The 144,179-nt window shown below is 35.2% G+C and overlaps 1 protein-coding gene across 2 annotated transcripts; it reads right to left on the bottom strand.

Moving 5' to 3' along the window:
* Positions 1 to 34,978: 34,978 nt before the first annotated feature.
* LOC126819470 (uncharacterized) lies at positions 34,979 to 142,733 on the bottom strand. Of its 2 annotated transcripts, none has more exons than XM_050547511.2 (9): positions 142,377 to 142,733; positions 107,988 to 109,575; positions 68,174 to 68,307; positions 52,680 to 52,902; positions 51,422 to 51,442; positions 47,288 to 47,578; positions 46,924 to 46,947; positions 38,331 to 38,384; positions 34,979 to 36,882 (listed from the first exon to the last, which is right to left on the bottom strand). In XM_050547511.2, the coding sequence occupies exons 2-9, from the start codon at positions 108,058 to 108,060 to the stop codon at positions 36,782 to 36,784; spliced, it is 921 nt and encodes a 306-aa protein (XP_050403468.1). In that variant the 5' UTR covers positions 108,061 to 109,575; positions 142,377 to 142,733; the 3' UTR covers positions 34,979 to 36,781. The 2 variants fall into 2 exon arrangements, with proteins under 2 accessions (XP_050403468.1, XP_050403469.1); XM_050547512.2 differs by having other exon boundaries at positions 68,183 to 68,307; positions 142,377 to 142,558.
* Between the last annotated feature and the right edge of the window lie 1,446 nt (positions 142,734 to 144,179).

Raw genomic sequence — 144,179 nt, 5'->3', positions numbered from 1 at the left:
GTTGCCATAATGTTATTAAACTGACATTAAGTGAAGCTCGAAGTTGATTAACTATGGGGAGATAATAAAATAGATTATTCACCCTATAATTCTTTTATTCTCAAATTATACAGCCTTATATGAGTGTATTCCAGGTCATCAAGTACTATATGGAAACAGAGTAAAACCGAACTTGCGAACTTATTAGTCACTTAAATTGACTGCGTGATTATTTCGAAACGGTCATTTACTTAGTTGCCTTTAAAAGCACCACTTCTACTTACTAATCGTAAAAATCTATTTGTTAGAATAGTTTAATTATCATATCTTAACTAGATAACTCAAGCGAAGCTCATTTTACAATCTATATAGTCCGGTCGCCAAACCTAATATTTCGAGTAAACCTGGAAATTGTATACAAAGTTTTTTTTATGTTCGATTTTAGTAGTCTTGGGACGAAGGTTTGACCAGACGTGTGTAATAATTTCAACCACCGTACTGGTTGTTCTAAGGTACATTTTGTAAGTCTCGCTCCTCCATTTTTAAATAAAATCAAAATATGGCTGAACTTTTCGAATCTTTTTAATATCGGAGAAATCTGATGCCAGCGAGAGTTGATTAAGGCCTATCTAATCAATTTATTTAGAAAACATTTCAGGCCTAAAGAAAGACATTCAATGGGAAGATTTAGCTCTTGCATAATGTATGTTTAATTTTGAGTTACGCTTACTCTACAACTACCACTGACGCACTGAGCACATATGTCAGACTTAAGCTTTCTGAGAATTACGAAGATATTTTCCCTGCGGTTTGAATAAGTCAGACGTATTGCCTGTATGTGACAAGTACAACCATACTATTCACAAAACGTTCACCCGGTTTCTTGCGGCCGGTCTACGAGCTACCAAATCCTATGACCCGTGTGTGTCCAAAACACGTAGGCCTACGACGGGTTTTGAGCTAGGCTTTACACACAGCGCGAATCAAATTATTACACTGATTCCAGCATTACTCCACTTACTCTCGACAGCAGACTTTCCCTAGAAGGGAAATATGTTTTTATATACAAAAGGTATTAAGTTGCTTTTCGTGAAACATTCTTTTAAATTTTTACTTAGGATCCAGATATTTGCATGGTAAAAGGCGAATGTTTTATGTGTTAATTATATATAAAAAAATAAAAAAAATAGAATACGGGTCTAATAGAGACCTTTAAGTATACCATTACATATTATTTCTTAGCAATGTTGTACATATTATTGGTGTCGTGAAATGTTCATTTACTTTTATTAACCGAACCATATTTTCTCTATTTTTGCAGTATTCATCTTACGTTTCGGCGAATCATAAAGCCGACCTAGTTCTACTTGATGGACCATGCCTATTGTTAATGAATGCCTTTTGGCAAATTAAATAGGTCACGATATGTTATAAAATCATCTAAGACAGGTCAGAGACGTAATAAGTCCTCGGAAAATCTGTTTGTTAATTTGTTTAGAACTGATATTTTGGATGGAACAAACGTACGAGTTAATTACCTTCTGCTTGTGCTATTTGATTGACAGGAGCATATTCCCCGCCATCTTGAGACGCAAAAAGCAGCCGGCTAAATATTGGTTTTACTCAGAAAATTGGGTGAAACATGTCACAGTTATTTCACAGATTTCACTTGAACGGAACAATTAGTATGTACATATATTCTGGCTGAATGGATTTCAAATCGAGCGAACGAAAATAGTAGTATTTCAAAGAGCTCAAAGTAATATATAAACAAAACACACCCACAAATCCCTACCCCCATCCCCAAAAAAGGAGGAAAAACAGTAATAAATTAAAAAAACGCAAGAAAATCAATCAAAAAACCTAAAAAAAACAAAAATAAAACAAGATCAATAAAAAAAAAGGATGCATACGCGTGTACTTAACTAGGAAAATACTTAATTTGTCGCCTTGAAATCCACTTTAACACAATATGAAACAATGCGTATTGTAAAAGAGGAATTTTCTACCATAGATAACGAGCGTTATCCAACAGAAAGCGTTAATAAAGCCGATTATTTAAACATGATCTAATTTCCAAGAGTTGAATATCTTAATTATTGTCAAGCTGACAAAAATAATTCCGTTTGCCGATATCTATTAAAGCTTTACATTGAACAGAAGACTAAGACCAAAATCTTGTGTTTTCGACGATAAATAGGACAAAAATGCTCCATCATTCAAAACTCAAGGATAACCTTTACTGGTTTTTGGATAAAGTGATTGGTAGGGATTTGAAACGTTCTGAAAATTTAAAGGAGCTAAACCTCTAAATAAATATTATCCATACTATTCAACATAAAACACGAGTTATAATTGGATATTGGTCCATATACTGATGTTGTTATCTTACCGTGAAAATATGGGATCGTAATATCCAATATTTAAGACACAATGAACATTTTAAAATTAGTACACGAGTCGTGTACTATATTGGCGTTATTGTTTCGAATGCCATTTGTTTTGCACACAGATAACATATCCCAGAAGAAAATAGGACAATAATTAAAAATGACTGGCCCACAAACGACAAAATAATAATTAGAAATAAAAACAACATAGAATGGACAAAGCAGACACAAACGAATGCTGGTGAGGAAGCTGTTTTGTCAATGCATTGAAAACTGATTTAAGTTATTTTCGTAATAATTACCATGTAAATTACTTTTATAATAAACACAGTTCGATGAATGCAATTACATGCACATAAACACTTAAACTTTTGCCAGCTGGATTAACGTTTTACAGGCCATGTCCGACCTACACGTTTGCGTGTAAATAAAACCTTGAAAATTGGAATTCGAGGAAGAGTAGGCATTTTGATGTTTCATTTAAATAGTTAAAACTACATTTATTTACGATGTAGAGTGAAATCTGGGACTTTCTGTTTCACATATTTAGTGCACGAAGTCTACAAAACAACACTTCAAATAAAATATTGTTTGTCCTTATACAACTACGGCTGTAGCACATAAATGGCATGAGCTATTCGAGAAAATTTAATTTATGTGCCATCAAATTCTTCAATTACACGAAGAAAATTAGGAAATATCAGGAAACTTTAGACCAAAAGGCAAGAAGAAAGGGCGAAACTGAACTTGACTTCTAACCCCATATCATAAATCTGACACAGAATCAATATAACAGCCAGCCGAACAATATTTATTGTACAGAATGGTTGGACAATTTGAGAAGCAAAAAACACACTTATCGTGTCCAATGTGATTTCCATCATAGAAAATTCATTAGCAACGATTGAATGTTCGCAAAAAGGGCTGCATTTATTCGTGAGCTAAGCAGCATTATAGTGTAAATCATTACATTGATTCTAAAATTATGTTCTGGTTCATTGTATCCACATCACTTTGTATGGAACCATTTTTATAAAAGAAAGTAATGTCTTTAATATTTATTGAAAATGTATCCTAGAATTATCTTTTGTACTCATTAGATTCATTTAAACATATTTTGTATTTTCATTGTATATGATAAACAGTGCAGATCTGTCTCACTGTTGGTGTTTCCCCTTGTTGTGTTTTACGTTTGTTAATTGTCTTTGGTTTTATTCTGAGTGAAACATGTATTACTGGATGTCCAGAACTATACAAGTGGGCGATTACGGTCGGTCCCCAGACACATTCACTTGATTTTATTGTTTATTTTAATGCAATGCCCGTTTCTGTTTGTTTATATGGGATACGATATACTCGTGCACTTTCTATTAAGAATCAATCATGAAAAATTACTTTTAAAGGAAATGTGGTACGAATATATAGCACAGAAGGAAAATAACGCCCGGCCATGAGGATCTTGTGCATCAATGAAATGCCATTAACCAGATGTTCTGACAACTTTGCTGATTTATCAAATGATGGTTAGTAAATACAGCCACTAAGAACAGATCGATCAAAGTATAAAATGCTTTTATTTTTTTAGAAAGAGTAACAACCCATTCAATACAGATCATTGCTTCTCTTTAAAAAGATATTTTTCATTAATATTATGACAATCATATAAAATGGAACTTTAGAAAGGTGATATCATATGATTTGTTTGATGTTTATTGATTGTTAAGAAAACATTAAAGAATGGAGGAACATAAAGATACCTGTACGCAGATCTTCATTATTACAGCGGAAACCACCTAAATGGTCTTATATTTAGTATCTTATACAAATACCGTACTCCATATATTTTACTGAGAAACATTAATTATAATATAATTATGCTAGTGTGTACGTACGTAAATAATTAATGTTTAAATTCAAACAAATATTTCATGGACCAACTGGCCAGAAATTGATATATTCTAATCCATTTTAGACTGATTTGGAATGCGTGACTGAGTATGGTTTTAGTCTCGGGTTCTGTACAATTAGATTTTAATGTAAGAATTTGTCCCATTAACTCAAAATTGTGAAATTTTTATTATGAATTTAATACGTTCAATTATAATAGTGCAAGGCGACATGGACATTTTAATCGACAAAACCCGAGGAAGAGATTTGACAGACACCGTGACATCATTATTTCTCCCAAAGTGCAAACCGCCATGTGTGCCTTAAAGAGGGAGGAAAATTACTTTTGCGAAAATGAATTCAAGTATGCAGTAAAATCATATTTCACAAAGTGTCTCAGGTGCAATAAAGTCGGGCTTAATTAAAATTTCAAATTATTTATACCCAGGTCCTATTGGGCATTTTTGGGCCCCAGGAAGGTACTTCCGATCCACCGGGAGAGCAAAACGTCGAGAACACATCGGGAAAAATTTCAGTGCAAGCGACGCACCCAAAGCTTCCATGGGGCGCCGGGGAAACTATTCCCGACGTCTCCTGAAGATCATCAATTTCCATCGGTAGTACATCCCCGAGGCAATAAATGCCCAGTGGGACCTAGGCATTTTGGACAAAATTCGTTCAGAATGAATTCATTGTCAACAGTAATGACACCATAGCGTGATCAAGATTATCGCATGATAAATACGTGTTGAGTTGAAATGAAGATATATTTTTTAAACTATGACACAACATAACATCCAATGAAAATGCGATATAAATCAACACAGAATCGTAAATGTCTGCACCAAGCCTAAAGTAACATTAGTAACACTTTATTATGTTTATCAGTATATTGTAACATGCTTAAGGGTGAATCTTGCGTTTTGATTGGTCGATTAGACACTGTCTATTGGACAATAACACCCCTCTAAATTAGCAAAATCACTGCGTATTAATATTATGCGTACTACTTTAATGGAGATAACCACAATGGAGACACTCAATTTTGGTCTCGGTACATTAGATGAAATATTTGGAGATATGTCCGAAGATGAACTTGAAACGCCACCCCCTTGTCAGGTAACAGCTACAAACAACAAAATATTCAAAAATCTGTTACAAAAACATAAATTTTGTTTCAAAAAGTACTTTGAAAAAAATGAAGTGAGAATTTTAGGGTTTTTTTTGTGTGTCTATACTCATACGGCTACTATAGCAACAAGACGATAAGCGAGCCAAATCTAACATGAGCAGCCAGTTACCCCGCTAGGTCACGACGTTTTCATTACGTCAAAATTGATTTCTTTGGTTTTTACGTCACTAAAACCGATTTGCAGTGAGACGAATTTTGAAGTTTACACAATAAAATAAGTTCTTTAAAAATTCTAAAAAATAGCATGTTACAATGTCGATAAACACCTCCTGTTTCGCATTTAGAGGGGTGTTATTGTCCAATAGACATGTCCTGACGAAACAGGAGGTGTTTATCTCCTAAATAAGGTTCCATACAAAAGTATACCCTTTTTATTGTTCCCATATAAAAATACCGCCTTTTTAAGAAGTTTCATGTAATAAAACCCATTTATTTTTTAGTTTCCATACAAACATACCTATTTGTCCAGTGACTCTTTGTGAATTCACCTAAAACTCAAGGGTGGATTAAACAGTCTCATTAACTTAATCAATAATGATTTCACTTTTGAGATAGTCTATTTTATTTATACTGTTTCGCTGCTAATAAGGAGATACTTTTCCAGTACACTGTAAAATTCAATATTTATCACGTGTCCATGCAAATTAATCCATTTATAGTAAACACGCATGCACGTCCATTAGTGACCAGAAGCGTGTTTATTCTGGTCTGGGGTCACCCCTTAATCTCTCCAGTGATTGGGACTAATTTGTGTCCATTATCTCGCCAAGTAGAATTTAATTATAGATCGGACCTGTTAATGGAAACATAATAAAATTGGTGATCCCGGGTCGGTGTTTAGACCGAAATCTCTTAATACCCAAACTCTGCAACTAGTCATATGGAATCTAATTAACTGACCAATAGCTCTGGTTTCAGACAGCATGCTATGGGCACGAATAACACATTTAGATGATATTTTTAGAGTTTTAACAGATACATACGTCTATAGTGGAGTCTTGCAACCCTAAATAACACAAACATTACATTTATTATTGACGGTTGTTGAAATTAAAATGCCGGGCTGGGGTTAAAAATGTGAATCGAAACATTTCAGATAGATCCAGGTTTATTCACCGCGCTTGCATAGACACATTACAATCCACATGCCACTTTGTGTGGCTAGGTACGCGATGGGCTTTGATTTTAATCAATATGTTACACCTTTCTCGTATATGTTACAATTATACAATACGAGAGGTGGTTAGTTTTGTGAACTTCTCAAATGAGAATTGGTATTAAATCTTCGTAATAGATACAAGGTGGCGGATTAAGGTATATTCGAACCCCCATGTTTCATATACAGAAATTACCAAACCTTCTAGGTCAGATGTTATGTTTGACGCATTACTTTAGCGTTGTACCAGACTTGCTTATTAGCGTCAGCTAATGTGACTTAAAGGGCCAATTCCGATAATATTTTGGAGAATAAAACTGCTTATAAATTTTGGGTTAAAATCCCATAAAAGCCTGTACCTTAGGGCCGAGCAACTAACTCAATATATATGATAGGTTTTCAAATAACTTAAACCCGTCAATCTTCATATGGAAATGGAAATCAGCGTCCCAAGCTGTATTATGCGGTGTCTCGATAAAACCAAGATTTTTATTTTATAAAAATAATGTGACGGTGAAATTTACCTTTCGTTATCAAGTATAGCACATGGGTCATTCACTGTATAAACCTCAAAAGGAACGGGAATCGTTTATCAGGTCACTCGTCGAAAAATTGACCCGAAATCTTAAAAGGGTTACGTGTCCGGATAAGCAGTTTTGAAGTTCACGCCCAAACGACTCAATATTTTGAGCTAAAATTTTAAGAAGGGGTATATACAACATTCCTCTATATTTTGGCGTTTAAATTTCATAACATACTCGGACTTTTATTTTGTAGACTCTGCTCAAATCGGGATAGTCCCTTTAACTGAAAAAAAGGATTTACACAGACGCAGGAATAAATAGTTTAAAGCGCACCTATGCGCAAATATATGTAGACTAAAGTGGTTTGCAACATTCCTATATAAAAGAGCATTCTTCTTCTTCTTCTTCGGATACTACAGGATCATTTCAGCCGCATATGTTTGCAGATGCCCTTTCGGAAACACGTGAATCGGCCTTACACCCGCACTTAATTAGTTCTCTGCATATCTGTGATGCTTATCACGTTGTGGTCCCTGGACAAATGTGTGATCTTGATTTAATTCTAGCGACATTTTAGGACTATTTTGTTTCATGTAGTTTCCCCGTTTCCATTTTAGCGATTTCATTTGTGTAAGCATAAGCCAACAAATAAAAAAATATGTACAACGAAAACCAAACTAATAAATTCTATTGAAATTGTATAGTATGGCTTATTACGTTAATACAGTATAGTTCCGAAAAAATTGTACTTGTATCAAAATGAAAAGACAATAAATATTTAATCTCGAATATTTCACTGGTGGTTATACATGTACATATAGGAATAATCAGATTATATTATTTGGAGATTAATCGAGGGTGATTCTTCTGACCTCAGTGACATAAAGGTTCAAAGTGGGAGGAAACCGGGGGATCCGGAGAAAACCCACGAGGTTTGACAGGCGACCCTACTCTTTGCCACGTCCGGGGAATCGAAACCACGACACTTGACTCGATGATAGACCTTATGATCAAACGTGCACGCGTTAACCATTCGGCCATCCCTCCACCCCCTCAATTGTCAGGCCAATATTTGTTAGGAGGTCCATATTTGCTATTATGGGAATATTTACATGACATTGATAAGATGAACTGTAAATTATTATTTATTCATGACAAACGGTAACATTAACAGTTATTTACTTACAAAGCTACTTAAACATACATTATGTGAGGGCTAAATCTGCCTATTGCAGGTCTTTCTTTAGGCCTTAAATGCTATCTAAAGTATAAATTAGACATTAATTAACTTATCCAGATCATAATCAACTCTCGATGGCATCGCTTGCCTGCGATGTTTATTCGATTATGTTCCGATTTCCTGTTCGACTTCCATTCATAATTTAATCATGAAATGGATAATAGAGACTATGTTTTTATCGTCCCGACTTTAGTAATGATGATCGAGGCTAGGCCAAAAATTCAATCGCTAAAATCTCGGTTCAGAGTGGGTTAATTTGACTGAAATTTTCAGCAAATTCCCTTTACATTATCCAGTTTTCAACTATTATAGTGAGAACTGCCAGCTCTTTATCTAATCTTCCATAATGTATACAGGTCATTAGGTAAGAAGATTAGATAAGGAGCTGACAGTTCTCGCTATAATAGTTAAAGAAATAGATAATGAAAACAAAATTGCTTCAATCTGAATTGAGATATTAGCCATTGTTTTCTGGTATGATAAGGATACTTTAAGACTAATTTAAGACTAAGTGCAGACAGTTGTAATATTAACTATAAATTTGTACGACATACTGACATGTGAGTTTATCGATGATACTGTATTTTATTAAAACCATTTTCAAACATGCAACTATTTAGCAATTATGATCATCTGTACTCTTACTATCGATTGGGCGTTTTTCAGAATGATGCATAAAACCCGTTTTCCAACAACTAGGTTATAATTAATAATGACAAGTGTCATGATAGGGCAGGGTGTTCTAAATCCTCTTCAAACACCTGATACCAGTTCTTCATGGATTGTAGTTTTGATACCAAATGTTGTTTTATTGCCTTTTTGAAATTCGTTTTAAGGGATAATTACACATTGGCCGCCATCTTCATTTTTTTTAAAATTAGGTCTTTCCGACGCGCCTCCATAAGAACTTATTTTGTACGTCAGTATGAACTGTAGGCCTACCAAAGGCATGTGATTTGATCCGCAATGGGGTTTAACGTCCTACTGTTTTGCTCCGAACTGGGCTAATGGAGATGGGCATACAGTGTGCTATGAGGGTAATTTTTCCCGGACAGCCATTAGAATTATAGGGACAGCGGAATTTAGAGAATCGTGTTACAATATGTTTTAAATGTCGTTATTGATTCGTTTTTCTTTCTTTTTTTAAAAAATTTGATCTGATTCTCTAATATACTACATTTAATTTTCGTAGATGATGAAGTCCCAGCAGAAGTGGGCAATTGTATTGTCAGATGCATTAGTCAGAGAACATAAATATTGTGAAACGCTTCAAAGCCATACACGTAAATTATTATAACTTGAATTAAAGGACAATGTTGGTGTCCACAAATTGTGTGTGATAGAACTGGTTAAACACAGTCTCAATTTAATTTTAGCATATATATATATCTGTTAACGATAGCCAGTAACGCAGAGTAGAAGAAACCCGAAGTGAAACAAATGAAATGAGGTTTAACGCCCTACTTTTCTGCACCGACTTTGTTAACATAAGTCGCGTTCACACTGCATGCGCATTCAATACGAATTCCGGAGATCGGCCTCCGAAATTCGGATTGGTTTGTCTCGAAATAAAAGCGGTGCGTCACATTACAGCTTATTCCGATTTAATTCAAATTGAAATGCGCCACACTTAATGCGCATAAGAAGCAGAAGTGGAGGGCATTTATATCCAAGAAAGATGTGCCCGTCATTCGTATTCGTGATCTTCTGTTGCTAATGTTTAATTTCCTGGGTCTTGCATATTCGACAGCTTGTCATTCTGTTTTACGTCCCATCCTAACGACTAGACAGCTGTCCTTTCAGACCCTCCGTCCTGCACCACTGACAAGGCGAAAACACGCCGGAAGATCACGATGAACTTTCTCGGTCAACACTGAGCCATCATGGCTCCCATTTCATAATTAAAATCCTGTCAGCACTACACATACACAATGCAAAGCAATAAATTTTGTTGTCATTTTCATCCAGCTATAAACAACACATGCTGGAGACTAGACTCCATTAGACTCTAAACGTCTGAAGCTAGCCTGCCCTGTCCCTAACGTCGACCGTGAATGATCAGCCGTGATCTGAACACAACATATCTTTGCATTTGGATTTTGATACGCTCACATTGACATTGCGGAGTTCTTCATATTCAGAACAACGACATTATCGCCATCATCGTCAAAGTGATCTCCTAGATTAGATTCATCATCTTGTGATTGTGCCCCCACCATCACCATGGTGTCTACAACGTGAGGAGAATTGTGAATTGGCCTAGTTACCAATATTTCATCCAGTATATCTCACTCCGCGTCATTGAATATATTTCGACCGTAGGTGCCAGATTTGAGTGAGCCGTGTGTAACCTTGTTGTTCCACGATCTAACATGGAACACGCATTGCAGTAAGGTTGTTTTAATTTTTTCTACTGTGTCGGTAAGTAGTAACGCGAATGTTTTCTTTACTAATTTTGGGCAAATCTGTTCAGCCTTATTGTTCCGCAATTTAACATGGGACATACACTAAGGTTGTTTTAATTTATTTCTACTGTGTCGGCAAGTAGTAAAGTGAATGTTTTTCTTTAATAATTTGACGTGAGACTGTTCAGTATTGCTATTCACTGAACTGCCGACCCTTACCGTAAGTGGGAAGTGTCCCAACTGTTACATTGTCTGACACACTGGAGGGCAGTATATGTGAAGGCCACGAGTAGTTCTTGCAGCCGGCTAACATGTCATATGAGGTCATCCGCCTGCCTATTTTAAGTAGAATGAAATGGGTTAAAGCCTTGTTTGATAATTATCATAACCCCTCCTTCCAGGTACATGGCAGTTAGTGAGATAATGCCAAATAGAGAGCGGGCTGTGTCATTTGTCAGTGAGGTACCACTCCCGAGTAAAGAAATAAAATAAAAGTTTGTTTTGCCTATAGGACTCCTCGCAGTGGAGAGAGAGCGAGGGAAATTAGGTTTAACGTCCACTCGACACAAACTAGATCATTTCAGGACTAACATATGGTTAAATTTTATTTCAGTAATTCGCTTGCGCGTAGCGTCTTTAGCAGTGGGATGAAACCGGAGGATCCGGAGAAACCCCACGTAGATGGACTGGCGACCCTACTCTTGTCACGTACCAGCGGAGAATCCAAACCACGCCAGTTGACTCCATGACAGACCTTATGATACCTCACAGTTTAAGACGAACGTTTAAGCTTCCTCGATATTTTGGCTTTCATCTCTATCAACCCTGTTTATTGTTGAGATGAAACATTTTATTGGATTAACGTCAAATTATACCTAAATCAGATACAATTACTCCAAATCTTCTGAGAAATATATTGAGAATTTATATTACGCTTTTTTTCATTTTCTCGGACCAAAATTATTTCTTCCCTGGTGTTTGAACTGCATTTGGCACTTTTGTTTAAACATGCATTATGCAAGAGCTAAATCTGCCTATTGCAGGTCTTTGTTTAGGCCTGAAATGTTTTCTAAAGTATTAATTAGACATTAATTAACTGATCCAGGCCTTAATCAACTCTCGATGGCATCAGATTTCTCCGATATTAAATAGATTAGAATGGTTCAGCGGTACTTTGATTTAAACAAATATGGAGGACCGAGACTTAGCTTCGATCAACCAGTACGGTGGTTGAAATTATTGCACAAGTCTGTCAAACCTTCAAAGGCTAATATCTTCGCTTAAAATAGAGTAATTTGAATGAAATTTTCAAATTATTCATTTTACATCATCTACTTTCGAACTATTATAGCAAGAATGGCTAGTTCTTTATCTCAATCTTACATAATGTATCTTTAATATTGGTAACAATCATAATGATGATGAAAACGATGATCATACTTAGAACTCGTATGATAAGATGGCGATAAAGATAATGGTAATGTCATTAAGCAATCGAAGTAACTATGCGCATAATACTTGATAATGATAGGCATTTAGCGATTGATGCAGAAACAGTAGGATTTACATCCCATTTCATTTTATTTTAGCGATTAAGCACATTAAAATGCATGATAAAGATACGAGAACACCTGTTGAAAGATCGTTGTACATGTATAATAAACCAGTGATTATATTTCATATAAATAACCCCTGTGTTTGTAACTATATTTAATATAATCACACATGAAATGCTATATACAATTTACTTTTATCATTTAATACCTGTCCATGTGATATATGTTTTTTGTACTGGACGTACATTACTATATCATCAGTCATGTCTAGACGAGGTCAATTAGTCTCAGCTCCAGGGACTGACTGTGATGGGTCTTGTGGAAGACGTAATGCGTAATATTGTCTATAGAGACAATGAAATGGATATTTAGAAATTCCAATTGGCGTGGGTCAGTAGCTAAAGCAATTACGCTAACTTTTCCAATGAAATAATATTACTGAAGTGTAAACACAGTAAAAATTAAATCCACGCTTTTTATCGTTGGATGGGGTCTGGGACCAATATTCAGGAGAAGAAGTTTGAAGAAAGAGTAGACGGGATAAACCTTTTTGGCGAGGAGGTTTCCTCCATTAATAATTGACCAGCAGAAATCAATACAAAGTAGCTTCTTCTCTAAAGCTGCGATATGTCAGGAGGCTAATCTAATAAACATTTCCATATTAAAATTTACCAAACATAAGGGCCGAAAGGGGTTCTTTATATATTAATGTACACTATTAAAACATGCCCCGATGCGCATGGTTAGAAATGAGTTATCACTTAACTGGCCAATATCAACAAAGATGGTGGCGTGAATCAGTAAAAATTATTGTGAACTTCAGATGACCATAACTTGATCGACTTCAATAACGTTCGGATCAATGTGCTTTTTGAGTAAGATTTTTTGTTTTTGATTATGTTCTGAAAGTCTATATTTGCCTTTTAGTCTGGAAAGTTAATTAGCTTTGTTGTTCCCGCATTCAGTAATTTAGAACAATATATATATATATATATATATATATATATATATATATATATATATATATATATCAACGAGATGTTGCTAGAATCGTTCGACTTTGCTCGAGTTTTGGAAACATAACTTACTCGAGTTTGGAAACATAACCTAAAATAACCTAAGCGCAAATGAATCAAAAATATGCGCAAATGAATCAAAAATGTACTGTGTTTGTCCCGAAATGACCAAATTGATGTTGACTGGACGTTCGGCTATGATGTTATGCGGGGAACTGTTATCGCTTTCAAAGAAAAAAGAAGTTATAATAATGAAGTCTTTGCATCAAATAATGTTATAGGACATGGGGCTTTTTGTTAGGCGTTCCCCCTACAACTGGCGTTATCACTAATAGACTAAGCGATCTGTACTTTTCGATGATTATGTTTAAAACTGTTTCAATACCTGATAATGAATAAAGTATAAAATACTCGAAACTACCAGTCTTTTTCTTTTAATATGTTTACCGAATTCGACTTAATCCTTTGAATCACAATCGCATACGAGACTTTGACTTGAGAAATACAACTATGTCCTGCATCCAATGTGCGGAAAACACCATTACTGGAAAGTTTGAATTCACCCACCAAACATGTTCCTGTGGACTATTAACTAAGTGCATCCCAATGACATTTATATTTTTGTATATATCAAAGATTTGTTTGTGAACAGTTAATGGCATATGTGTGTCTTCGTCTTGTTTTGTTTACTTCACCAATAAACATCATTAGCGGCGAATAATATGCCATATATACATTTCAAAGAGACACAATTATCGAACACATGATTTGCTGAATCGATAAGTTTTGAAAAAAAAAATACATATCTTAAATTAAACGAATTGAGGTTTTCATAAAGTATACAGCATGGAAATTAGAGAAGTAATAAACGATATAGTACATGTACAAACCGATAACAAATATCTTCATACTTTCAAGTACAATTTGGTGGGTGGTCAAAACGTATATTGATTTGTCTTACAAATCAGAATTTAGACCCAGCGTTTAATGAACAAACTAGACAATTTTTATCGACCAACAATTGTACTGTATATTCATTTTCTTCTGTTATTTTAGTGTCCTTTTGTTATTTCTAGTCGAATCTCATCTAGTAAATATTATTGAAGAAAACAAAAACCTCGCGAATGCAACAAATGAATTCCCATTGTCTGTGGTAAGGAAGGATGTATCGACTAGTCGTTCGAATATTATGACGGAAAACCTAGGCCCACCTATGTACCCGTTGGTGTGCTTGTGAATACATTGACAATTGGACGAGTAGTTGGAAACACCACTGTCCAGGCATAATTTCCCCCATAGCACACTGAATGGCCTATGCCCGCCTTCATTAGCCTGGTTGGTGCTAAAACGTAGGACATTAAATCCCATTTCTATTTTGACATATTCAACATAGTAATTTATCAAAATCCGACTAAACATCGTTGACCGAGCATATTTGGTTTCTATTTGAATACCAATCCAAACTTTGCAGGGTTCTTTTAATCAAAAACGAGTCACATTTCCAAATAATCTAATACGGCACATGTCTGATGATATGATCGAAATTTATATTTTGGACAAATTCGAAATTGCTACAGTAACTTTAATCCAATAAACAATCTAGGTGTCTTGTCTAGAACGAAATAGGTTGTGAAAGGTTGACGATATATTTACAGATTTTCGTGTGGTTATAACTTGGTGGAGATGTTGAAATAATGTAAAATGTGTATTCTTGGGATTTATATAAAAGTTATATTTACCAGTTATAGATCCACTTTGTATAAAACCCTCTATTTCATCTCAATTCGATAATTCTTGTTTGTCCGAGTTTTTGTTGGTTATGGATTGAGTCAATATTGACGTCTAGTTAGATAAAATGTGATCCATTTTGCTACGAATTTATGGGTAATGATAGATTTCTCTATTTGTGACTATTACTATTAATTATATTAATGTTACAGATAAAGAGATAGGGTAGATGAAATCTTAACAGACATTTAGATATAATGATGGGTTATTACATTTCAGAACATCTAATTGTGTAATCTCACCGCTTCAAATTCAGTGATTGCATAGAACATCATACAAACAAAATACTTACGCAATACTTACGCCTCTCTGCTTTAAACATGAATTTTGAATTATTGACGGACTAGTAATTACTAGCATTGACGTCATGGATAAATCCATGCATGCCAACTTTAGACTATAATTCTAAAGACTATAGATTCTGATGATCTTAATCTTTATAACAATACGGAATCCAAGATGTCACAATCATGTAAACACATTGACGGAGATTTACCATGTCTCGAAGCTGTAACGTTAATTTCGTAGTAAATTTCCTTAATTCATGTCACCCGATGCTGCCACTTCAAAATCACAAAAACCTAGCAGAAAATGTAAATTCAAACAATTTCCTTGATTTCTAAACTAAAAAGTAAATAAAAAGTACCATGAAACATTTGCGAAAAGGGAGACTCAAGAAATAATCGTCTGTTCACGAGTAGTGTCCGTGTGTATTTATGTAGGAGGACTTTATTGACGTATGCATTACTTTACCCCACGATAATAATGATGCACATGATTTTGACAAGCGTGACATACGGTATGATGCATACGAATTTGACACGTGTCAAGCTAAATGTCGGCAGTTAAGCAGATTTAACGTCAATTATTCATGGTAAAAAATTTACACAGAACTTAAGTCATAAAAGTTTGCTGAATATTATCCTTTGAAATCATACCTATCTGTCGATTGTAGATCAAAATAAAGTTTTGACCAATGAGGGAAATGACTGTGGCGCTTTATTACATTTGAAAAACACCATGACTGTTAACATTAGGCTTCTGTGGGCCTTCAGAATACGTAAATAAGGTGCACTAGTCTCACCCACGCACCTATACTGAGCTAGGCGGTCTAGCCTATCTGTTGTAATGGTATGCCTTTTATTGGTATGCCGGTATAGGCGTATTGTCACTGTCAAATGAACCAAGGCTAGGCTTGACATCACTGTTAATTAAGCATTGTCATTTGTGTACAGCAATATTTCTGAATGGACCGGGTAAGAGAGGATCACGTTTTTAATTTAGTCTGGTTTGTTAGTCTAGCCTTTAACGTAATTGATTTGTCTTTCAACTGATTTTCAGCATTTTTGCCAAGATATCTCGGACAACAGAAGATAAGCCACATCCACGTTCAGCATCTCATTACGAAACTATTAAATCAAAATTATTGACAAAAGTAATATGTCCATTGAAAATTTGATGTTGTCTTACTAATCTAATTCATCCCAAGGTAAAATGGCACGGTAAATATTCATAGCACAAATCTGACGGAACAAATTGGCATTGTTAATTTACGTGTGCAGATAAACTTGAAAGGTTTGCTTTAAAAAATATAAACATAAAATAGATCGCTTTCATTCCTCATGTTTTTATCATTAAAGTAGAACTTTCCTGCCAATTTATCTCCACCGGTATTTCAGTGTAGATCTTGTGAAAATTATTTAACTAGTCTGGGTAAAATTCCATTTAAAGGAGCTAAATCCCTAAATTGACACAAATGGGTCGCATAGCACATAATAATATAATATGAATGTATATAAACTGATTTACCTTCAATCGTTTGTTTTTACTGTAATGTCTTAATAAGTTATGTTCGGCGAAATACGCCAGACGTCTCAATCGAATGGCAATCTCTAGCGTCTTGGTTATTCCAGTCTACACCTATATTAATTATTGGGCATGCTCTCCAGATAATAATATGATGTCACCGTTTGACATGCCTTGTGGAATACGTCTATCCTTGTTTTTTGAGCCCCTTATTACAAATGGCGCTGAAACGCATTATGGTACACGATACCAATGATAAAATGTTTATTTTGTCTTAAATATTGGATATCAGAAGCCCATCATTTCCCGATAAGATCACAACATCAATGTTCATTTAAACTGACAAATAATTCGTGTTTTCAATGTCGAAGACTTTAGATGATACTGAGTTAGAGACTTAGCTACTTTAAAGACCAACTACATCATGTACTTGTACATTTTTGAATCAGTCAAAATGAAATAAAACCATATTTGTTTTAATAACATTCCAGAAGAAATAAAATGTTAGAACTGAAGTAGATGAATTTATCTGGCACAACTTTTCGTTTAATATTGGTGTCAAATACAGAAGCCGCTGATCATTGTTTTATCTTCTTAAACCGCAATTGATTAATAGACTGGCATGAACAGAGTAGTTTTTTATTATTTCTTCACGGATTTACTGATAGGTGTTGTAGGCCTTGGTTGAAGAAATTGACATCCTATTTTTCTGTACCAATATGTTGCCAATATAGCGGTGCCACAGCTTACTCTTCTGTCCAATGGCATTTAGTCTTATATTGCGTGTACATGTCAACGTGTACATGGGCCCTCGGATTTTTTCCTGACAGGGAGTGTAATCCCGATTTCACTGATATGGAACCTGTAACGTCCTGGTTAGTGAATCAGTGCCTTATTTCCTAGGGCAACTTAGCACCTTGAAAATATAGATAATCACGCATAATCAATTATTTTGTCTATTTTCGGGTATATGTCTACTAGATACAGTGTGGTGGTTTTAGCTGTTGAAAACACTAGGATTACATCTATATATGTTAACTGTTACAAATTAATTTGTAACTACTGTACATATATATTTAGATATATAAGATTTCACGTTTTAACAATTTGACTTACCAGCAATCTTTACGTGTATTCTGAACATTTACTACCTTACGAACTGACTGGGGCTTGGTATGATTGGTGCTGACTACTGCACCAAGATCAATCTGATCCCCTAAACGGAATGGTGACAAAATTCCATAGACTTACATTCCTTATAATAGGGGTTGATATTAGAATAGGAGTTTTGAGAAATTTTCTTACAAACGTCTTATTAGCCACTGTGGCCCCTAAAATGTTGTCAAATGTGACCTCTGTTGGCGAGGCTCCTAACAGTGGGGGGAGTTACAAGTCTCTGACGGAAATGTCAATTGTCGTTAAAATAATAGTGACATAATGAACAGGAAGGACACAATTTCTACGCCACTTTACTGACGAGTTCGGAACCGCGAAAAGACCAGTTACTACAATTTTACTTTTATAGCTGTGTAGAGTGATATATCTTTTGGAACTTTGTACAAAAGTACAAAAACAATTTTGTATGAACATTTCAAATGAGCTTCTGTACATGTCATGTAAATGGTCGCTGGAAGGTTTGAATTGGGGAAAAAATAACAGCCGACAATTATATAGCAGACGTATGCGTAATGCACGTGGTATGACACCAACGCTTTGGCATTATTTATTAATTTAACAAATTTATTGTGGGCTTGAATCCAAAAATTAAATTTTATTAAATCGTAACAAAGAAAGCAAAATTGACCGTTGGTATTGTTTTTACTTGTAACGTGGGAGCTCGATGAATCAGTTGGCAGCTACTGGCATCTTCAGAACAGGTGACTAAATCTTAAAAGGATATTGATGGCAGTATTTAAATCCTACAGGAACATGTTTAGAATACGTTTTATCAGCAGTTCATCTCGAAGACACAATCTCAGAGAGAATACACAGAAATAAGTCTGAAGCACACATGATATTAAACATGATATAAACTCATGTATGTTATCATTGTATGTCTTTTCGCGTAGGTACTTTATTAGCACATCGGGTGAACCACCCAAAAGGGTTTATGTCACACACCCTTTCTGTAGTCAGTTACATTTTTCAAAGCTGTTTGGTAAATTTCAATTAAATTTGATAGATAGGTTGTGGGGGCACTTGGCGTCTTGTTACGTTTAATAACCAAACTGGTAGTCATACGTTCAATAAAATGCAGTACTCAACGGTAAAAGTAAAGGGAAAATTTGTAAATAAATAGTAAATTTATACTGATAGTAAACAGTTACTGAATACTCTCTGGTAGTGTATTTTATCAGGACAATGAAAACAATTGAAGCAACAAGATACATCGAATCCCGTTTGTTATTTCAAAGATTCCATATTAAAACAGGGCACTAAATATGCACGAATAACTAATTTGAGATTCCAATGGAGCCCCGTGCCAAAACGGGTAGCGGACTCGCTATTATATATATATATATATATATACATGTACCGGGGAAAGCAAAGTCCAGACCCTGATGCATATTAGTATACCATCCGTGTTTTAATTAATATGATGGACATTATTACACAAGCACATGGTTTGACATTAATATCAGATATTAATTCAAACTGATCGATTTCATATCACTGTTTTAATAAATGCGTGATATACAGACAGAAAAGAAGAAACGGACAAAATATGGATTTATCTTTTGAAAGATGAAAGAAAGTGAACTTTGATGAAGATTGACGCAGTTCGTGTTGTTTTATTTTTACATTATTATGAGATTGAATATAGAATCGCTTTGGAACAAATATACCGAGCATATGTTTTCGTCTGTGACATGCACTTTCTTATTGAATGGAAACAGTCTATCATTTGAATAAACCACCACAGTGTTCGCACACAAATCTATTTTCGGTTCTTCTCTTTATGTGGCAAATACAAAAGTCCCGATGTTTAATATCCAATATTGTTCTATATTCCGTTTGTAGTTTCTATCGCCACGTTATCGATCTCGCGTTTTCTCGTCTGTGGCGTGAACTCAAGTGTTAATAGACTAGTGACCTACCATCATTCATTCACCTCTTTTAATCTACTCTCTTATTATCTCGGTATGTACGAGAATCCTGGAGATCGTGACCGCGAAAATTTGTCAAATGTAAAGGGCGACTTCCTGTCTAAATAACAGACCTAACGAATCGCGATTTAGGTCAAGATCAACTAGGACATCATTAAAGAATTCTGTTTTAGATAAGACTGTATCAGGATAATTTTCAATCACGTTTCTCGATTGGTTTCAAGATTTCTTTTTTTTCTACATACCCGATACAACTTCTCGCTTGTGTAGTTTGCATATAACAATTTGTAAGTTTGACTATTGAGAAGAAAGGCTCTTCGACAATCATCGTTCTTGTTTGCCTTCAAAGGCAATATTCGCCAAATGAATAGCATTATTCCTATCAATATAGCATTGTAGACTTCTGCTTTGATAAGCAACCACAAGAAGTGCCAATCAACTGATTTTAGACAACTGATATTCTTTTCTCTAGAGATTTTCAGTTGAACTTGATTTAAATATTTGATATAAATCAAAGAATATGTTTCATCTCATAATAAAAGAGACGGGAGACAAGTTGAAACTAAAGACATGAGGAAAGCTGAGCATTTCCCATCATAAAAGAGACGGGAGACATGTTAGAAGTGAAAACATGAAGAAAGTTTAACAGTTCGTATTATATTCACTCCGGCGTGATTTAAGATTACATCATTTCAATTCAACCCAACGTCTTTCATAGATTTGAAGATGGATTATACACTCATGCAAGTTGTATGATAGAATTATTTTAATCAGTAAAACGTTAAATCCAATAGAGATGTGTTCACTTGATCGCATTTCGTTCTATTATCAGATACTGAAACTATTTTATGAATCTGTTTCTTCAGCTTGATTTAATCACATCATCTGGTAAAATGTCAACCAGTAAAATGACGTGTAATATTAAGAATCGTCGTTATCAGTAAACAGTTCAAGTTGAACTTAATACAAACTATGAGATCATAAAATATAATTTGAAATCTTCATTTACTTTTTAAAACCTCATGAATTATCTGTTATTCCTTATTAGCCATTCATAGATAAATGAACATTAAAAAATGAGAGAGAGAAAAGAAAAATGCCGCCAAGACATTATTTTTTCTGATAGCGATTAATGTGTACAGGGCGTGCAGTATTACCTAGCCATGCAGCTATTCACAATGCTTGCCGAAACGTATTCTTTAGGTTCAATGCATACAAACCACAACATTTAATAAATATTAAACATTGAAGAGCAATCAGTATTAATATTTCGACATGAGCTCCGAAATGCAATAAATGTTCATTTAAATTATTTAAACCCATTACAGAGCTTTGACACTATGTTCTTACTGCTGCGTGAAAGGTGATTTCATGACTTGATTGGTATCGGTTCACTGTAAACTCAGTCTGCACAGATTGGGCTTAAAGGACAATATTGGTGAGAGTCATTATCACATATGTTCTAGCTGGTTAAACACAATCCAAATATAATTTTAACACAGAGATCATTGCTACGATAGCTGAGTAATACATTTTTCCTAAATCGGAAGTAACACGAGTCATCTCTCTATATACCTGACTGATGTGACGTGTGATAACAGATACACGGCCGAATTTCTACTCACTAATAATTCCTTTGAAGACCAAAAGTTGTTATATGGGACTGTAAGAGGATAACTGACAATTCAATAAAGTAATTGAATGTCATTAGATAAGAGAACACGAGAAAAATAGAAATAGTCCGTACATTCCCTTGTTTATAGTCATTCTATACCTTTTAAAAACATGATAATGCACGGACTTTTTCTGTTTTTCTGTCGTGTTCACTTATCTAGTGGAAGTCAATTCTTTTTATGAATTGTCAGATATCCTCTCACAGTCTCACAAAACAACTTTTGGTCTTCGAAGGAATTATTAGTGAGCAGAAATTCGCCCGTATATCGGTTATCACTCGTCACATCGGTCAGTTATATAGAGAGATGACTCGTGTTTTCCTTTGGCATTCGTCACTTCCGATCCAGGAAACCTGTATTACTCAGCTATCGTAGCAATGATCGTTTTGTTAAAATTATATTTGGAATGTGTTTAACCAGCTCTATCACATGTGATAATGACTGGCACCAATATTGTCCTTTAAATAACCTGGCAAGTTGTTTTTGGGATAAAACGTTTGTATATTTAGTCTCAAATGCGCTTAAATAATTTTCAAATGAAATAAATCTGCATAAATCAGCCCCCCCCCCACAAGCCTGTGTGGCGCCCCTGGGCAAAAGTTGCAGTGACGCCCCCACCCCTTGCATACTGTAACTGCTTTATTTAGTGCCTGTGCTCAGTTCATATTTGATGATTAAAGACATTTTTATGCTTTTAACGCTATCTAAATAACTATTTATTAAATCAACTTATATGTAAAATTTTAATGTTTATTTCCCCCTCAATTCTCCATTGGATCGTAAAACCCTATAATATATCTTGGAAAAATCATAATTCTACCCTCTCTATTTGCTGACATATGAACTGGGTTACACAAGTGTAGGGAAAGCGAAGGCCGGCGATCTGCTGTCTCCTTCAAGGGTCCCTCTTTGGATATTTCTTGTATGCACTTAGATAATTTGCCGCCCCCCATGATGTGTCACCCTCGGGCATATGCCCCCTCAGTCCCCCCTATGTGAGGGCCCTGTCATAAATCGAGCCTAATTTGCATGCAAGTATAGAAAGTTAGAATAACTTAAACAGCAATTGGGAACAAAGAGTAATGATTCTGTGTAGAGGTTAAAATTAAAAGTGACTGAAATCCAGAAATTAGACCCACGGATGTGGCCCGAGATTCCTATGTAACCTAGCCTTTATTATCCTGGTTCCATTAGCAGCGTTTATACAAGAATTGACATGCTGTCACGTGGAAAAGAAGCTGGATAAAAAGAAATAATCATTCGTGAGACATTTCCGGTGACTTATTCACATCGTTTTGTTGGTAAATAGAATTGTAAGACGTCACGCAAATAGACAATTATACTCTAGACTGGGGCTAGAAGGATATGTTTATTAAGGATTCTGATCTAACAACTTTCATACTTTTCCCTTTTATACCTTTTGTGACACTGAAATATCTAATGGCAGTTTCATGTATTCTTTAATATGTGTATCACCGTAATCGCCATTTCATGCACCATTCCTTCCGGGTCTACTGATTACACTGATGACAAAGAGCGGTTCAATTTGTGACACATTACGGTGAATGAATTAGTTTGATGCATAACCGGAATGAATCATTGAATTCTCTTTATATGTTTTTGAATCACTTGAACACCAAAGTAACTGGTGTCATCATGGGCATCAAAGCTTCATGTATGATAGCATCATAAACAAAAACATTCCGAGGTGATTAAAGATACTTTCCCGCGTACAAACCGTGTGATTTGATTCAAATTCCTCTCAAAACTTTGTACTCGCAGTGAAATACTTCAAACTATAAATAACCTGTTGTTAGAAGCTATTACTGTCCCCTCACTTCATTGAGGGAGGGTCCATTTTTTAGAATACATTTTTCATTACTTACTGTCCATTTACAGTACATATTGAGGCCTAAGTAAAATCTTAATTGACGTGCACGTAGAAGATCCCTTGACTGTTGGAATTCCATATAAGAGTAGGCCGTATTGCCGCTGTCCGGGCAAAATTTCCCTGATAGCACACTGTATGGCGTATGCCCGTCTTCATTAACCCAGTTCGGAGCAGAACAGTAGGACGTTACACTCCATTTCATTTCATTTTCCGCCGTTTAATTACAGAGTCTTTTGTACGTTGACACCCCTCAATGTTCCAAAAACCGCCTAACGGTGTGATCAAGAAATAACAATTGCTCCCTCAGTCAAGCTAGCACACAATAAGCTGACAGACAACAGTAGGGTTGCCAGTTAGTGATACCCTGACATTTTAAATCAGTGCTTGTCCCATGGGTGTTTTTCGGGTAATACAGCATTTTTCTAGTAAGATTGCATTGGCTGTCTATACTTTCCATATATACCAAATTTGCCATACTTTTATTGGAAATAACGACCCGATAATTACTTTCGGGACAATGTATCTATTAATCAAAGTTTAAGTCATAGATTACTGATTAAAGGGACAATAACACTCTTGCTGGCTTGACAGCTCCTGAAAATAAATAATAGCCTTTTTCTAAGTATTAGATGTTTAAGTATCCTACCTGTTGTGTAAATTATCCATTATATCATATTTGACTTGTCCAGAGGGTTCGAAAATATTTTTAAATCCAAGTCACATTTGAAAAGCTTTACTTTAGGCATTTCAAATCATTTAGTTGAATTTTTCCAATTTTTTAAATAAATTAGTTGTGTTAAGATGAAATTTGTATCATCAATTAATTGGAATATTGTAAAATTGTACAATTTGTTGACCAGAATAAAGATTGGGACATATCATTCAGTTACAACAAGAGTGGTATTGAGCCTTTAACCCAAGCGATTCATCGAAAATTATCACCGCGTTGAGGTGCAAGTTATATAAATCCGTGCTCATGACAAAAAGCACAATGTAAAATCACTAACCTGTTCATGCAATAAACGCTGGCTACGTGCGCATATAACCTTGCTAATTACTTGATAAATGCCATCACGGTTATAAAATCAAGCATTGAGTGCATCACGGATGTCATCCAATGAATGCAGCGACATCTTGTGATCGATATTTAGAACCGTACGCTACAAAGGGGTGGTGGTGGGGGTGGTATGCAAATTTCAGAAATTCTAAGTATTCAATTCAATTGTTGGAAGTATAGTTCACCAATGGGTTTATTCCTCTTACATAAGATTAGCTCCCAGACTGGTAAAACAGTTTTGTCGCAAAGGGGCATAACCCGGGAGATCGGGTTATCATAATTATCGTGACCCATTCATCATGTTTCATTTCAGGGGACATACATATAATCATTGAAATAATACGAGAACAGTTGTACTTGTTAAAGGGTACTGTTCGTAGAACATTATGTAACATGCCCTTTCTCTTAACAATAAATATTGTGACAACAACCTGATAAACACCATCCATTTCGTTTTTGTACGACAGACACTGCATCTTCCTGCTATATAAATAAAGCAAACTACAACTGCTTTCAAAAACAAATTCAAATGTATCCGAGAATGACAGGATGTCCGTGATTTTATGCCAAGTGAATCAGACAGTCAATATTTGGTATAAACACAAATCTGAATACTAAGATGGTGGCCAACTGTTATAGATTAAAACAATCAATAATATAATTTGAAAGATAGGTTGACATAAATGAAAACAAAATCTTCAGATAGACAAATCAAGATACCATGTGTTGAGTAGCACGGTAATTACGTTGCAAGGCAACATATCTTCTAATACACAGAGTTATTACTGTAATTTTCAGTCTATGGCAGGCACCATGGATGTCTTATATAATTAATGTATGGAAAGGTCGTTTCTTCAATGGAATAGTTACTTTTGTTCAGCGGTGTACTGGGGCCTCCGAAGGAGGGTAGGCAGACCAAATTTAGGGCACTTTAAGGGGGAGGGACAGGATCGAGAAAATTTGAGATCTGTGACGTCTATGTAAGCCATGGCATACCATACATTGACACATAGTTAAGGGATTATGATTGTCCTAAAGACCTGAACATAAACGTATTTAGCTGCAATCAAGAACTAAACGACTTGTGAGTAAAGAAAAACCAGCGGCTGCCAGGCAGGATACGCCCACATTTTCGAGAGATGGATAGAGAACAAGCTGAAAAGGAAGTGATTTTTCCTACAATCAAGGGCCATGATTCAGAAAATTACGATTCGATATGCGCAAATATCGAAAGAAACCGAGATCTTTGGGTTATAAACTTACATTTCAAGTTTCAACAAAATCGGATAAAAATTGGGAGCTTTATAGGGTCCACAACCTTGATGTACCATATTTTTACGCTGTCTGAGAACGAAGGGCGGCCATTTTGTCTGTCAGTTTTGGGCCGATTTTCACGAAATTCGAACTCAGTCGTCCTTAGGGTGTAACGGTGATATAATAATACGGTTTTTTAAATCGGATAAAAATTATGACCTCTATAGGGTCCACAAGCTAAAAACGCGATTTTTCGTACAATCAGGGGCCATAATTCAGGAAGTTACGTTCCAATATGCGCGAATATCGAAAGGAACCGAGATCTTTGGGTTATAAGCATACATTTCCAGTTTGAACCAAATCGGATAAAAATTGTGGCCTCTACAGTGTTCACAAGCTAAAAACGAGATTTTTCGTACATTCAGGGGCCATAATCCATGATGTTTCAGTCCGATACATGCCAATATCGAAAGGAACCGAGATCCTAGGGTGATAAACCTATATTTCAAGTTTCATTGAAATCGGATACTAATTGTGACCTGTAGACTGTTCACAAACAATTGTGGACGGACAGGGGCGACGACAATATACGTCCACATGAAAATGTGGGCGTATAACAAGCATCAAAAAGGACTGGTATTCCATACAAAAGGTACCTGCCAAGTTTCATTCGATTATGTTCCTTAATGAGAGGAGGGAGTATAATTGAAAGTAAACGGACTCAACCACAAGAACGAGAAGACGATCAAGATTGCGACACTTTAAGCCAGACCAAGAAAGTTACTGATGCCAGATTAAATGTCAATAGAGTTCGTGGTGACGGATAGCATATTGGCCTTAAGTATTCTAACCGGAAAAAACGTCCCCGTCGCCTAAGACAAATTAATTAATTTTGAATATTATGGAAATATTAATCCAGCTGTGAAATCTAATCTGGAAGTCATCCGTGTAAATAAGGGTCTGATTTAGTTCCTTTAGGAACTGTCTCTGATCGGACGATGTCCGCCGACAGTTCCTATCCGTCCCTATATAGCTGCAAAATACCGTTCTTCCCCACCTTGTTCTCAGACTATTTTGGAACCCTTACCTTCTATTTTTCACCGCGATTCTTTGTTTTTCACCAAAATGGAATCATTTCTCACCATATCTAACACCAATTTATAATAATTTAACACTATTTTCAAGTAGTATTTACCGATTAAATAAACATGCAGCCTGTGCATTTTCGAGTCTCGTTAAACGTATTTTGTGTATGTTTTTAAACGCAAAATTCTACTTGAAAATAGTGTTGAATTATTATAAATGTGGCAAGAAATGATTCCTTTGGCAAACGAAGAAGAATCACGGGGAACAACAGTTGGCCAGGATTGGCGAAAGATAAAGAATCGGGATGAAAAATAGAAGGTAATGGTTCCAAAATAGCCCCAGAACAGAGGTGAGGAAGAGCGGTATTTTCATATTGCAGCTAAATAGGGACAAATAGGAACTGTCAGCGGCATATCGACCGGTCAGAGACAGTTCCTAAAGGAACTAGATCTGATTGAGCTTGTATGGGGCCTTTATATCAACAATGAAAACGGGAATATTATTCTGTACGTACATTGAGTGCGATTGGTTTTTAGTATCTCTGGATTTGGTTGGAACAAGGGAAGGGCAGCAGAAAATAGGGGCACAGTGTTGTTATTAGGGCGGGGATTTCCTTGAGTATATAACTCTGTCGAAATTCGAGGGCATTGGAAGTCCCGTGTAAGTCTGAATACTTATGGATGTATATTTTTCAATGTAGTTAGATAGTCACTCCGAAAATCGAATCAACAATTTTATATTCGACCAACATAAAGAGGTCTTGTGATTATAGCGCTTGAATGGGGGTACTAGATTGTTTTCAAAAGGTTGATCCCTTTTATTAAGTATATGGAGACAGACGAACCACCTACACTTTGCTCGGAGCGCTATTTTAATGTCAGGTGTGAATGTTTGATGCTTAATATTGTTCTTATATATCTCTTCAAGAAAATTAGGATGATACAAAGTATGCAGCGCAAGTACCGTACATAAACACAAGGAATAAAGCATCTCCAAATGTGAGTCTATCTCGAGTAAAATAGGTAAATTTATTTAAGAAGTATATAAATATGATACGTTCTTTTCTGTTGGCGGATTCGTGCAGGTGGTTGATTTTTAAATAACAAAAATGCGCAGATGTTTTTTAAAATTATTCTTGGCATTTCTGATAAGTGGTTGTTGATTGGTTGGTTGATTAATTTAGAAATGTTTTGTGTGGATGTCATACAGTACAAATAACTAACCAAATACTGTAAGTAATAAATCACGGTGCTGTTTGGGGGAGGGTTAAGGGGAAAATATACTCTTCAAAAAAAGTAGGGGATATTCAGAAACAATATTAAACTGCGGAAATGCACTGCTGTTTTTATTAGAGGTAACCAGTGTATGTTAATAACAGGCCAATTGCCTACACATGAACATAAACAGTTCATATGGGCGACTTACCTGAAGGACCCATTTCTCTCGCAAAGAGGTACACTGTCAAAAGTGAAAATGGACGTTTTTGACTTTTGTCTTAATAATGAGTAATTGCTCCACCAATCCTCAGATATTCGGCAATTTGTCGTGGCATGCTCCTAATCAACCCTTCAATCACGATTTGGGGCAATCTGACCCACTCCTCTTGAGGTGCCACGGTCAATTCTTGCAGTGTTGTCGTTTGACGTCGACGAACACGTTTCCCGATCAAATTAAACGTAACACACTAAAGCAAAGAAACGCTAAACAGTAAATCTTATGCAAGAACCGATAGGAAAGCAACCATGGATATGATAAACCAGCAAGCGGCAGTTTTCATCAACCCTTCCTTGAAGTGTGAAATTTGACAATGAACCCCTCCCACGTGTATGGGGCTATTGCGTGTCGCACATGCAGCTCAGTGGTTCTGTTAGAGCGATAAGTTCTTCTTCTTTGAACATACTCTCAAAGCATGTCAAGTGTCCATGACTATTTATCATATCACAACCTGCATAGGTATTTGCATTTCAATATCCCCTACCCTACTTTTTTGAAGCGTATAATATAAACCACAAATTAGGGATGCCAGTCAGTGGTGGACTATATGTATCGGCATTTTCATTACCCGAATATCGAAGTATTATTAGCGTTATTAAGATATACTGGCCTTGCGTCCGGGACCTCTTACATAGTAGTATGTAAAGTTAAATTCCGTTGAATGCAAATCTGTTTAATGTATCGGCCTATGTACTATCTGGTATTTTCTTTCAATGTGGGACAGTAGAATTTCACCTAACGATAGTCTTTCCGTAATTCGATTTCCTAACTCCAGTTCACGACAAACCATACATTTTATTGTGTATAATTTACACCAGAAAACCATGTTCAAAGATCTCCCTTACATCCGTCCATTTGATATACATGTATACGTTTGTTGTTTATTGCTTGAAATTTATGTGTATTTTATGTCCTTTCTGGTGTAATTGTGTGTGGCGCTGTCCTCTTGCACTCACTTTTAAAAGGGCGTTTCTAGAAGCTGGTATCTATCATTATCTAGGTTGTTTAGAATATAGAAATATATGAACAATCTCTTTTAAAAGCACAATATAAAGCTATAGCGACCACGGACAAATGACTCCAATCCTTTTACAAAGTACAGACCTATGGCCATATTATGTTTAAGTCGCCGATTCCATTCTTAGGCTGTATTAATGAGATTGGACACGAAATAAAACCAACAAAACGACACACTTGTAGACATTTTGAAGATAACATTAAATGTCCAGAATGAGAATGTCTGTGTGTTCTGTGAAGGTATTTTTGGCTATGGCTTAGAATTTTGTTGATAAGGTAATGACAATAATGCCGTGTTGTGTCTTTCCAATTTATACTGCTCTCAGCAGGACCAGATGAAAGACCCCTAACCTTACATTAATGCTAATTCAAACGGGAAATAGTGTCTGACCAAGTTTAGATAGAAATTAATTCATGGCGGGGATTTAATAAATGAATGATATGGTTTGCCTAATAAGGAAATCTAGTTAGTAGACCAGCCTCGATCATTGAATAGCTAATGCACGGGAGCTCCAAAAATCCTTGCTCTCCAACAGAAACGTGATTCCGGAACAACACGATATTGTCTATAGCATTGTAAAATGTTTTCAGTTAATCTTTGTATGATACATGCAATATGTTTTTATACGCCCATATTTTCATGTGGATGTATATTGCTGTCGCCCCTATCCGTCCACGATGTGTTTGTGTACACTTTACAGGCCACAATTTTGACGAAACTTGAAATATATGTTTATATCCGAAAGATCTCGGTTCCTTTCGATATTGGCATGTATCGGACCGTAACTTCATGAATTATGGCCCCTGATTGTACGAAAAATCATGTTTTTCGCTTGTGGATACTCTAGAGGTCACAATTTTTATCCGATTTTGATAAAACTTAAAATCGTGTATTTAGCTTGTGGACCCTCTACACGCCACAGTTTTTATCCGAATTATTTCAGCGTGACACCATAATGGTGGTTAAGTTCGAATTTCGTGAAACTGCCGGACAAACTGGCTGCCTCTCGTATGCAAATAGTGTAACAATATGGTATATCAAGGTTGTGGACCCTCTAGAGGTCACAATTTTGATGAAACGTGAAATACATGTTTATAACTCAAAGATCTTGATTCCTTTCGATATTCGCGATTTTCGGATCGTAATTTCCTGAAATATGGCCCTTGATGTTACGAAAAATCGCGTTTTTAGCTTGTGGTCACATTATAGGTCACAATTTTTATCTGATATCAAAGAAACGTTTGAATATATCACCGTTGTACCCTAATGATGGTTGAGTTTGAATTGCGAGAAAATCGGACCAAAACTGCCGGACAAAATGGCCGCCCCTCGTATGCTAATAATGCAAATATATGGTATATCAAGGCTATGGACCCTCTAGAGGCCACAATATCCCAACGTAATTTCCTGGATTATGGATTGAATACAAATTGTGACTTCTAGCGGATCCACAAGCTAAAAATGTGATTTTTCGTACAGTCGGGCGCCATAAACCAGGAAGTTATGTTGGGATATGCACGATTATTGAAAGGAACCGAGACATTTGTGATATAAAATTGTGGCCTCTAGAGGGTCCACAACCTTGATATACTATATTTACAATATTTGCGTACGACGGGCGACCATTTTGTCTGGCAGTTTTAGTCCGATGCTAACGAAATTCGAACTCAACGATCATTAGGATGTAACGGTGAAATATTCAAACCTTTGTGGGTTTTTTTTTTAAATCGGATACAAATTGTGACATCTATAGGGACCACAAGCTAAAAACGCGATTTTTCGTAATATCAAGGGTCATAATTCAGGAAGTTACGATCCCATATGCGCGAATATCGCAAGGGTTATAAAAATGTGTTTCAAATTTCATCAAAAATGGATCAAAATTATGACCTCTCGAGGATCCACAACCTTGATATACCATATTTTTACACTAGGAGCGGCCATTTTCTCCCACAGTTTGGTCCGATTTTCCTGAACTTCGAACTCAACCGACATAATGGTGTAACGGCGATTCGATATATTTAAACGTTTGTTTTTCAAATCGGATAATAAGTGTGACCACAAGCTAAAAACGCGATATTTCGTACAATCAGGGGCAATAATTCAGGAAGTTACGATCCGATAAGCGCACATATATAAAGGGACCAATAAATTTGTGTTATAAACATGCATTTCAAGTTTCATCAAAATCAGATGAAAATTGTGACCTCTAGAGTCTCTACAAGCTAAAAACATGATTTTTCGAACAATCGGGGGCTATAAGTTATGGTCCAATACATGCCAATTTCGTCAAAATCGGATAAATATTGTGAAATGTAGAGTGTCCATAAACAAATGTGGGCCGACAGACAGGGACGACGGCATAATACGTCCACATCAAAATGTGAGAGTATAAAAACAGAATGAAACGGAACCCTGCATAGATTGGGAGTTTTGCTTTCACTGTTTATGTTAATGTGCAATAGATCTATTTGCGTGAAGATGAGCCCATTTTCAACTGTACACACTGACTATACTTTGCCATCGCCTTATTGGTATTGGCTTCGTTTTAAGAGAACCCAAAATAAACAAAATAAAGTATAACAAAAAACGGAAATATAACAAAAGAATGCAAAACAGAATGAAACATAACCCTGCACAGATTGGGAGTTGCTTTCATTGTCCATGATAATGTGCAATAGATGAGCGTGTAGATGAGCCCATTTTCAATTGTACACACTACTATACCTTGCCGTCACCTTGGTGTTGGTTTCGTTTAAAGAAAACCCAAAATACTCAAAACTCTCCAGACTGACAAGTGATTCAGTTACGGAAAATGAATTCAGTAGGTCCGATTCCATACCGTCATCGAGAAAGAAACTTATCTTCCCCAGCTTTGACCACCGAGCTATTAACAGCAATAAGGCAAGAAATCGACTCCTTACCTTCCTATTGATGATTTCTTGCCTTTGCGCTGAACCTCCTACCAAAACAAAGCGAAGTCGTGACCATTCCTTCCGACGGTTTGGCTTCTTCGCGCTTAGTTTTAAACTTCTTAAAAAGGGTACTTTTCGGTTTCCATAATACTTGCAGTCGTCTCTCATGGCAACCTCTATAGGTAACACAACAACCATTGATCATGCATTACATTGCTCATATAAGACGGTTAGCATTAACTCATTTCCTATAAGCTTCTGTAGGACTGTTGTGGCTTATTACATTCACAGACTCTCTTAAAAGACGGTATCAGCGTCAACCGATGTTACAAATGTGCTATACAATAATTGAACAGATCACAAATATAACATGGAGATCTTAAATATAGTGTAACCACGATTTGAATATACAGGTAGAGACGCAAAAATTGAAAATTAGTTACTGTTAGAAAGCAATGCTGCTTATACTATAAAACATTAAAGATGATATTTATTGTACCCCTATTCATTTCCCATCCAAAGTGAAAGTTACTACTTGCAAATTTTGTGAATTTCAGGCCTGGTTACAGTTGTGATTTAATTCATCAAATAGGTGTATTTAAGTACATGTTTAATTTGTCGGATGAGTAATATAGCTCCGGATTTTGCAACCGACGTCTTTCTTCTGGTAGGGATCAGTGTCTTACAGCCAATTGAATGTGCTTACTCTTTCTAAAACATTCTATTTCTTTTCTGATTTCGGGAGTCAACGTACCAAACAAATTTCTTTTGTATTTTTGCATATAAATATAATTCGTTTGGTTTGCATAGACAATTAAACATGAATACAAATACAATATTTCACACCCACTAAGTGTTAATATTTTGTCTGTAAATAATCTAAAGGTAACAATTATTAACAGATTTGGATCAAATTCGGCGTGATCCACCATAGGGTTGTACCTATTTATATTGTTTCATATACAACACTCAGGAGCCACGCCCAAATTTTGTGTTTATCGTCTGCAGGTTGCAATTCTGAATGGATCATTTTGGAACTTTACATATTTATTTCTTATAAGGTTAAGACAGCAATTATTTATTTTGGTGCATGCCCAGACCCCCAGGAATATGGACGTATATTGCAGCGGTACCGATGCTCCTGTTCTCCTTGTTTCTAATATATCGTGGCATCAGGTTTTCTTAATTTGTGAATATTCGGTTTCGAACAGTGTTGTGTAGCTGTTGCCATTACCTACTTCTTTCAGTATCAACAACTGATTTTCCTATTTCTGTGTCACTTCCGGAATCTTCAATATCGTGGTTATAGCAAAGATCACTATATCATACTTGGAATCAGTGTAACAAACCTATCACGTATGTAAATTTCGTCGACGCCGATATGGGCTTTATGTTGGGTAACTGGTATAACTAAATATGCTGACCATTAAAGAAACCCCGTGTACTTTGCAAAATAACTATTATAAACCACAAACAAGTACAACGTGCTCTTAATTTTCTATTATATACATGTTTGTATGGCCGATATCATAAACCATTTATGGACAAAGTGTATAACCAGGAGGCTTAGTTGAGGTCAATAATAGAGCTTATCGGGGGTCGATCCCGCTGATGTCCGAGAACGTTTCTCGGGATTTTTCGGCGTTTCCACCTTGTCAGTGGTGCAGGGCGAAGGGCCTCGCAGGGAACAGCGCCTTGTCGTTTGGAGGGTACGGAAATAACGAGATATTCACTCAGATGTATCGGCCACCAAGGCAATGATAGGAGCCTGGAATTTCAAATATTTCGTATATTGTAAAACTTTAAAGAGATATAGCCTGTCCGATTCAAAATGTCCATCTTTAAAAGACAAAATGAACATTGGACACGAACAAGCCTATGTGCAAAGGATATAATCGTTTTGTAAATGGAGATATGAGGTAATTATAACAATAGTAGACTGAGCAATTCATATAGAATGTTTGAACATGCGCTCGCCAAAAAGAGCTTTCAGAACAAAACATACGGTGACCCCACGGACCCTCATTTTTGGAGCCCAAATCACAGACCTTAAAACCTTTATCCCACATTTCCCATGTCGCTATAAATCGGTCCTGGTGTGGTTTCGGCGATCACTTCGGTGGAAGCGGATGTTAAATAAACCTAGACACTGGAATTTCGGTATTTACAAAGCTTCGAATCTGCATCATTTTCCAGAACCTTACTCAGAAATTAAGCTCGAGTGTTAAAAACAAAGACTTGAGAATGCAAGTGTCGATGTAATTATTTAAGGATTAATTTTTTAGTTCAGATAATTCTACCCAATCTGATCAAGTGACGTAAACACGTGTATTTGTTTCTTTTGCCTAAATGAATTTAATATTGATGTTTAAAAGGTAATACCGTTGTTTTCATACCGGTTACTTCCAACTGTTGCTCGCATTTCAATATTTCCTTTGTCAGAAAACCCTCAAAATTCAATCCGAAGTACTGTAGATCGGTTACATGATCGTCCATTAAGAACCCATTTCAAAACATACCGAAATGTAAACATTATTTCTTGGGTGGATCTACGACATTTTATTTTACATATTTAATAATACATCAAATCTTTATATATAATATTCATATTTACAAAATAAAACATACAAATTAACACAATTTATCTCCATACGACCAATCACAACCATCAAAAGGTTCTCATGATATTTAAAATGACACTAGGCAATGTACATAATACTGTAAAGCAAGAATCGTCATCAACAATATATTATTGTGAAATGCACAGTGATGCGAAATAGAAGTCGGCCGGGCTTGAGCTGCTTGTGTTGCAATAAAATAAAAGTGCCCATGGATGGGGTCATTATTATTTCATGCATTGTAAAATGTGTACAATTACTTTCTCGCTTTACAGTATCAAACTAAATGACACTTAGTTGACATATAATTTACATCTCAATAAATTAATCAACAATACTAATCAAAAAGGGTTATATTCAATTGGTAGCTAATAATCGTCGTATTTATTAATAAGTGCAATTTAACTCAACTATTTTGTAGGTTTAGAATTACAAACACATCTTGCATATGGAAAAACAATTTTAAACAAAATGTCTAGTTAGTCTAAAAACTTTGAAATGAAAATATCAAAAAGCCTCTTGGCCAACTAATTTGTCGGTGATGAAATGGCAGTAATAATTAAATTGGAAAATGCAATACGGGTGCTGGAGATTGACGCTTTGTGATCGATGACAAATGCTAATTTTAACACGTTCTTTGTTTCTTCTTGCTACTGTATTCCTTGTAAAATGGTGAATTTCAAGAATGTTACACGATAAACACTTTTATCCACAAGGATGAGGTATGTGAAACTGTTGATATGTCTTTAAAAAAACCAACAAAATTACTTATATAATGTTATATTGCGTGAGTATATTGTAATACGTAATAAAAACAATTATGGGTTTGTGGATCCACTGTTATACATTGGAAATTGAGAATCAATAGAAAATATGTCGAAATATATTACAGAAAAGATGACCAATTTTAAAAAGCAAATGTGAAATGCTTACAACATTGATGCAACAGATTATGTTAGGTGCATCAAGTTTAGCAATGACAACATCGCAATTAGCAATATGTGCTATTTCCTATATCAATGCCAATTGTTCAGTGCATACTATAAGGCTTAGCACACTATTTATAATTTCGTTATTGTGGGTCATTTGTGTCCTAGCATTCCATAGCTATGTTATTAATATGTAACACTGTTCACAACATGTTCACAACAAATAGGTTTGGGCGTCACACATAACCATTATCTTCTCATACAGTATAGTTTGTTACATATAAGGTTGATGGTATATAAGGAAAACATATTTCCGAAAATTCAATGATGTAACCTCAAACAGGCAGATGTCAATCTCCAACGATACAAAACGATAGAAAAACACACACAATAATTCTTTTTGAATTTTCAAAAAATCAAGTTGTCCTAGTAAAGTAGTATTTACATATATATACATACATATATTATTAAACCCGTCATATTCATATATTCTCCTATATATTCTTATATGTACCGTCAGATGAAAACTTATTAGATTTGGGGTATATAAGTACAGTTCTCAATATTTGCGAAAATATAAACAATTAACAGTATTCACGGTATTTCATTTAAATAACTTAATGATGTCATTTAAACATTCTCAAAACACTCTCGTTGGTTAGTTCAAAATATGAACAATAATTGTAGTCTCGATCAACAGGTTAACAGCATTTATTTATATTCAGCTTGCTCACTATCACTGGTTAATCACGTCTTGACTATATATTTTGAAGGCACATCTTCGATCCTATTTGCTAGTATCAAGAACCACTGTACAAATATCCTGATGACGTCACAATAGATAACATATACACCAATAAAATGGCAGTAACTCTGGTAGAGCTATTAGAACTGGCGGTTCCTGCGAAAAAGAAAGACACAAAATACATGACACATATTTCTATTGGGGATACACTATTCAGTTAATTTAGTACTGATGATCATAGTGAGATGATAATATAATAATTATATAATTATTATAAATGAATGTCGTCTTTACATAAGATAATATAACCAGTCCATGCAATGTAATTCCTTTTACAAAGGTATGTTTTTGTTACTAGGGTGTTCGACATGAACAACATTGCCGTTTTCTTTGGCAACTTGATACCCTTTCTAATTACGATTAGTAATATTCTGCATTGAATTTATACATCGAATGTCATAATGTAAAGAGAAAAAAAATGATATGAAACTCGGTTCGTTGGGTCTATTTTCACAGCAGAAAATCATTTAATCAAACAAGGCTCATGCTGGCATTCACGTGATAATAATCAGTAATATGGTAGCGGGATGTTTCACTCGGCAGATTTATCTCAAGTCTCACCAAGTCTCGTTAATAAACACGTGATGTAATAATAGCAAGATGCAGTAAAATGCCAAATATTTGTTAGTAGTTTGGTTTCCATCAACCTGATATATTTAATGTTAAATAAAAACTTTCATATAAACAAAATATTCACTTATCAGCATAAATCAGCTTACAGCAGAAGTTGGTACATATACATTTATTATAAAAAAAACCCTGTTTTATAAATCAGTTTATGTTCTAATTCATTACATAACAAACAAAACATAACAAGAATTAAGTGATACTTGGGAGTGAGCACATTCGTATTTAAAGTAACTTGAGCAGGGTCGAAATGAGGAGGGGGCTGACTGGGCTACAGTCCAGGACCCCAATATTAAAGGGGCCTCCAATTTAGTTCTAAAAACAATTGTACCATAAATAAATACGTCATTTCTTTGTTACCTATATAGTTTGATAAGGGGGTATATCATTGTCACAGCTACGGCAAGGCATACACATTGACATACGAATTGCATTTGTGTGACAGACACTATGCACCCTTTTCACTGTCGATGCCAGAGCCCCAGTGACATTTACAGCCTGGGTCCCATGCATGCTTAACCGACCCTGGCCTTAAGTATATCCTTACATTACGCCAGAATGCGAATTTATGAAATTAAGTTCTACTTAATTTTACGAATAATCGCACTTTAAATATTTAGCTGATCTAATAACCACCATAGGATCTACATGGACATACATGTATTATCGCATGTTTAAATTGATACAAATAGCTCTTTCACGAAAAATATTTTATTGCCAGCGTGTAAGTATTTCTGTCAATACATTTCATATAAAACAACCTGTTTGATGAGTTTAGCAAACACGAGTGAATTTATCAAATACTGGTTTGATATGAGAATCAAAAACACTGAAATACAATGTAAGAGTATATGAGTTATACAATCTTTAATTCTGTGTATATTTATTTAATGAAAGTAAAATGAAAGTAAACTAACTGTGTTCAGGATGTCTGTGTGTCCTCGATGACCCTGATTTACTACTTCCGTGTTCTGTAAAGACCGGACATAACCATAGTGTAAATAAATGGATAACGATATTAAGTATTATGACGTAAAAAATGGACAATTTTATATCTTCAATTTTTGAAACGATAGGTTGAAAGGGAACAAAACATGAGAATATGTTAGCTAAGTCGTCCGTGCAGTCCATAAAGATGTCAATCCGATGATAAATTTAGTCTCATGTGTAATCGAAGGATAACCTCTGTCCTTAGGCAGACTTTGCGACAAAATACAGTATTTTAATGTAGGCATATAAAAAGAGAATGAATTCATTTCAACCCGAAATGGTTTTGTTGCGTTTTGAAAATATAAATGCTGAATTTCCGCCACATTGGAGCAAAAAATATGGCACCAGTTTCACTTGTAAGATACAAAAATTGTCCATTTTATTTGTTCATGGAATCTTTACAGTTTGTAAAGGGATAGTTTCACATTAAGAAAAGCATTACCTTATACTGACATTGCCAGAGGACATATTTTTTTTTACAAACAAAATCCCAGTAAGCCAACAGGATAATAAAGTATAAACTATGAAATTGCATGTGACTATTCCCTTAATTTACTTAATGAATATATAAACAATGAATATAGAATGAATAATAAACATTTTTATGACATATTTGAAATCCTTAAAGACAAGTAACATTCTGAAGTAAAATGAACAAATACGTATTTTACTACAGAAATTGAATGTTGGCATTGGCATCACTTTAACTAACATGAATCAGCAGTCCCTAATATATGTTATAGGCATGTCCGCTATTTCAAAATAAATTTTAAAGTACGTATGTTTTAAAGGGTTTAAATGGTACCTTAAGGAGTAGAATTACTTCTTTACCAAGTCCCCTGCCCCCCTTCAAAACTTCCTGCAATGTGATGGAACTGATCCGTCTCAAATTGTTTGATAAGGGATTGTAAAGATTTAAGGCAAGGCAATTCTTGTCAGTCCAATGTTACGCATGTCGATATACAACAAGAAACTCAATATTTATCCTTAGAAGTTTGCTAAATAGCTATGTGCGTACAAGTGTTGCTACATCCAGATACATTAATAGATAAAACTAAATGGTTACATCTTTACGCCCATGTAGTTGATGGGGCGAGGTGGGGCTGTGGTGGTTGATCGGCACGCTGCCGTATACGGCATGTTAGTCTCAAAATGACCAACGTGGCGAAATATTAAATGCCAATCATGTCCTTTAGATCAGCTAAATCGCTAATATTTGGGACCTAGAAGTTGACACAAATGGGTCACAAGGCATAATACTGTAATATGAATGTTTATAACTGATTTGCATTCAATCGTTTCCGTTTTTACGCTATTTCAAATCAGTTATGTTCGGCGAAATACCCCCATGAGTTTCAATCGAATGGCAATCATTTGCGCCTGGTTATTCCAGTCTACACCGATAGTATTTATTGAACATGCTCTCCAGATAAGAATATGACGTCACTGTTTGACATGACTTGTGGAGTATATTACAAATGGGACTGAAACGCATTATGGTACACGATTTGTGTACCAATTGTAAAATGTTTATTTTGTCTTAAATATTGGATATCAGAAGCCTACCTTTTCCCGGTAAGATCACAACATCAACGTTGATTTAAATTGACAAATAATTCGTGTTTTCATTGTTGACGATTTTGGATGATATTGAGTTAGAGACTTAGCTACTTTAAATTATGTAAACTACCCAAACTTGTCGTGCTTTTAATGGTCGATGAGTTTTAGAATCAGATATTAAAGAGAACAATAAATAATCGTAAACAATGGACGGTTATTATATTAGAATACCATCTATCATTTCGGCGGTCAGACAAGGTCATAGTTTTCAAGATTAAATAGTAAACCGAAAACAAATCATATAACTACATCTTTTAATATAGCATGACATTTTTTTCATTATTTTGAGCAATAGGCGCGATTCTGTTTCAAACTGTGTGATTGAGATGTCTGTTGAAATTATTTTACAATTTCTCAACAAATGATATATATGCTAGAAAATGAATTGAAAAAAAGGAGTAAATTATATTTAGCCGCCTAATTCCAGTTAAACGCTAAAACGTAACTTTCAATTTATTTCAAGATGTTGTCATTAGATCAGACATAATGAAATTTTAGTTTGCTCTACTAAGCAATTTGTGCAAGTTATCAAAATTCAAGAGTATTAGTGAAAAACAAGTTTATTGTATTTTTTTTTTGTCGTTACCGATTAAAACAAACAAAAATACATATGCATTTAACGGTCCCAGTTATATCTAAGGACTAATTATTTGTTGTAAGAATCCGGTAACCATGTTGAATCACATATGGAGATAGAGGATATTCATGAACTACCAATCTGAATACTGTACAGAGAACCGCAAGTACATCTTTGCTTGATAAAGAGGAGGCAACCCTCATCGAGGCGTCACCAGAAATAAACTTGCGAGTAACTGGTGTTATATATATGAATGTGTCATAATTATGTTATTTGACAGTTGCCCCATTTAGCAAGCTACTTTACTATTAAATTTGTTCGGTTTTCTTTCTTTTTATAGACACTTTGTCTTTGTTTACCCCTTACAATTTGTCACATACAGTCTTTGTATTAAGAACTTTGTTTAATACAGAACGTTTCCAACCCATGGTACCAACATACAAAATATTCTTTAAACAAAAATATTCTAAAGTGAAATCGTAAAAAAATGACATCAATATGGAAATATCATCTAACAAATAATACTATAAAACGTTACTCCGTGCACATGACATAGAACATCAACATTTGACATAAATAGAAATCAATTTTACTGATATTCATTATTTCGCATATTATGGCAAATAAAACAATACGTCGCTACTTGTCGACAATTAAACCAACCCTCGATCTAAAGCTTGGCTGGTTATCATTCAACTTGGGACTAACTTGGTAAGTTTTCCTAGACTGCTGATATGACATAAGGGTACATGCAGTTGCTTGCGTGGTGTATGTCTTCTATAAATTGGCTTGCGCCGCAGATGAAGATGTAAAAGGCCCGAAGGATGTTAATTTAGTTGCCATTCGGGGGAAATTGGATATGAAGCCGTGAAAATTCTTAATTACAAGTCTTCTTTGTCCTTGTGAAAACAGTTGATCAGTTTACCAAATTAAAACGATAAAGAAATGAAACTACAAAATAATACACAGAATTTAACTTCACAAGTACACTTCTCAGTGTTACATTGTTCCAAGTTAAATGAATGTTTCAAAGTTCTGAGTAAAGGTTGTCGACTTTTATTCAGGTTTTAGCTAAAGTGGTTTTAGATTTTAATCTTAGCTGACTGTAGACGGGTGACGAATTATCTATCGACCTTCTGTTCAATGGTTTAATTTTGAGGTGTGAAATAAGAAAGACAGACTATAAATAATACCGTAATATGAACCATTTTTATACATGGTTATTTTCATCTGGGCCTTTGATAACAAATGGGTAGATCAACCAAGACAGATCAGAGCGAAACATCTAATCATAAAGAAATATATTTGCTGCCTTAAAGCTTCATTATCAGACATTCTCTTTTAATTGTAGCACACAACATAACAGTACTTGTTCTCAGCAGCGCGTGTACCTTCTCAAGAAATTATCATAAACAAAATGTCATGACGTGAAAGCTTAAAAGCTTCTGCACATACAGATGTAATTGATATCTATAGGTGAAATTTATTTTGAGATAATGGAAGAACGTTATACTAGTATTTTCTGGTTTATAACAAAATGTCTTTTACGCGTTAATAAAAATAACATTTTCTTTATATTTGTAGAAGAAAATTGAACAATATCATTTTGCCAATATTTTATATCGCTTGATAAAAGATCAATTAAAGATCATGCTATGTGTGTTTAACCCGTTGATCATCATAATTATTTGAGAATTAATTATATGCGAGGTTCGTTGCCCCTTTTCGTGACATATAACATCTTTTATTTCGTTGTTTCCGGGCGAATAATCTTATTGACCTAGGTTACTTCCATTTTTAATAGGAAATGCTTGAAAAATGAATGATCGTCTTCGCTCCACCATGTCGGTTTCGGATTAAGTCGTTGACGAGAATATTCAAATGAATTGACTTCACGTAAAGCTTTTATCTGGGAAATTACTAACACTCAGTAACCAATACTGCATTACGTCTGGATTCGACAACTATGGATCAACTAGGAAGCGTTTAGCAGTTCAGATGGAAAGAAAACAGGATCCTGTGTATACCTTTGGAAGGCCGTTGAAGACCCGCTCCAGATGGAAATCAGAATAAGTGCAACCCGTGCAACATTCCTTCCATTAAAACGCATTATGGTGTATACCCGTCTTCATTACCGCGGCTGTTGCAGAAAGCTAGCACCTTATTTTGTCTAAGTATTTTTTTCAACAAATACTGAAAATGAACAATGTGTTCATGTATTGCAGATAAATGAAGACTTTTGGATCTTCAATGGTATATTCAGTTATAAATTATAAGAAATGTCGAGGTTAGCTCGGTCTAGCCTGTGTCATTCTATGTCATATAAATCCCGAGAATAACTTGATCTTATACCCAAAGGCCCAAGCTGTCTTATATGATGAGACACTTGCTTAACTATCTAAGCAGATTGACTTAATAACGAAACCACTGAAAGGTGTATTTTATATTAGAAATGGGCAACTTATTTAAAGGGTGTATTGCTCTATTCTTTGGAACCATATATGGGTCTAAAAGCACATATTAACATAATATGAGTGTATGTAAAATGATTTATATTTAATTTTAGTTTATTGTAATTTCTAATCAATTACATGTATGTTCGGTGAAATACGCAAACAGTCGTACGCCTAATTAGTCCATTCTGAACGTTTTTATTATTATTATTTTATCGTTTTTAATCAGGCATTACTAATTACTCTCTCATTTTGAAGTAGGATATGTTTTCTTTGTTCGTTCCTTTGGTGCCCACAATGACTCGTGTACTGTTTTTAAAATGCTCACTGTGTCTTAAATATTGGATTTTAGGATAAAATAAAACCAAGTACGAACAATCCAAACCATTAGACAAAATTCGAAGTCCTAAAAAAACGGTATAGGCAAAATAGTGTAATAAGGCAAAATAGTGTAATCAGCATAGTTTCACGGCAACATATCAACATCAATATAGATTGAAATTCACCAATATTGAATTATAATTTGTGTTTTTAATTTCGAATATTATGGAAAATATTGGGTTGGAGGTCTAGCTCCTTTAAGTCGCCATATCCAACTAATCTTTAAATTTCGAATAAACACTCTCAAAATATTTGTAGATTAGAAAAAAAGCATTTAAAGTAATCACCAGTAATGCCGATCTTGATCATCCTAATACACAATCCAGAACAAATTTCCTTGTAATGGGTGTCAGAATTACAGGACAAAAACATCGATGCTACGTGGAAATAAACATTCGAAATATTATTTGTTATTTTTTACACGAAACTTATCTTCTACTAACTGTCTTGTTAGATTGGTTTCTAAGTGTTTTGTGGCTCAGAAATTTCATTCGTTTGAAAACCAACTAAATAGCTAGTTAAAATAGACATTAACAAGGCCGCTTTGACAGAAATTGCTTGTTAAGCTCAATTCTAGCCAATTGCATTTTTCAATCATCAGAGTTTGCGTTTACACATTATCTCCTCTACCCCGAAGACGGCTTTAATATAAAAATAAATTGAATTGAGTGATATGGCAGGAATTTTCTCACGTAAACCGTATAAAACGTTGCCACCGATCATGTGTAAAACGGGTTTTATAGAAATGATTTTATGCATCTCGTCTTCTTGAGCAGACTGCTTGATTAAACCCGGACAGTATTCATCAGATAGATTCATTTCATTCAAAACGGTTTTCATTTGAATGCTTCTATCATTGTTCAAAATGGTCAAATAGCGAACCTACGTCGTAAATTATTCATAAATGGTTTCAAGAATAGAGGGAATACTAGAATAGTGAATGTACGTGGTACATCCTAAACTGTGTCGGTTACAGCTACACGTTGATGAAACACCTCAGACATCCCTCATTCAGTGTAGGAATCAAAGTCAAACCTCATTTAAACTACGAAAGTTGGTCGTTTACTTTGTTTGGACCTGGAACCGTTGCGGAAAATTTACAGTAATTGAAACGGGTCGTAACGTACGCTTTCCTGACTAGAACAAACCCACCGATGCGAGGTTTTCTAAACCCGGGATCTACTATGATTAGGTTAAATGTTTTGTAGTGCAAATGGCAACTGAGTCTTTCCCGGTTATTTCATTGTATATGCGCGTGCTTTTAGTAGTGACCGGAACTGTAGGCCCTATTTCATGACCATTCTTTAATTAACTTGTCTTTAAATGAACTAGATATAACGGCTTTGGCTCTGACAGTGTAATTGGGCACATTTAATTTTATCTGGCCTAGACCAGGACCTGATATTTTACGTTTTATCGCGCCCCAGTGTAAATAGCGGGAAGGTATTATGTGATATTCTTACTACAATGGCAATGCATGATGCAATTTGACCTGTACTACTAATCTTCAATTCAGCTTGTCTATGGCTAGAGGAGAGGACGTCGTTATAAATCAGTAATTGACAAGCTTGATATGTCATAACAATAATAGTTTTAAAGACATTTTCTGTCAAGAGTCATTGATCTCAGTCCTTGACTAACTGTAAATGGCAATCAATGGGATTACGTCTTGCATATCTGAACTAACCGGGAAATGAAGAAGACCATACGTCATGCAGTGTGATATGAGGAGTTTGGAATTCCAGCTGCTCAGTGATCTTTGGTGTGCACTAGCAATTTGTACATGGGACCTGCATCTAATCCATCATAGACCAGTTGAAAAGGGGAAATCATATTCGAAAATCAAGAGGAACTATCTTGGCCTACACCGGGGTTGAACCAGCGACTTTCTTTTTAGTCAGCCAGTGCCGCCACACTTCCCAAACCACCTTGGCTCACATACAGACTTAATGAACTGAAAATCTTTTTAATCCATGAGTGTTGCTTCAAGATTTGCACACAGATTAAATTATTGTTTGTATAATACTGACAAAATCAGCAAACAGGAAATAAAATATGTATAAAACTAGATGAATACGTTTGTATACAAACTTAAAACAAACATATTGAACACAGACATGCACATGTCATGCACGTGTAGTATATAATTTGACATTTCGACATCCCAAATGGACTAATTATGCTGATGAAAATAATCTGAGAATAATCTGCAACACGAGACAAGATAAAACATATTCAGCATGCAACATGCAATCAAGAAGAATGATATCTGTAGGATTGTGGCGTAAAGAGACCAACTCTCATATATACAAATAAAAGGGGCGGTAAGTCGCACACATTTTGAATTAGAGAGGAATGTGTGACACGCCGTATAGTATAGAACATGAAATTATTGATAATGCGTAGCTGAATATTATATCAATGCGAATATATCAATTAAAGCGTTCTTGTCTATTGGAACCCTAGACCCACACGGAAATATATTTCTGACTGCGCCTTTTGTGAGAAATATATACATATATATAACAATGGCATAAATATGGATTTCTATTCGACCACGTGATACAATGTTAGTCATTATCCAGGATGAAATATATATACCATTCAATAAAACAGAACAAGATTGAAGAATGTCTTGTATTGCAGAAAATTGTAGAGATAAAATACTTTGTACATGATTTACGTATAAGCAAGCATAATGGTTCGTCGACACATCGATAGTCAAAGAGACACTTTCTTAAACTTTCAATGTCTATCAGTAGCGGATCCTCCAAATACAAGATCGAATTCGACTCTTATTTAATGTGGTTGGCTAGTTATGTATTATGTGCCATCCAGTGAAAGCCTTTTAACACACATCACCGTGGAAAATGCCCAACATTAGTCGGATGGTTTATTAAATCTATTGAAAACAGACCTATTACACCCAACATCTCAATGCCATGCGCTACAGTTGCCACACTATCTAAATTCGGAAAGCAAGAACTAAATACAAGCGATGACAAAGATTAAAGTGGTAACTACAACACAACACTTGGCTTGAGGGGTGGGGGGGGGGTGTGACTTGCGTGACAATCGTTATTTAGTGTGGAACAACCTTTACGGAACAGTCCCCAGAACTTAGGCTCTTGTATTTTGTTTGCTCTGCTCCCGCTCCTTTTCTTACCCAGTACAACCTAAATGCCCGAAGCATCACATAATCAATTAGTCACTTTATTGTCTGAACCATTAGCTACCCGCTAAGTAATACTTAGACATGTCTCAGGGCCATCATTTTAAAGTTGCATTAGGTCGTCGGACTACATCTGAAGCACAACAGTCGAGACTGGTTTAAATGCTTCTGCGTTTGGTTTTGCATCGAACCCATGTGTTTGTTCCGTAAATCTAACCTATTATAATGTCACTCAGGTACAATATAAAGTGTAAAGAATTAGTCGTCATCAAACCAATTTTTTTCCATACAACTATATAAGAAAGATTACAACTCACCTCTTTTAACATTTGAAGAATCGGCTGAAAAATAAAATAAAATAAAATAAAAACACATGATGACAAGTGTAATCTAATCTCTATGTTTAAGTTATATTTCAAGGTCAATTTAACTGATAATAAATTATATCTGCCAATGGCTGACGAAAAGATACAATTTCAATGACAAAGAACTGAAATTGTTGAATAGGCTTTGCCTAACAAAACCATTGTTATAAAATGATTCCCTAATTGAATCTTATCACTAATGCGGTGCGTCTGCTGATGCAGTAGCTTCTATATGTAGAAATCGTTTTGAATTAAACATATCATGCAAGTCGATTGATTCATTTCCAAATGATGACATGATTGAGGTGAAGCTCACCAACTAAAACAGTAACAGTCTTTTTGTTTATTTCATCCAAGGAACTTCTACAGATATAGGTGCCTGTATCGTCCTTCGTACTTCTGTCTATAATTAAATGACTGATGAAGGCTCTGTTTTCTAGCGATTTGTATTTTGTCACCATTATATTACTGTATTTATGTGAATCTATTTTATCTCCGTTTTTAAACCAATCAATGTCATCGGGTATGCGAGCTCCACCTGTCGCATTACATTCTAACACAATAGACTCTCCATGCTCCACATATTCTTTACCTTGTACAGAAATCCCTGCAAAAAATAGAAACATGGTTGTTATAATGTCAGATCTGAATGGTTTTACAGCGTGTAGAAATTTCCGAGGAAAAGGCTAAAATAAGAAAAAACATGCCAAGGATGAGGCTGATGTCCCCAGCCGAAATCCCAAAAATAAATAGATGACACGTATTAATTTATCGCACATTTATTTTTTTCAAAAGTATCAAGCAATCAAACTGATTATCAACTATACACTAAGATTAATCAATCTCTATCAGATAGAATCAAAGTTATCTTATCCTAAAGCATCGACCAATGAAAATGGCAATCATTGAACTCAGTCAAAACATTCGCCTAATGAACATCTACATCAATTAAAAGCAGAGTTGTTATGTTCCAAAGTCTTGACCAATCAAATTGCTTATCTCTCCTTAGCCCAAGCAGAAAGTTCTCATCGTCGCATTTACTCAAGGTAATGATATAATGAATCTATACTCGGAGTTTCATCATTCCCACTTAATTAAAACCAAAGTTATCGTGCCCCAAAGCAGACAATGTTTATCATCAAACTTGATCAAATCATTCACCTGATGAACGCCTACACCAAGTTTCAAAATTCTACCTCAATTAGAAGGAGGGAGAGTTATTGTGTTCCAAAGTCTCAACCAATCAAATTGCTTATCGCTCTGCTTACCCTGAGCAGAAAGGGCTTATTATCGAACTTAGTCAAGGTATTGATGTGATAAAACTATACACCAAGTGTCCTCACTCTCACTTAATTAAAACTAAAGTTATCGTGTCCCAAAGCATCAACCAATCAAATTGCTTATCTCTGCTTACCCTAAGCAGAAAATTCGCCTAATAAACACCTACGCCAAGTTTGAACACTTTAGCTAAATTAGAAGAGTTATTGTGTTCCAAAGTATCGGCCAATCAAGTGTCCTCACTCTCACTTAATTAAAACTAAAGTTATGGTGTTCCAAAGCATCAACCAATAAAATTGCTTATCTCTGCTTATTCTAAGCAGAAAATTCTCATTTTCGAACTCCATCAAGGCATTCACCTAATAAAACACCTACGCCAAGTGTGAACATTCTAGCTCAATTAGAATGAGAGTTATTATGTTCCAAAGTCTCGACCAATCAAACTGCTTATTGCTCTGCTTACTCTGAGCAGAAATTGCTCATCATAGAACTTAAGTCAAGGTATTGATGTAATGAAACTATACACCAAGTTTCATAACTCTCACTTAAGTAGAACTAAAGTTATCGTGTCCCAAAGCATCAACCAATCAAATTGTTTATCTCTGCTTACTCTTAGCAGAAAATGGTTATCTTCGAACTCCGTCAAGGGATTGACCTAATAAACACCTACACCAAGTTCGAACTCAATTAGAAGCAGGGTTATTATGTCCCAAAATGTGTGACGGACAGACAGACGGACGAATCCAATTTAACAGTTCCCTGGTTCTTCGAAAGGCGGGATACAAAAAAAAACCAACAACAAATTATCGTACTTTTGTCCATGGGCGGCCATGACTCGAAAAACTTGTATCCATCCAAAACAAACGTATCTGTCGGTGAATTTTTTTTTATCTTGGAATACCGTGGCTATCTTATTGCACGAAGAACATTAAATCATCTACTACGATGTTTCATTTAATATACAAATATGCACAGCGGAGCGAGGTTAATGTATATTCTAGCACACTAACACATGTCCATATTTCAATAGGTTCGTACATTGGTGTCATGTTATTCTAGACCAGCGTATTTTAGACTATTTGATTAGTTGCAATTACAATCATTGACCCTATTGAAAACCACAGCAATGCGTTAGTTTGTTTCGAGATATGATTCCTGTCATTAAAACATGGTGATCGCTTATGATTATATTCTTACAAACATGCTGGGTTTGTTTGATCAGTTGTAAGGACGAACATTTGTTGTCAAAACCTAGTAAACATTCTACAGATTCAAAGTAAGGTTTCATTACGTAGTTTTCTACTCATTTGAAAGCCTTCAAAAATTAATATCAGGATTGTTTATAATCCGCATTTGCGACTTGAGATGCTTGGTAATATTAAATACCAGAATAATTTCATGTTTGGGCGTTGTAGCAGAACATGCATTTATTCTTAGGCGCAAAACACGAGTTTAAAGATGCACTATGTAAGAGCTAAATTTTCCTATTGCATGTCTTTCTCTTGGCCTCAAGTTTTATGTAAATTATCATTAATACATTAATTCACATGAGAAGCCTAGATCATTGGGTGGTTGTAAATGTTGACGGATTAAAACACACAGCTATTTAATAATTTAATTTAAAGGCGTATGGATCTAATTTAATTTTTTTTTTTTTTGGGGGGGGGGGGCTGAAATAGACAAAACGGTTCTAAAAGCACATATTAATGTAATATGAATGTATGTTAAAGGAGCTAAATCGCTAACATTTGGGTCGCAACGCATATAATACTGTAATATGAATGTATATAAACTGATTTACATTCAATGGTTTCCGTTTTTACTCCAATTTCAAATCAGTTATGTTCGGCGAAATAAGCCAGCGGTCTCAAGCGATTGCAAATTTCTAGCGTCTGGTTATTCCAGTCTACATACGCCGTTTGATTTGGTGCAATGTGTCTAGCCTCGTCCCTCGAGTCTCTTGTTACAACTGGGGCTGAAGCGCCTTCATGGTACACGATTCGTGTACCAATGGTAAAATGTTTATTTTGTCTTAAATATTGGATATCAAAAGCCCATCTTTTTCCGGTAAGATCACAACATGAATGTTGATTTAATTTGACAAATAAATGGTGTTTTCAATGTTGAAGATTTTGGATGATATTGAGTTAGAGACTTAGCTACTTTAAGTGATTTATATTCAATTTGTGAAAAAATTGTATTTTCTAATTTTGTTCGTTGAAATACATGAAAAGTTCAAATTAAACGGCAGTCGTTTACTCAAACTTGGTGCATTCTACACATTTTTTAAATTATTATTTTGTCGTTTGTGATAAAGCCTTTATTACTTCCACATTGTGTTGTGGGAAATGTTGTTGTTTGTTCATTACAAAAATGGCACCCGAAACCATCAGGTACGCGACTCGTGTACTGATTATAAAATGTTAATTATGTATTAAATATTGGATATTAGGATCTTATAGTTTCACAGCATGATAACAACATCAATATTGATGAATATTGAATTCTAATTTCGAATATGATGGTAAATACTGAGTTAGAGACTTAGCTCCTTTAAATATCGATAATTGAGACTTTTTTATTATCGTTGCAATAGTACTTGACAATCGAGACTATGTCGTCATACCTTCAAAGACTCGTAACTGCGCCCAGAATAAAATAATTTGACTGAAATATATTCATTTTCATTATCTATTTTTAAACGATTATAACTCTTACATAATGCATCTTGTAATTAGCACATCATAGCATTTGATCATGTCCTTTAAGACTATGACAGGTTCAGGAAAGCAGATGTCTTGTCTAAGAACACAGACAATGGCGCTATTGTGCTGATTTCAATTGATTAGTATTTCTGAAAGATATCGGTGGCTACTTTTCTCATTTAGACTGGATTGAAATAAAGAAAAAGACGCAGAGGCGATTAGCAGTAAGAATTGCTTCGAGTATTCAATGTAAATCAATCGACAACTACACCCGGAAGTAAAAGACTCCACGTCGTCTCCAAGGGACATGCTTTATTCTTAATGAATAACTAAGAAGCTTGATTGGTGTTGCTAATTTCAAGCTCTGTTACATTTACCTTGTTGACACATCGGTTATTGAGAATTATCAAATTATATCTGAAATGTGGCATTTATTTAGAAATTAAAAAAAGAAAAGCGACCCTTACCTGATTTGTGGAGGGGAGGACCTATATAGGAAGAAGAAAAAGATAAGAAATTTGAATTAGAGGAGATAGAATTAATATATATAATGGGTGATTAAGGGTGTATAAATTAAATTGTTAAATTGTGATAATTCATATACAGGTGTCTCGAACACTGAAACATGGAACCACCACAACCACCTTATACAGTTTGTCTTATCATACACGTGATGTCTAAACACTGATATTGAACAACCGAATTGTTTTCAAGCAAATATAAACCGTAAACTACATTAAGGACATCATTTTTTATATCAAAATCTACACTAAAGAAAAATATAATTGATATTTAACGAAGTATTATTACATCAACTCTTTAAACTGGTTTCTTTCCGCTATTATAGTGTAAAATTATTTTCTTTTGAAAAGTTACAAAAAAAGTAATGGATTGCATTGGCCCATTTTTATTCATATTTTTTTTCTGTTCTCCATTTATCGGGAACAAATATCAAATTTAAAGGCTCAATACCACTCTTGTTGTAACTGAATAATATGTCCCAATCTTTATTCTGATCAACAAATTGTACTATTTTACAATATTCTAATTAATTGATGATACAAATTTCATCTTAACACACCTAATTTAAAAAATTGGAAAAATTCAACTAAATGATTTGAAAAGCCTGACGTAAAGCTTTTCAAATGTGACTTGGATTTAAAATATTTTTGAACCCTCTGGACAAGTAAAATAGGATTTAATGGATAATTTACACAACAGGTAGGACACTAACACATCAGTACTTAGGATAAGGCTATTTTTTATTTTCTGGAGCTGTCAAGTCAGCAAGAGTGTTATTGTCCCTTTAAAAGACGTTCATGTGGTGTTGATCCGTATTATCTTACATAGCTTTTTTTAAAATATATTATCTGAGGAGTGTAAGTGGTGATTTTAGTTTTGTGATCAAAAGAATGAAATAAAAAAGTAAAAAGTCGTGAAACGATCCATTACATTAATTGCATAAGTGGTGAAATACTATGACAAAACTATTTTTAATATTAAAAATGAAAAAATCGAAACCATGAAAATAGTTTCAGCAAGGAAGTTCGTATTGTTTCTTTTTATGTACAACCCCAGATTCACATGTCATACAAATCCAATTATGAACAGAGATTATAGATTAAGAGTTCCTGCAATCAGACACGCCCCAATCTGAAATATTATAACAAGATTCAATCAATCGCATTTATTGAATTATGTCAGAAGATATCTAATATTATTTACCTATGACATTTAACTGAACTGTTCTTTTTAATATGGTTGTTGCCGTTATCTTACACTCATACAACCCGGCATCTGACGGTTTGACATTTTTTATTAATAAATTCCAGTCTGACACTGTTTCTGGTGTTTTCTGGATATGTTCCACCATAATGTTATCGTTCTTCACCCACGTTAATCGACCAATCGTTGTGAAAAAATCCTCACCAACTTTCTGCCACGTCACCTGAAAAATAAGATACGTGTGTAACAGTAAACAGGGTAAAGATTATTAGACACTAGAAAATCAGGTTTAGAAGCAATATACTTTCTGAAATAATATTTTATACGGTTTCTTACTTTGACACAGGTTACACGTAATTAATGGACCTTGCCTCTTTTTAAGATACGTAAAGGCAGGTTACAAGACAAAGAAATGTACAAACTGAAAGGTTGTTGAACACGACCAAAAACCTATTTAAAAACAACATACCTCATAAACTAATATTTCAAATTAATATATTATACAGTCTCTTAGGTTACATATATTTGACCGTCCATCTCTTTATGCTAGGTTCTCACAATCACGATTCGCTCTACGATTGAAATCGTGGTTTTAAGCGTGGAGTAATCGTGGTGATCCCATATTGTGGTCAGTCGTAGAAAATTTTTGTTGATCGTATCGAAATGTATCCGAACGTATCAGCACGTACCAGATCGTGGACTCAATAGGGACAGCCTTATCGTAACACATCGTCCGACAGTGGAAACCTAGCATTAGATAAATGGCGCAATATAGCCCAGATGGAGCTAACGTGGCATAAAACCACACTTCATTCATTCATTCTTTAGATAAATAACGTTCTTGAAAATCTGTGCAATCCAAAAGATGGATCTAACATTTATTACGGCACTACATTAGAATATGCTCGTTTTATACAAATGGGTATTTTGCGTCTTTGATAAAAATTGAGATCTGCACTTTCGAGAGCCCAATGAATAAGAATTAAACCCCATTTTAAGCCTTGACATGGAAATATAGTCCACCTAACGTTTTTTGATGGATTATGTATCTTCAATGTGTGTAGATTCAGAATCCGGATGATGCCACCCTGGTACCCTTGAAGACATTCAAATATTCGATTTGAAGTTCGTTTCGTTCGGTCATGGCACATTTTGCCATGTATCGCCAAATATGACCACCATTTTGAATATGAGCTCAACCTGGAATATCTTTAGGTCGGAATATGTTGGACACCTATATTTCAATATATTACACACCTTTTTAGGGAACGTTATTAGTTTCCCGCCAAAATGAGCCTTAATTTTGAATTTGGCCTCCTAGTCGAATTAGCCGTCACTTTTAGGACAAAAACCTAAGCTCGTTGGATTCTTATAGAACCCACCTTGAAATCTGTCACGAATTTTACCCCACTAAATAACCAGAAAATGCCTCATGGCGGCCATCTTCAATAATTAAATTTCCTAAAGGGTGCCAGGGTGGCATTATCCGGATTTCTGAATCTACACATTTCTAAGATATATAATCCACCGAAAACCTATTTCAATATATTACACACCTTTATTAGTTTCCCGCCAAAATGAGCCTCCATTTTGAATTTGGCGCCCTAGCGGAATTAATCGTTACTTTCAGGAGGAATACCCATGATCATTGGGTTCAGAGGGTCGAATTTTTATAGAAACCACCTTCAAGTCGGGGTCCGAGAGAATTTGTCACAAATTTTACCCCACTAAATATTTAAAGTTTCCCAAGGGTGCAAGGGTGGCATCATCCGGATTCTGAACCTACACGTACTGAAGATATATAATTCATCAAAAAACAAAACATTAGGTGGACTATATTTCCAGGTTTGTCGATCTGCTGCCGGACTAATCTTTATACGATTGGTTAAGAAGGCGATGCATTTAATATCGCCTTTGTTATTGCAGTTATGTTACTGCAGTTGTTCTTTGACGATACTGGGGAGCCACGGTGGCTCAATGAATAAGAGGTTGTCTCGCTAATCTTGAGATCCCGTGTTCGATCCCTGCGTTGGGCGAGAAAGTTCATCGGATATTTCAGTGGTGTAGGGACAGCGACAACGTATAATCGTTCGGGTCGGACTAAAATGCGCGGTCCTCTATACACATTAGCGTGCACGTAATAAGAGTCCTTTACAGTTGGAATTCTAAATAAGAGTATACCGTAGCGCCGCTATCTAGAAAAAATCTCACTCATAGCACATACACACAGTGTATGCCCGTCTTCTTTAGCCCTTTCGGGGCAGATCAGTACAGTTAGGACTGATTATAACGTAGTACATATAAGGACAATGACCTACATTATTTATCCGTTTGAACAGTAAATAAACATACATAAACAAATAGTAACCAATAACACATTTTATTATCATTGATGTGCAAATTTATCAGCAGTCGAATCTTAATTACATTTTTTCCGATTAATTAACTCCAAACAAAATGTATATTTTATCTTTCTATGGTCGAATACCTTACAAATATGAAATCAATTTTGTTGGCTATGTTTGAGAGATAAAATAAATTGACATGTTCAATTGTTGTTTGATGTACGTTTGTTAATAATAAACTAAACTTTTTAAGTGGGATTTCTTTTTGTTCGGAAAAAAAGGAAAGGAAATATAGAACGAATGACAAAGTAGATTTCTTTTTTTTATGATTTATGTTTTTGATTACTTGTGCATGGTGTAAATTTCGCTAGTGAAAACTTAAAAGAGAGAAGTTATGAGTTTGATCAATCCAAAACAAAATTGTTTATTTGCTTATTATTTTACGCGTTGCTTGTCAAAACGATCAGGGATAACATTTATTATTATTATGGAACACTACTATAGCCCATTTATCACAAGATTGTTCAAAGATAGCTTTACAATATAAAGTGGCAGCATATTCAACAAACCTGAATTTGTGACGAATTTCAACATCGAGTTTAAGCAAATCTACCCCATTTAACATTTGATTTCTTCTAAACACTATTGAAGTTTTTATATCCAAAAATCACTGGTAACGAGCTTAAAGATATACATATTTATATATAGCTGTGGATCATCAGCATATATATAGATTGGTCCCAACACCGAACCTTGTAGTAAACTAGACGCTCAAATCGCAACACACGTTTGTCGTTCTTTTAGGCAAAATAACAATTTTTAAATATATATTTTTCAAATACTTTCGGTATGAAGCGTAAATTAGAAACAGCGACATGATTTTTATAAATATGTAAATGAAGTGTATATTGTTATGATCAATGGCATTGCGTGCAGCAGCTGTCTTCTTAAATATAAGTAATTAATAATGTTGACAATAACTGAAAGAAAGAAGTACTTTGGTGTTGAGCTTAGAATAATATTCTACATGTCTGATTCACTAATATAGATCTAAACTACATAAAGATGGAACTGCTGAACCTTCTCCGGTCGGCTACGAAGTATTAGAATATATAATATTATCAGGAACCGTTGATATCTTCAGGTCAAACCGGGTTCTCCAGATTCCGGATGCCATCGACGGCTTATTGCCCTAAAATGTTCATGCTGTTTATTATAATTGTCCCAATTCTAGTTGTATAATATGACATCACCGCTTCGTGCATTGTGAATTAAAGCAGGTTTCGGAGATTTATAAATATCTGTATTTATTTGCAGTTTGGGGGGTTGAATGGCTGAATGGTTAGCGTGTGCGCGCTGTATCATAAAGTCTGTCATTGAGTCGACCCCCGTGGTTTCGAATCCCCGGTTTTACGTGACAAAGAGTAGGGTCGCCTGTCCAACCTCGTGGGTTTTCTCCAGGTATTCCGGTTTCCTCCCACTGCTAAAAACCCCTATGCGCAAGCGAATTATTGAAATAAAAATTAATCCATATGTTAGTCCCGAAATGACGTAGTTTGTGTCGAGTGGACGTTAAAGCCCATTTCTCTCTCTCTCTATTTGCAGTTTAATCACAATGTATTGCATGATTAGTATTTTAAAACTATATCGAGTACTTTAAACGGGCAGCATCCTTAAAGTTTCGCTTATCCAAAATATAAATACTGCTTAGAGCATCGTCATCTGTAACATTTGATTTTGTACATTCTGACATTGGCGATTTATAGATTTAAAAAGTCGGTTTTAGTTGTTGGTTATATACCGCATGCCAAATGTTCCTTGTTAGTATTTGTTTTACAAATTATAATAGGGCTACCTAACGATTTTAGGGATCAGAGGTTTTATAAATTCATTAATACGGTATAATTGAAGGATCAGATCACCTAACATACCACATCATTTCTTTTTTAAAGAAACAAATACAATTGAGAGGGGAAGGGTGAGGATGAGGTAGGGTAGGGTGTTTTCTTTAAAATGCAATATGTAAGACTTGGATAAGAATGTTTGAAATTTTGACTAGAATATGGTAAATATTTTCAATTTTGAAGTACCACTGCCACAATAATAAAAGATATCTAGATTTTCAATCCTTCAATCGACAGTTTCCGCTGTGAGTTGAATCCATTTTGACGTTTAACGATACTATGGAAGACGGTGTCCAATCCAACTAATATCTTAGCCATCCGGTGGTCCACATAGTTGGATATGGGCTTGTCATGTGAATACATGTCTAAGTAATAAGTAAGGTAGATATAGCTCGTGCATGATGTATATTTGGTAGAACAAAGTCTAAAGGTAAAGAAATAAATGAATTAATGAGTAACGCTAAGAAAAATGGATAGCTATATGGAATCATACAATTGGGGTGATTGGTGCCTTATCTCAATTTCAATGGAAGACGAGAAAAAATACTGAAATTGCAAATCAATATAGGCAAATTGCTACTTAATTTTGAATCATAGACCCGGTAATTGCTTTGTAACTGATAAAAAGTAACTTGGTTCCTTAATTGGTTCTGAAAACGAACAGGAAGAACTGCTTTCGTAAGAATTGCGCCGTAATTAGCATATACGAACCAGGTATAGTCTTTTTATAATTTATCCAGATTATGGAAAGTGTTTTTCTCAGATCTTTAGGGGGTAGATCTACAAATCAAAAAACATATCAATATTGGTACTGCTGAAAATGGTAGCTATGTTTACTGCAGAAATAAGAAGTAGTATCAAGTTTTATCACTACCTATAGCCATGTGAACATCCCACAAAAAGAGATGTGGTATGACATGTTCTGAAACAGCGCAAGTTTGCGTTATTTCTCATCGTGTCGAACACTATGAAGTTAAACCCCATTCCATTTCAGTTCATTTCTTTACTATAAATGTATCATCTAATATTTCAACATATGAGAAGGGATAAAGAAACTATATATAGACTTCAGACTTGCATTTCACGAACGTATATACCACATTCTTAGGGCAAAAAGCTGCAACTGAACAGAGAAAATGCTTAAAATTGGAAAGTTTTGTTGTTAGAGGTGCTGTAATCTTGCGTTTAAGTAAAGCGCTATATAATTAATCTTAGCGCTAAAATATAGCATCTTTATATCTCCATTATCTGTTTATATTTTCAACTAAATTGTGAATCTAAAGAAGGTGGCACCTGTTGGAAAGTCGGGGATTTACCATCTTATCTTTGTAAGACCAAATTTGTGTGCTTTTGATTGGACATTCGTCTGTGTGCTATAGTATCAAGGACATATTAAGTTGGTTCAAACATAGATCGTCGCATTTAATTTAAAAGAAATATAAAGCTCACGATTCACTGACTGACATGCGTTTTTTGCAGTTTGAGAGCAACAACTTCGTTAAACAATTGGATTAATAAAGTATTTCAATTAATGTTTGGTCAGTTGTATTAAAGAGGTTTATGTTTTGTAACATGAATCGCTTGATAAAGACTGAAGTAGATGATTTAATGACGAATTGTGAGTCAGGCAAAAATGATTAATGAATTAATCGATAAAATGTATCACGTTTTATTGTCAACAGCTAGACTTAAATCACTGCATGTCTCCTCCATGTCTTTATTACTTTCCTCTTTATGTCCTTCATTACTCTGTTTATACATGCTTTAATAGTCAGTAGATTGTCTTCTTTATAGCCCCAAAAGCAACAATTAAAACAACGTAAATAGTTGATTGCATACTGGAAATAGATATACATTTCATTATACAATTTTTTCGTTTATTAATATGACAAATAAAAGCCAATAAATAGCATTCGTTGTGTTAATTATCCCATATAATTAATGAGAGAGAGAGAGAGGGAGAGGGAGTGTGAGTAGCAGTCAACTAGACACCACCTAGGTCATTTCAGGGCTAACATATCGCACCATTTGATTTCAATATTGTGCTTACGCGTAGGGGCGATTTAGCAGTGTGTGGAACTGGATCCTGTAAAACCAACGAGTTGTTGAACATGCTTAAGCTTGAAACCATGCCATTTGACCAAATGACAGAACTTGCTCATCTAAAGCGCACTCGCAAGTTCACCCGAACCACTGTCCTTAAATAAAAGAAATTATCTATTTAAAACAGCCCCCTAATCTTATAAAACAATCTAATACTACAATCAATTTGAAGGAGATCAAACGCATGACGCAACGATCACTATCAACGTGAGTAAACACTATTGAATTGTATAGTATATTATATTTAATTCCTTAAGCGGTCTATAAACAAATTATAACATTGCATTAACTGAATAATTGTATTATATGTCTGTTTTATGTCAACTTATCTATTTATATCATATAAATTTGGGTTATATTAAATTAATTTGTTAGAAGATGTGAAAGTATATACCGAATGTGAAAGCTGTCGCTTGTCTTGTTCCAGGGGCAACTAAAATGCTGATAATATTAACAGGTTATGAATGGCGATATATATCTCTCGTCGATTTAGGGTAGGATATTGTTACGAAATTCAATTTTCCCCCAAAAATATGGTTTTGAGGAATGACTTCAAAGATATTGGGTTCTCATGGTCAAAGAGATTTGATAATCGTGGGTCAAGGATCGGGACCAATTAGTTCCAAGATCATGGTTATTAACTCGAAGTCTATCTTAATCAAAAAGGCATTGAAGTGGAACGATACCTGCGACCTTTAAAGATAACTAAATCAATTCTACAATTCTAGCTATTCATAGGGCCATTGCCGCTTAATACCGAGATGCTGAAAGTAACTGTGACAGGTACCGGGAGCGCAACAATCGGATCCCATCACTGGATTTAACTTTTGCTTGCAGCTTGCAGTGGCTTGTGTATTGTGTTTCCGCACGTTTGTCTAATGGGTTTTGTTTGTATGTACTGCAGTCCTCCTGTACTTCCTATTAACGACAGCTGGTAATTTCAATAACCGTGTTTAGTTCACGAGCCGCAAATTCATTTTACAAATCAACGTATCCCCAAAGCTAATCCTTACAGCATAAACAATAGTTATGACCCCACTGCACGGCAAAAATAATATCATTCCAAGGCATAAGCTGTGAATAGAAAATAAATCTCGGGCATTTAGCAGTTTCGAACTGCTCTACAGAACGACAACTCATAATCTATATTATCATAGTAAATAAACAGATTTACGTTATACCTCGTGAATAGAAAATACATTTTAGTCAATCAGGTGAGGGATGAGAAACGAATCGGGCTTCAATAGAATCTCATCATAGCTTGATTAACAAGTATTAAACATTAGTTCCATCAGGGACGACGGTGATATAGTCACATCACATTTCTCCTGATTCAATTACTGATATTCGCTAGAGAACCATTTACAAAAGTCGGTGATAATTTGAATCTCAAAATGTCTAAAAAGGCCATTTGCGGTTTTGCCAATCCGTGCTTCAATGATTGCTAAATCTGTTAGCGGGGAATTAACAGTTTTTACACTTTAAAAGGTTATTGGAAATGAGTTGGTGGTAAGTATCGGTCAAAAGAGACCGACGTTTTCTCTTTTCCGAGATGAGTTTTGTTTTGTTCTGCTAGCGGTAGAAAGCTTTAGATAAACGAGGTGATCTTTATGGCAATTGGCCTCGTTAAATTTTTAATGGAAACAGCTAGCTTCAGACAGGGTACCAAATAAAATCGTATATTTCTTCTCATTGGGGATTTAATTTATATGCTATTTTAGTCGAACAGTTGATAAATCGTTTTCTGGACCTTAAGGACAGTAATAATTGAGAAAGTTTCTCATGAAATTTCAACTTTGATCCCAACCTATCCGATAGTTTCATGATTTATTCACTAATACTAGTAACTGCTAGACTATGGCCAAATAGTAGTGCTATAATAAATGTGCTTTTTTTTAAAGATTTTGCATAATTTACAACTATATTCGAGTTTCATCTCTTATATGCAGAGAAGATATCGGAACACCCTTGGCTGGCGAGAGAGGGAGAGAAGGTAACGTCCACTGAACACAAATTAGGCCATTTCGGGACTTACGTATGGTACAATTTTAGTTCAATATTTTGCTTGCACGTAGGGGTCTTTAACAGTGAGATAAATCTGAGGAAAACCCGCGAGGTTTGGCAGGTGAGTCGCGTACAAGTGTGGGATCGAAAACACGCCACTTAACTTAAGACAGACCTTATGATCTAAAGTGCAAGCGCAATACCATTCGACAATCCAACCCCTCTTGACCAGAGAGCTATAGCTGATTCATAGATAATGCTACGCAGACTTACAATCTCATAATTACATCTAATCTAATCAAATAGACGTTTATTTGAACAATAATATCGAAAGAATTCTTCTTTGGTTAAGACAGTTGTGGTTAATAATAATACTAATGTATATTTGTAATGCGCTTAATAATGCATCCATATACGTGCAACGTTTAAGGAGTTTCTCGTCAATAAAAACACACAAAAACAATCTGTTTCTAATCTGAATAATACGAGCTTAAACAAAATAGTTTTTAGTTGTGACGTAAAGATTGTGACGGTTTGAAGTAGGGTAAATCATGGTTTATTTTAGCGACGTTTCGACGAAGATTCTGCCGTCTTTATGAAGCAAAGTCGGGAGAACCCTCGTCGAAACGTCGCTGAAATTAACCCTTCAAGTAGACTTGTATTCCATAGAATTGTGTCATGTGTTATTCTCATCCAGTTACTAAATGTCACTTAAGCAATTTATTTTCTCGGTTAATAGGATTAAACCTCCTTGTGCAAGAGCTGTAAACAAATTGTCGTAGAGGTTGTGCCAGATGCACGATAATGTCTATGGAGAAGGGCAGACAGGTCTTTCCAACAGGAATTTGTACCAACATTTGCTTTGGTGTAAAAGTAATAATGGAAGAAGTGAAGGTTTTTCATTCTGACATCATTTTCAAATAAATTCCCCTCTAAATATTTAAATTTCTCTCTCCTGGAGCATGCGCTCCGCGCTTGGAATCACTGGTCTAAGAGTACGTGAATCCTTTATAACAACGTATGAGTCCATTTAAGTACAAACAACAAGGGTTTTTGCAACATAGTTGACACATAAATATATCTTATCGTATTTCTATATACAACCCACAATGAATGAAAGAATGGGGTTACATATTGTCAACGTATTTCTATATGTTATATTGATCACATCAAAACTGAATAAATAGAGAGATTTAATCCTTACTATATTTGAATTGACTTTGTGTGTTAACAAATATTGTTTTAATATTCCCAACCTTTACCTTTCTATTCATTGCATATTATCCATATACATGTAAAGTAAATGCAAACAATATTATTTGTGTCTATGAATGAAGAATTAAATGATATATAGATAGGTTGCACGCCAACGAAACTTACGCCCACATCGGCAAAATCGTCTGGAATTCGATGAATGTTGCGGATTTACACACAGGTCTATTCATGAAAAGAGATCATAATATTTAAAGAAGTTGTGCCTCTGTAGCGCAATCAAAGTTTACTCTCGTCAAATAGAAACACTTAATTGTGATTCTGTCCAACAGAACCACCATTCAGTTATCGAGTCCGTCACTTTAGAATGCACTACCAATTGAAATGAGATCTAATCTAACGAAAATGCCCTTCAAAAGAGCACACGATGCGCTATGTAAATTATTACTGCAAGGCGCCAAAAAAAGAAGGTGATCAAGGACAACAAGTAATTATTGGAGATCCTTACAGATGTATTATGTTAGATTAAGATACAGAGCTGGTCTTTCTTGCTATAAAAGAAGGTGATCAAGGACAACAAGTAATTATTGGAAATCCTTACAGATGTATTATGTTAGATTAAGATACAGAGCTGGTCTTTCTTGCTATAAAAGTTCAAAAATAGGTAATGCAAAATGGATATATTGAAAATTTCATTCAAATTACTTTATTTTGGCTTCAAGTGGGCCAGGTCGATCTTATCGTCGTTTCCGTATTTGTTAATAAGTCACGTGATATCATACGTTTGCATAATATAAAAGTTAGCGGTGTGCGTAAGATGCTATGTAGAAAGCGTGAAGGACAAATGAGATGCGGCAGAACGCAAATATAAAATGTATAGAGAGAAATGTAAAATGTTGACATGTCAAAAAACAGCATTTTCCAATAAAACATTTGTCATTTGCCAAATTACTTTTGACTTTTTATAATTAACGCTTGCCTAAGAGGCATTTTGACCCTATCATTACCGGTATTAGTACCTTGTATATTGTGCTTTTTACACATAATCAATAAATAAGACATTGCAGGACATTTAATATCGGCAGCGACACCCTTCCATAAATATTATGTGGCATTGATTGTTTATTATCGTGGTTTCTCCATTCTAAATTAAATCATTAAATGGCCGAAGTGTTCTAATCTACTTAAAATCGGAGCCATCCGATGTCCTAGAGAGCTGATCATGGGTTGTCATGTTAATAAATTTTTAAATAATAGTTTATTTATCATTTGAAGCCACAATAGCTCTTACATAATGCATCTTTAACTTTAACAATACATAATTGCATAACAACTAGATGATAAATATCACCGCTAGAGGTATTACAAGGTTCTTAAAGGTCCCAGTCGGTGCAGAAAAGTTGGACGTTAACCCACATTTCATTTAAATGTGACAAAGGGTATATTCTAATGTATATAAAACTGCAACAAGTTAATCGAGTGATCACTTGAGCCTCTAGAACGTACACAAGGAATTGTGTACCATAATCTAGCAATCAGAAGTCATATTTGCTTTTTAAAAATATTAATAGAATATAACTAAGTCCCGTTCTTTAAATACAAGTATACAGTTAAACATTTGAGCCATTCCTGGAAATAGCGTTACTGGTTCTTCGTTAGTTACCCTTTAATTTGATTGGTTAACTTTAAAAACACAGTGAACATTAAATTAAGGCTTTAGTCATTACTGCAAAATAACTTAAGTGTGTTAATTCTTTATTGACGGGTAAACACTTCCACGTGATTATTGACAAAGACAAAAAACTGGCTTGTCTTCGACTACATTCAACTGTTGGATTCCAGTTCGTCCATCAATCAGTGTAAACATTCTTCCCATGACGCGCATCTATGATTAATTAGCATTTTTGTACTCGACATTCATGTGTAGCTTCAAAAGCATGTAAAACACGAGAAATGAATTAACAAATGTACGTGCATCATTAAGAAATAGGCATATGTTATACGAATGTTAAAGACTGCTTTGTATTGTCTTTTGATAGCCATGTAATTCCAGCTATGTGGTGTATTTTGATGTTATCATGCTGCATCCTTACTAAACATCAATTGTCAAAAACGCATTGGTCCATCAGCGCTTAAATCTAACCATAATGTTTTATTTCAAGAAGTATGAGCGGTCTGTGGACTATGCAACTTCATCACAGCCATCTTGGAATTGTGACTTCATATCAAATGTCGAAATCCGTTGATTTATGCGCATTTGGCCAATGAACAAGTATATAAAGTTTCATGCCTTAGGCTTTTTTCAGAAGAGCGTTTTCCCCAAGAAGAACATAAACAAAAAGAACAACCAGAACAAGAACAACAATGCGGCCTACGTTAATAATTATAAATGATTCAATACGAAGCTTCTTGTGTACAAGGTGTCGGAATCCAACTCGGACCCATGTGATATAAATACCATCGATGATTAGAATCTCGAGGCACTCAAAAGTGAACTATGCACACTCTATAATGTTTGTTTAAGAATTACCTCACAGCAGAAGTAAACAGTATTTTAGCTGCGAATTGCGTTGATAGGTTCTTGAAAGGTGTTCAGACGCAATTAACGCTGCACTGCCCCGGTAGAATATAGATTTATATTTTTCCAGTATATTACTCAGAAAAAAGCAACATTTTACCCTTACATCTATGTCTTAATGGAAATTAAAAGAAACGAAATTGGGTTAACAGCCTACTTTTATGCACCAACCGAGCTAATAAAGACGTGCGTGTGCTATGGGAAGACTTTTACATCTAAGTATCAACATTTATGTTACACGCATTTACGCTAAAATGGACATCCGAACGGTCAGACGCTGTTTCATTTCATGTCCACTGTTATGCCCCACTGACAAAGGTAAAGATCGGACTTGAGATTCTCGAGGAACTTTCTCGGCACACCATAATGGTGTGATATCCTTGCAGTTTCCTCAATCAGATTGCAACATATGGTAGATACCATAAATGCATATTCTTACAACCAAAATTTGTCGGGCGCGGTTTCCCCTTGTCCGTGGTGGAGGATAGTGTCTAGTCGTATGGATTATACGAAATACCGAGGTCCCGTGTACACATTGGCGTACACGTAAAAGAACCACTGACAGTTGGTTTTCAAATTATCAGTAGGTCACTGTCCAGGCAAGATTCCCCTCATAGCACGCATTAAATCCCATTTCATTTCATTTTATTTGTTAATAATGAATACCAGTAGCTACAAAGTGACAATCAAATTAGTTTTCTGGAAACGAGGTTAGCACGGGCCAAATTCAAAAGTATGCATGCCCAGTTAATGCGCAGGTAAGATTATCCTTGGCTTGCTGGCATGTTTCTGAAATACAGTATCGATGACAATAAAATGTCATGGGGATACGCTTAGATGTATATGACAAATAGTCTTTTCTTTGAATTGGCGTAAACGCTTATTGTATCCTGTATTCCACTGCTTTGACGATATGTACAGCTCAGTGTTATATTTCACGCTTGTCCGAATTGCTTTAAACTGCTAAGTATCTGTAACACATCCATGTCTCACTGGCGACATTCTTATAATTTGGGTAAAACAAAGTAAATTTGACGAAAGAAAGTTTAACGTACTACGGGTCATTTACCTACTGGGATAATCAAGACGAACATTCCATCTGTCATTGGTTATTTCACGTACACAGGAACGTGGGTTTTCGTCCCATCCAAATGACTAGACACTGTACCTTGTCAATCTCTTAGTCCCGCACCACTAACAAGTGGAACCAAGTCGGAAAATTCCGAGGAACGTTTTCTGTCAACAGCATGATCGAACCCAGGACCGTAGGTTTTCGTCTCATCCAAATGACTAGACACTGTATCTTGCCAATGTCTTAGTCCCGCACCACTAACAAGTGGAACCACGCCAGAAAATTCCGAGGAACTGTTTCTGTTAACACCTGGATTGAATCCGGGAAATTCGGGTTAGCGAGCCAGCGCCTTCCTCACTAAACCGCGCAACGATCTCCCGAGTACCGTGCTAGTGTCTTACTCGCTGAATTACTGCGGCTTCTTTAAATATGACGATGCGTCTTTCATTTTGGGTTCTAACAAATTATGGTCTAGCGATCTTATCTCGATCATTAGTTTATGTACAGAGATTCAATGTTTAGTCTGTGTGTTGTCTCATCATCTTGAAATACTTGTTTGTACCCAACTAAGCTTCCTTATTTAAAGCTGTAAACGTCTTATCATACCGAGACAATCTAAAACAGACATATTTCCTTCACTGGGATTTCAAGATGTAGGGGAATCCCCAGAAGGTATAAGATACCACAGATTTGGAATTGAAATAAATCAATAAAATGATATAGTGTAAAAGCCGAAATATTATATTTGCCCTAAATTCTTGGCAACTACACTCTCGAATGCAATCGTTTAATGAGTTACAATTTGCAAATAGCCCAGAACTAATCAAAACTTGATTATTGACGGTGTAAACCAGAATATGATACGGCAATGTTAGTGACTATTCGCTTGAAACTTTAAGCTTCTAGCTTCTAACGATGACATCTAAGATGCAAATAAAATTGTAGTAATAACTGTGGATTCAAGATTTTATTTTCATTACCTCGACATTACATGGCTGTACGCCCCAATCCCACTGAAAGAGTATATATAATCCAGGAAAAAAATAGAAAGCTCTTGGAGTTGGACCCGAATCCATCGTTTAAAAGTTAATAGATATGGTAAATCTGTATCTACACTATGTTTATCACTAAAGAGCTAATTTTTGAATACACCAAAATTCATGTTCAGTATCCAACAAATATTCTGTTATAGCAGTCACTTTATTATTTTCCCAATAGTCCAGTCGGCTTACTTTCTACACGTGCACGTGCTGCTATATAGTCTTTGTCTCGATCACAATGCCCTGATTTACCAAACTAAAATGTGGAAATACAACATTCGAGGGCCGATTATGCTAGTAGCTAGCTAATTGGCCTGCTGTTGTTTTGAAATAAATAAATATAGTCGTATATATATACAAATAGATAAACCTAAGGTTAAACCCTATTCGATTTCCCTTGTGTATAATTATATATACCTAACCACCTACCCACGTTTGCCTTGGACACACCCCAACCCTTTCGAAAAGCCGATTACACTTTCTTAAATCCTATTGTGGAATTTGAATCTGACAAGATGGATGTCACATTATAACGTGTGACAACTCTTTGCGGAAGACGGTGGTGGTTTGCATCGAGTTATTAATCATCATTCGTTTCGTTTTATTACGAAATCAAATGACAAGGATACTATGGTTACCCACGTTATAAGTTGGGTACCCAGCAGTTAAAAATTAAGGCACAAAGCGCGATACTAATATACATTCCTCTTTTTCCATCCGTACTAGGGAGTCACTCGATGGCTAAGAGAGCAAAACGCTGGCTCGCTAGCCTGAAGGTCGCTGGTTCGCTCCCGGTGTTGGCCGAGAAAGTTCACCGGGTCTTTCCTATTGGTTTCCCCTTGTCAGTAGTGCAGGACGGTGGGCCTGACAATGACAGTTGTCTAGTCATTCGGTGTTACAAAAAACCGAGGCCCCGTGTAGATTGGCGTGTACGTAAAAGATCCCTTGGCAGTTGGAATTCGATATAAAAGTAGCCCGTATGCCCTTCTTCATTAGCACAGTCGGAGCAGAACGGTAGGCCGTTAAACCTCATTTCATTTCATTTCCATCCGTACTAGCACGGTGGCTGAATGAAGTTACATTCTATTAAGATAATTAGTTATTGAGATATATAATCGGTCTTACTATCAGTACATATCGGGAGATATGGGCTCGTGCGATTGTCGTGTACATGAATTTCGGGTCGACCTGTATGACTATATTTTATTTACAAAAAAGAAGATAAAATGAACGTACAAGGCTTACCTGTTTGGTGCCCAGATTTGAAACGGAACACGGCAGAACAGCCAATGCCCCTTCTCGGAAAGTTACATTTGAGGACACGGACCGGAAACTAGGCTGAAGAAGTTGTATGGACGGATTAGATTTTTCTGAAATGAAAGAAAGACATTTTTAAAATCAAATTTAAACCAATAAATAGATCGGTTAAATATATGGCTTAAGTGTTCGTTTATAAAACCATCCAGGCGTCAAATTTTTTTTTTAAATCTCAAAGTAAGAATAAATGTGATGAAATACCACCCCCTCTGGAATAGTATTATTTTATGATTTTCACCAGCTGCTTAGATTTTCGGCAGATATATATCATTGGTGATTTTAGCTATTTTAGTTTTTCCGCCTTTGGCAAGTTCGGAATCATGGGGTTATCAAAAAACAAACTGGAGATGTGTAATTAATATCTATAAGGACATAAACGGCAATGATGACATCTGAATTCTGATATTTTGTGTTAAATCTATGGGGGAAATAATATATCGAGATTTATTTTGAGTATATTTACAAGCTTGAATCTTGAAACTTGTAAAGTTTAATCTAGGTGAATTATCTAGACAAAAAAATAAACAATAATTTAAAAAGTGTGAACACAACACCGAATGATATTTTCCAGAATACAACAACATTATTTAATCTAGTGTACATTCATTTTCCTTTACATATTGTCCAAATGGCATCTATCAAACTATAAAGTGATTGAAATAGGCCGAATCTCAATTCTTAAACATGTGATTCTTAAAATGTTCAGAAAACAGATATGCGAGATCAGGCCGTATAACTGATACACGTGCTCGGGATTTTTTTAAAAAAATGCTGTATCTTTAAATCCATGCGCAGTGAATCAGTAATCTATGTCCGACATGCTGACAAGTGACTTAAGAATGCATCTTAAATTTTGAAAATCCCCGTTATTTAATGACGTAAAATCAACTGATTAGTAGTCTCCTCACATCAGGATGCCAGTTATTTCCACGATCCAGATAAATACGTATCAACACTAGATGTCAGCAACCATTCCCTAGGGTTATTTCGACGTATTAAACCGGATATTTGCATTTGAAGGTTATCACAATCTTCTACATTCGTCTCGCTTTTTATAAAAAGAAACGCCACTGATTAAACGAAGTAAGAAGACGTATATTCTAACAGGAACCTCAAACAATGATCTTAAAAGCCTCTATAAATGTTAGTTTAAATCACGACAGCGCGTTCTAAATGAACGAGGTGACAAATCCTCGTCTTACAAAATGAAAAATGAGAATAAGTCAAAAGTCGAATGATCAGATGTTAGCCACTTGAGAGTAATAGACAAGACAGATGGAAAACCAAGTAAAAAGGATAAAACCATTTTAAAACTTAGGAATTCTTAAGATAGTTTCCCTCAAGAAACCTATAAAAATGACCAAGAAACCTATAAAAATGATAAAGTATACACGAGTCGGGTTGTATAGAAACCCTAGAACTGTTACTTAATTGTTGCCAATATCTTAGATCTTGTCACAATTTAAAGAGATCTATTGTTCTACATTTATAGAGTAGAAGTCACGGAGGGAAGCAATAATTAACTTCACTATCACTTTATTATATCCCCAAATGATAAAAATGTAAATTTTATATTGCTTGATTATTATGGAAATTTGATTATAACATGAATTTCGTTTTAAAAAAAGTTCCAAAAGCGAGTTATGTGAATAAATATGTTGCCTTGTCTAGTCCATCGTTTTAATTCTACGCAACTTGCATGATCTGAAGTACATATAATTGCTGGCGATGAAAATGCTTTTCGATTAATGTCAAACATACGTAATCTTACTTACAATGATATACATTTCCCTGCACAGTTCTTTGTTTCAACTCTAAACAACCCACATGATCTAATGTAAAAGTAGTTCCGGGACAGTGAAAAAGCTTTTCGATTAGTAATCGTCCTCTAGATCTATTTGCCCTGAATAGGTTTTTCTATTAATAATCGTTCTAATAATTTTTCCCTTGAATTGGTTTTTCGATTAATAGTCGTTCTAGATCTGTTTCCCGAAATAGATGTTTCGATTAATAATCGTTCTCGATCTATTTCTCACCAAACCTTTAAACAGACTTTTCTTTAGGCCTTAAATGTTATATAAATTATTAATAAGACATTAATCAACTTACCAAGACAATAATCAACTCTTGATGCCATCGGATGGCTCCGATATTAAGTTAATTAAAATACGTAATGTTGTTGAAATGTAAAAATGAATAATATCATAACAACGGTAGCAATGACAATCGAGGCTACACTGGTATTGTCTCGCTGATACCTCGCCTCAGAGTAAATTAATTTTACTGAAATGTTCAACGGATTCCCTATTCATTATCTATGTTTTAACTATTATAGCGAGAACTGTCAGTTCTTTATCTAATCTTATGTCCCTGACAAGGACAGCTGTCTAGTCGTTCGGATGGGACGAAAAACCGAGGTCCCGTGTACACATTGGCCTGCACGTAAAAGATCCCTTGGCAGTTGGATTTTCGATCTAAGAGTAGGCCGTAGTGCCGCTGTCCGGGCAAAATGTCCCTCATAGCACTCTGTATGGCGTATGCCCGTCTTCATTAGCCCAGTTCGGTGCAGAACAGTAGGACGTTAAACACCTTTTCATTTCATTTCATTTACCTTTAATATGGGTCTAACATCGGGAAATTGTATCCTGAGAATCAACCCACCCAGCTCCTTGTTTTCGTATGCATACTATACACACTAGGCTGGTGCATAGATAGGAATAAATATCACAGTCTCTGGATAAAACCTTAATATTGTGTATTTTTGCTCATACGACCGAATATAATTGTTTTCTCTTTATATTCGCCAATCATGGGTACTATGGTGTGAAATGGTCTTCAGTTCCGTTGCTGATATATACCAATTCTGAATCAATAGCTGTTATTACAATTTAATGCTCCATATTAGTGCCTAGTTATATTGTCATTAGAGAACGTATAGAGCTGAAATAGGCCCATAAATCATTTAGAAATCGACAAATAAAATAGAAACTAAATTTATTTTCACTCACAAACATTAGAGTAATAATCAATTGATTCCATGCCATTAAGTTTATAAATAATAATTTATAAATCGAGTGAGTTAATCCGGTTTTCTGTATGTCATCTATATGTTATGCTTTTTATTCGTCACTTGGCTATGAACCCGATATAGTTCATCCGATTTCAATTTAACTTGGTGCGCGGCCTTTTGGTGAGTTCGAATTTGAACGAGCTTTGAAAATTATTCATGGAGTTATTTCTCTTTATACAGGCAAAATACGGTCAAAATAGCCTGTGATCTCAACAGAGTTTACAATTTCCATTTGATGTTGATGAAACTTGGTGTATGGACTTACTGCCTATAATATTTTTGATGAGTTTGAATTTAAAAGATTCAACAGATATTTGTAGACTTATATCTTTGACGTACGATAGACTGCATATTTGTCATTCCATTTTTAGCGTGACTCTATATCCACAAATTGTCGGAAGTATTCGGGTTTTAAATAGATTCGAAAATTATTTGCAGAGTGATTGCCCTTGACTGCCTCAAGAATAGCTTGTAAACGCGATATTTATTCAATATTAAATTTCTTTATATAATTAAATATATCGCCCCTTTTTATGCTTGACTGCTGTCATTTCTAAAACCGTTATGTGGGGTATCGTAGCTTTTCCTTAATATTGATTATGGCCCCAACAGATATACACTATAAAACGAAAACGAATATTCAATGTAAAAGTGAACGAGGCATGAATGTAATTGAGTAGATACATGTAGTATTGTTTTGGGGTATTTTATCTTTCTATAGTGCATTCGTGAATGTTTACCATATTGTAATGGAAATCGTATTTTGTCCCTTTTTTTTAATTTTCAGAATTGAATTAATGTAAAAATATTCATTGCTTTTAGTTTGTAAATTAAATCCATGCTCAGACACGTGAAATCTTTCCCTTCGTTAAGTTTCAGGGACAGAGTACAATGATGAAGACGGCAATCATCGTTTGCTTCCACCAAGGATGATATCACAGCCAAGAACGAGTATAATGAAAGTTTCGAGCAATGTAAATAAAATGAGACTTAATAGTTCGATCATACGTATACTGAGACAAACATTTGTCCGGAATTTCAACTGACAAGGGTTCCGTTAAGTGTTCACCAATGTACATGGTTGAACCTCGTTTTACAAACCGAAAAGACCAGAACTGTTGACAAATGAAATGAAATGAAATAGGGTTTAACGTCCTACTGCTCTGCTCCTAACCTGGGCTAATGAAGACGGGCAGCTGTCCCTGTCAGGCCCTCCATCCTGCATCACTGACAAGGGGAAACCACAGCGGAAAATCTGGTAGAACTTTCTCGGCAAATGCAGGGATCGAACACCCGACCTCCAAGCTAGAGAGCCAGCGTCTTACCCACTTAGCCACGTGACCCCCCTGTTGACAATTTGCAAGCTCGGTTATAAGTGGTGACAATGAACGTATCGCCTATTCACAGAAAGAACCCTTGACAATTGGAATTCGAATAAAAGTAGGCGTAACCGCATTTTGTAGTGACCAGTTTTTTTATAGTTAATGCAGCAACTTAAATCCTCGTGCGGAAAAGTTACACAGTATTTTATCGCATTTAACCGACCTTGTTTATAATGCGTAGCGTTTCCTGAATTAATGGATTTCATTGACTAGTACACTGTACTCGACAGTATATCAGCGGTTACAACAAAAATATTTCCTCATGAATGTAGGGGTTCTTAGGGAATTATTCAATATACCCTATGTCTTAGTGTCAAAGTAACACAAATATTGTGTTGGTGAGACGTTAAAGTCCTCTCCTTTTCCAGAATAGGTAATTGTTACTACATGTTCTGCTTCATAGAGACATTTGAACAAAATTGTGGTGTATAATTATCACAACTAATGATACACTGGATACCGTGAAAATCCAGATATTTATGACCCTTCACTTCCCCAAATATATAGATAAATAAATAAGTTGACGTCTGGTAAAGCCAAACTATTATGTTGATGCTGCTACTGGCGATTATCCCCAGGTTACATTCTAACAAGTGCCCTCGGATTTTGGGGTCCAAATCCAAACTATAACCGTGTTGTGGAGAGAGAGAGAGAGAGAGAGAGAGAGAGAGAGAGAAGAGAAAGAGAGGTCATTTCGGTATTAACACATGGTTCAATTTTATTTCTCTTTAGCAGTGGGAGGAACCCGGAGGACTCGGAGAAAACACAAGAGGTTGGACAGGTGACTCTACTCCTTGTCACGTACAACCGGGGATTCGAAACCACGCCAGTTGACTCAATGACAGACCTTATGATACAGCGCGCACGCTCTAACCATTCGGCCATCCACACCCCCGTGCTGTGGAGAAGTATACCATTCATTTTAGATCACCTCATAACACTCATTTAGTCAGTAAGACATATAACTCATTATTCATGTTAATTCTTTTTTATGACCAATACACCTTGAACTCCCTAACTTTCAGCTCAAACCATCCTGTCATCATTTTCAAATCATCCAGATCATTTATTAGTTACACGTGTTCAGTAGTATGTGCGGTTGTGGTTGACTCTCTGCTTACAAATCTTTGGTTATTTTATTAGTTATAATTTAAAATGTCATTGTCCATTCTCAGTCAAAAAAAGTCAAAGAAAACATCTATAAATTGTACGTTATCAAAAGTATCAGTAAAAAACGGTCTAAGGAAATATATATAAAATGTACGTTACTAAAGGAATTTAATTCAGATAATATAAAACATTGTTAACGCCCAATTAAGTAAGAAAAGTGTTAGAAAACATCTATAAAATGTACGTTTTCCCAAGTATCAGGTGATATAAAACATTGCTAATGCCCATATTAAGTAAAAATACATGTATAAAATGTACATTATCAAAAGTATCAGATGATAATAAAAAGAAAAAAATGTCTACGTTTGTTACTATATATTATTGTTCATTATATTACGAAATGGAGAATGTGTTCATTGATTTGTTAGAAACGCGAAAGATTGACAAGGGAGGATATTAGGCGTTAAACACAATAAAAAACTATCTCTTTAAACGCCACCTACTGGTAGAATGAGATGTAGAAGCAGCGGGGCTAGAGTTGTTAAGTTTATAGATTTACGAGGTTCAGTTGAATCTAACCAATAGAAAATGTGTTAAACATATTTAATGACAGTACTGTATGGTTTTCTTAAAGATGTACTAATAGTAAGTACTGGATGGAAATACAATAAACTCTCCGATTCTGAGAGAGAGAGAGAGAGAGAGAGGGAGATAGAGACAAAGTGAGAGAGAGAGAAAGAAGGAGAGAGAGAAGGAGGTGTGTGTGTGCGGGGGGGTCTATATAGATATATTAAACGAAAACATGTAGTAATACACGTAGTTGTAGTTGTTCTGATCACAATTCAGAGGGGCCCGGGAAAAAAATCCCACAAAAAATAGCCTATAACAAATACTTTATTTTAGAATTGATTTTCAGTAGCCCTATTTACCTCACCCAAGCACCCACACTCCACCCCCCGCCAGTATACAAGTGGGGTTTGGGCAATGTCAGAACCCACCCAAGCCCGCTGTGGTCTATTCTTTTTATATTATGGATCTTAGGTCTGTCTTCTTCATGGATCGTAAGTTAACCTTAGTAATCAGGTTTTTCTCTACAACTGGAAAAAATCCCTTCCGCAAAAGAAATACTAAATTGGGATTTTGTCTCCGAAGGACATAAAGTATTATTGACTATATGAACGTTAAATTATTTATATCTTTCTGACAGCAACGGATGTTATTTTTTAAACAATATATGAACACCTTAGCTTCAGATAATTAAGACTTAATCGCCTTGATAACATTATATACTCTTCCAAAAAAGTAGGAAATTTTGAAATGCAAATGCCTATGCAGGTTGCGATATGATAAATAGTCATGGACATTTGACATGCTTCGAGAGTATGTTCACAGATGAAGAACTTATCGCCCCAACAAGAACCACTGAGCTGCACATGCGACACGCAATAGCGCCATACGCTGTTGGTTTATCTATCCATGTTTGCTCTCCTATCGGTTCTTGCATAATATTTACTGTTTAGCGTATCTTTGATTAAGTATGTTACGTTAAATTTGATCGAGAAACGTGTTCGTCGACGTCAACGTCAACGGACAACACTGCAAGAATTGACCGTGGCACTGCAAGAGGAGTGGGTCAGATTGCCCCAAATCGTGATTGGACGGTTGATTAGGAGCATGCTGAATATCTTAGGATTGGTGGTGCAACTACTCAATATTAGGACAAAAATCAAAAACGTCCATTTTCACTTTTGACCGTGTATCTCTTTGCGAGTGAAATTGGGCCGTCAGATAAGCCGCCCATATGAACTGTTTATGTTCATGTGTAGGCAACTGGCCTGTTATTAACATATACTGGTTGTCTCTAATAAAAACACTAGTGCATTTCTGCAGTTTTGTATTGTTTCTGAATATCCCCTACTTTTCTTTTTGAAGAGTGTATATGAATATATAGAAATGAAGCAATGGAGAAATGAATAAAGATTTAGATAATGAGCTACTGTTCTTAATTTTATATTGCAAATTTCAGTTATATAACTTTATTCTGAGCGAAGAAATAGCGTAAACAATCTCGATTACAAGTACCATTACCACGATAATAAACCATGTTTAGGTTTGCCATTTTTGACGTTTAACGAACGGAATGGCAGGCATTGTCTTATTTCGCTCAATATCTGGGCCAACAGGTTGTCTAGAGAGCTGAACAAATGTCTGAATAATAATTTATATAATATTTATAGTAAAAAAGACCTTCAATAGACAGTTTTAGCTCTTACATAAAAGACGTTAATAATCTGTTAAATACATACAAAAGGCGTCAGAAACGTTTCAACTATATAAACAACAGTGGAATCTTGTGCTTTAGGAACAAGAGGCATACACTGCTTTGTGAACCATACGTGTTTAAAAAGACACATTAATATTACCATAATTTATACTTCATCATGAATGTAGTATGGGCAGTGTATGCTTTCGTATTCCGGTAAAATCTAACTGGTTGTCATTGCTAGGCGTGTTTTGTGATATAGTCCTAAATATGATCTTTGTGAGACATTACACCAAAGACGAGAAAATGTTTTGTATATTCAGCTATAAAAATATGACTATAATTAAAACGACGGGGATCGTGTTGACCTCTGGTCCGATCAATTTATCCAGACTGACCCTTGGTCATCTCAATATTTTATGGTCATTGTTTAGAAACAGTTGACAGAAGGTCGGATATCGATGATCAATATGATGAGCTTAGAATCAACACGGGATAAAGTCATCCTTCTTCTTAACGCGTGACCAACTTGACATCTAAATATTTTTTAAACAAATAAATTATAAGGCTGCTGTGTGGATTTAAATAATGTTATCTTATGGGAGTTGAATTGGGTTTAACACCACGTCAACACAATACTTAATGTTGAAACTAACACATGGTGATTTTCACCTTAATATTTACGTGAGTAATGCGAGGGGGGGGGGGTGTTGCCCGGGCAGTGGAATTCCAAATGTCACGGTTTCATTTATATGCTAGCAAATGTGTACACGAGTGATACTCAGTGCTTCATCCAATCCGAATATAATAATATAGATGCACTTCATTTGCAGAGTCGCATGCCTCACACCTGACAACTGAAAAACGAACTGGAAAGGTCTTCTCAGCCCACACAGGGATTCGATACTGCGACATTGACTACTGCGGTTCCTTTCTGTTTTGCTAACGTAGCATCTTAATTAACAGTGGTAATTAAATAATGTGACATATTTGGCATACAGATAATAACGAAATTGACGATAATGTTGTATCTTGAAGCATTAAAATAAGTCAATCATAAATAAAAGGATCTTGTCCCATTTCGCAAATAATATTAATTTAATGCTATTGTTATGGTGGTCACCGAGGAAACATAACGATCAAGAGAATCTTATAGACTGGACATAATGGTAATGGTTCATTAGCAGGAACAATGATTTATACCCTGACTATAAGAGAACTGATCATTGGTCATATTCCAAGCAATAACACCAATTAAACAATTACTTTTAATGTACAAGTTAATTGCTCATCTTCTATATTGAATAGCCGGTGTGTGGGGGGGGGGGGGGTGCTAGTCACGTGTCTGTCATGGCTGATTAACCTATCAGATGACAGATTTGAGATTAGAGTAGAAGACATCTCCCAGAATATACGGTTGAAATACAGCAATTAAAAGGTGTGTCCCCTGGGTGGTCAGTCACACGTGGACGACCGTACACATTTACACGTGGTTTTGTGCACGTTGATTTCAAACAAAAGGAGTGACCACAATGGTCACCATCTGCTAAGATTGTTCTGAGGTTCACGACATCCTCCCACAACAAATAAACACTGACTTGGATAAATAAACACACTAAGATGAAGAATAAACAAGGGGCGGGAAGATCAATCAGTTTTTATAGCAGTTATAACAACCAGTTATTTTTATAGCATAATTTTAACAATGAATCTACCAAGTTTTTTCACTTTTATGACATCAATAAATTTAAAAAATTCAAAGGTGGGATTATTTCCTAACAAGATCTGAATTAGAAGAGAAAACTGTGGGCGTGAAGTTCAAACAACTGTACCGTTTAAAGGGTCATTGTGTAAGATTACATAAAGAGTTGACAGTTCTCGCTATAATAGTTAAACAAATAGATAATGAAAAGGGAATATTTTGAATATTTTAGTCAAATTACTTCACTCTGAACCGAGTTTTCGGCGTTAGAAGAACGGTGCAACCTCGATTGTCATTGCTACCGTTGTCAATATAATAAACAGTCTCGGTTATCCATTTTTAAATTAAATCATTAAAGGGCCGAACCGTTCTAATCTACTTAAAATCGGAGTCATCCGATTGTTTAACTAGTTAGCAAAGAGTAAGTTTAAGAGCAATACCGGACATACCTAAAGGAGCCGGCTTGGACATGCCCAATCGTTTACCGAGGTTACATAACTCAATGGGTTTTGATTCACTATTTACCTTTACTGGGTGACCGGATAAAAACGAAATTTACGCTGCAGCAAGTTATCCGGACACTATTAAAAGGTTTTCGTTTTAGAAACAGTCTCAGCTATCCATTGATACAAGTACATCAAAAGATGCCTAGCCTAATTGTTTTACGAGTTTACATAACTCAGACAATGGATTTTGCTTACTGATGTGCGAACGTATGAAACGAAAATCACGCTGCTGCAAGATAATAGACATGATTATCCGAATATTACTAAACGTAATAAAAACCGGCCTGTTCTATTTCTTCCATCAGATAATATCACAGAGCTTCAGATATAGGAGACGAGGAGAGAATTAACCGTTGATTAAAAATAAGAATTTAATTTGAGCTGTTTTTCACACGAAACGTCATAAGAGAATCTATCATCTTATAGATCAGAATGTGAATATATTAGATTTAAAGTAAAAATCTATAGTTTCTTATTATCTAATATGACACATAACGCAAGGTTATGATTTGTTCTCGGGGATTTTTTTCAGAAAATTCAAATGCTAAAGGCGATATCATGCTATATAATATTGTTGTCGTAGAGATATTTCTGAAGCAAGAAACTCATACATGTTATAAAGAAAGCGTAATTTCCATTGAACTCTGTAGTTAAGCGGTTTATATGTCTGTTACTTTAGGGCATATCATTATCTACAGAAAAATCAACTTAAGGGGAAGACACTGGATGAAAATTTACTAGTATATGTAGACTATTTTGGTAAGGCCATTTAAAGATAATATTCACTTTTTACAATTATGTTCGCAGTGCGTTATCTACTAGTAACTTTCGAATTATTACTGCCGAAGGATCGATTACATGTACAGCTGTTTTGTAGATGTGACTGTTGCTTTTTCGCGTCACGAATAGTGGTAAAAAGCCACGATTTCGCCACCCCGGGGCGAATTATCTTGTGTTTATTTTCATCTATATTAAATAATTCGTTATCCGATTTCTAGTTCCGCTTTATCCGATAACTGATTTCTTTGTGGCATTTGTACAGTACTTTCTCCAGTCTATTAGTAAATGAAACCGTTAACAAAGGAGTCTGTTTATTTTTTCGTTAGTATTTGTGAGCATGTAAAATCTGTGGATGTTATGAAATTAAAATTATAAGCAATTTTGCTTTGAAAATGCAATGGTTGCTTTGAAAACGCAATGGTTGCATTGAAAACGCAATGGTTGCTTTGACAACGCAATGGTTGCTCTGAAGTCTATATTTTGGATTTTCATAAGGAAAAACCCTATCAACCCATTTTGCACTGCTTTCAAAGTACGATGTACTATAGCTCTCATCAAAAAGTGTTAAATTATTCAAGCTTTACGCTAGCTTGATTCTTGTAACCTACTCGAAACAATCAAGAAGATACGTTGATAACAACGAGACCATTTACTTTAACATGAACGCAAGAGAAAGAAAATTAAGCATTTTATTTCCGTAGTTTGGTATTTTATGTAAGAAACATTCTACAATAAGAATAGAACAAGTCATCATATTTCATACCGTGAAATGAATCGATGTTAAAACAGATGTAATGATAGTTAAAGACAGGAATGACAAACCATGATGTAAACTAATTAACGTAAATACATGTAATGATGTGGTTAAAACGTGTTTCACTTTCTGTAAAATAATTAATGTGGCACATTATTACACACACTGCGAAGTCCGTTTGTAACGCGTGGGCGTTATATCAGTGTAACGTTACATCTTGCAAACATGCTAGAATGAATTGACGTTATTCCTTGGAACATATCTCTGTACTAATAATACGGTCACGCCCCATTTCAATTTAGGGTTAAATGTAGAATAGGGACACCATTGCAATTAGACACCTGATTTACGAGGAGGATCTTAACACGGGAGATAGGCTCATCTCTAGCGGAATCATAGCACGTTGAAATTATGAAATTATTTAGTCCAAAAATGGCAAGTTTGTTATAGAGATTGGACTCGGTTAGTTTTGGTCCATAGTACATGTATGGGCTTTACATACGCTAAATAAAGAAAATAGATATGAGGTTAACATGTAATTAATTAAGGCAGGGAGAAGTATAAAACGATTGATTAAAAATAAACTAGTACAGATTTCTTTTAAAGAAGCGAAGGGACCGACAGAGATAAAAGTTTGAATTAAAATTGCTTTAAAGGTATATATTATATTATTTGCTCGACAAAGCAGTTCTATTGAAAGGAAAACATCCATCATACCGGGAAATGTATGTTAATTACCACAATATATTTTCAGAGATCCTTCAAGGAAGCTTTTTGGACATATCAACGTAGCTGCCATCATGTAGTATTCTTACATAACCATGAGTAGACGAAAACCCGCGTTACCGGGTGTGCAATATGTGGGTAATGCGTGCATGTTCTTTATATTTTAACTTATGTAATGTTTTATTTATTGGAGGATTTAAGCCATTTACAGGCCTACTTGTTTTGTCGGCGATATCACGTCGGTGGAAGCGGACGTTAAATAAAGATGAAGACGGCAGTTCACTAGCAAATTACACAATAACCAAGCCTAGGTTTAACAAGCGTTTCTGCCTAATATCTTTGATGGATCACCATCAAACAATTCACTACTTTGCCAAAGTTATTTGTAGGAATGAAAATTGGTTAATTTGTTGGCATTAAGTTTGTGAAGGCCCACATCAAGTGTTTTTATCGGCGAGACACTGGTATGTTGCATATTTTAGCGGGATTTCCAAATATTTTAGAATACCTGATATTTGTATGTAGATTTGGAACACCTACGCCTACTCCCCACCTAAAACCTTACAACGTAGTCTTTCTTTTGGACACCCTCCACAGAGTATTGATCACTATGGTAATCTTTTACTACTAACCAAGGTGCCAATTCCCTTGTAAGACTACTAAATAATAGCACGTGCTTACTGTTTTCGCAACATCAAACATTGTATTTGAAAATGTATGGCAAGCAACGTAGTCATATTATTGTTTTTCTTTTTATAAAATCGGATCTATTGGGACACTGCGTTAGGTTTACACTGGATTGTAATGGCAAAATGGCGCATGCCGTGAAGCTAACCCTTATTGTCGGATTTGTCTGGTTGTTTGGCCGGGCATAATCCGGTATGCTTGACCTATGATCTAGTTTTGTACCTGAAATTGTGGTTGCTATGGCATCCAATGTTGCCATATAGCAGTCCATAAACAATTTTTAAAAAATTATTTTGCGTTCTAAACCCTAGATGCATTGACCGATTCGTATGAAACGTCTACTTGCGTATGCATGTTACATAGTACTCCAGCTTTTGTCTTGAGGTCTTAAACGACTTCGACCTACCTAGACACACTGGAACATCGTCTAGTCGTTCGGATGTGAGAGGATATATATATGTACACGTTTGTGTGCACGTATACGAACCCTTGGCAGATTGAATACGAAATTAAGAGTAGGCTGTAATGCCGCTCTCTGGACACACTGCATAGCGTATGCCCGCTTGGTTCAGTCAAATAGGACGTTATACCCTACCTCATTTTATATCGCTTCATAGAATGTCATGTCGAATGCGAAAACTATACATTTACCTAATCAGTGTTTATTTATAATCTGTATCCAAAAGGATCTTATGGTCTTGAAAAGAAATTCTTTTGAAAATTTGTCCTTGAATGTATGATATCGGCCGGTGGTCATGGCAATTTGGTGCACTAAAATGTAAATGTTGTATACTTAAGGAAATGCCAAATATAATTATTAATGCAAATTGCAAAACATACTGTGTCACCTCTACGATCTGTCTTAACCATCTTAGTTTCTTTTATTAAAGAGATTTCCGGTAGTCTGTTCATTTCTTCTGATTAAATCCTTACCGCCAGTACCAGAGTCCCTAGCATAATAACGGTGGGTCATGAACCTTTCCACGCCCCAACCAGAAAAATAAATACGGCGTATTTTTACTCCGTGACTTCACTCTAATTCATTCAATAGATCAGCCATAAAAGCCGACAATAAAACTATGCGTCTGTTTGATGAAGAGGTGAAAATCGATTGTTAAAACACGAGATATTTAGCTCAAGATTCGATGGCAAAAATCACCGCTGATGAAATGTACACACAAGCCATTTGGAATCGACAGATAAAATAGTGGTAATTTTTTTTTCTTCAGCCCATCAGAAGACGAGCTGCCTGTCAATGAGAGTGATTTAATTATATGAGGGATATTGATGTTACAATACCCCTGAGATGTTTCAAATAATGATTCTCACTCCTAGTGAAGTCCTGGGGCCAGTAAAATCAAATATCACGACCCGATATCCTCTCTTTTACAATCTCTACACGTTCAAATCTCAAATGACCGAAACCTATAGAGCCGATATCAAAACTCGAGAAGAAACAAGAACCAGCATTTGTCAAAATTCATTTACGATGAAAGGAATACAGGTTGAAGATCCTTTACTATTCCTGGAGGAAATCCGAAAATCTTCATCGATTTTTTCATCTAATTAAACTCGAAGATGATAAAGAATTAGGTATGAATGTAGAATAAATATTCTGTAATGTAAGAAACCACAGGGGTCATACGTTATTGCAAATAGAAAATCACTTAACGACTTCCAACAGAAAGAGAATAAATCAAAAAATGAAGTAATCAGGTACATGATTTACATAATAATTGGAATATAATAAAAGCGACAAGGTCATTTTTTTTCCTTAATCAAGAACATCAAACAAAAAGAAGACTAGCATGAAACATATATTGCAAAAAAATGTAAAATCCAAAGTTAGTCTTTATCATTTTGGCTGAAAACAATTACATTGTTGTCAGCCCGAAAAAGTAGCTATTTCCTGGGTTTTTTTCAAATTAATAGAAATATATTATTATGAAAGTTACAATCGCTTTAGATTTGGCTGGATCACACTAGCATGGGGTATCGCATGCCCTTGTCCGTCTTCATTAGCCCAGTCGGTGCAGAAAAGTAAGATGTTAAATCCCATTTCATTTCAGTTCAGTTTTTCATTTTTCATGCCCTTGTTGATTTAACTTTCCCAAGAATGTAATTAAGGAACCCTGTGAAATGTAATCTTAGCATCGACTATTTTAATACGAAATTGATAAAAACTGAAACACATCTGCATTGCAACGCTAAAAAAATATACAAACATATACATTTTTATAACTAACTTGCCCTTAAGTTAGAATTCACACCAACCAATGATTTTTCACCGTCCGTGTATTATGAAAGAGGAAGTAACGTATTATAAGAACTTCCTACTAATTACGCCATTCAAGTTTAAAAAAAACGAAGAAAACATAACAATTACCAGAACATCCTACTAATTTTTAAAAGAAACGGAATAAAACATAACAATCATTTTTGTATTTGGGTCAGGATGTTTGTCCAAGTATAAAATCACAGACAACAAAGTATTAGAATTTAATGGAAGATGGTCTATCTAAAATAATAGTCGGTACCACAGGACATAAATAAAATATCTGGAGCAGTATGTGTGACCAGGTATTAAATGACATTTTAAAACCTAATGACAGTTGATCTATCTAAAATAATAATCTATATTAAAGGACATAAAATATATTACTTGAAAAATAATGTACTTAAAACCATAGTTAAACTTGGAGATAAAAGACATATAACTATGAATGATAGACCAAAATCCCATATCGTGTATGTTTTATGTATATCTCCATTTGATTGTAACGCTTGTTGTTGATTAAACCGCGGGACGTAATGTTGGACATGTTGCTTAAAGGTCATGATATGTACTCCCTTGATAATAACCCAATTCAGAAAACTAATGACCAAAAGATGGACTCGGTTGACCATGACTACTAGCTGATTTGATTACCTCGATTGACAGCTGTCATTGTCATCTGGTCAAGATGACCACGCGAGCACGTGAGGCTATGATTAGTAACATAATCGCATTAATCACGAGCTAGTGAAATCTGTGATATTTAAATTAGCAGAGTAATTAAAACACGATGTAATTATCCATAGCCATCTTGTTTATCTCTGTTACCATCAATAAGCGTTAATCTTTCTGCTCCTCCGTCTCCCCGGGCGGCGGGTGTTAGAGCAGAATACAGTATTGTGTACATGTCAAAATCGGGCGTATCTAATATGACAGTAACGTCCTAATTAAACATAATTAGGTGATTAATCAAAATTAGAACTATATGAGTAAAGGTCGACCAAGAAATAGGGGTTTAATCTGTTGGCAACTGTATTTCCTGTATTATCATCCATACATTATCCATAAATAAATAATGTTTAATAGATCGCTAGTAAAATATCTATGCCAGTTTGGGATTAGTTGGGTGGCTCAGTTAGTAAAACACTATTTCGCTAAAAAGCAGGTCTCAGGTTTGCCCCCGGTTTTGACTGCGAAAGTTCCTCGGGATTTTTCGGGGGTTGTTACCCTTTGTCAGTAGTGCAGGACGGAGGATCTGGTAAAGAGTAGCGCCTAGTCGTTGGACGAAACCGCGAGGTGCAGTGTACACATTGGCATACACGTAAAAGAACCATTGACAATTGGAATTCGAAATAAGCATATTGCCGGAGTCCGGACAAAATTTTCTTCATTGTACACTGCATGTATTATGCCCATCTCCATTAGGACAGTCGTTGAAGAAAAGTAGGACGTTAAACCCCATCTCTTTTTATAGAGACCTTTTTTTAATACGTCGATAAAATAATATCTCGAATTACTTGTCAAAATTTCTCGTGGTTTACAAACCTCCCACATATCTGTGTTAAGATTATGATATCTTTTTACATGCTTATGGATCGGTAATCGATGAAATTAACGACATCTTTTAGAATTTTTTATCGTCTTGACACCATTTACGATTGTTATTGCGTTCTTTGATCTAACTTGAGTCAGGCGAAGACATACATTTTGTTAATAAAGTGAAAATCGAAACAATGGCTTGAGAATTATGTCATTCTTGTATCCATAGAAATACATGCTTAGTGTCATGTCGAATATAATTATTATATGATTCAGAAATGTTAGCCAGTGATGAGTGGAAACATAGGATGTTCGGAAACCAATCTTATAACAGCAGAGAAACCCTATACCCCGTTGTTTGTTTCTTTTTATCATTACATTACGTAATTCTCGCTCTGGATGGTTTCAACAACCCCAACTGTTTATTATTTGTGCAAAATTTTAATCAGGTATTGTATTTTTAATTTATCTATATATCATTTTCATAACGTAGATTTGTCATTTTACTAACAAATTAGGCTGATATTTGTATCTTAGATAAGGGTATTGAGGCAAGTCTGATATAGGTGTGGCGTACATGAAAAGGAAAGTGTGTCTACTCGTTTGGATAAAATACAAACACAGGTTGCATGTTCAGAGAGAGAGAGGGGGAGTGGGAGAGAGGGGTGGGGTAACGTCCACTCACACAAATTAGATGAGTTCGGAACTAACACATGGTTCAATTGTATTTCAATAATTCGCTTGTGCGTAGGGGTCTTTAGCAGTGAGATAAAACTGGTGGACCCGGAGAAAACCCACGAGTTTAGAGAGGCAACCCTACGCCTTGCCACGTACAGGACGGGAATCAAAACCACACCATTTGACTCAATGACAGATCTCATGACCTAACGTGCATTCGGCCACCAAGCCCCTGTAACAATTTCATATCTCAGCTGTTTAATTGACAAATGAAAGTAGCCATGTAGAACCGATGGAAGTAATTACAAGTAATCTTATTTTCACGAAAGAAACGTCTATCCTCCGCCCCTGGAAAGCCCCCTCCCCCGTAACTACGTAATGGTTATTATAACCCTCTATGTGTCAAAGCAACAGTGCTTTGTTGGCATTAACATTTAGGTGGAGGAGAAGACGGCTATAGGTAATCTCCAGGGCGGGTGGGGAACTTTTATAAGGAAGGCATTTTTTCTGTGCCACCCAGTCGCAATATGAAGGGCCTACTTCTAACGCTATTTTCTTAACCCCGAAAAAACACGTGATAATTGTATCTAATGTAGTCGATTGTTCTCCATTAGAGTTAATCATCATGGTTTAAGTGCTGTGTTGGTGCTAGTTTGTGATAAATCGGATTAGATAGAGGATGTGATTGTCTGCTTCTATACAGTTTTATTAACTTCCTTAAAAAGATTGGATTCAGAACACATCAACCGGTGCTCACTGGAAAACAAATAAAATGAACTAGAAGAAGATTAATGGATTTTTAGTCTTACACAGTTCACTAACGGATCGTGTTGTAGTTTTATTAGTTAAATCGTTAATGGATAGCCATGTTTAAATTCATGACATTTTTCACAATCTGAATAAGCAATTTGGTTGAATAAACCAAAAAACGAATACCGTGGTAAATATTTCAGAAAAATGTCAACGGATAAACTGATATCCAATGTAACGACGATACACCATTAAACAGAACACAATCTTTTCTGTGAAACAATCGCTGGTTTTATTCTATAAGCACGGCATTTCTACAAGTATCATCTTATAGGTTATCAAACACAATACACAAGCTATTTAGTTGTGAAAACCTCAAGTGAAATGTGGTTAAAACGGTAAGCATACCATGCCGCGTACACACCACAACATGTGACTAAATTCAATTCACTAAAATATATAGAACTGTTTCTAAGAATGTTCAATAGTACATATTGTATAACTATGTAAACTACCAAGAGTACAACAAAATCTCCCCCGAGACTTCAAACACGCGTGTGAAAATAGCCAATAACGATTATCCAAATGATCATTCGAAACGTGCACTTAAAATCCTCTGCAGTCTGAGATCTATGTATTCAGAAAAAAATAGACGTAAACCTAAAAACCTGTGAGAATTAGTCAAAATTTGTTCAAAGTAAGATAACATGCGATAAGCTCACTGCTTTTATCTTTGTAGATAAACACGCATCTTAACAGCGACGGAACTAATTTGACAGGAATTAACAGTGATGGTGAGGTTTAAGGTAAATCTCACCGGAAAGGGGAGGATATTTACCAATTACAAGATTTGTTCAAACTTCAAGATTGATTTAGAAACAGATTGAATAGATCATCGTTAAGATGTGTAAAATTCTTAGCATGTGCACTAAATAAACGAATCTCGATATAACTGACAAATGGTTAATGCATCGCCAAATTTTAAATGAACCACATTGAGATGAACACCAGTGTTTCGTTATTAATAATAAGATTGACTATGACGGATTACAATCAAAATTTGAGACTTCGTATATTGTCCAAGCTAAATGTATGGATAAATGTGTTATCAATAATGAAAAGCAAACATGAATACCGAAAACTTTGGGAATGTTTTTGCAATCCAGTTTAATACGTGATGTATAAACGTGTTTAGTATTGTGTTTCGTTTGTCCCGTCTTCATTAGGCCAGTCGGCACAGAAAAGTAGAACGTTAAACCCCATTTCATTTCATATTGTGTGTTTGCGATATCACAGGTGGAAGTGGATGTAAAGTTTGGGTACAGCGAAAAATAAATTATGTTACACTGGAGGCGTCGTTGAATCTGCTTACTGATTTCGAAAGGGTGGTAATATCCCAGATAAAGTCGTTGCATCAAAGTGATACGTAACTTAAATATAGGGTATATTCACACTTTTCAGCACGGTTGTGTTATTAATTTCCAATATGTAGCTTACTAATTACCTGTTAACTACTGGTGTAATCTTTCTTCGCTCTATGTTCTATTGATAGTAATAGATGTTGGGTGATTTACGAGTACGGTGCCAGCTTGACACGTGATTGACAATTTAGACATATAAAAGCTATTTAATTATTATTTCCTACTTCTTTCAGGCTCAATCAAACCACAGCAACCGCGTGGAATACTAGCATCCTAATTAAATACTGATAGTCGGGAAACAACCATTTACTGTATGACAGTTGCTGGGCAGTTGTAATACACTGTCCACAACGAAATCAATTTATTCTTGTGATCACCCATGCCGGCCACACTTCTCTTGTATCGTGTCATAGGTACTACAGAAAGTAATATTCTACTTTAATCAGAATTATAACCTACTTTCATTTTCACTTAGATCATTGTAGTTGGTGCTGAAAATTATTGCGTTATATACCCCATTTTATTTCTCTTAATCCACTGTCCACAACGAAATCAATTTATTCTTGTGATCACCAATGTCGAAGGTACTGGGAAAAGTAATTATTTTACTTTGATAATAAGTATAACCTACTTTCATTTTCTCATAGATCTTGGTGGCTGGTGCTAAAAAGTGGGGCTTATATACTCCATTTCATTTCTTTTAGATTAATCATTAATTGTTCAATAGCCTATCGTTGTAGCCCAAAACACCGAAAGACGACAGTTAATTTACGCAACCGAGCGCCATGTCATATACGTAATACTAAATATGCATAAGTACAACATGGAGTGGCGGTGGCTTAGAGATTAAGACGCCGGTTCGCTAACCAGGAGGTTTCGAGTTCGCTACTGGTGCTGGCCGAGAAAGCTCCTCGCGATTTACCAACGTGTAGTGGTGTCCCCATGTCAGTGGGTGCCTGGCAAGGACAGTGTCTAGTCTTTCAAATGGTATGGAAATCCGCGTATAAATTGAGGTGCAGGTAAAAGAATCCTTCACGGAATTGAAAATATAGGCAGGCCACAGTAAACTGTATGACGCATGTCCGTCTTCATTAACCCAGGCGTTGCAGAAAAGGTAGGACGTCAAACAACAACTCTTCAAATAAGTAAAAATAATCTCAATTTTGACACACCAGTAAAAATGTGAGAAAACACCAGAGTACGTAAAAATAAGAAGAATTCATCTCATGAGGAACAAGTGTTAAAACGAAACAAAATGACAGAACATATTAAGATGTAAAGGAGTTCACGACATTTAAAAATCTAAGATTATAAGAAAATATTAAACGAGGAAATGCTCCTTATAGGTAAAATGGTGACAAGAACACCAGGAAACACATTCGTCATGTTCGTTAAAATGTGATATTTCATGCTTAAGAATACTCCAGAGGAAAATCATCATTCAGCACAAGGTATATAAATGGAGACACGTCACATATAATATATGTGTTTACTTCTGCTTGCAAATAGCGATGCAGAGGGTTGAAATTTTTGTCAGAGAGGCACAATGCTCTATGTTGCAGAGGAAAATATATAATGTATATCTTTATTCAAATAATTCTTTTGCGTACAGTGGAGTGGAAACCGGTGAACCCGAAGACAATCAGTCTTGTCATATATAATTATGGTGTGTAAATCACCCATGACAACCATTATAATCGAAGACGTAGGCAATAGACCACGCACGTGGATCCCTGTAAGTGGGTGAAACAGGGGAACTAGGAGACTATACTCCTTATCACTTAAGGCGTGGGGTGGAAATCACCCATGGCAACCATTATGACCAAAAGCGTATAGGGATCTTTACCAGTTGGTGGAAACTGGGGAACTAGGAGACCCAACTCACAGTCACGATCACATGTGGGGTGGAAATCACCCATGGCAAACATTATGACCAAAAGCGTATAGGGATCTTTATCAGTTAGTAGAAACTAGGAGACCCTACTCGCCATCACGATCATGCATTGTATGCAAAGCACAGGGCATTCGCACCGATGATATCCCTCAAACATTAAAACACTCGCATATTCCCCCTCCCCACCACCAACCTAAGTGACCAAACAATGGGCGTTAGTTTGTTAGGATATATACACATACATGTGCCCGTATTATGTCGAATACGGTATATTATATAGATTAAAATATTTAAAAATAGTCGTATTAGAAATATATTGCTCAATATTAAACCATCGAAGTTCATTTCTAAAAGCCACATTTGTCTCGTTTTCCTATCCATCATTTCCCTGAGTATTCCCAAAGGGTGGGATTTTTTTTAACGGCGGATTTGTTTTGACATTTCTTTAAATGAATGTCTTCGTGTTTCCTTAATTCCACAATATTACACAGACGAACGATGTGTTGTTAGAACACGAGTAAGCCTCGACACTGGTATCGGGTTTACAGATTTTAATATCTCCCAAGTTAAATTAGACAGACTACAAAAATTGAAAATAAAGCTGAAAATGATCTGCTAATATAAACGGATGGCGACCATTTCCTTTCATCTATGGAGGTTAATCACTAGGTACACTCCGGTTTCTTCCTACTGCTAACGACCCGTACGTGAAAACAAATTATTATTTTTAAAAAAATGGAACCATATATTAATTCCGAAATTACTCTAATGATCTAAAAGACCCATAAGAAGATTTTCACTAAGACTATAGGTCGCAAGGGACTAGTTTTAACAATATCCCCTTTCACATTGTTACTAGGGGCGGCCGAATAGTGCCAAACTTTCAATTCATCATATCGTTGTAATTACCGAATGAGAACTGAATGAATTTTTGGTCTGGTTTTTCTGTTAAGAGACCCAGCTTTCACAGTAGTGTAGTTTGTCAGCGATACAAAATTCCTGAAATGACGATCAGTCACTATAAGTAAATTACAGCCCAAAAAAAGTCTGATTTTTGCCTTTTCGTGAGATAAAGACTACTCATCTTTAATCCCGCAGTTAGCATACCAACATCCACCTGAATTTGATTGTCCTGAAAACAAGAATGTTCCAGATTCAAATCAATATAAAAGCTAAAAGATGCTTAATCGTTTTTGTTACTTTCGACGGGGAGCCTTCGCGGTATAGTCTAGACTTATCCAGTACCGTTGGAATAGAAGTATAAATAATTTCAAAATAAAAGGAAAACTCTGTGGAGAAAGAAATTTTAATGTCAAATCCATCCTTGAGCCGTTTGGTAAGAACTAAATAATTAAAGAAAAAAAACCTGTTGACAAAATTAGATGTTCGGTGACCTTTTGTATTTCTTTGATCTGGAAACACAGTGCAATATGAGATTTGTATTAGAAAGGAAGGCTGAGTGGAACTACTTGTTGAAAACAGGATAATTGTTGTTGAAATATTATTCTTTTAAGAAAGGCAAGCCGGGTTTGAAGAATGTTTGACTAGATAATTAATGGGATATATTCTTGTATTGGATGTGTCTATTGGCTTTATGGGATATTAAATGAGTTGTTTCCATTAGCCGTAATTGGTTGTAACTAGTTTATTACCAGAAACTTATCAATTATTTATTTACTTTCAGTAGTTAAATAGTAAGAAAATAATGTGCCGTAAAAATGACAGAACATACTTTCTTTTAAAAATTGTATTTAAATAAACAATGCAGCAGTTCGGACGAACAGTGCATTAAAATCCAATTAACAATCGTATTTCATTACAACTATTTAAGTGTAATGAATGATGATTATGTGATCTGTCTTTGGTTGTTTATATTATAGATTTATTTTTGAAAATAAATGACATGGGTAACACTAATTTTGATAACAAACATTCAAAATAATTACTCCATTATATAATTTATGTTCTAAACTATAAAGTGGTAACGTGATCTTCAAAAACTCTTCACATTATTTCAACTCGTTTTTGATACAATTCCTTTTGTAAAATAATCTTGATGAACTTTATCAAAACCCGTTTATAAGACATTTAAGAGTAGTATTGTTCAATTATTTCTTATTTTAAGCGCTTCGAAGTACTTCAACAATACTTGACTGGTTTAGAATTATTTATCGGTTCTCGTAATTTGATTTGATCTTATTTTTACACTGGATCCTATCTGTTCCGAAAATATTTTAATAAAATTTTAATTATTTACCGAAATACAAAATGTCTGTGGCCTAAATACAAAAAAATAATGTGACTCGCCAACAAAAACCAATTTTTAATTCCTGAGTTTTTAATTTTGAAAACACACCTAAGACTCATTATATCAAAAATATGGATCAGACGAATTTTCTCAGATCATACAGAAACAGAAGAAGTTGCCACGTCGCTACCTAAATTTTGATGTTATGTTATTGGAAATTTTAGCATTAATAATGTGAGAACCACAGACGTAAATCACGCTAGATCATCATACTGAAATGATAAAGTTATCTGTAATAAAGCTTATCTTAAAATAATGACATCCAACCGTTAACACCGCATGGGTAATCCGTTACACAGTAATCCAGTGGTGCGTCAGGGATTTATTACATCACCAACCCTGTTTAAACTGAGAATAAATAACCATGTCTAATGATTTATGTTAATAAAGTAATACACATATAATATGTAAAATTTACATCTCTAAAACTGATTATAGAGATGCATTATTTAATTGTTTAGACAAGGGAAAATATCTTTAGAATGTAAAATGTCTATAACCCAACAGACAATGCGTTTTGAATAGGTTTTTGTTAATTTAATAATCTTGAAGACGGTTGAAAGAAAGCCTGAATTAACTCGACATAAATTCTAAAGTGAAATAGACAATGTAGAATAAATTCACAAGAGAACAACAATGCGAGCCCCCCCCCCCACACACACACACCCACCCACCCATAATGTGGGTGTGGTGGGTTTGACGTATCAGTGTTTTAAAACTTTTATCCTGTCTAATCATTTTACATTGTTTAAAGTGTAAAAAAGCAGCCCCACCCTAACTGCGTCACACCTCCTTATGTGTTGCTGTGCAGTGAATTCTAGAGTTATTACAGGGATGCGATCGCCATATTCTCTTTAGCGGAGACTTCGATCGCATCCAAACCTTTATATTAATTAAATTGTGTTATGCCCACCCCATTTCAGGTATCAGGTATACTCCACTAAACCACCATCGTGATCATCATCGATGCTCTCCAGACTATACTTACTAATCGTTCAAAAATAAGTATTAAGTGGCATTGAAATTTCTAGCTTTAGTATATTTTGTATTCGACAGAATTATAGCTTAGGCACGAATATCTCTTACATATATATCATTTAAAATACAATAGATAAACGATTGTGCTCATTATTTGAACAAGTTTGTTTACAAATGTACAATAATAACAATTAATGTGTCTGTGTCACATTGTTATTTTCTTTAAAAGAAACATGGTAATATATACTTCTTAAAATATCTGAAACTTTTAGTCACTATACTTCAAATTTGAAATGCCCCTAAGTTGCAAAATCTCTATGCCCCATGACGTTGTGTCATTTTCTTGACAAAATACTAGATGATCCTAGTTGAAACATCGCTCAGAAATAAACAGATACTGTATCCCATGGAACTGTGTGCTGTGTATTATTTCCAGTCCAATTACTAAATGCCACTCAAACAGTTGATCTGATATATATTAATTCGGTCTGTGATGTAGCAAGCTCCATTCGATTAAGATTTCATTTATGCAGGGAAAGGGGTAGTGTGCCTTTTAGCTTATTGTCTTTTTGCTTAAACGGCAAAGGCAAACACAAAATCAATTACATCTCAACATTCAAATTAGACATAATAAAATCACAATAATTTTTTGAAAATAAGGTTTAAGGTCAGATAAACACACTATTCAAAACATTATCCGTTTATTTCTTCTACAGTTGGCCTCCCGCCCAGGGTTCTTTCTTAACACTATTTTGTACAATAGATCTTTTATCGAATTTAGCGACAACACCCATCTCCAGGATGAATTCAGCAGGAAGACCTTATCCCCAACAGATTAGCTTGGGATAACCCAAGGGTTGTCTTTGTTCTACCCGGGATCCAAAACCGAGACATTCTAGTGATCTGTTCAGTTTCGTAACCGCACGAATACACTTTGTCTAATTTAGATTACATGTACTATAAATTGATAACTGTCGCACGTTTTAAGCTGTTTCTTTCACAGTGTAAATATAAATACATAGTTAAATAAATTCAGGCTCCATATTTATTACATTCTTGCCATTTCAAATAATATGATAAAAATTGCGACTAAATTCACGTTTCCATGTGCCTCAACAGTTTCGGAATAATAGATACATCCACTGGGAATACTGATCAGCTGATCAGCGCAATCTAATGAGTTAATATTACATGTGTCATTTGCTTGATATAAAAGTTATGTGTTTTATAACCCGCTTGTCGTGTCGTCAATTTTGTAACATAACTGTTATTACATGCCATGTGGTGCTGGCTATAAAACTCACTATTCTGGAATTATTACACCATGCTATACAGATTACTGTTATTATTTGATCAACGAAACACAATAATGGCTCCACGCTGTAATGAATTCCATGTAAATACACACCAGTCCATATATATGAGCTATGCCATGATTATATGGTTTTTAATGCGATATTGATAATATTAACCAATAACATGGATTTTTTTCGCCTGGCACCGACAGTCAGTCTTTCACATTTTCTCAGTTTCCGACACGAATTATTGTTATATATGTCGAGATGAACCTTCTGAATTTTCAAGCCCGGATTCACTTATCAGGGGTAGTGCATGTGGGACCGACACCGAATGAGATGAAAAAATGAATGATTGAAGTATTGTATTAATATTTAAGAGATTTATTAAGAGATTATTTCTCAGCAGCAGTCAACTTTGAACTACCAGTATACAATATCCACGTTACATTCAATGCTACCGTGTACTAAAGTCTGTGGTACACAAGGCTTTCGCGTCATACAGGATCAGGGGTCGAAAATGTAACAATGTGGACATATATATCTTGAACCCTAACTCATGCTGCACACACACTGTGTGAAGTTCTCAGATCTCACATAGCTATGATCTTTTGATTAGCGGTAATGTGTATGTCTGTTATACGAACTCCCGAAGTGAAAACCGAGTCTTGGTCTAGATACAAAATAGAGCGTTTTACTTCAGTATGGAGATTTATCCGAGACAGATCTACAAAACAAAAACCTTGGCATCATTCTAATTGGCGAGTTATTTTTTTAATTTAATACTCACTGTAAAAAAGCACAATAATCAGCCACCAAACGTTTTTATTGAGTACAAAAAGATACGAATAGAGTCAATATGAGTAGGGTTATCTGTTATTAGAAATTGCTTTTATCTAAGGATAACAACTGAATCGACGTGGAATTGAATTTAAAAAAAATCCAGATGCCAGCATAGCGTCCGCCAAGGATGTTAAATGCAATGGTTATTAATGTAATGTGACATAATGTGTCTTCCCATATTTTATTTGGATACCAACGTATTGCATGTTTACTGTTTAAAATACAAGATAGCTTATATACGTGATGCCATTTCATCTCTTATCAATTTAACCTAGCTAAAATACACGCAATAACACTTCATCTTTTATGAAGTTAACCTATAGCTAAATTGCACCCAATAACACATCTCGTCTTAATAAGATAGGTCACCACTAACTATGATACACGATACCACGCCTACTCTTACGAAGTTAACCTGGCTAAAATACGAGAAAACACTTCACCTCTTACCACGTTAACCTAGCTAAAATACATGCAATGACACTTCATCTCGTATGAAGTTAACCTAACTAAAATAAACTTCCCCTCTTACAAAGTTAACCTAGCTAATATATACGCTTTAACACTTCACCTCTTAACAAGATAGGCTAGATAATATACGTGATACCACGTCACCACTTACAAAGTTAACCTAGGTAAAATATACACGATAACATTTCACCACTTAACAAGATAGACTAGCTAATATACGTGATACCACTTCACCACTTACGAAGTCAACCAAGGTCAAATATACACGATAACATTTCACCTCTTAACAAGATAGACTAGCTAATATACGTGATACCACGTCACCAATGACAGTGCCTTAAAATGTTAATAGCGCCAATACTATATTATTATGGGAAAGACAATACTATTACACCATTTGTCATTTTGTATTGATAGACATCGAAAATGAATACCATCAAGGATCCATGATACTACATGCATTTTATACCCCCCGAACCCCCCCCCCCCCAAAAAAAAAACAAACAACAAAATCACAAAAAAAAACCACAGTCGAACCTTTGCAGCATCAGATGGAAGAATTCGGCGCAACCATTTGTGCAGGAATAAACGGCTGTGTTGTGTAGCTGTTGACATTTCTATGGAATCAGTGGGTGTGCTGTTCGGTTTTGTCAAATGTTTTTACTCTCTAAGTAGAGATGTATAAATTACATGCCCGTAATCTCGCAGGTTCGATTACTGAATGGACCATCTTGTCACATTCAACAGCAAGTCCAACATCCACACTAGAACATGCTCTTATTATCAATACGTCTACTACCTTTATAGACAACTATGTCAAGTATTACATACATAATTGTTGTTTTGTGGTTCTTAAAACGATTTTACTTTAAAATGAGCGCAAATTAGAACCAAATTTATTCCTCTTATATAGAACAACTCATGTTTATTTATCCGCATCAGCGAACAAATCGAATATTATATGCAATTGATGCTCTCCGTGTGATTTTCCTTTTCACATTTTACATGATTTTGAATTTTACGGTGTTGGGATGATAAGCAACATCACTTGTGTTTGGATAGATGCATCGATAACGAGCCTTATGAGCTATATGGTTAGACCATGCTTGATAGTTTATTTTCTAGTTAGATATACATACGCATTTAAAATGAGAAATTAACAATTCCATAAAGTGACCATATGCAAAATAGCCGGAATAGTAATCCCCCGGACAGTTCACGGTTCATTCTTGTGACCACAGAAGATCTTGAATGTGACCAACAGAAAGAGTAACCGTACTATTTTCTGTCGAATAACAATGGACTGCTGATAGCCAGGTTAACTGTTTAAATGACGCCAGGGAACTTTGCAAGACATGATTTAGAGACAAGGTTAAGCATCAACATCGGAAGCGCTTCATCAATCGTGTTTGTCCTGACGTTAGTAATTACTATGCCGAAACACGATGAATGCCAAACATAACATTGAGCAGGCTATACTAGTGGTTATATACATAGTTAGTTTACGTGATCCTTGTACTGTCACAAAGTGTCTAATATAATTAATTGCAGCTACTGAGTGGATCACAATAAATTAAAATTGATTCTAAGTTTACTACAAGATGATAGATTGCAACGCATGCATCGTAAAAGTACTTCTTATATTTTGGCATACGTCGATTTGGAACCGATGCTCAATCCAAAATACATAGAATCTGGTTATTGGGGCGAATTAACGGAAATTACCCCTAATATCAGACAGGTCCAACGACATGTATATCTGCAGCAAGAGTTTATGTATAGGATTATTATCTATATAAACTAAGGGTTTAAATATGTGCTTATTATGTACATAATGTATATACAGAAAGAGTTATGTGTATGCTTATTATGTGCATAATGTATATACAGAAAGTGTGTTCGTATATGATTATTATGTACATAATCTATATACAGAGTGAGTTTACATATATGATTATTATGTACATAATGTATATACAAAGAGAGTGTTCGTATATGATTATTATGAACGATTTTAAGTGTATGTTTATAAAGTGTGTTCATGTATCATTATTATGTACACAATGCATATGCAAAAATAATGATTATTATGTACATAATGTATATGCAGTAAGAGTGTGGTTATTATGTATATACATACAGAACGAGCTAAGTGTACGAAAGAGTGTACTTAAATGATTGGTATGTATAATTATGTAGAAAGAGTGTACGTATATAATTATTGTGTACATAATGTATAATGAAGAAAGAGTATACATATATGATTATTATGTACATAATATATATATATATATAAAGACTGTACGTATATGATTATTATGTATATACAAAAAATATATAGTTATTATCTATATAATGTATATACAAAAAAGAGTTGACGTATATGATTATTATGTAGATAATGTATATGCAGAAAGAGTAGAAGTATATGATTATTATTTATATACCAAAAGTGTGCACGCATATGATTATTATAACGTATCTGCAGAAAAGGCTTAAATACATAACATGCAGCAGTATTAATATAACATGATTATTATGTACTATTCTTCATAATTTTATGTAATATTCTACATAATATTAATGCATCGATTTTGTAGAATTCTACATGTTAATGCATCGGTTTTGTACTATTCTACATAAATTTAATACATCGATTTGTAATTTTCCACATAATTTTAATGCATCGATTTTGTAGCATTATACATTCTGTTAGCATCGATTATGTACCATTCTACATAATGTTAATGCATGGATTATGTTGTGTTACCATGCCAATTCAGATTATAAAAGAACCTGTTCATAAATCACATCTGTTATTGCATATTTTATCGAACATCAATTAAATCTCTCCAGATTAGATTTGGTTGCCTTGGGTGGGTTCTATTCAGAAGATGTTATTTCTCTATGCTAAAATATAGAGTAAGTTAATACAATAAATGGATCTATATTAAGTAAAGTTAAGGTTCGATAAAAACAGATATTGATGAATTATCAGGAGAGTTAGAAACATGCTTATCGATTAAGGAGAAATCAATCCGCCTTATTTATATTATTCACTCATCAGCAATATATGTAATTGTTATCAAATAAACCAAATAATTAGTTTTCGTTTGCCTGGAGAAACGTCTGTAGTTTTGCAATAAAAAAGGTGTCTGTGTTCCGATCAGACTTAAAACTGATTTGCCACTGAACTAAAATCTATCCATAAATTGTATCAATATAAATTATAATATGTACCCAAATACTTGCGTCTACATCTTTTACAAACCGGCAGTAGGGCTTTAAACCCCGTTTCATTTCATTTTCATTTCTTTTACAATTCAACAATAATGTAATTTCATGGGTTTTAAGTAAACAGAGAAACACAGAAATCGGTGTATTTATTTACTTCGATCAACATTATCAAACGTAATCGTGGCAATTTTTCATTATCATCACCATCATGGTCATAACAATCAGGGTCATGTTCATCGCCACAAACGATTGTCATCAGTGCACAATTTTGTTATTGACCAACCCTATCTCTAGTCTATGTGGGGTGTGTAGAATAAAACCATGCGCTGACTTGTGCACGAAAACTGTCCCTGCAGCTTACCGTAGCGATGGTTTGGATCTGGATTTCAGGTACAGAGTCATCAGCCAATTGGTTTAATAGAAAATTATAACAATGATTTGTTGGCTATGTCAACTGAAATAGAATGGGGTTTACCGCCCTACCTTTCTTCTGCACCAACTGGGATAATGGAGACGGGCATACGCTAAGCCGTGTGCTATGATGAAAATTTGCCCGGACAGTGGTGTAACGGCCTACTCGTATTTCGAATTCCATATTCTGTCAAGGGTTATTTTAAGTGCACCTTGGGGTACACGCCTGAAAATCTCGATGAACTTTCTCGGCCAACGCCAGTATCGAATACGGGATCTCCTGATTAGCAAGCCACCGCGGCTCCCTAGTTATCGCGAACTCTTCAAATGAGAAAGGATACTTTGTTACATAAAATAAAACACTGAACAGTGCACGACACACATCAATAATTCTAGTAAAAGAAGACAGTTTGGTTTCAAGACGCCGAAGTGATTTCACTAGTCCTGATAAAGGCGTATGTATCTCGGAGCATTTGATTTAGTTATTCCATCATAGGCCTACTTGTCTTCATGTGAAGTGAATGCGATTATTATATTAACAGCTCCGCCAGCTCTATAATACAACAGTTTACATGCTGATTTGATTTAATATAAATAAATCAAATATTTAAAGTATTTTAAGTGGCACTAATGTCTAGTATGGGTGATTGGCACGAACAGTTTTTAGAACTTGTCAGTGGATTTATCGCCGTGCAAGATTCGTTATGGCGGCTAACCAATATCTGTTATAATCATCTGAATCATGTATTGGGGGCAAAAGCATTTCGGGTACCACTCCCAAATAACACGCGAATACAATATTAAATAATGTATAATTCTGAAATACCACATTCAAAAGCAATTTCATTTGTAGTTTTTCAAAGATTTACCACTACCATTACGAATAATCTCTTCGATCTATAATAAGCAGCTTATCGAGCATTATTTATATAAAAATAAGAGCATTGATTATACATAAATAAATCTTGATATTTTACAAACAATTACTCTTAGTTACTAAGATGAACTGAACTATAATGAGGTTTAATGCACCGACTGAGTTAATGAAGACAGGCATACCCCATGCAGTGTCGTATGATGGTAATTTCGTCTGGACAGCAGCGTTCTCGTATTTGTAGTCCAAATATCCAGGGTTCTTTTACGTGCACGTCACTGTGTTCACATGACCTCGGTTTTGCGTACCATCCTTGCTAGCCCCTCCGACCTGACAAAGGGGGGCCACGCCAGAAAATTAGTTACTAAGAAAGGTTCTCAGGGATGTAGCTATCAAATATAGTAGTACCATGGGTCGTCTTTCAGACGTGGAAAGCAAGTAAGCCGAAAACTCTCCACATCCAACGTGTGGCGCATACTCTCTTCTACTACATATTTTAATAGCCTTGAGATCGTCTAGTATTGTCTCTTGGTATATTTGTAATTCTCTTCTGTTGGCTAGGACTCACGTTGTGTATATTTTCCTTACTGTCTCAGTAGTTAGACGTTTGTCTTACCAGGAAAAACCGTTTGTTTCCACATTTTTATGTCAAGCACTAGATGCATATGGTTACAATGCATAATAGATTATACTACAATACCTAAAATTAACATATCTTTTTCTTCACCCTCTAATTTGCAGATCGAGTTTATTGAGGATGCAAACATCATATTGCTCTCGTACAAATCAATGGGGTCTACCCCATCCAGCTGGTGTCTCTTGAACCTCGACGGTCTCTCCCGAATTTACTGGCTGTCTGCCGAACGGTCAGACCTCTGTTGGTTTTCTACCCTTGGGTTTTGGCTTTCAGTTATCTAATTGGTCAAATATGACGTAATTAATTATAATGATTGGTTACTAAGCCAAATGATGCAATAGAAATTTTCCACCACGAGTGATCTGTTGATATTTTGTTTTCACATAGAACCAGCTATGTTTTGGTATTATAAATCCGTAACTCATTTTGATTTAAGTGCGTGAGACATTACTTCTCCACAACGCATGTATGTTAACCCAACAATTAGCCAAATATATATTATCAATACGATGCTATTAATTTAAAGAGCAAAAATTCTATAATAGTCTTACAACAATTATATAGAAATCAATTAGTGATAACAAATTAATGAGTGTCTGATTTCAGACTGTGTTTCTGGAGATGATGGGGGAAGAGTTCCGCTTTAAGTTTAATAATACATTAAACATTTTGCAGAACCTTGCTATCGGTAAAATAAAAAGAAGCCTCCATAGCCAGCGTTCAAGTTTGATTCTATTCAAAGTTAGAGAACAATCTGCCAATCCACCGCTTCGATATACCTTTTGATTCGTTAAAGCAGGTAATAACACACTCATAAAAAGTGCGTTACTCTGAGTAGGCCAGTTCTAGGATTTTAGACGATATGGTAAGATTATTAATTTGAACACAATACTACTCACATTTATTATTATTAATTAATTTGGATTAGTGTCAATGCCTTTTTAATTTATAATATGGGACTGTAATACATTTTCCTCTATATGTACTCGTAAGGTGTATATATTATCTTCATAACACATGGCTTTTCTTTTCTTTGCCATAGATATACACAATGGGTATTTGCTATCTATCTTCAGATTTATGATTAAATATTGTCTTGTGAAGATAATGCATTTACTTTCTGGAGTTCAACATATCGCGTTCATTCAATCTCTCGCTATAATCAACTCACTAGGCCATCGACTGACTCGGTCGTTTAATGATTTAATTTAAAAAAGGAGAGGCAAGGCTAAATTTCGAATAACCAGCAGTGACAACGTCGCTCAGAATAAAGTAATATGAATTAAATTTTGAACATATTATTCTTTATCTAATTCTTGCATAATGCATCTTTAAGATATAATTAGCAAAGGAGTGGACTTAATCTTTCGAAACAACGTTTATTCCTTTAGAGTATGTCCCATCGACAATCAATATAGCATATCAATCAACTTAATTCTTTATTTTGCCCTAAATCAAAATAGGTTACCTCCTTTAAATCTTTTGAATTTGAAGGAAAAACAGCGATAGTTGCCACGACTAACCAACTTCATTGTGTCACATTTATACTTTGCGACAGGTGTTGTTCAAGACCTAGTCCGATCAACGTCCTAGAAGAATTAAATTTGATTCATTACATAAAAAATGATGTCGTTGTGGAGAACACAGTACACGATTTAAGAATAATCCGTCATTGTCTAAGTTGGCCCCACTTATTAGAATTAGAATGTCCGTAAAGTACGATGATTTAGCGCTGTTCGTTAATCCCTAGTGTTTACCATAATATTACCCTTCAAAATGTATGCAGCAAAATAGCCCATTTTCACGGTCTTGAGAAGAAACATAGTTTCTTGATCATCGACATAAAACACATGGTTGGACATTAATTTTCATAAGGCAAATTGTCCTAAAACAAGAGTTACTTCACCCAAAGTGCAGTGATTAGCGTCCCGCGTTTATCTTGCATACTGGGTGAATCAAAAGTGTTTTTCATCAGTCTAGTCCCTATGGCCATTTTCAATTGTAATACAATTGCCTTCATAGTTCAAAATAAATGTTAACGATGATTTAACAAATGCATTACATGATAATTTCCGTAAGGAATCTAGTGTAGGTAAGTTGGTCTACACTCCAAATAGAATAAAATCGATTAATAGCCATTACGTTATCCCAAATGGGAAAATAAAGATACAACAGATATCGCAATGTAAAGTGATATTTACAAACGCATTCTTTCACAGTTGTCTAGTAGAAATTTACTTAAGTATTTCCATTCGATGAAATAAAAGGAGGCAATGATGTTGTTAAATATTTTAATCCTAAACATTATCATTAATATAAATCTTAACAGCTGAATTGCTAAAGGTGTATTATGTAAGCGCTAAATATGGCTTCAAATGTTATATAAATTGTTATTGAGACATCTATTCACATGACAAGTCCATAATTAAATCTCTAGACCATAGGGTGGCCGACATATTGAATGGATTACAAAACGCGCGCCATAGTCGAAACTATGTTTATTATCGTACCAATGGTACTTGACAATCAAGACTATTTTGTCAAAACTTCAAACTTAGAAGAAAGTAATTTGACTGATTCTTTTCAATATACTCATTTTTCAAAATCTATTTTTGAACTAAGTATAGCAAGAACGACTAATTCTCTGTATCTAAATCTTTCATAATGATTGAAGGTTGTGTATTTATTGCAATTAATAAAAACTTTATTGTTTATTTTCCCCATGATTCTTTGAATAAATACACATCATCAATAACAGGAATATTGTGTATTTGATTTGCCCCGAAACACAAATACTGACGTGGAATACCGGGAGGTTAATTCAATAATTATTTTAAAACATCAAAGATAATCATTTGTGTGGATGTGCGGTGAGGGAGCATTACGTCGCCCACTGTCATTCTGATAACGAATTGTTGACAATGACTTAGGCAACAATTGTACCCAGTATAATTCTGTATATCGACAACTAAATGCATTGAAATATACACATGGGATACGCCAATGATTCTTTTACGTGCAAGCTAACAAGATACACAAGTTAACTTTTTGAGGTATACAAGTTAACAATTTGAGATACACAAGTTTGAATTTTCCGATACACAAGGTAACATTTTAAGATACACAAGTTAACATTTCGAGATACACAAGTTAACACTTTGAGATACACAAGTTAACAATTTGAGATACATAAGTTTATATTTTGATCAAGATATGTAACATTTACATATAAAAGAGATAAATTTTGATATAGAATTTGAATCGGTATTTTGTTTTAAATAAAGTTTGTGATAATAGATAGTTAGATCAATGAGCTGTCAAATCAGGACCGTTTCCACAAAGCTTATATTTTACATTTCAACGAAAAATGCGAAACACGCATGATACAAATTAGCTTAATATACAGTCACTTCGAAACCTTAGAATGTGAAATATGATGAAGGATTTGTAGAAATAAAAAACACTAATCGACAATGCAGGAACACGACACAACAAAACAGACATTCATTTCAGAATAACAAAACATTAGTGCTCAAAGTGCTAGCACCATATTCAAGTGTTAAACAAAGGAAGTACAAAGGTGTTAGATTTAGCGAACCTAACTCAATGGTGTAATGACAATCATAAAATATGTCAAGCTTTCTGAAAAGAATGATCTAACATTGCCTCATGCATGATAACTTTCATAAATTACAACTACGAGACCTTGATCAGATTCTATAGAATCAGCAATGAACCAACATACGTAAAAATAGATGCATAATGAGAAAGCGCCCCAGGCTGAAAATATCAATTTAGCTGAATACATTTTGCTATATTTTTGTAAGTGGGGTGGGGACTGGCCTACAATAGGTCTGTTTTGGCAATCCAGTGTGCAGTAGGATGTCACCCTACCGCCACAATAACCAATCCAGCGCATATTTTTCAAACGATGCTTGACAATTTGCCTTTTCCGCAAACTCGATACCTTCCATCACTTCTCATTTTAAGAGTTCCACAAACCAACTGTCTTCATATCCCTGTAATGAGTGTCTTAATAAACTGAACTGTGCAACATTGTGTTTTTGTGGATTTCAATATTATAAAGATATGCGTATAGTTGACTTATGCGATTACAAAAATCCAAACCAATGTCTAAAGGGATTTTGTAAACTTTATCTGTTTTTATACAGCTCAATGCAGATATTAATTATATTGTCATTTAAGCATCTTGGGAATTCAATACTCGTGTTAAATTCTAATGTAGGAATGTCAAAAAGATATTTCATTTAGTTCGTGTCATTTGAAATTTGAATTGCCAATTCGTAAATATAATTTTGTTGGTCGATGTGTCGATTGGATCGAATCAGTTTTACAAAATGTAATATGGCCTAATAAAGTGTCACGCTGATGTATACGAATAATACATAAAAAAAATTGTTGATAGATATAGCCAGACTTCTTTGGTACAAGAGATGAGAATGGTACCCAGGGACTTCATTAACGTGGATATCACAAGGTATTAAGTCATAATTACTAGTTATACGCATTTCCGATGGACTAGATTACAAGCATATGGTTGTAACCATAATTGCTCTGAGAGTAAGGCGCTTGTTCACTAACCAAGACGTCCAAGGTTCGATCCCTTGTCAGTGATGCAAATGGCAAGCCTGACAAAGAAAGTACATAGTCGTTCGGGTGGTACGCAAAACCGACGTTATGGGTCTTTCATTGGCAACACTTAAAGATCCCCTGCGAGTTGGAAATCGAAATAAAAATAGGCCTTAGTGTCACTGTCAGGGAAAAATTCTCTAATAGTACACTTCATGGCGTATTTCTGTCTACATCAGTCCTGTTGCTGTAGGACAGTAAGGCAGTAAGCCCCATTTCATTTCAAACATGCATAGTATATTGGATAGAAATTAATAGTGATCTTTGAAATAAACTTTCATATGCGATCAGCACTGGTCGACTACACCAAAACACCAAGTTGTTAGAAAAACAACGCTCCCGGTACGTTTTACACTTAATTATGAAGATACACATGCTTATGTCCCGAGGTAGATATTTCTGACGAGAGCATCCGTGCTTGCCCGAGTAAAATAACATTGATCTCGGAACACAAATAGAATCGATTTTTAAATTATTTTTATAACTTATAAGAAACACGTCTAAATCCCACGGTTACATTTTGAAGCACTAGGACTGTGAATTATCACTCTTTTATGCATAGCTACATATCGACGTCTTTTATAGCTTAACTTACACCTTATACATAACAACAAATCTAATTCTCTATTCTCTTTATTCTTCTTGTCTCACGCCTAACTGTATGAATATTATTTTTATTGATCTGAGTGTCACACGAGAATACTCCTATTAATAAATGGTCGGTAAATAAAAGTATAGTTCGTTCATTCGCTTTCAATGTTTTTTTTTCGCAGCAAGAGTTTATTGTCTATAATATGTTAACTTTTAACTCTAATCTTGATTTAAAGTCAATTTGAGTAATAATCTGATTGAGAGAGAATCGTCTGATAGAAGGTATATTAATCAAAAGACAATAATTATTACATTTAATTGGAAAAAGGTGCTAATTAGATTAGGGCCATTAGGGAAGTTGCCAAGAAATGGGAGTTTCTGTATATTCGTCTTCGAATTCCTGTTGTCAATTGATCTTACGCACTCGTGTAGACCTCTGTTTTCATCCCATCCAATCGACTATTCACAGGATCTTTGTCACCTCAACAGTCACCGTCTCTGGCATTTGGAAACCGGTCTTGATAAATATCGTAAGTTCATCTGGGCATGCGGGATTTGAACCCCGGGCAGTCTAGTCGAGAGTCCAATGCCCTAACAGTCGACTATTGGGCCCGCGTCTCCTCAATAAATATTCCTCATACGCTCGACTATTCCTTTTGAATCCTGTTCTATTTTAGATAATTAAATGTACTGCACTATTAACAGTAAATATGTTCAATTCATATATATGGGCCTCTCTTGACATAGGATTTATCTCATTTTACTTCAGTTACTGTGAACTTTGTAATCCTTTTCATTCTCTACTTTTATTTCCCAGGCCAGAAGAAATTATTTTCAGCACAAAATAAGTACTTGATTGAACTGTGGGTAGTTCATTAACCAGGGGGTCTCGAGATCAATCTCGACAATGGCCTAGAAAGTCACCCGGGATTTTACAGCTTGGTTTTACTCTGTTACTGAAGTGTCTAGTCGTTCGGATGGAACGAAATATGGACGTTGCGTGTACACACATTTCGGGGAAAATTTCCCAAATAGCATGGTGTCTGCCCGTCATCAATAACCCTATTGGTGCTGAAAAGTAGGACGTAAAGCCCCATTTTATTTCATTTCAGTTTGAAGTACCAAGACTAATTAATATAACCTTGGTGAAACACAGGTCTAAGCAATTATGTGATGTTACTTACAATTTTAAGGTCTAAGATATTTGCATGGACGCATGAAACCTTACTTATAGTTAATGCATATTTATTATCTTATTGTGTTGTGTAATCTGTACCATTACGGTAGTAGAAAATCAACAAATATAACGCGTTAAAATACTTATGAAGCAAAACTAAAAACAGACAGCACAATCTATCCAACCGAATAGATTGGCCACCAAATGGTATAAGACATACCCGTAATACTTAATCATATAATACTTGGCGAAATGGGTTCTGTGTCGTATAAGACGTGGTACAACACGATCCTTGTCATGGGCCAGCAAGACTTGGTACAGCACGTCGTACAACACGTTCCTTGTCGTATAAAACGTGACGCAACGAGGTCTTTGTCGTACAAAACTTGCTCTTTAAGGATTGGACGTAGCTAAGTAACAAACAATAATTGTAGTCCATAGAACATTGTCGTGATACATCAAGTCGTGGTCGTAGCCTTTAAGTCGTGAATCATAACATTTGGCGGAAGTCGATGCGCAACAGCGTTGGAGTACATTTTGTATCGTAAACAATGAATTGAAGCGGAAATTTACCAATCCCAATGAAACAAGTAATAGTAAGAAAACTAACACAAATATGTAGGAAAATTTGGGGAAATATGCCGTTCTGTGATTATAAATCCAAACGAAACAAGGAATATTAAGAAAACTAACAGAATTAACATGTAGATAATTTGATTCTTACCTTTGAAAGCTAAAGTACACAAGATGAGATCCAACAGTCCGAATATAAACGGAAAGTCCAGCCAGCGGTTCATTTTAATGTTCAATAATTCTTCTCCATCTGCTAATATTAATCCACAGAATCAAAGTTATTTTTCCTTGCAACGTTGTCTTGATATCCAGAAAAAAACCCTTGGAATGTTGTTTTGTGTTTAAATATCCTACTAAAATGTCTTCTACCAATATCGTTTCAATTACAGAATATTAAATCTGTACCTACGATATAATATTAATAACTATGACCAATATGCGTCTTGTATAACCTAGTCATATTAATGGTTGATAATATTACGATATATATAATCATAGGTAATTAAATATCACGTATATATAGTAATATTCCAGGTGTGAATTGCCATAAATATATAAATACGAGGAAATACAGATGTAGATTCTTGGTAACCGGGAACTGATGGACGTAGTAATTGAACACCAATGATCAATCTGATTGACTCCAGTTTTACTAATCCTTTATCTTTTTATATCCCATCCTAAATCTTCAACTTATCACTATCCGTATTATCATGCATAATATAATGTAGAAGATCGATTCCGCTTTCTTTTATTCGGTAAACACAGTAAACAATTCGTTCGAACTTACTATGGATTCGGTTTGAAGAACACAAAATTATATATTGACCGTCTCCACTCGAAATAACATATGTTTAGTTCAATAAAATTCATCCAGTGCATCGTTAATGAATCATATAGAAAACAGTTCCGTTGTGTTTTCGCTGGTGGCCACTGCCTGATATTTCAATGTCTAGTTCTTGCGTTCATCCACTACTACTTCTTAAAAATAATATATTTTAAATATTTTACAAAGTCACGCTTTCCTGCGGCTGCTCTTCGATTTTAAAGAAGCCTGTTTTGAATATGGTATTCATAATGCAATCATACAACTCAATACACGAGATAAATTGCGAACATCTCGTCGGGGGAATAGCTTAATGCATCAATTGTTTTAGAGACAAAAGAACCATATATGTTCAAGTAGACAGCTGATGTGTTCCCTGAATTCATTCACAGTGTCACTTCGATAATTCAGTCCTACATTTCAAGAGAAATTAAAATTCCATTCGTTTTTGAAATTTTGGACTAGGTGTTTTATTTACCTGAAATATATTAAAACGCGATCAGGTCAATGAAACTATTACGAGTCGAGTAGCTTCAACCATTTAATAGCTAGACAGATACTCCAGCAACCATTACATTCACGGAATCGTAACTTGTTAATAACTTCTAAATTGTTCTATTTGTTGATATCTCAAAATCCCGACTGTCAATGGCACGACAGAAGCAAGCAAGCGTCAAATGTTGAAGACCGAATCACTTGTAGTAGTCGTTTTATCGATATATTGCTTGGTTGTGGATATATCACGCAAGTTAATTCACTAACTGTATAATGCTTAGAAGTCTCACTGGTTATAGAGAGAGTTGCTGTATCGCTCCACCAGTTATCGTCTCAGTTATCGTCTTCGATCAGAAATTTACATCCATAAGCTGAACGGTTTCTCAACTCAATGAGTGTGTCAGGTACCAATAGGATACTGAAATGATAAATATGAGAGGTGTTAGAACTAAGATGACTCAGTTAGCCTAATCAATAAATATACATATGTCAGTAGAGTTTTCAAACAATTCAGTTTTACGGCAGACGTTTGTGACATCTATATGATTCAATCAAAGAATGATTGAAAATAAGTAAGATTGGTCCTGATCAGTTTAAATAATAGAAAACCCTATAGACAACAGCAAAGATTATCCTACTAATAAACGGTGCTATAAGGTTGGCAATCTGGAAGAGTCAAACCCATTCATTATTGTCCCATAAGAATTCTCCCTGGAAAGTTTAACCAAAGCATGATAACTGAAAAGTATCGTGCAACTTTGTTGTTTTACTGAAATGGAATTCTAGCCTAAAATCTACGTCTCCCATTTTAATCAAAACCTTGTTTTCTTTCCTGTAACACCATAGAATTGTTGCATATTAGATATTGGATAACTGAATAACTGAAAGCGTAGTGGGCACTTAAGGCGAGCACCTTCACGCGACTTGATAAATCAGTAATATACGCGTGTTTGGCTGACAAGTTTCCCAGTCTTTTGTTGGTTTAGTGTTAGCGTAAGCTACAGCCATGCAGTTCCTAGTACATTCCGGATTTAGACAATAGGTAGTTATATCTTTTTATTTACCTGTATTTAAAAGATAATTTTCGAATCTAGACTATAGGTAGTTATCTCTTTTTATTTTCCTCGATTTAAAAGATAATTCTGGTCCTGGCAGTTTACTTATTATCTAGTATTACAAATGTGTCAATCATGCGATTTATGAGGATAACTGTCAACAAATCTAAATAAACAAAGCACGCGCTATATTAGTATTCGATTCGGTGCTTTTTTTCGGCGTATTCCATAAAGTCACATGTTTACATTGTACAAGAGTGGTTATCACAACACGAATACATGGTTTTTATTATAAACATAACAGGTAGTTACCATGATGACGTCATATTGGTGTCCTAATTTGTTAATGGGACCTAGGTAATGAATAACACATAAATAATCTGCAGTGGTTGGAACCGCGCTACATGTATAATAAACAATAGTATCACAATAGTTTAAATCAAAAATATTTATAATTTCCCAAAAAGCATTTTATCCCATGCATTCGTGTGATCATTGATCGGTTGTCAACGGCGGCCAATTGTTGTTCACCACCATTTTAAGCTGTGATAAATCAAATACAATGTGTAACTCAACTGCCGTCAATTTAATCGTCACTAATAATATGTTGTCACTTTCATTACCGCTGGACTATAAACCATGACTGGCGATTTATACCCCATTTATTTCCATTGGTTATCATGTCACGTGTATGATGTGCCTTAAAGCCCCCGTCAGACCAAAGCACGATGGGGTTCAGATCTAAAAAGTCTGGCGATCCGACGAAGTAGACCTTAATACGACCAATCACGATGCAGCACGTTTTAAGCAGATTTCAAGCTCAGAATACTACTTTCAATCCACATTTTTCTGTAAAAGCCCCCATCACACCAAAGCACGACCTAACGCGGGTCATATTGTTTTGAGTCGCGCTTTAAAGCTAGATAAGATCTTCGTGGATCGCGAAAGTCGCAGTCCGGTCTTGGTGAATAGAGACCAAGGCTTGTTGAACATGCATCAACTCGACCTCTTACCGACCAGTGATGGTGACAGTCCAGGTCGAGTTTGGGTCGCGTTGGGAGCCTGGGAGAGCCAGATCTGTTTCGAGTCTGACGAGAAGCGTGTAACGTTAAAGATCTCGAAATGACCTAATTTTTATCGAGTAGACATTAAACAGTAGACAGTAGACATTTGGTCGTCTGTGTATTTACACTGACACTTCAGTAAAGCCACCACTTTTATCAGCTATTACACCACAATAACCAACTTTTATGAACTATTACAACACTATTACTCTACTTTTATCATCCATTACACTACTTTTATCAGCTATTATTCTACTTTTATCAGCTATTACATCACTATTACATAACTTTTATGAACTATTACATCACGATTACTCTACTTTTATCAGCTATTACACCATTATAACACTACTTTTATCAGCTATTACACTACTTCTATCAGCTATTGTACCACTATTACACTTCTTGTATTAACTATTACACCCCTCTTACACAACATTTATCAGCTTTTACCCCACTAATATACTACGTTTATTAACTATTACACCACTGTACACAACCATTACAAATTACACCACTTTATTAACTATATACACCACATTTATTAACTGTTACACCACTATTATCAACAGTTGTTACCCAGTAATTAAAGAATAAATATTTAATAAGTAATCGGCATACTAATTATTATTAATCTCTGCAATTTTACACAGTTGAAAAGAGATCGATAAGAAATCCGAAGATAAAACAAAGGTGCCCAGTTGAGAATTGACATAAACTCATGAGCATTTATTGATATTAAGGAAATGATGTAGATACAGGAGATGATCATCCCTACACTTCTAGAAAGATAAAATTATCTTCTACAGTGTAAATATATATTCTCTGATATACGCAAATTCTACCACTGACCATGGCTTGTGTCGTGACATTGTCTGACTTTGTACCAAGGGAATAACTGTTCATTGACGATGTAGGTCTGTAGTGTTAGATTGAACTCCAAAGGGGTATCTGGATATCGCAGTATACATTGCCTAACGATTACGGCAACTAGGTATTCGACAATTAATTTTATCCAACATACCCCTCAAGACCCAAAGTAAATTATATTTTGTTTCTCATCAAAAAACACAGCACCCAATAACATAATTTCATCCAAGGAATGAAATATAGAAAGTACAGGGCTTGCATACGATTCTATTACATTTTGCAATATCAAATTTGATCTTATATAAGATCTTATATGTCCCGATGATTTCTCGGTGGGTTTAAAATATTGTAACATCTTCGAAGTATGTTATAATGTTGACAGTTAATAATCCGTATTATACTTCAATATTTTGACACCACACTGATTTCCTGGCTGGGACCAATATAGAGAAGCGAGTCAAAATAAAAAGATAAGTTGCAACTCTCAGTGATGGCTTTGGTATTTAGCTCAGGCTGATCTATAAAATCTATATAATCGCAGAATAAAGAATAGATACCTATTATGTCAAACTGAACTGTTTGTGTAAATATTCTAATTCGTTTTACACATACGAAATTTTCAATATATTTTATTCTTGTATTCTCTTTATTACAAAGAACAGTATGATGCCGAAAAATCAAATGGTTTATCTTTAGAAGAATTCCGGAGTTTTAAAGAACCCACATCCGATAGATGCCACAGTGATAATAAATAGTGTCACGATATTGACGAACAACTTTTTCACCTGTATTATATCAATAAGTATTATGTTACAATTATTTGTAATACAACGTAATATACATATATTTGGATGATATTAACTTATATCAATAATTTCAAACGACAACTGTGTATATGTATGTGATATTTAAGTAGCAATGTTATTAAATTGATCTCAATAAACTATGCCTTTTTTTATGTACATACGTACTATAAAACGCAGGTGACGAAAATAATATGACACACTATCTAGTAATTGCCTAGCTGATGAAATGTTACTTGACATCTAATGTGCTGCACCGTGAAATATATCTGAAAAGTAAACTTAATTCCGTCAATCTGAGATTTATTTCAATTTAACATCAGGTAAATTTAATTTATGAATGAACAAGGAAAAAGCGAATGAATGATTATGAATCCTAAATACAATTATATTATTGTGAAACGGTTCTGGAAATCTGAAAGCCAAACGTTCGATTTAAAACATTGGTTCTTTTCGAGGTATTTTCCAAAGATATAATGTTTTAAGGATGGCGAGAAGCATTTTTGCTTTTAAATGGCAGCAGTTACCTTTAGTTTTATTCTGTCCATGTGAAACCTAACTAAAGATGTTATGGCTAGACCAACCATAATATTTATCAATTAACATGTAAAATGATTGACCACTTGTCTGATTCGTAACGTAACTTTATTAGCGTGTGATCACATGAGTTTTCATGAATGATCAAAGGTAACATACATGTGTACTGAAAACTGATGTAACACCACAGTCCTACCGCATCTTCAATACAAATCGCATCGTTTACCTATGTGTATTGACGTAAATAATAAATAAAAGAGCCCTTTTATATCGATAATGAGACCGGGCCACAATTAGCAAATGGATGTCGCTTTGAATCACCATTAGCTCTTAACATAAACGGAATTGAGTGAGGTTTATGTACCACCTGGCTAATGAAGGCTGACATAAGGCATGGTGTGTGCAATGGGGGAAATGTTGCCCGTGCACCGGCGTCTCCGCCAATGTGTACACGGGGCCGTGGGTTTTCTTTCTATCTGAAAGACTACGCAATATTCCTTGTCATGCCATCCGTGCTGCAGAGGATACCAGGCTAGAAAACCAAGCTCGCATCATAATTTGGATAACTTGATGCCGTTTTTGAAAACTCATCTTTTAAAAGAGGTTAATTAGTGAACTATTTTGTTAAAAATGTCATTTAAATGCAAACTTACAATTACAAGGAAAGTGTGTTGGCAATAACATAGAACATTAAGTACTTTCTGACTTGTATGATTAAAAAAAAAATTCAGAACATTTCATTTCGACATGCAGCTATGTATGTTTTGCTCAAATACTATAATTTGAAGATATTTACCGATATCTAGTGGTCTTCGGCGCTGTCTGTCATCACGAATGGTATTGAACATTTTAGTACCGTAATAACTGAATACTTCTTAAGAATCCAGGTTCTAATTTTAACTGTTATGTATGTCTACATATCTACTTACATGCATACTCATCTGTTCTGGTCTCAGACAATCGACAATTGTCTAGGCAATTAACGACCTCTTAGATTCCAGGTGCTCTCTTGGGAAATGGCTCCTGATGAGAAACGAGATTGACCATCATTTGACCGGGATTAGTCAAGATTAAGCTAAAATTGGAAACGGGCAATGTTGAGATTATGTGATGTAATTTAATGGTGATTGTCCACCCAGCTGATCATTAATAATTGTTCAGATATACATCATGTCAATTGGAAATGTTGATTAATTTATTTGTTGTGATTTAGGTACGGTAATATACTTAATGGCTTTATCCATATTTCAAACACGATGATGTAACTTAATGGTGATTGAGCTACAAACTGGTCTGATATATATCATGCTAATAAGAGCAGTATTGGAATAGCTGATCACTGTAATCTGTGATTTTATTTGTAATGTTAATAACAGTGATCAAATGAGTCTGGTGTTAATGACAGTGTTAAGTCTATGGAATATAATAACATCAATAGGTGGACATGCAAAATTGAAATAAATCTTGATTCTCACATACTAGTAACATATACAGAATACGAATCATATTTAAATGTATATGTCTAGTTGGTCACACGAACAGGTTAACGCATTATAGTCTAAAAATGAAGTTGGAATATACAGAAGGCATTGCGGCTAGGGGTATGACTATGAGGAAGACACATGACACAATTTGTGTCAAGTAGATGTTAAACCTCTCTCTCTCTCTGTCTCTCTCTCTCAATATTTGGAGGTGATTAACGGTCCCTCGAATGACGATCAGAGACTCTAAGCCAGACCGAAATGACACCACCACCTCCACGCCAATCCGATCCCTACATAATGGATACTCGCAAAGATCTCATACCATTGATAGATATGTCACTAATAAGCATGAAAAGTGTCCCTGTGAAATGTGATCTCTACATATAAGATACCAGCAAATATCTCATACCAACAGCGTCCGATGGGGTCGGGGGGGGGGGGGGTCTCCCCCCACGAAAATTTTGAAAATTGACAACCGCAAACCCATTTTCCAAGCATTTAAGACCAAAGCAAAAGAAGGCAAATTTTTGATTTCCTGATACAATTAGATAACAGAATGACCTAAGAGCACTATCATTAGATGAATTTGAGAATTCTCTTCTGTGTCAAAAACAAAAACCTTTTATTCTCAGTTTTTGGCGATTATTTCGGCGATAATGACTTATGAAGAACTAAGTAGAGGTTAAAAGATGAATTACACGGTTCTCGGTATAATGAGGTCAAACTCATAAAGTTCTTTTCTTGTAGTACACTTTTTTTTTGTGTTGTTTGTCAGTCATTTTTTTCCTATATTTTCTCTCTCATGTCCTGTGCCCTGTCCTCTCCTTCCTTCCTTCTTTCTTTTCCCCCCCCCCTCCTTTCTTTCTCTTTTTTTCTTTTTCTTTTTTCTTTATAGGCCTAGGCCCACTTTTTAAATGAGCTTTTCTTTCCTCCCCTTCTTTCTCTTTTCTTTTTTCTTTCTCTTTTTCTTTTTTCTTTTCTTTTTTCTTTATAGGCCTAGGTCCACTTTTTTAAATGAGCTTAGGCCCACAAAGTGTCCCTTTGTAAAGTTTCACGATTCAGTTCAGTGACTTGAACGCCGTTTGAGAAATGAGATGAAATGATATGGGATACATCCTACGTTTCTGCTCCATCCGGGCTAATGAAGAAGGACAACCGCCACTCAGTGTGTATGTGTGCTATGTTTTTCATCCAATTCATATAAATAGGACGGACATGTGGATCAGATACAGGTAAATAGGAACCGTAGAAAATAAATCAAAATAGATTTTAATGGCATAAAAAATATTATAGATCGTGTTCTAAAAGGTAGAAGTGGTTTGATTTGAGAAAAGAGCTATTATGATTATCTAAGATGTTCGCTGATTTCGAGATACTAAATATTTATTGGGAATTCTGTTTCAAATTCATAGCGTGCAAAGTGCGTGGTACGTAGTATGCCCTATTTGCAATTTCAGATGATCATTAATATTGTATTCTAATTTTACAATCCAAAGCTGAAAATTCCACGGTTTTGTTGCTCAAATATTCAGATAAAAGATTACACCAGAGATACTGTATAATAAAAGTTAGCGCCTTCACCAGCTACATACAACAAGCTAGTTTAGTATTACGTCTGTGAAGAAATGTCGTTATGTGAGAGGTAAACGTAGGTACGTGTGTATTAAAGGAAATGGCCGTTAGCAATTAGACCCAGATTAGTTGGTCTGTACATCTTATCTAAGTTTTAATACTTGACTCAGACACAATAACCACCATTCGAGACAAAGCAATTAAACTCTGTATTACTTAACATCACACTAGATCGTCAATAATAACCGTTGGCTATTTTCTAACAAATAAAGTGTCATGTTAGTAATGTTATGAGGCGTCTGGTCACATTTCCTACGAAATTTATGACTGTTTATCAGAAGTGAACCGGCAAGATGTCTTAATAAAATATATTATTTCATTAATGATTAAATTATATATATTTTTGTTTAATAGGAGTGTTTGCTCCATGTGCGCGATAGTTAAACAATATTTTTTTTGTAGTTGTGTATTAGTACTTATCTGTGAAATCTCCCCTTAGGTATGGACTTCCCGTCGAACCGGTTAATAATGAGTTAGCATGTTTAACTATATAACAATTTGTTGTTGTTGTTTTTTTGTATTTCCGTATATCTGTTAAAGGTTTTAACAAGTCTCCTGTTAAATCTCTGATTTATACACAAGTGGCATTTTAGACTGATCAAGTAATACCATTTGTACCGTAAAGAACAATTCACATTGCTCGAACTTATAGAACTTGTACGGTAAAGCTCATTTTAGATTAACCAAACTAAAAGCTTTTCCTCAGCTTATTCATTTCACATTGGCCAAACTAATGCATGTGTTCCGTAAAGCTCATTTCACATTGGCCAAACTAATAGCATGTGTTCGTGAAGCTCATTTCACGTTGCCCGAACTATAAGCACTCGTACGGTGTAGATCATTTTACATTGACGAAAATAATAGCATATGTGCGGTGTAGATCATTTCGCATTGGCCAAACTAACAGTATTAGTATGGTGTCGATCGTTTTAGATTGACCAAAAAAACTCTTTAATTAAATGGCTCAGAATTATAATTGATACTGTCAATTGCATATCATTTAATGTCAATGACAGTGAAAAATAGACTACTGTGTGTAGATATAGTAGCAAAAACTTGAATATGGTATACACAGAGTTCAAATAAATAAAAAAAAACTGACGTTAAGTCATGTGGCTTACTGTAGTCATTATTAACATGTCTACTCCGGGTAAATGCAACGGACGGCTTCTGTTTGTACAATAAAACTCTTTATTTTGCTGTCGTCGGAGTGTAGTTGAGCGATGCCCTCAAATAAAAGAAATCTAAATACTTCTCAAAAATATTAGTTCTTTCGAGTTCCTTTATAGTTCCTTTTGTGTAACAATAAAACTGTCACAAACTGTGCAACTGAAGTACATTATCTATCCCCCCGATGGTCGAGTCAGTAGACAGATAAGATATAACCTTCATCTAAATAATGCCAGACAATTCTCACACCTTTTACTAATATTCAGATGCCATAATGACCGTGTTGCAATAATAAGATACACTGTAAAATAAACTTGTTTTTATGGATGAAAGTGTCCGATTCGTCAACTATAACTTGTTAATATCTGGACTAGCATCAGGTAAAAATTATTATATTGTGTAACATGTGACAATCCTTTCCAATTATTTCTAATTGATAATTTGGTATTTATGTGTTCCAAGTAGTTCGGATAATATTATAAGCCGAGATCCACGTAAAAGAAACCTTGTTAATTCGATGAATAATAAGCGAAAAGGCCGCTGTCCTGCCAATATTGCCCTCATAGCACACTGCATGGCGTATCCCCATCTTCATTAGTCAGATCGGCGTAGAAAAATTAGGAAGTTCAACCCCATCGTGTTATGTATAACACTTTCCATTCGGTGAATAAACAAAATATTAAACTGATTTGTCAAATTGTTTTTACTGGGCTATGTAGCTTGTAAGAGCGAAAAGCTCATCCAGAGGAGAGTTTCAATTTGGCTTACCGTGGCTAGATCTAGAGATCAAGCAACCCGTCCTACCATGTTGATGAATATTGTAAAGGTTTACTGTGTCGGATTGTCAATACCTTATTAAATTAAACACTTTGACAAAAGGCATAACGTAATAACTGAATAACAAGACAGACACAACAGGATTATTGGTGATAATTTGGAGCTCTATATAATTTACTACATACACATACATAAATGATCCTTCCAGAATTAAAATAATAACCCATTATAATAATGACAAGTAAATTGTCGTCATGCATAATTTAAGAGAGAAGAGTGGATACCAAAATGTTCCGATTAAAGGAAACAGAACTTCTTTTAATGGCATAAAGTACAATAGATATATATGGCATTCAAGATAGCCGCACCGTGGGAGATGATGCGAGAAAGGTGATTCCAAACCAGAATTGTTCCATTCCAGTCGCGCGTAAATTAGAAAGTTCTAAGAATCTAAAATGGCATTTCGAATAAAAACTAAGCAAGGCCAACCGGTCCGGCCATATGGGATTCCAGATACCATACAGTCGTGGTATTAGTAGTATTAATAGCTTTGATTTCTAGTAGAACATATAGTATTGGATGGTTTATTTGCATGTGTAGTCTATACTTTGACGGCAGCAAAAATATTGGAAATAGTTTATATCTGATAGACCAAAATGAATTGTCATGCACGCCAGAAACCAGAATATGATTCGATCAACAAAGAATTAATGAAAATAGGAATTTGACGAGGGATAACAACTAGTCCCCGTAAACTTTATTGGATGAGAAAAGTGAGTTGGTACGTGACGGATCCCATCACAGACTCTTAATACCCTCCCGATTGAATTATACCACACATCTCATAGACCGTATGTTTCGTCAATAACTACCGTTGAAGAACTAGCCATAGACGATATCCTATATTTTATTGATAAATGAAGAAAATAATGGGGCGGTAATTCGTGAAGAACGTTTTTTTTTCTCTATCTCAATAAATTAGTAAGCTTGTAAACACTGATATGAGGTACGTGCAAATCTTGTTCATTCTAGCGAAGAGCTGAAAGTTAGGATTACCATTTAAGTTATATCCCAGGGGATAGATCAGAAATTGTATCCGTTAAACAACGTTCTAGAAAGATAATTTGCCAGGCAACATATGTACACCACCAGATGCATCTCAGCCATTTTATGAAACCCATTGACTTTCGTCCATAGGTTTGTTTTGACATTAATGTAGCTATTTAGTTTAAGTGTGATGCTGAGTCTTTAAGGGGTTTCTTTTTCTAGATATTTATAGTTAAACAACAGCATATATAAACAAAGTACCACATCATCTATCCCTAATCAAATTTAATGCCCATATACAATGATAAATCGGTTTAATATGTAGTATCAGTTATCCGGAATTAATAATCATACCCTGCCTCATGTATGACCCATCCTGCTCTACTGTATATGTAAACTATGTAACGTAAACTTCTATATATATATTCAAAGTTTGACATATCCTGGTGACGACTGTAAAACCTGTTTATATCTGGATGAGGGTCTATAATGTAGCACTGTCTAAGCAATATGTCTGTCAATAGAGCCAATGCATCTGTCCAGAAACTACACGTGCAACATTGCAAACCCAAATATACCGGGTGAGCTGATAGATATTCATATTGGCTGGCGACTGGGGTATTTACTTCACATGAAGGGATAGTTACCTCTCATCGACACAATTTAAAGGACAATATTGGTATCAGTCATTATCACTTATGTGATAGAAGTGGTTAAACATGTTCCAAATATAATTTTAACATGGAGATCATTGCTACGATAGATGCGTAATCAAGGTTTCTACAAAAGGAAGTGACGAACACCAAAGGAAAACACGAGTTATCCTTTTATATAACTGACTGAAGTGACGAGTGATAACAGATATTCGGGCGAATTTCTGCTCACTAACAATTACTTCGAAGACCAAAAGTTGTTACGTGAGACTGTGACAGGATATCTGACAATTCAAAAAAGTAATTGAATGTCACTCTACTACTTTTACACGCTGCAACGCGGTAGTAATATTGTACAGTTAAAATCCGATGTGTAAATTTTTTGTTTAGTAATGTGAGTTATGACTTAGAACGGATGAGATCTCTCCTTTTAATTGCACACATTTGTTTAATTATTTATAAACGACATATAATTTGCTGTAATTTAAGAATTAATTAGGTAAAATTATGAGCGCGGATACCATTCCATTTCTGTCTGGGAAAACACTTGATAATATCGACTACCGATGATGGCTAAACTAAAGTATAATTATGCCAACGTGAATGAGTACATTTTTGTCAGATGCTTGGAAACACAGACTCAAAATTATTAAACAATCCTTTTCCGCGTTTGTCTGAATATCAGTTCCTCTTTAACAAACAGTTTTCTGTTTGAACTTACTATATTTAATCTGATTACTGTTGTCAGCTGGAGGGGAAGAACTAAACCCCGTCTTCACGGATATGTGGTTTCTAAGTTCAAGAGTCATAAGTACCAGTGGCCAACTTTATAAATATTTTGATAAGTAATTTAAAATGTCCGCGAGTAAAAGAAAACACGTGTTTTTCGCTGCTACTTGTGAAATATAACCTGTTAACGCCAACTCCCTTTCCGCCTTAATATAACCACGGGGAAGTTCTTGACAATATTTTGATACATAGCGCGATATTTGATATTTATGTAAAAGGGTTATCGAGGTAGCGATGATTGGAGAAACAAACTCAGTGTTGGCTACTTTGGGTGATTAGACAAACACGATCCAGATTTTGCTTCTTTAATATAAATAATAACAGTTATAAAGGTGAGTTCTTCATAAAGGTAGTATTTGTTTTAAAGGTGTGAGAAATTGTCACCTAACAGTATATTTTCCAATTGTGGTGGCCCAGAAAATAACAACACAATGGTGCAAGTATATACCTTAAAGGTAATTTGGTTTCAACAGATACTTGTAAATTAATTTATTAATGTAAAATTTACAATAATTCCACCGGACACGCTTACAGGATATTCGAGGCTGAATTTACTTGCTTTAAGTGAACAATATGCAGAAGAGCGTTAGTAAAGTTACAACAATTACTTGGGCTGTATTCACTTATTGTTGTGACATTGAAAGCTCACAGCGCTAGCTTTATCTACATGAAAAGCTGGATGCATTATCCACAGCCGGAATAACTGACAATACCCTTTAAGTTATAATAATTAAAAGATAAAAACCCAAACTCAACATTCCATAACTCTCTAGACGTCTTCATGAACATGTCCGTTCTATCTGTTGGTAATTTGGCGTTGAATCAAGGTCACACAGTAAATAAAACATTACACAAATGTCTAAAACTTACATTGTGAATATGGTATTTGATTCTAAAAATCTATAGTAAATACATTAGACCAAACATCTTTCATCCCAATACTCGATCTGGTTTTTAACCATGTAAAAAGTGTTAACTATAGGCGTGTTGATCTTATACTACTATCGTTGCCAAAAGACGTTTATATATGCACAACCTCACCAAGTCAAGATAATTGTGGATTTTCTGCACCGACAAGGCTAATTAAGATGTGGATCTTGGACGAATCGGAAACACGTATCCAGTACCTGCAGTCTCCAATATATGGGGGTTGGGTTGTCAAGTGGTCTGTGTGGTTTCGATCCCAAGCTTGGACGTTTCAAGGAGTAGTGTCGCATGTCCAACCTCGTGGGTTTTCGCTAGGTTCTCCCGTTTCCTCCCACTGCTAGGAATAAAATTGAATCATGTTAGTCCCGAAATGATCTTGTCTATTGTTTATTTAATCCATACTGAGAAGGAATGGCTGAAAATGAAGTGTTTATCTCTTCGCAAACGAATCTCTAACAAATATTCTCTTGAAGAAAGAATTACAGTATCTGGGGATAATTTAAAGTATTTATTACATCAAGTGAACTAACTTAGAGATGTAATGAATAGTATGCAATGTTTGTCTTGTCTCTCTACACTAAAATTTCTTTGATCAACTTGAATTAAGTAATGGAACATGTAACTAACCTAATTGGATTAATTCTATTTTCAAGTGCTTGTGTGAGCGTCTAGCCCTTATTTAAATATCTATCGGCTTTATTGGTGATGGAAACGGCGGGTACTGTGTCCCAGTATTTACTTAATCCCCACAGTTCGATTTTATCCGACTCTACTCTACACAAAACACCCCACAGATTTCTAGCCTTCCTTATTTTTTCAGTTATAACCACTAGCAGAGAGAGATTCTCGTGGCGTGATCTACAGATTTATTGGACTATATTGAAAGATAACTGTGTATAGACAGGCCCCGGAGATGAGTAGAGAAAGTTATTCCACTAGTTATTGAAATGAATTGGAATATTGAATGATATATGTAGACATATATGTATTGGTCGAGATATCGATCAGTTGGTCAATAGATATACAAATGGATCTACAAATTATGGTGTTTTCCCTTCAAGGTATGGCGTAACGTATTCATTGACAATACTAACTGGAATAAACACGGTTGCGTCAGTCATACATGTGGTTAGATTTACCGGGCTAATGAAGACGTATAATGTGCTATGGGGTATAGTTTACCCGCACAGCGACATTGTAGCCCACGCTTAATTCGATTTCCAGTTGCCAGAGGTGTTTTTAAAACATTCTGTGAATGACATGTTTCATCCAACCCAACGACTAGATGATGCACCAAATCCAAAGTAAATTGATTCGCTAACACTGGTGGGATCGAACCTATCCTCAGTAACACACTAACCGATAGCTATGCGAAAGAATATTGCCAGAAAAGTCACAAAGGTTGGAGACGATTATGAATAATGACCTACGGCATGATTTCACTATTACACACACATTTATTCAAATTAAAAATACCATTTTGGAGATAGTGGTAATGCATATTATTAACTTTAGTATACATGTTTTCGGATTATACTAATTTCACCTCTCAAAAAGAAACCTGTGTATTTATTTCCATTTGCACAGGGGAATACTATTAAAAACACCTTATAAAACATAGCTAGTTCCTTGGTAACCCCAGTCGCACGATGTACTTTACATACTACTTACTTGGTTAAAGACTACTCCATCAAAGCCGATCACCTCTTCCTACGAGTTTAAAATGTAAAATGAAAAAAACCGTTCACAATTGAAATTCTTTACAGCTTCTTTGTCCTGAAAAATGTCCTTTAGATTGATGAATGGATAAATTCCATGGGGATTTTTAAGATAATCCTGGCCCACGCGTAATGCATATCAGTTAGTCTAAGTCGTATACTCAATTTGTAAAATGGCGTTTTATTACCATATACAAGAAAATTTCCATTTTTTAGTTTTAATAAACCAAAGTATACCCTATTCATTTTAGGACATTATTACATTATATCTCCCGCTTCGTTATTTTGTTTTTTCTGAACTGTCAGATATTAATTTCATAACAAAAACGTGAGATTTCCCTTGAGTTAACTTTCAGAAAATTGTATAAATATTTAAAAACTGACTTCAAATGTGTCCTACGCTAGTAAGTATATTTTTTGTAGATAATTACGTTGCATCAACTCATCATTAGAATAAATTCTTACTGGAAATCTGGATCAGCATTGGAGTTCAGGAGTACTGAATTTGTATGCAAGCGTATACGAGTCAATAGCGTTATAGATACCGCGATATTAATACGGTAGTGTGTCAACATTATTGGTATCTTTGCGACGATTTTACCCCTAAAAGCTTCAGAGTAGCAAAGGTGTGCATTTTAACGCAAAGGTGTGCATTTAAAAAGAAATGGCGACATATAACATAGCGCATTGATTCAGAGAAAGATCGGAATAGGGTTTAACGTCCACTCGACACATCTAGGTTATTTCAGGACTAACACATGGTTCAATTTTATTTCAATAATTCGCTCGAGGCTGGGCAGGCGACCCTACTCCTTGTCACGTACAACCGGGGAATCGAAGTCACGCTAGTTAACTCAATGTCAGACCTCATGATACAGCGCGTACATGCTAACCATTCTACCCCCTCCCCCCGCGCGTTGATTCAAGTTACCCGGCAGATTGTCTTTACAGGAGTAAAAACATCGCAAAGATCTTAATATGATGACATATAACCGTATTATTCCTATCGCAGTATCTACAGAGCTATTGGCCGCAATACGTTTCCATATATTATGTGCACTGCTAAGTGTATTTTTGAGATGATTACGTTGTATCAACTTATCAGTAGAATAAATTCTTACTGGAAATCTAGATCAAAATTGGAATTTAGATATATCGCGTGAAGCATTTTTAAACAAACTATGTTGAAAGAAATGTTGTTTATAGACTAGATGAGGAGTAAAAGTAGTAGAGAGTTGAAGATAAAGGTCAAGACGAGGGGTTAGGATAGAATCTGTAAATATTCACCCACTTAATACCAACTTGTTAAAAACATTCTACACTTAGACTGCTATATGTAAAACTTGTACAATCAGATTCTAGATATCGTAGTAAGATAAAACAGTTACATGTCAGAAACGAGTGTTGACTTACTATTCATTCTCGTACACTATAGCATAAAAGCCACTCTTTATTTCATACATTAGGGGAGATTCATCAAGTAACAAAACCGGTGAAATGAAATGATTTCGCAAAAACAAACAAAAATCCTACTTCCTTTCGTGTTGGAGCCACGGTAGCTAAGTGGATAAGATGCTGGCTCGCTAGCTTGGAGGTCGTGTGTTCGATCCCTGCATTGGCCGAGAAAGTTAATACCAACTTGTTAAAAACATTCTACACTTAGACTGCTATATGTAAAACTGTCTAGTCATTCGGATGAGACGAAAAACCGAGGCCCCGTGTATACATTGGCGTGCACGTAAAAGATCCCTTGGCCCGGTACAAAATTCCCTCATAGCACACTGTATGGCGTATGTCCGTCTTCATTAGCTTTCGTTTTACTTGTCTTCACTTCAGGTAGTGGAAGCCATGAAAAGTATAAAAAATAACGAAACGAAATATAGATCTCTATTTAATCAGATTGCGTACCAATTTGTCTTTTGTCGTCGTTTTTTCTCGTTTTTTATATAGCTTTTATATCCATAATATGACAAGCCTATAATCAACTCTTTAAACAATCAGTTGGCTTAGATATTCAGTGGATTAGGCAATTTCTGCCATATCTGCGTTGCACGCTTATACATGTGTATGTCTAAGCCAAAATATTTCGGCAAATATGCATAACGACTCTCAGAAGGTCTCCCGATACAAGGACTGATAATCGAAACTTTGTTTATTATAGTGGAATTGGTACTTGCCAATCGAGATGTATATGGGTGGAGTTGTCATCTGCAAACGATCGTCAATGGTCGTATACAATTTAGGATATTTTTTGTCAAAAATTCATAACTGCGCTCAGAATAAAGTAATTTGATTGAAATTTTCAATATATCCATTTTCATTTCTATTTTTTAACTATTATATCAAGATCTGACAGCTCTTTAATTATTGGCGATGGTATACTAAGGATTGTTTTTAAACATTTTGGATACCACAACATAATATGGGTCACCGGGGACGGGAGGCGAGGAACATTCAAATACGAGTAGCTGTTAGATACCCTTCCACTAATAGATAGTAAATATTCACGGGAAGTCAAAATTACTTCATTTATTAACACTTTACATTTATGTTTGTAAAAAATCTTTAACAACTTCAAATTTTATAATATCAAATTTTATAATATCAAATATCAAATTTTATAATATCAAATTTTATAATATCAAATTGAGAATGTTTTCTAAATCAATCTTTGTTGGTGTTTACGATATATTACAAATGTGAAAAAAGACAAATTATGCTTCACTATTCAATTATCAAGTTACAATTTATTAAAAAATTATATTTGCTTAACTAAGTGAGGTGTGCAACACTAGCGTAAGTCCCGTGTTTGTTTTCTATTTCTGATTTTATAATTATGGTAATTGTACGTTCTCTCTGATAAATCACAACTTTGCACAATTTTATTGCTATAATCCTTCATGTTTTGTGGCTCGATATATTTTTTTCATGTTTCTTCTTCTCGATTGGTTTATCCATAGTGTACACAAAGATGGAAATCAATAAAGGACTAAATACAATTCAAATAAAGTGCTAGCCTCTAATTGATTTTCATGGTTTTTGTTCGACTCGCCAGTTTCTAGTCATTGATTTAGTATTAGTGAAGATGAGAGCAATGTCTGCTTGTTGCAAAACTTGGGGTTTCTTTAAGTAAAATCACCATCTTTTATAGTTATAGATCTCTTTCATTTAATGAAAATAATCCTGCCTCTATTTGTCTTCACGCCTTCATTGTCAAGAAGTTATTATGACCCGAGTACAAATGGACACAGTTTTACTAAAGACACGTATCGCGCCTATATCACGGAAATCTTACACACTAGCCTCTTGAATCGAATGTTTATGTGTTAAGTGAAAACTATAAACTCCATAATTTTAATTAGTTCGTCTGTTTCGTCTGAAATGTTTCTAATAAACTATCAGATACTAATTATTAAACACAAATTGGAAACCATAAAACAGTCGTAGCATGAAATCATTGCAATATGTCTCCCCGTTTTATTGTCTACGTTCAGCTCAAACCATTTACGTAAAAGCTTATTTCATGAACCCTATTATTTTTTCTAGAAAAAAGGGTGCTAGTTTTCTGACATTTGTAGGTAATAGCGCTCTTGTGATCCAATAACTTGCTAGATATATTGTCTGTGTTTTTCATTGGTTTGTAATAAATGATGTTAAAGGCTATTGAATTCGATCATTAAACACTTAGCGTTAACATTTTACGGATATTTTCAAACTAAACAAGTTCAAGTAAATTTTATTACACACAGATAACTATTTCTATTGAATAGGCGAAAGGGTCAGAACTCTATATTATTTTTTAGTGAACAAACGAATTCAAACGTTCTGAACGATTCCGATTTCAGAAAGCTGAACAGCGGAGCTATAAATAGACACGCCACTAGCTCTACGATGATCCGATAACTTAGGGTACCAAATGTAATAACCAAAGTTTAATCAGGAAATAAAGCCTTCGTAACACCCAAACAGAACAGAAACGTGACATGGACAACAGGAAAACGTGACAGGAACAATAGGGGTTCGTGACAGTGACAATACAGAAATGAGACACGAACAACAGGCAAATCCAGTGATACATAATAGACTTGTCAAATGGAAAGCATTGAATATATATACATATTTCTTCCATCGGTACAAAATATTGTATTAATGTTTATACGATTGAACCATATTGGTGATCGAGCTGTTTGTTCATTTATCATATTTGCTATTCAACTTCTGTAGTTTTATGTTAAACCACGCGTGTATGTAATCCTTATTTATTAAGCTACCGGCGGCTAATATTGTCAACAATTTAATAACTGCCAAATTCGTCAACGCTCCTTTATTCTCAGACAACAATAAAACGAAGGGGTTATTGGATTTCACATATCTTTGTGAAACGTCGAATAAGAGGTGGAAATGTGATGTTGCTAGGACGAGCAGGTTTGCTGGCAATATAATATATTTAATAAAAACTAATCTTGACATACACATGTACAAAGCACAATTTGTTAGCTAAATCTAAACATGGAGACATAAATCTTTCTTCCGATCACATTTCGGCAGACGAACTATATAAGTAATCATAATAAAGATGATCGCAATGACAATAATAATGGAGAAATTATTCCTCTAGTTTATTAGAAAGGGCCAAATTATTCTCTACAACAGACGTTTGGAATAATATTAGATTATGTCAAGAAACTGATGAATAAGTATGTGTCTATCAAGCCCCCGGTCTATTAGATTCATTAAAATCAAATTAATTAATAGAAAGGTAATCAATATATATAATGCGTTGGTTAATCATAAAAACACTGACGGAAAACACTGACAGGAAATGATATAGCATCGTTAGTTAATGATCCCGAGATCGCAATAAAAGATAAACGTTTATGGGACTATATTATCGAATTCCACGAATTTATATAGACTGATATAAGACCTGTTGTATGCGATACCAGTTTTACAGCTATAACACACGACATGTCAATGTACTATTTATTTTTCATCGAAAACAAGTATACATGCAGACATGCAGTGGTATGTATATGGTTACTGCTCCCTTTAGCAGCTCTTCAGATTTATCGGCAGCAAAAGACAATAACACGTCTGGAAGTCATCATCGACTTGTCAACTTATTCATATTTGAGGACAATATACAATTATTTTAATGCGTTCAATTACTAAATGCCATTCAAAAATGTTTGCTATGTAGGCAAGGTGATGCGAGACTACTGAAAATGACCGTGGAACTATCTCGGCTAACACCGGGATAACCCTCCCCCCCCCCTCCCCCACTCACCCCCCGGCTCCAAGTTTCAAGTTTTGAATAATGTATATACAGGAGAAATATAGCTGGCATGAGCACCGATAGAGTTTTATTGAATCCATGTTTTTATTTTACTATAACTAACTAGTCCAGACTATACATTAGATTCATTTGCGGTGTAGTTGTTTAACGCGTGTGCGTGAAATCATAAGGTATGTCATTGAGTTACGTGGCATGGTTTCGAAAGGAGTTGGGTCGTATGTCCAAATTCGTGGATTTTCTCCGGGTCCCCGGTTCTTCAAACTGCTAAAGACCCCTACGCGCAAGCGAATTATTGAAATAAAATTGAAATGAAATGAAATGAAATGGGGTTTAACGTCCTCCTGTGAAATAAAATTGAACCATATGTTAGTCCGGTAATGACCTAGTTTGTCTCGAGTGGACGTTAAGCGCCATGTATCTCCCTATCTCTCTCTCCTATTGATTTCCTACAGCTGTGGATATTTTTATGTTACAATTTATGATCGGCATTGATTCATTAAAAAAAAAAATATCAGTCAAAATTCGATACAATGTCACACCTGTTCAACCCGTAACATATTAAATGTCAAATAGTCGTGTACATGCAGTATCAATAAATGACCTACAGGTTCAGTAAATATCACTTTTCAGGTTTATAAATTCACTAATATTATTATGTTATACTCTAAAACCGTGTTTTAAAATGATCATGTATGACGCAGGATATGCTACATTGATGGCATGTGGATCTAATTTTTGGAACCTTAATATAGACGAAGACTGGTCTAAAAGCACATATTAATGTAATGTGAATGCGCTGTCGTGTCTTTTAGGACATGTTTTTTTCTTTTGGGCTTTTTACAAATGGCGACCGAAACCATAGATTACACGACTCGTGTACTGATTTTAAAATGTCTGAAATGTTGAATATTACAATCCCATATTTTAAAGGCAAGATAATGCCATTTTGATTAAAATGAACCAATGTTGAATCTTTGGTTTTTGATTTTGAATTGTATGGAAATTATTCCGTTAGAGGTTTAGCTCCTTTAAATGCTATACAGGTATACCTTAGAACAAAGGACAGCTTCTGGCACTAAAATTGAATTGTTAAATTTGAGAGGAATTATCGCCATGGAATCAATATGAAAACCTGACAAATGCACTATAAGAGTATACACAGTTTTAATAAATATTACCCCCACTGTTTTTCATATTCTGAAAATATCAGTTTTCATTTGCTTTTTGTAGATAATGTACTTAATGTACTTGTTTCTCTATCACGTTTGTTGATTAACATACATATTTCTATCGACCTGCTTGAAATTTTAATTAAAAGCGCCCATAATACTATAATAAGAATCGATAATTGTAGAAAAAAAAAAAACACCATTAACATGTTCTTGTCAGTTAAATATAAAATGTCGTCCATTATATTGCTCATATTTCAGGTAATAAAGAGGGTAACTGAGCAGAACGTATCATATCGAACTATAATATTTGTATACCCTATAAGTAAAACATTGTAATTTACAGCAAACGTGTGTGTGGGTGTGTGTGTGTATGTGTGACAGAAGGGCGGTGGGTAAGAAATGCAATGGGGTTTAACATCCTACGATTTTGCACCAACCAATAAAATAATATATCTATAATGTATTAGGGAAATTTTGTTTTGCCCGGGTAGCGACGGTTCCGCTTACTCTACAAGTTTCAAGAGTTCTTTTATGTCAAGTACACGGATTAGCCTCGGATGTTGTCCCGTTAGAACAACTACGCGTTTTTCCATGCCAGTTCCGCGGTCAAAATGGTTATGACATACTTGTAGATGGCAATTATCGGCAAAATCCTTTCGAAATACGATAAATGTAGTAAAAGTTCACGTTGCTTTAGATCATTTATAATTTACAATTTAGCTTTATTGTCATAGGGGGTTGGATGGCTGAATGGTTAGCGTGCGCGCGCTCTATCATAAAGTTTGTCAAAATTGAGTCGACTGGCGTGGTTTCGAATCCCCGGTTGTAAGTGACAAGGAGTAGGGTCGCCTGTCCAACCTCGTGGGTTTTCTCCGGGTCCTCCAGTTTCCCCCCACTGCTAAAGACCCCTATACGCAAGCGAATTATTGAAATAAAATTAAACCATATGTTAGTCCCGAAATGACCTAGTTTGTGTCGAGTGGACGTTAAACCCCATTTCTATCTCTCTCTCTCTCCTTTATTGTCATAATATGGTTAAATAATTTAGTATGTGTTTTTGCTGCGAACACCCAGAGTTATACTTATGTCTTGAAGGATATTAAACCGTTTGGATTGGCTTCTGCAGAGAGAGAGAGAGAGAGAGAGAGAGAGAGAGAGAGAGAGAGAGAGGGGAGTGGTTTAACGTCCAATCGACACAAACTAGGTCATTTCGGGACTAACATATGGTTTAATTTATTTTATTTCAATAATTCGCTTGCGCGTGGGGGTCTTTAGCAGTGGGAGGAAACCGGAGGATCCGGAGAAAACACACGAGGTTGGACAGGCGACCCTACTCCTTGTCACGTACAACCGGAGATTCGAAACCACGCCAGTTGACTCAATGACAGGCTTTATGATACAGCACGCACGTGCTAACCATTCGGCCATCCAACCCCCCTGCACGTAGAGAAACGAAGTAAATAGATACCCCTCGGTAATGGAACACAATATTCGAAAATATTCATATACATATTCGTGCAAATGTTTCCACCGCAAAATGACTATCAATGGGATTCCTCTAATAAATTTGAAAATTAAAGCGATAGAGTGCACCCCCCACCCCCAAACAAAAACACAACAACACTCGTCCCGTAAATGTATGCCACCAACCCCATGAATAGCAATATGAACATACTGTAAATATGAACTTAGCGATTAAAACAAAACTAAACTATACTTCCCTCCGATATCACTTATTGTGGGAGGTGACATTAAACACGAACCAATCAGCAACGTCGATAGAAGTCCACAAGTTCCCGTATTCACAACTTGTATTGAATATCAGTGAACAATCTTATAAGATTTTTGAATGGTGATTTTATTAATAAAACGTTATGAACTAGATTTGATTTATGGAATCACATTTTTCATATTGTAACACATTTTCATGATATATACATAGACTGTGTTATTGCTTATTATTGGTTGAAAACATTATTCTATATCATTTTTATTTATTACCTAATAAAAATGAAACATATGTATTTCTTTTTATAACACATTTATCGTCTAGTAATCCATGCGTGAATGATATGGCATTGTTATCGGAAGTGGCCCCATTTACCGACATATGTGGAAGTAGGTGTTAGTTCAGGAAGACAAAATCAGAAATGTATTGCCACCCGCCTTTTGATATGTCATATATCGGCCTGTCTGTCCGTCATACTTTTTGGAACAGAAGAATAACTTTGTTTCTAATTTAGGCAGAACCTGTATACTTACTGTGGGTGTTCTTAAAGGCGAATTCCTTTACTGAGTTCGATGATGAGCGTTCGATAAGAAGTTCGATTTGTAGGAGATTGATGACAGTTGTTGGCTTATAGTTTCATCGCGTAAATACCGTGACTATGTTCGATAACGAGCATGTGCTGCTCGCTTTAAGCACGGTGCTAACAATTGTATTGATCTAGGCTTTAGACAAAAGGTGAATGAGCAGGCAGTTTACAATGAACCTATTGTACTAATCAAAAGGGTTTCTACATAGCAGTTATCGATTTTCAAAGGATTACATTTATAATTTGGACGTTTTCCACGTGTTTACACTTTGTGAAGTCCACCTTCACTTACAATTATAGACCTGTTTTTTCACTGTGTAGGTCTACTGTTCTTCCTTTGCATAAGCCTACTGTTCTTTTATTATATATAAATTTTTCTGTAGAAAGAAAATGAATTGTTTAATTTGTGTGAAATGTTGTCCACCGGATTAGATCTTGCGCTGTAATCTTTTTTGAGAGTGGTGTAAATTTATATATGAAACAAACATACTACATGTAATTGCAAAATACGTAGTAAAATGTTGGGGGCTATTTGGTTAATATCGAAACTATCGAAAGAAGCGAAAATGCATGGTCTTTAAAGATATATTTTCGTCTTACAGACTGTGACAGCCACAACAAATGTATTCAAACTACCGGAAAAAAAATTGCTGCAAAAACACCCCAAAAAAAAAAATTTTTTTACAAAATACCAAGTTGACGTAATATTCAAGGTGGCTGACATTATGAATATTACGACTAGAATGTGCACGTAAATAACAACGGCAGAACATAGGCCAACAGTTTGTAACGATATATGATTTATTGTAACCGTATTACGCAAGTTTAGTCTATAATTTCATTTTCGCGTTTGTTAAATCGTGTGGGTTAAACAGATTACTTTATTTATCTCGTTAGGAATACCTCATTAAATATTGGTATAACTGCAGAAGACAATAACAATAACAATTTTGTCGCATGACTTGAAGAGGTGTAATTTTAAAAGATCACTGGTTAATCTAATGTACATAACGGCATCAAATATTTTATTTTTTTTTCTCTTATACGATTATATTTTTCTCATTTTTTATACCAGGCGTCAATTATCGAATGGGTGTCAATCGATATGTTAACAAAAGAGGGCATAAAATTATCAACCTCGATATTTTTCTAGAGGTTTTTTTCGTTATCAGGCTTTATGACCGTCGATTCATTCCTTTTATCAGACACCTGACATCTATTTAAAGCGACATTTCTTCGATACTTTATTATAGAATTACGCTGGAAGCGGGCGTTATGTCACTTTAGTGTATATTATATTGTTAATGTGTGTTGTGACTAATGTAAAGAGACAATACGTGTTTGGATTTTTTTACCATGTATCGAGAACCCCATATTCAATTAAAGATTGAAAAGTGAAACTTTAACTCCCTGAAACAACACGTAGCTAGACCAATGTACATGGAAATGGTGGAAATCAGTCATGGAATTGGGCGATTTGTTTCAATTTGAACTCTTTTGAACAACATTGACTTATCCCGGAATAATGCAATTACGAAATACGCAGCATTGTCCTGCTGAGGTTAATGTATTTTACGTGGGCCCTCATTGAAGGTCATTAATCAAAAAGCTACATACTACCATTTTCTTTCTTATTGATGAAAGGGGGTTGGATGGCCGAATGGTTAGCACGCGCGCGCTGTATCATAAGGCCTCTAATTGAGTCAACTGGCGTGGTTTCGAATCCCCGGTTGTACGTGACAAGGAGTAGGATCGCCTGTCCAACCTCGTGGGTTTTCTCCGGGTCCTCCGGTTTCCTCCCACTGCTAAAGACACCTACGCGCAAGCAAATTATTGAAATAAAATTAAAACCATATGTTAGTCCCGAAAATACCTAGTTTGTGTCGAGTGGACGTTAAACCCATTTCTCTCTCTCTCTTATTGAAGAATTTTCAAAATACATCATGACAAGTTTAAAGGTATTTTACTGGCGCCCCCCCCCCCCAACCAACGAGAATTAAAACAGCAATACATTAAAGTCGCTGGCAATATTTGTTTTTTCACGGCTTAATCCATGCTAAAATGAAATAAGAAAAGAAAATATCAATAGTTGATAACCTTCCGGCTTAAATTCAAGCGGATTAAAAAGAGTTACATCAAAAGATTTTGGTGAAGATTACTTGTTTTCGCCATATCCCTTAAATTATATTGTCTGCAGAGCATGCATAATGTTGACAAATTTTCAAATCTTTACATCCGTATAAGTGCTTGACGAAATGGACCATTTTGGACCAAAATTCCTTTTAGAGATTCAACATTCACGTTCTGGTTGTTAGCAAGAGATTAAAAATCCCTTAAATGAGGACCAGAAATTTTAGCGATTCTGAAGAATATGACTGCGAATTCTAATTTGTGCATCTTGATTATCTTTATTGCATTTTAACATTCTGTATTCTTTGCAGCATAACGGTAAAAATCGAGGTTTTGAGATAATCATCCCGAAAATCAGTTGTTACCAAGTTACAAAAAAGTGTACTCGACGAGTTTGAAGTGACTCGAAATGTTGCTATTTTGCGGCCCTATTTAAAGGGCGTATCGCTCTTTTTTTTGGAAACAAATGGGTATAAAAAGCACATAATAATGTAATATGAGTGTATATAAAATGATTTACATTCAATTTTTAAAAACTAAAACTGTAATTTCTAATCATTTATGTTAGGTGAAATAAACGGACTGTCCAATCGTTTATGCCTAATTAGCCCATTCTTCACGTTTTATTTTTATTATTATTAATTTTATCATTTGGGAATCAGCATTACTATTTACTGCCGCATTGTAATTTAGTATATTTTTTTCTGTGTTCATTGGTTTTGCACCCGAAACGATATGGTACAAGACTCATTGTGTCTTAAATATTGAATATTAGGGCCTCACATTGTCACGGCAACAATACAACATCAATATGGATTGAAATGGACCAATATTGAATTCCAATTTGTGTTTAAATTTCGAACTTTGTGGAAAATATTGAGTTAGAGTCTTAGCTCATTTAACCGCATAGCCGTGGGACATAAAAATTGTCAGGACTATCCATTCGGAATTCACAGTTTCCTTTCTCGCGATTCACGGATGCTTACTAAGGGCAATATCCCATTCGCAAATCTGCCCCCCCCCCATTCAGACGCGCACACACACAACCACACACTTACGATGAATACGCCCCGAGGTTTTTAGATTTATTCAGGATAGACATGGTCATTTTTGATGGCTGCACTTTATGCAATACTGCAGATTTAAATTTGAAATTAAATCACATTAGACTTGAATATATACTCTTCACAAAAAGTAGGGGATATTCACAAACAATACAAAACTGCGGAAATACACTGCTGTTGTTATTAGAGGTAAGCAGTGTATTTAATAACAGCTAGGTCAATTGCCTACACATGAACATAAACAGTTCATATGGTCGGCTTATCTCACGGCCCTATTTCACTCGCAAAGAGATACACTGTCAAAAGTGAAAATGGACGTTTTTGATTTTTGTCTTAATAATTAGTAATTGCTCCACCAATCCTCAGACATTCAGCAATTCGTCGTGGCATGCTCTTAATCAACCGTCCAATCCTGATTTGGGGCAATCTGACCCACTCCTCTTGCAGTGTTGTCGGTTGACATTGACGTCGCCGAACACGTCTCCCAATTAAATTAAACGTAACACACTAAAGCAAAGATACGCTAAACAGTAAATTTTATGCAAGAACCGATAGGAAAGCAAACATTGACAGGATAAACGAGCAAGAGGCAATGAACCCCTCCGACGTGTATGCCGCTTGTCGCAATTGTAGCTCAGTGTTTCTGTTGCGGCGATATACTCTCAAAGCATGTCAAATGACTTTGACTATTTATCATATGACAACCGCTACTTTTTTGAAGAGTATATTATATTCCAGCAATGAGAGTAGTTGGTACATTGTGCCAAAAAAAAAATCACATTGTCATTTGTTGTCCCTTTAATATCAGTTTATATGATTACTGCCTTGATATTGATTGGTTGGTTTTATTAGATGACAAAGCGTAGATGATCGACTAACTTTATTAGTATGGCACACCATGATGGGTTTCTATAAAAATATCTATTCATTGTTGTCAGTATCGTATAGTTAATGGGAAACATTTTCATCAATCAACGATTTGGACACGTGCTTCTTTGTTGCTTCAAGATTTTGACTTTCAACTTAATGTACCAGATCATTTCTTCAAGAAGATCATAGGTCATGGTATGAATCTATAAAAACTCTACGAATGCGGAATATTTCAAGTCTATTTATTTAGTTTTCTATATTAGAATTTGATTGAAATAAGTTATATTTCTATTAAAGGGATTGGAATGTTTGGTGATGTATGCATTGTTCACTTTATTATAGGTTAATAGTTAGATAATTCTGTTGGTTATAAATAGGTTATTCGATTTCTGAAAGTACAACTCTGTTTAGTTATGCGTTGTAACGTGTACAAGGCGTGACATGCTTATTGTTTTCCGACATGGTTTCCCCCTGTCAAGAGGTGTCTAGTCGTTCTGATGGGGTGAACAACCGAGGCCAAGGTAATACATTAGCGGGCACGTATACATAGGAACCCTTGACAGTTGGAATTCTAAATGTCCATTCAAAATTTCGTTCTGGGCAGTCACTTCATAACTGTCTCCCTTAGCCCGGATGGAGCAGAACAGTAAGACTATAAACACCATTTCATTTTCCTGTCTTTCTAGAATAGTCGATAGTACTTTATATACTTCAGGAATCTATTATTCAGATTCATTTATAGATACAGGTTTATTTTACAAATACATACTTTCTTGGGCAATACGAATGAGACAATAACGTGTATCTATAAAGTTATTTGGTCATATTATTCTCCCGTCTTCATCAGCCCAGTCGGAGCAGAACAGCCGGGTGTTAAACTTCATTTGATTTCCTATTATACTTTTAGCTCAATTGATATTCTGACCGAAACACGGGTGCTGGCACATTGAGTAAGGCGATGCTTTACGAACCTCATGATTATTTTAAGGGTGGCTTCTTTTTGTCGGCGGTAATGATCACAGGGTGGTGGGGTTGGGCGCTGGCAAGGAAAAGCTGTTTGCCGTTCATATGGAACGACAAACAGGTATCCAGCGTACAGGTTGGTCTGCACGTTAAATGAATATGTACGGGCATACACTGCATGGCACATGTTCGTTTTCATTACGATGTTAAGCTTCATTTTATTTCAAAATTCTTACAGATGTAAGAATGAAGAAATCTTGACAATGGAAACTCTAACAACTTAATATGAATGAATAAAACCATTTTTTCAATCAGTGGTTCTACATTGTATAAATCCCATCATGATTGTTATGCAAGCTTTTAAATCTCCCCAAAGACCACTAAATAAACATGGAAAATAAATTGTTTTTTAATAGGATGTAGGTGTTTTGAGCTTCTCCGCAATACATGTAAACACAACCTTCTTATTCCATTAATAATATAGTTTAATACCTGACAAGGTACCTCTCAGCGATATAATTAACGTTTCTAATATTATAGCTCACGCAGGGGAGAGTGGGCGTGTGCTTTAGATCATAAGGTCTGTCAATGAGCCAACCCCTGTGGTTTTGATTCCCAGCTAGGTCGCCTGTCTAAACTGGTGGGTTTTCTGCTCGTTCTCCGGTTTTCTCCTAATCCTAAGGACCATAAGCGCAAGGGAATTACTGGAATACACTTGAACCATTTACTAATGTTTATTTAGAATTGTAAATGGCGTTTCTGATATTAAACCGAAACCTTTTTCATTATATATGCAATGCGGGGTTTTGCCGAACTTAAGTTCATTTAGAATTGTGAAATATTTAAGACATCTGATTAGAATCTTCAATGAGTGTGTGGTCTAAGTTTAACTAGTTTTTTCTCGAGTGTGTTTAATGAGAGATTATCAGGTTTAGAATTTCAAATGCCAATGTCGAGGATTAATACAAACATAGTGTAACAAGTATAGGTTATATTGACGAGTTTGGACAGCAGGCACGTGTAAAACATATACCTGTTAATATATACATACAGTAAAAGACGTAGGTGTAGATTACTAACCCGATGTAGTGGTCAGGTGAATTACTACTACATCATATATCTTTTTATTCCACTGAGAAATATACAAAATTACAACAAAGAATGTTAACCATTTGAATATCACATAAAACTGATAAATGGAACCAGGTTTTCTAGAATATACATGTAATCGGGCTCTGGCACGGCCAAAGCTCAATGAAATGGCAGTTAACAGGGACAGATCTCAGTATTACATTGCGTAGAACAAATATTCTCGAATTATAATTAGTGTTTTCGACTAAAATCGTCGATGTAGGCATTGTAGTTTGTATATATTTTTATGTGTGCAATGTGAGTGGGCGAGTTACGTCCTGAAAGCATAGTTCCTGCTTGTACTGCAAATTGCAATAGTCAAAGAGTCTGTTATGTGTTCATGCGACTTCGCTTTAATTGTGTATACATCCGATCTACAAGATACATTTACTCGTTAGCCCCGCAAGCGCCATATTTTACAAGTAGGAACTAGACTTGACATATTCAGCAGATCTGAACCGCGAACATTCCTAACCACACCACCACATGCAGCGGTCCACACGGTTCGGATTAAATTCCAGAATATCGCTTCATAAAACAGCAGATTGTATCGTCGCTGACCAGGTAGAAATTTTCGAATAGCACAGTGTCTACATTAGTCATGTTGGTTGGACAAAAATAATACGTTTAATCCCATTTCATTTCACTACATTGTTAAAATATTTAATAGTTAGAGAAAAAACAGTTGTATGATACAAAGAACAGAAAACATAATGCAATTATCAATTGTATTCAATAGATTCACATTGCTACCAATAAAGTTTTTATATGATAACATGTATTCGACATTGAAATACTGTTCCTTTCACATGCAACAAATTTCGGATTTCGTGACAAGGCATGCAAATTTTGCAAATTCACATCTCCGAGGTATTGAAGTATCTATCGTGATATCCAATTTTCCTCATAATTGTGATTTTAACATGACTCGTGCACATCAATAAAATAAAATTCCAAGGCATTATTGAACATTAATGTGATATATTGGAACCCAAGAAACGATATCCTTCAACTGAAAGAGTTTCTGTAATTTTGAGTTTAATTTCTCGACCATTCTGGGGTTTTATTTTTTACCACCTTCAAATATGCTGGTCGGTTGTGTCATAGCCATAATAACTAAATCTATACAAACATGTTACAACTACGTTCTTCCATAGAAAAGAACTTCATCTACTACTGATTCGAATGTCTCTGTCTTTGTGTATTAATAAAATATAATATATTGAGAAATTGACGGAGAAATTCCAATGACGAATTCAACAATATACATGAATGCATCTTAACTATACACATAACACGAATCTCAAAATTAGATGGGTAGTATTTAGAGCAGGCCTAAACTAAAACAAAGATGTCTGCCTTTTTCCAATCTTATAATTTAAATGGAGAACATGTAATTGCTTTCTAATTGACATAATTAAAACCAAACATGCCACATACATTTTTTATGTAAAAATTGCGGCCAAACTAAACACCATTTTTTTGTTTGTCATTTCTCTAAATCGGAAAAAAAACTCTTTTGTAGATATGTAGAAGTATCTGAACCGATGCAAATTTACATACACCTGACTTTTATTATGCTGGAATGGTGGTGTTGTGCAACCCCACATAAATTGTCTTTAGAATACTGACTTACCACGTCATTTTGAATTGGTGGTGTTGTGCAACCCAACATAATTTATCTGACTAACCACGTCATGCTGACATGGTGGTGCTGTACAGACCACATAAACTATCTTTAGAATACTAGCTAACCACGTTATACTGGAATGTTGGTGCTGTGCAACCCCACATAAATTGTCTTCAGAATCCTGAATAACAACGTCATGTTGACATGGTGGTGTTGTGCAGACCAAATTGTTTTTAGAATCCTGACTAACCACGTCATGATGTAATGGCGGTGTTGTGCAGACCCACACAAATTGTCTTTAGAATCCAGACTAACCACGTCACAGGCCCGGCGGAATGCGGGAGCTAGCACTTAGGTACAACGAGGTCTGATTTTAACATAGAAGTGAGACTTCTATGCTCTATACTGAGGGTCACTATTAGTTAACTAAACAGCCGATATTTATTTCAACCCCATCTAATTTCCGGTGTATCTATGACAGATTAGGTAATTAAAAAAAAAACGACGGGATGGAGTTTTTCGCACCCTCTTTCCCCGTGTCCCTTACCTATCAAATAATAATTCACTGCTATCAGTAATGACCAGTTAAAACAAGCGGCTGCCATGTAAAATTTTCCAAGAAATGTATGGGGAAGAGGTAAAATCAATAGGGCTTATCCTCTCATTCAAGAACTTTTGATCCTTAACATATTTGTGCAGTTTCATCAGAATGGAACAATAATTGTAGCCTCCCTAGAGGACCTAAAATTCATACATATTTCACATTTTGAATAGAAAGCAGGGACTATAGGTTACGTCTGATGCGTACCAAAGTCGAATTCATCCAAGAACTTTTGATCCTTAACACATAGTGAAATGAATCGGACAAAAATTGTTGCCCCAGGAAGGTCTACAAAATTCATTCATATTTCACATTATGCGTAAAAGGCAGGGTGTTTTAAGTTCATCTAAATGGGATAAAAAAAATCTGACCTCTAGATTGTCCACAACCTTAGCATTACATGCTTAGATTGTCCACAACCTTAGCATTAAATGTTTTTATACTATTTGAGTAAAGGGGAGTGGCCATTTGACTGAAAGTTTCGGTCCCATCTTCAGGAAATTCGGACGGAACCATAATTATGATGTAACTGTGATATATTTAACCGGTTTTTAAAATAAGATAAAAATGGTGACCTCAAGCTAAAAAAGTGATATTTCGTACAAGCAGGGGTCATAATCCAGAAAGTTACGCGCCAATATCAAAAGGTACCCAGAGATTTGGGATTTCAAAATTGGATGAAAATTCAAACCTCTAGATGACCAACAACCTGGATATTACATGTTTTAAGGGTAGCGGCCATTTTGTTGGGTTGTTTCGGTCCGATTTTCACGAAATTTGAACTCAGTCGTATTTATGGTATATTTGACAATCAAATAAAAACTGTGAGGTCTAGACAGACCAACATAAAATGTCTTTATAGTCCAGACTAACCACGTTATGCCTCAGAAAGTTTTTGCCACTCCCGATTAATAAGCCGCTCAAACGGTGCTGTCGTGCAGCCCCATATAAATGTTCCTGAGAAATCTCCATGCCCAACCACACTATGTTAAAATGAAGGTGTTTAGAGTGAAATGTAATTAATGAATAAAAACACGTATTTATAATGAAGGTTCGCGTATGCAAATTATCGAATTCTTTCTTAATGGAAATAATATATTGCTTAAATGTTCATTAATGAAGCCAATTATAAAGTTTATATATATATATATATATATATATATATATATATATATATATGCGTAGTGAAAGTGGTTAACTTTCTATTTCGATATGCATGAACACCCTACACCCTCTTTTTATCGTTATCATTATAGAGAAAGAAAGCTTGTTAATGAGCTATTCGAGTTCAAACCAAGTCAAATTGAATGCATTTGGTTAGATACCAGAAATTACATAAGTTTATTAAAGTGAAGTGTTTCATATTAATACGACTATTAATGTCAATAATTGAACTGTAAAATATAACAATTACTTATTTCCTAGCAGTACTGGTACGAAAGTATTCTAATGATGGTTATCTATATGTATCTATCTTATTGTTTAATAGTTATATATGCCATTATCTATATGCATGCTTACCTTTCAAAGGACACAGTATTTGTCACTCTTACTGAAACAATTCTTCTTATTCAGCAATACACATAGTATATAATCCACAAGAATATACATAAATATAGTAGAAAATTCGCCTGACAAATATACGCTACCCACAATGAAAATCACTATGAATAGTGAACTTGTCATGTAAAACTTATATACAGTTACATGAAATCACAATGTGTTGTATTTACAATTCTCTATTCAATATCCAGATATACTGTTACAAATACACCAAAAATATGTCTTACAAGAAATCCTGAAATTTGATGCGCATGCATTAAACAACATGTGTAAATTATATCCCACGTTGTGTTCCCTAATAGACAACACAGGAGACCGGCGTCATGTAATAGAACTAACAGAGAGCGCGGGGAACTGCACGCGCGCTGTCAGCTTGACGCGTCAATCAAAAAATATTAGCCAATCAAATTTTTATGAATAATAAAACGGGTGTGGCATCAGATAGTTGTACTTTCAACAGACTTACGCCTGAGCGACAGACACTTCATATCAAATCGTTAATCTCGATTATCAATTAATAATGGAGATGTTCAGCGAGTGGATGAATGAGTTAAATTAGCAACGAGGTGTAACACGGATAAGCGTTTCAAACTTAACGTTAGCCACATGTCAATTAATAATAGATCATTCAAGTGTATTGGATACTATTACAGTTGGAACTAACAAAAACACATAACGTCTATTGTGCACGACACAGATGCGATACTACAATGACGAAGGAAATATATGTTTTTTGCCTACTTTTCCTAATTTCCCGTTCGTTGTTTAAATTCACCCCGTCCTACAACGAACTCTACGTGCTCCTTCCGAATTGTCTGTCTTGACCGAGAAAGTTCCTCGGATTTTCCCTTGTCAGTGGTGCAGGACAAAGAGACTGACAAGGAACAACGTCTAGTCGTTCAGATGATACGGAAAATCGAAGCCCCGTGCACACAATGGTGTGTACGTAAACGCAACCTTTGAGAGTTGAAAGTTAGACGTAGCGCCGCTGTCTGGGCAAAATGTCGTTTATAGCACACTGTACATTGACGTCGATGACATAGTCTGGAGGCTCAGTGCGCGGGGGTGTCCATCAAATGGGCACAAAACCATGCGTAGAATACGATGCCGAGTGGTAATCAGTCCGCATTTGGGGCGTTTTCGAGATATTCGGGGTCAAAGGTCAAATGAGGTCATTTGCACTGAAAGTGAATTCGCAGCCATTCTTATATATCATGAAAACATGCTGAAAATGATCAAAAGTAATCACTCTTTCAATAAAAATGTAAACTTGCTAAACTCACCTTTGTTCTTTGTGACCCCAGAGGTCCAAAGGTCCAATTTTCCGTTTTTGCACTCGGAAGATTTAAAGCGTAAAATATAAAAACTAAAGCGAAACCTGTTCTAATTAATAATAGGAACATTTCAAACGTATCTTTAGGTGGTCTTAGCACCGAACTTTTACTTTGGAACGTCAAAAAGATCTTGTATAACAGAACCAAAACACTTTTTGTTTCAAAAATAGGTAAAAACTATCAAATCAAAATCTCTCCGATTTAGTTTCACAACGATTGCTATACATAATGATACTAGGAACATTTAAAACTTATCTTTAGGTGGTCTTAGCACCGTACATTTACTTTGTAACGTCGAAAATGATCTTGTATAATAGAACCAAAACACTTCGAAATCTATTAAAAAAAAACCCCCCAAAAAACCCCGTAAAAACTGTCAAATCGAAATCTCCCCGATTTAGTTTAACAACGATTGTTTTACATAATG

Source organism: Patella vulgata, chromosome 4 (assembly GCF_932274485.2).
Source record: "Patella vulgata chromosome 4, xgPatVulg1.2, whole genome shotgun sequence".
Classification (NCBI taxonomy): domain Eukaryota; kingdom Metazoa; phylum Mollusca; class Gastropoda; family Patellidae; genus Patella; species Patella vulgata.
The sequence above is the reverse complement of the archived record's forward strand: the minus strand, read 5'-3'. Positions and strand labels throughout refer to the sequence as shown.

Excerpts from the sequence above, each read along its gene's own strand:
- LOC126819470 (XM_050547511.2), bottom strand. The coding sequence starts at position 108,060 with ATGAACCGCTGGCTGGACTTTCCGTTTATATTCGGACTGTTGGATCTC. Across the intron at positions 52,903-68,173 it reads GCACCAAACAGGTAAGCCTT|GTGACGTGGCAGAAAGTTGG; the intron begins GTACGTTCATTT and ends CTTATTTTTCAG. Across the intron at positions 36,883-38,330 it reads ACACAGACATCCTGAACACA|GAACCGCCAGTTCTAATAGC; the intron begins GTTAGTTTACTT and ends TCTTTTTCGCAG.